Source organism: Stegodyphus dumicola, chromosome 8 (assembly GCF_044657685.1).
Source record: "Stegodyphus dumicola isolate Sdum_Otavi_A_Nest chromosome 8, ASM4465768v1".
Taxonomy (NCBI): Eukaryota; Metazoa; Arthropoda; class Arachnida; order Araneae; family Eresidae; genus Stegodyphus; species Stegodyphus dumicola.
This window is the reverse complement of record NC_140775.1, coordinates 67,345,477-67,473,100: the sequence shown is the minus strand read 5'-3', so window position 1 is coordinate 67,473,100 and position 127,624 is coordinate 67,345,477. Positions and strand designations below refer to the sequence as shown.

The 127,624-nt window shown below is 32.6% G+C and overlaps 1 protein-coding gene across 1 annotated transcript; it reads right to left on the bottom strand.

Moving 5' to 3' along the window:
- Positions 1-6,048: 6,048 nt before the first annotated feature.
- LOC118184964 (5-hydroxytryptamine receptor 4-like) lies at positions 6,049-97,714 on the bottom strand. Its single transcript, XM_035354724.2, has 2 exons — positions 97,528-97,714; positions 6,049-7,341 (listed from the first exon to the last, which is right to left on the bottom strand). The coding sequence occupies exon 2, from the start codon at positions 7,335-7,337 to the stop codon at positions 6,309-6,311; it is 1,029 nt and encodes a 342-aa protein (XP_035210615.1). The 5' UTR covers positions 7,338-7,341; positions 97,528-97,714; the 3' UTR covers positions 6,049-6,308.
- Positions 97,715-127,624: the final 29,910 nt, after the last annotated feature.

Below are 127,624 nucleotides of genomic sequence, written 5' to 3'. Positions count from 1 at the left end.
GCAGCTTCATAACATCGTTTGCTGAGATAGACGAAGGCTGGTCGTCAAATCTTATAAATGTCTACAATCTTTCATCAGCTTCATTCCACTTAACTTCATCCACTACGTTTTGCCTTCATCTAACCGTCTTTTCCTTTATCAATGTCTATTCAAGAATTTCGTCTTCATCTTAAAATTTTGTCATGGGAACAGTAAACTATCATGTTCAAAGAAGCCTGTATCTCCTCTTTATTACCACTGAATTTCTCCGAAAATGCAGGTAAACCATGATGTCGGATATAGAAGCCGAATGTATTTTAAAGCTAATAGAATCGTCGGCACTCGACGTTTCATCTACAGACATGATCATTAGCACAATTTATGCCAACAGCGATGTTATAATGTTCTTTATATCGATACAAAGTAAATTTGACGTTGTTTTATTGTTTCTTAAAATAATGGGCGCATATTTCGAAGTTCTTATATTTGCAAGTAAACAAATGGATAGGTCGTTCATCTGGATAATTCTTTGGTCCATTGACTGTATAAAGTTTATTATAATGGGCGACAGAAGTATAATATTAATATTTTCTACATTTACATCCTTATTTGGGGCAGTTGCCCAGCAAATTTCACAAAAATAAACAAGGAGATCATTCTTAGAGCGTATCATAATCTATCTACACGGTCTTTTATGACTGTTAATGGAAAGGTGTTTTGTTTTCATTTCATTTGACATTTTGAAGCATTGTGGATTGCAGACATGCCAACCACTAATAATCTAACCTTTTACGGCCAGGACAGTTACTAGTAATTGTTCTGCTTAAAGACCTTCTTTGAAAAGGCTTCCGTCGTAAAGTTTACGTAGGAACGTCGACGTGAGGAAACATCTCCATAGTAATCCATTCTCATCGGCATTATATACATGTATATACATATATATATATATATATACATATATATATATATATATATATATAAGAGATAGTAAAGAATGAATATAAAATTATCAATTTCTTTATATATATATAAATTGACAATTTTATAAACAACTGTATCATCAACATAATTAGTCAAATAAATATATCGAGATTTCGCATTTTGTAAAGCCTGAAAGAACGAAAATGTGTGCGTTATAAATACTGAAATGGTTAGCTGATTATTCGAAATTTCTCTTTGTTTGTGCTTTAAAAAGTTGCTTTGAGATATATATATAATGCTAAAAAAGACGGGATTTTCGATACTAATATTCTGACTAAAAACAATATATAAATGACATGCAAAGTAAATTTAATGTTAAAAATGAATTTTATAGGACGATTTACTTCCCAAACAAATTTTAGAGTAGTGGACTAAAGAGTCGTAAAGACACAGGGATATATACTGCGAATGCAATGAACTTGTAAGAAAGAAATCAGGTTTCGTTATAACTTACAAATTAAAACTTCTAAATTGGCAGATAATAGGGTTTTAACATTTCACTATTAAGTTTACATTCTCTATTGCTAGGCTTGTAATTTAGCTATAAAAAGTTCTGTGCATCTGTAATCAAAGAAAGAAATTGCTTTGAAATAGGTCGTTATATTACAGAGACAGGGAGAACAAGGTGAAAAACGTAATAGCTCGCAAAACTGCCGACAGGAGAAAATATGGCTTAATTTAACAAAAACATATGAGAAAGAAAAATATAAATAATTTGAGGCAAATATAAATGGACATGTTTAAACTTTATTCAATTTTTAAACTTGGTAATCAAAATTTAAGAAGCTGAAATATGTTGTATCCGGAAATGCTTCCATATTTCAGTTATTTCCAACATAATTTACGAATTTATAAAATGCCACGGAGCCTAAAATTTAGACATAGACGTTATATAAATGCAGTCTCCCAATAAGAATTTCTCTTGAATTTATGTTTGACATTTGTAAAAAAAAAAAAAAAAAAAAAAAAAACAGATATGAGTATTTAGACGCGCTGGCATTATGCTAATACGTTAAGGTCAGGTATAATTTTCGGTTAGGTATTAGATTTTGAAGACACCCAAGCCCAAATAACACAGTGTAAATCAAATGATATTGATGGCCATATCTCCAGCAAAACCCTTTATCAAATGTATTTTATTCAGCTACGTAATATTATAAAACAATTACCGAACTGTTAAACTGTGTTTAAGATTGATATCTCTTCTTCAAGGAATTTTTTTTCATCCAAATGTCATGTTTTGGGGAAAAATGAAGCTGGTACTGATAAAATTCCATTAACTGTCAACTTTCAAGATGTTATATGCAATGTTTAAAACCGATGGCTTAAAACTGAAGCATTTTGGTGAGTGCATCAGAGCTTAGTGTGTACAAATGGAGCTTCTGAAGTTCGTATTGGACAGTTTTGAGTATCAAATACTATTCTGAGGTTAAATTTACTTTATTTGCCTCACAGAAAAATATACCTAATTTGTGTTCAAGACGATCATTTCTTTGCAATTGTTATTGGTGGATAATTTTGTGAAGTAAAACCCATGTTTTACAATTACGAGAAATTCATTTCATGGAATATGAAAATATTCAATCGATGCGTTAAATTCTTCGACACCTGAGGCAAGATAAAACTTCCAATCCAATGATAAAAAAAATAATCCCAATCCATAAAATCTTTTGATTATTCATCAAACTCCAGCTAACAGTAAAATGTGTTTTCATAATGCTTAAGTATATACAATTTTATAATGCATTATTGCAGGCGTGTAGTCTAAATACATGTGAAATTCATGTCACACTGCATTCACAACTATAGAATAAAATTATAATGCACATACTATCAGGCGCAGAGAGAATTAACGATTTTTCTAATCTGTTTTCTGGATGAGTAGTTTTTATAAATACTAGGCTGACGAAAAAGGAATAAAACAAAACCTCCAAAGTTTAGAAACTTACCTGAATCATATTTGGTTCTCATCCCCTCTAAGTAGTCCTTTTTTTTTTTTTTTTTTGAATTCATACAAGAGCCCGTCGTTTTCAATGTAATTGCTATCACTGTTAGTTTTGTTAACGATATTTATCAGGCGCTACGATTCAGTCTGCATGACAAATGCAATAACAGCTTTTTACTTCATATTTCAACCATATAACTGAACAAATTCTCAGGCTCTCATTCCTATCAAAAAGTCCTATGAGGAATCAAAATCAGCTGTTTCTTGGAAAATTCTTACTTCTTCTTTGCATTGGGGTATGATATGTTCCTCTTCCTTAAAAGCAAAATCGAGCGTAACTATTATTATTGGTTTCCAAGATATTTAAACGTATAATAGTAGATATTTATTGGGATATATATTACATGCATTTTAATTGTAGACCATTAACCAGCGCCTGAAATAATCTGCATATTAAGAAAGAGAGAACACATGGAGAGTTTCTAGAGTAAATTCAAGTAATTTCGAGTCGAAAATGATAATGCTTTTATGAGTACTAAGTATGAATTATAATATTATTCAAAATACACATTTCATAAGTCATAAACTTCTCTGAAAATTTTACTCTTTGTATGGACATTTGCTTAAAACTAAAATATAATCGAGTAACCTTTCTCGGAATACTTCAGTAAAATTATAAAAATGCTATATTACTTCACGAAATTCAAACGTTGTTAGAAGAGTATTTCTACAGTCGCTCAAGGCACAAAAGGTACCGACGCACTGGAATAGCGTTCATATTTTAATATTAAAAATAAATAAATTATCAGAAAGAAGGATTACAGGCAATTTTTTTTCAAATTCAGCCATTTTTTCATATGCTTTCCACAGCTCACTCGGTATGTAAAATAAGATATAGATTATAGTATATGCTCCTCGTAGTACAACTTTGAAAAGTTACAGCTATAGCTTTTTACGCCTACATACTTACTATGTTATTAACTAGCATTATCTTTTTAATTACGCCAAGGCTTTGATTACTGGATTTCTATTTAGGCGAGGTTAAGTAAAGTTACTGAAATGTGATAAAGCACACAAGAGCTATCTGACCGAAGAGAGCCTTCGTTAGGACTTAAACTCGCTGGTATTCATGTTACACAAAGTACACTGCTCGACAATGAAAATGCAACACCAAGAAGCAGTGGTCAGAAAGTGATGAAATTCGGAAAAAAGACAGAGACAGCAAGCATCAATAAGTGATCTTTATTTCAAAATGATAGTCAGAATACAGTAGGATGTCTATCTGTACAGTAGTACAGATAGTCGGCTCAGTAGGATGTAGGACCACCGCGGACAGCGATGCACGAAGAAACAGGTCTAGGCATAGGGTCAAAAAGACTGCGGATGGTGTCCTGGGGGGATGGCTCTCCATTCCTTTTTAACCATTTTCCACAGTTCGTCTTCTGTACGAGGCAGGGGCAGACTCAAACGGCGTCCAATCACATCCCACACATATTCGATTGGTGACAGGTCAGGAGAGTACGTGGCCAGGGAAGCATCTGTATATCTTGGAGAGCATGTTGGCAGATGCGAGCACTGTGTGGTCGGGCGTTATCCTGCTGAAAAGTTGCATTAGGCAGCCCCTGAAGGTAGGGAATTGCTACCGGCCGCAGTACACTATCCAAGTATCGTTGGGCCGTCATAGTGCCTTGAATACGAACTAGAGGTGACCTGAAATCGTAGGCAATAGCGCCCCAAACCATTATGCCACGCTGTCGTGCGGTGGGGCATTCCACAGTTACTGCCGGATTAAATCTGTCTCCACGTCGACGCCACACATGTATGCGGCGACTGTCACAAGATAAACAGAAGCGTGACTCATCTAAGAACACGACGTTTCGCCATTCTATCATCTACATTGCTCCAGTTCGGTACCATTCTAAACATTGACGTGTATGCTGTGGGGTCAATGGCCGTCTTCTTAATGGACGCCGTGAGTGTAGGCCATGTTCAACCAATCGACGGGAAATGGTTCTGGTCGACACGGAAACACCCAGGGTATCTTGGAAATGCTAGAGAATCGCGGTACAAGTGACTTGCGGGATCGCCACAGCTTGTAGGCGGATGCGTCGATCCACCCGTGCTGACATCACTCTGTCTGCACCTGCACCCCTCCTTCTTCCCACATTTCCCTGTTCAACAATGTTCTCCGTAGCCCATGCACCGTGCTCGCATCCATGTGAGTATCAGCTGCAATTTGACGTAAGGACCACCCCGCCCTTCTCAGTCTGATCCCATACCCCTCGTAAAATCGTCTATCTGGCTGGAAGTGCCTTCGTTGACGGCGGCCTGGCATTCTCTCCTATTACATGTAACCTCCGGGACAAAAACCAACTTTCTACGATAATTCGTCTGGCAGAAATAACGACACGAATATTGCCCATTCTGTACTTTCCATCCCTTATATCTCTCTTCACGTGCGTCGGAGAGCTGCGCATTTCACACCATTCGCATATCTCAGTGACGTACGTCTACTCTAAAATTTGCATAAATTTCTGACCGCTCCTTCTTGGTGTTGCATTTTCAATGTCGAGCAGAGTAAAACCCCCAAAATCTCACTAATGCAGCCAACCCATTCACCTTGGATCGAACCTAGATGGAATACCAAGGTTTCAGCGGTCTTAACCACATGACTACTGGTAGGAAGCCACATACAGGCTCAATTTGAAATACAGCGTTGGTAGATTAAATACCGTTAGGATGATTTAAAAATTTTATTTCATTTTTCTGATTTATTTAAAAATAGATAACTATGTGTCTAAATTTTAAGAGAATTTATTACATAGAATATAGCTTTATAAAATGATTTCATTTAAATTTGGAATTTAACAATTTCTTTAAAATCTGAATGTTCTTAATTTAAAATCTTAATGCTCTTGTTCTTAATCTTAATGTTCTTAAATTTTAATATTCTTAATTTCTTTAAAATTAGAGTTCCTTGTTTCACAAGATTAATACTTTCCAGAGAAATGTCTTTTAAGATTCGTAAACTGGCAATAGAAAACGTTTCTCATTCAACAGAAGTACTAATGCAAAGAACTACAAATTGAAAAATTGAAAAAAAAAAAAAAAAAAAAAAAAAAAAAAAAAAAAAGGCATAATTGATGGTTATCTTTATTATTAGTTAAAGCAATAACTAGTTCATAAGCCTCACTATTATGATATATATAAACACAATTTTAATGATACTGAATAAAAGTTCACAACAAGAAGAGACAGTGGATAGTACTAATTATAATGCAAGACTTAATTTTCATCTACAATGATTTCAGGCTTTGCGTAAGTCATTATTGCATAGTACCTGTCTTATTTTAATCTATTACTACTCTAGATTCTCTATTCTAGAAGCAGTTAGTAAGTACTTTCAGAAACGTGTTGCAAATCGTTCGAACATCATTCTGGGCAGCTTTTTAAATGCATCCCTGTAATCTTTTCGTAAAATTGCATATATAAATGGATTTGTACCAGAAGCAATGAAAATAAAAATCGTTGCCAAATAATTAAGCCAAGGAGGCATATCATAACCAAAACACACTTTCACTTCCTTTGACAAAGCATATGGACTAAAACAGATGTAATACGTTACAACTACAAACACCATGCTTTTGGAGGTTTTGTTCATGTGAGCTTCTCCTTGCGTTATTCCTGGTTTCTCCAAAGAATTGTTGTTTCGCCTCACGAATAACGGCTTTATAGATTTTCCCGATTTATTTGCTGCCAGGATAATAAGAACATTGCATATACTTATTATAATAGCCGGAACATAATAACAAAAGAAGCAACCGATATTGAATACGTTAAAAACAGCTATGTTTCTAGTATAATCCATGGCGCATACACCTTCAGTGTAATCATAATGCGACCAGTAAGGCAAACCACAAGCTAAACCTATAGCAAAGCTCTGGAAGAATATGAGGCAACATCCGCCAATCATGACTTTTGTGGTCATCATTGTTCGGTATTTGAAGGGATGCAGCACGGCTATTGCTCTATCGAAGCTTATGAGAGCCAGATTAAAAGACGATGAGCAAGCAAAGGTGTAGTTGAAGCCTGCGTGCATTTTACAAGCTATCCAACCAAGTGGCCAGTAGTCAATCGCTACAGCGATAGCCGACGGAAACATCACCAAAATGGCAGTCAAAATGTCTATGATGGATAAGTATACAACAAGGAGGTTGCCTGTTTGAACTCGAAGAGTTTCACTCCAGAATGATGCTGTTACTACTGCTGTGTTGCCCAAGATTGATGTCAGAGCTATGACGATAGTGATGAAGCTACCAATAATATTAGATGAGAAAGTCCTGCGATACGGTGTCTTGAAGGTGAAGTTACTAAGAATGGTGTCATTGACCAAATAGTCTTCAAAGCCCAGCGTTATGTTCTCGGTATCCATTGACCTACAATAAATTAACAGGAAGGGTTATAAGCTACATTTAAAACTGATCACTTTTGGAGACAAGAATTAAACATTTAAAGATAAATTTTATAAATAAGTTTTGCTAGAAGGAAAATGAACCGCCTGAAGCAATAATGAAGAGTTGCCTTTGTTAAGAGTTTAAAATAATAGAATAAAGTGTCATGCTCATTTTTTGAGGGCAGTTCCAGTTTTTCAAGCGGAGCATGTCATCGAATTTTCGTTTTCCCAAATATCAATATACCTTATAGTTAACGTTACGTGTATTTCAGTAATCTTTAGTAGATTAGCATGTGCAATGCTGATAATTTTAATAAATAACTATATAATTAGTACAATTAATATAGTACACTTCTAGGGTCTTACACAGTGACATAGCTTGGGTTTCAGCTGGCCGTGGCGTAGGCCAAGTTCATCATCCCCTAATTGAAACAAACGAAAAATTAATCCTCATTGTCCATCAGTGATCTTATTTACAATTTAAACTAGGGCTTCCTAAATTACGTAACTATTGAAGAATTTATGGGTTTAAATTACGTAATTACGTAACTGACCTGTTATTTTTTTATAAAACAATGAATGTGTATTTGTCAGATTATAATATTCAGTATTCGAATATACTATACATTGAACTACCACTATATTCTAATCTAATTAGTACAGGTACTATTTTGCTGTGAAATTAACCGTAGTATAAAGTAATACTCACATGGCTGTATGTATACCAAGAGTCGAACATATATGCAATCGATTATTTATAGAATAGATAGAATATAATTCTATTTATTGAATAGTCTTTATAGAATTTTACGAAGAGGTGCAATAATTCAACACGCGCTTACAACAACTGATAACAACAAATCGTGAATTGGACGACTGATGTTTCAGGTGTTAGCAGACAACACTGAACTCTATTCTTTATATGAAAGAATTAAATCTCGCTGAATATTCATCGAGGACAATCCGACTACAAAATAAATCACAGGGAATTACCGCAAGGCAACTGGTTGTGTAGATGGTGTTAACTAATCGCTAGAGGGACCGAGATGACTAAACTCACTTAAAGGGGATTCGCGAGTTTCGTCAGAGTTTAAATAATAAAAAGCTCCGTCTCCATTTCAGTAGGTCAGAATTGTAGATGCGATAAAAATATGAAAATAAATAGTTTAAATTTTTAGTTCAGATTATAAAATATTACTATCATTATTTATTGTGAAATTTTGCTACCCCCGACACGTTACTCCCCGGAGAGGAGGTGGGAATGTTCTTCTATGCATATCGTTCTATTGGGATGATAATTTCAAATGCTGTTTCGTTCATACCTCAAAATCTGTTTAAACTATTTGTATGATAATAAGGCAGCTTCGTCTTTGATCTAATGTAGAATGTTTTCTAAGTGGCATGGAAACTGATTTCGTAGATCGCATGTATGCATTTAGCTCTAAATATGGATATGTCATGAAACATGCTACAGTAGAATATAAATGTTATGTCGCGAATTTAAATTATTAATATGTGTTTTATTTATTATTATTCTAATATTTTTATTTGTATTCATGTGTATTTTAATCTGGAAAAAATATTCTTAAATTGTTAAAGCCTTATTTAACTGGTAGTTCTTGAAAGCGTAGTGTAACAACGACAGGAAGCGGTTGCAAGAGCCATCTGGTTTATGGCCTTTTTACTAACAGTGGAGGCAGTAGGGTGTTGTGTTGTCGCCTTTTTCTAATGGCGTGTGAAACGAAAATCGTCTTCCTTTCGCTTTGTTATAGTTTCAATTTTGTTACTTCAAGACAGTGGGGATGGCTGGTAATTGGATTCTATTAAAGCTTAGTTCCGCTTGTTAGTTGAGGGGTCCACTTTTTCTCACGTTATGTGTACAGATGTTTTTCGGACTGCACTGTCAGATTTTCTGGAGTTTGATTCGTCATGGGTGTGTCATTTTCTCAGTTTAGACAACGTAAAATTCTGGCATTGGTGTGATTTTAATTTTATGATTCTTGAAAGCCTATTATGAACTCACAGAGTCGGAGAAACTGAGATTTCCTGGGTGCTTGCACCAGGCTAGAGTTCTTTATTCCTGATTCAAGCTAGGAGTAAGAAGAGAAAGAGTGGTTTAAGCTAGGAGTAAGAAGAGAAGAGAAGCTTGAACCCTTCCGGGTTTTGCTCTCGCGTGTACCAGCGGGCTGCGGCTACGGATTCCCGGCTTTGATCAGATGAGAAATTACATTTAAAAAAAGGGGTGCTAGAACTCATCGCAAAAATTTATAGCATCGTCGTTTCTCCATTGTAAATTGTAAATAGGTATTCTCAGGGTGATGCAGATACCAGTGGGTTTGTTGTTTATCCTGCTTAGTGCATTTCCAGTTTGGGTCCTTTCAACACGTTTTTTCCTGGTTTATTGAAGTGTTCCTGATAAAGACTGTTCCGGATTTAAAAGAAGCATCCCGATACCTGTGTCTTCCTTGGGTCTTGAATCTGTTGAAGCGTTAGCGTTCCTGTTTAAGAGTGTTCCTGATTTAAAAAAAAAGAGCTGCCTGATACCACTATTTTTCTGGGGTTTTGACGTGACTGAATTGTTCCTGAATGTAGTGTGTACCATTGATCTGCATCTGGCAAGCAGCACGATTTGGGTTTTGTGGATTTCTTCGAATGGTCAACGAAATGAGTAGGACGATCTGTTGAACTATTTAAAACGCCGTACTTATCCGTCGATGATGGCACACGCGAGAAAATAGGAGTTTGATCTATGAACTTCACACTGTGAGTGATTTTTTTTCCGTCTTTTGTTTTTAAATTGTAACCGAGTAATGATACTATATTAATATACGTGTAAACGAAGTGAATAGAATTAATATGTTAATTTTGGAATGAGATATGTGTTATTTTTCATCTTAAGGTATATTAATTTTTGTAAGCTGTAAAAGCGTGTGACATTATGTGTTACTTTTCATAGTAAAATAATTAGTAGGATTACTGATCAGTTATACATTATTTAGTAACATAATAATATTCAAGAAATTAATAAATGTGTTTGATATATATTCTATGTTTCATTTGTTTAATTTAGGGTATAAGTTACTTGGTCTGTCATGTCCCTCCATTTGTTTGAGCCGGGAGGCTTTTAAGAAACATGAAGTTTAATTGAATTTGGGGTTATTGATATTTCCTTTTGCATAGGTTACTCACAACGCGAACCTAAAAGTTAAATTGTACTACCACTATACGAATGTTTATAAGAATGTCGATATTATATATGAATATTATGAATTAGATTTGAAATGAATATATTTTCTTTTTGAGTATTTTGTCCGGCACCACGAGTCAAAGTTTAAAGTTTTAAAAAGTATTAAAAACTAATAATTTTCAGATATTCAACAATACTAATTAAAACACTAAATTTTTCATATTTAAGATAAATTACAAAATTATATCCATCACCATTTAGAGCGAGAGACATAGAAATTTGTTTCATTGTGACTAGTATATAAGGACATTTCAAGCAAAGATGTTCGCATTCATGTTACACATGAGAAAAACTACAAAAACTCCCTTCCAGATCAGAGTTAGAGCTCGGGTTGAACTACCAGTGTCCGTCGACTTTACCATTTAGTTGACCATTAGTTGGTTTCATATGTTTATCCTAAATATTTTAAAATTGAAAAGTTCTATTTTTTTATTTGGAAAGAATGTTTGAAATATTTTATCAATCAGCTCTAAATGAAATCCTACAAGATAATCCCAATAATCGTCTACATATTAGTGATTCTGTCTATCTAAAATTTCTACAAAAATGAGGAAAGGCATAAGTGCCGTTTGTATTGCACCCTCCATGCCAACTATTATGTCCGGAAAATTAACAAAAGACATAATTTTATAAAGTTGAAAAAATGAGTCATATTATTTTCGTAAAAACTGGTTACAGGAAACTAGACTTCTTCAGAATTTCATATGAATTAGAAATAAATTGAATGTAGCCAACTATGAGTTCCTACAGTGAGTAATATTTTTCTTTTCCAGTAATTGCTTAAGAAAATCCCTTTCTAATTCAAATTTGCTCGCATTTATGCTATACATGTGGAAAATCAAGAAATTGTCTATGCAGCCAGACTGTGTAGTAGGATTCAACCTAGCTCGAATTATCGATCTCATCCGCCCGGTTGCTGGCGGACTTATGTGGTGGTAGTAGTTTTCCTGGCCCCAAATCTTAATGATTATATGCGCCGAAACACGCGTCAAATATTCCTAAATATAAACAGACAAGATAAAACCACAATAGCATAAAATACAATGATGCAAATGATATACAATGATACAATGCTTAAAATAAACAACTACACACACCTCATATAATTATCACAGGTACAAAACAACAAAGCCATGAAACATAAGTTATATTAAAATACATGCTATTAAAGACAGGACATCAAACTCAAATTGAATTAAATAATAAATACCTGTCTTTTTCAGGTAAAGGAACAAATTTGGATTGATCTATTTCCCAATTATATGCTCCAGAGGCAAGTCACATTTCTTAAAATGTTTCGAACGAAGATTTTTAAAATACGGACACTCTATTAAAAATGGCTAACTGACACTACCGAATAACAGTTTGGGCATACCGGTTCACTCTCAGCTTTTAATAGATAACTGTGTGTTATATACGAGTGACCATTTCTCAGACGGGTTAACAAAACTTCCTCCTTCAGGTTCTTAGTGGGCTCCCAACATTCAATTTTGGGTTTACTTTTCTCATATTATTTTCTGGCTGGACATCCCAGAGTTGCCTCCATTTAATCAAGAATCTGTACTTGATGAATTTACGGATAGCTTTGAAATAAATGAAAGTGGATAATAAGTTGATGACTTTACGGATTGCTTTGAAATAAATGAAAGTGAATAATAAGTTGATGATTTTACGGATAGCTTTGAAATAAATGAAAGTGGATAATAAGTGCATTTGATTCTGAGGTGAAGACGGAGCAGGCGTCATGCAGTCTTGTACTCTTCATGTGGTCTTAGGTAACAAAGAAGGTACCAACATGCCCTACTGCTCTTGACCCATCCGTATATATGGGAACGTAACTAGTGTATTTGCGCCTGTGGTCAGAAAAACTTTTGTGTATAGACGAGCTCGTTAGCATCTTTCTGGCCTAAATGTTGGAAAATATCTGGAAGCCGAATCTGAGCATCCTCCCAAGGTGAGACTTCAAAATACTTTCCTGGCTGGGTAATGAGATCTCTCATGTGGTATTTCTCGATTAGTGAGTTAAACCTAAGGGAGAAGTAAGGCATATGGGATGGTCTGGCCTCAAACAAGAACTTGCAACTGTCATGCTGGCAGGCTTAGATTAGACTAGAAATATTTAAAGAATTTTCCCAATTTTCTCACAATTGTGTCGCTTTGTCTTCCACGTATTTGACACTGGAAAATTTGCAACATTATATTTACGTCAGTAATAAATTTGGGAAACCATCAATCAAACTAAACTTGTATCAAGAGGGAAGTTCCCCCCCCCCTCGACAAAATTTGTTTAGACTTAAGGACACTGCTTGATATACATTTAGTTTCAATAGTTTTCAATGATGGTTTCAAAGACGGAAATCAATTTTTTTTTCTGATCATCATATTCTCGTCGATATTTGTATATTCCGTGCCGAAAAAAATAACCCTTCCAATTTATTTCCCGATTTCATAAAAAATGATAGAGAATGTTAAATAACATATTAGACAAAAATGTTTAATTTTTCTCCGTGCATAGAAAATTTGTAAGATTCTAAAACATTTGAATAAGCAACATGTAAAAGGAAACCAAACATCTGTGAAAATATGTATACATGAAAAGATTTAGTGTGTGTAAAATGGAAAAACCTTCGACACGGAGATTATATGAAATTTATGTATAGATCAAGGAAATCGTCTACAATAACTTGCAAAACTGGGTAAAACTGGATTAAATATTGTAAAACTTGATAGTTTCATGTTTTTCTAATTTGTTGCATTTAAGCTTTACTCTGCTCTGCCTAATTCTGATTTTGGGTGCACGATTCATATTTAGTATAAAAATATGAATTAATTCACCCAAAACAAAGAGGATAATAAGGAGTTTATTATAATCTGAATCGATATCCGACTAAATTCCTATTAATCCAATTTGAAGATAAGCTCATAACGTTCAGTTCTTCTCCGCTGCTTAATTTGAATTTGCTTAATTTCTAAAAGGGCCACTGTGAAATTTTTGAAACAGCTAGTATTGACAGTTTCTGCGAATGAATTTGGCTTTGAATTGACAGGAGGTTTCTGTTTACTGCGGAAGGAGATAAATTTTGAGATTTATGCACATTTCTTATGTCATGCGACAAAGTCACAAGTGGATGATGCAAGTGTTGTATTTGCTTCTCTCAAAAGCATCAAACATTGAATATTAGCGAATTAAAATAAATCATGGAACTTAGATAAAATTGCCATAATTTTGTTCAAACAGAAATTCTGCAGCAGCTGCAGAAAATCATCAGTAACGAATTCGGTGGAGAAACAATGAATGAGAGGTAAATTCGAGGTTGGTTTGCAAGATAAATTGAGACTTAAAAACCCTTGTGTCAATTACTCTTCTCTTATTGATTCAAATAAATTAAAGTGTTTAATAGAACGAAATCCACTAAAAACTGTACGAGACATCATCTATACACTATGTGCACTCTTTCATTAGTTTCACGACACTTGACAATAATAGAAATAGTAAGGAAGCTCAAGTAAAGACAAATGGGTACTTCGCAAATTCATTGAGGAAAAAAAAAAAGGACGGCATATGGAAGCGCCGCTTAGAAAGAAATAAAGAATAAAAGATCCCTGTGACGTATAGTGAATATGGATATTTTATAGCAGTTTTTCCCTTTCGTCGCAGTAAATGGGAATGAAAAATGCACTCGGAAGGACTCAACACTTTTGTTTCCAAGGAAGACTTTGTTTACTTGTAGAGTTATTAGGTTATTCTGAAGCAGGAGACATGAAAAATGTACATTATCCTCGCCGGGACTCGATCCTCTGACCTCTTGAATACACTTCGAGTGTGCTGAGCATTACACCACGAAAGCATGCTTAGAAGGCGGGAGAAATACCTTATATACTTTTTCATTTAAAGCCCAACATCAGATTAGGGGGCCCAGTCGCCAAATCTTGGTAGTAGAGAATCATAATCCATCACCCGTTTTTAGTTCGAGCACCATTTATAGAGTCATTAGGATTTTTGATACTGGGACTTGAACCTCAGACCTCTCGATACGTGCCGAGTATGCTGACCATTACACCACAAAGGAATGCTATGAAGGGGGGAGAAATACCTTATACATTGTACGGTTTTGTTATTCGCTAATTATTCCTTGCAAGACGTTAAATTTTAAATGCAGCTAGATGATATTAAGATATGTGGTAAGTATTTGGCAAATTATGTCTTAAGCAACCAACACTTGTGAAGAGACATGGAGTACTGTTGCTTCAGGATAACGCCTGATGACATACGACGGTGTCAACCATGAAGTTACAGCTTGGAAAAGGAAATAATGCCTTATCCTCAATATTGTTCTGATATTTTCCCAACAGATCACTATTTGTTTCAAACTTAAGCCATTTTCGTTCAAGAAATGTTTTACCAATGACGCATCAAATTTTTGTGCAGTAAGACTTCATCACTTTCAGGGACACTGATTTTTTTCAAATATGGTATAAATGACCTTGTCATGCAGGGCAAACAGTGCGTTGATGCTATTTGAAATTGCTTGGATTAAACATATATTTCTCTTTTTATTTTATTCTTTTCCAATCGTTCTTAAAATCAGATATTTCATTTGCAGCAACCCAATAAGTTATGCACAACTGTAGTATGCAGTATAGAAATATTATTTTCAGCTATTCGCAGGTGGTAGGAGCAAATAATTAAAACTGAATGATAGGTTTATTTCTGTTATTACATTTTTTGTTTAGTCTATAAAATAACAATGATGTCTTGATCAATTTAGTTATTTAAAGCTAAATTTTCTCAAATCATTTTAGCTACTAGCTGACAGTTTGCTAGTTAGATCATTTAGCCTCAAAAATAGATTGCTAGGCTGGCTGCACAAACGACGGATTTAATAGACTGCAGGTGGATATCGTTTTCTAATTTAGTTGTGCTATCACGATTGTCACACCACTAAAATTTTAATTATTTTATGAACAATTTAAAGACTAATTCTCTACTTAAATAGTGGAAATGAACTGCGTCAAGTTCAATACTCTTAACATAACCTCAAGATATTTCAAGAATAAAATATATCCATACGCCAAGCATATAGCGAGGTATTGCTGTCTACTAAATCCCTTAACCTAGAAACAGGCAGACTGAATATCTTTGTCAAAGAAAAGATAGCTTTTATTCATTTTCAATCAGCTCCTATTCAGAGACTTCAGTGCTGTGGAATATTTAAAAAGAGATGCAAGAATAAAAAAAAAAGAGTAAAGGGGAAATATTTGCCCTCAATTTTTCTAAAGTTTCATGCTACCTAGCTCAGCCAACGCAATTTTTAAAGATCTATGATTTGTGAATAGTATTGGAAGATTAGGACACTTAGTTCGGTATTATTAATTGATCGAAGTTTTAAATTTTAGTATTTTAGGAATTTTTATTTCGATGAAACACACCAAGTTATATACGTATTCTAAGCAAGTCTTATTTAAAAAAAATATTTCAGTAAACACATGCGTATATTGAAATGAGTCTAAATAATTAAAACTGTCCAAGAAAAATAAATTTAACTGTTAAGTAGTAAATGAGAAGCAACGGAGGAAATTATTCAGAAAGTTTCCAGATTTTCATGGCATTTTCTAGAACTTTCGAGATGCCTTGGCCAAAATAACGGCTGGTTGAAGGTTTAATGTTAGAAGCAACAAATTTGTTATTCCAAGAGGAACTGTAATCACAAGAGGAACTGTAATTAGTTTCCAAACAAATTAAAATGGGTAGGTTTCCACTGAAAGCAATCGATTTAAGGAATGATGCTATATTAGACATTTGGATGGAAAAATTGATAACGGTGTAAAAATTTCAATAAATGAATTTGAAAAATAGTGATTTATTTTTACTTAAAATTAGCATGCCTGTTCAAAATGCAAATAATTTTACTTTAATCTTAATAATTGTTATTGGAATCTTAATTTATTAGTGTATTCTACATTTTTCTGGGGTCTGAAGAAAGGTAGTCAGAGCATGGACAGCAGACTGGTTATATGAATTTCCAAGTGATTTGCTTTCAATTAAAAAAATAATCTCAATATTTTTCTCATGTCTGACTACATTAGTTTCTAAAAAAAGAATCAGAAAAAGTCAATTAAATTTTGAAAATTTACCTGAATTAAATTTTGTTTAACCGAAAACTGGTTTAATTCGGCATTTATGCACAGATCCCAGAACTTGAAAAATGATTGCAATGCTTCCTGTCTGTCTTTTAACAAATGTATGCCCAGAAACCTCTGAGATTCAGAGTGAATATCCCATGTATAATCAAAATAGTGAGTCTTTAATTTGTATTTAAACCTGGGAAATAAAAGCCACTGAGTGCTAAAATTTACAAATAATGGATTGAGGAGATTACGGTATAGTTTATATAATATAGTTAGATATAGTTTACATCGTGTAGTACATTACATCGTTACATCTAACGTTATATCGTATAGTATAGTTAGATATAGTTTACATAGTAACAGTATTTCATAAACAATGCAAGTTGTCTTTGTTTATGAAATACTGCTACTACATGTATTTGCTGACTTTGTTAAAAGAAAAGTACAGTCCTTCCCTGGTGATGGCGGCTGCTGGATTGTAGTTGACTTCCCGCTGAACAGGTACTATTCTGTTTGGTATACACCTTAGCTCAAAAGCCTGCTCAGTGGTGATAAATAAATAAATAGTTTACATCTTTTGTGCTGTGTTACTTGACGCATTGCCGTGATGAAGTAAGCACTTTTAATCCTTCTGCTGCTGGAGCTTTTCAAATGAATATCTTCTTTATATTTTATCAGGACTGGTGTTCCTCTTTACTTGCTTTGGAAACATAAACTGTCCTGACTCAGAACAGGGAGCTTACTAAAGCTATGTTCAATAAATTGTGAAGTAGACAATACACACAGGAAGGGTATACGAAACCCTTTATTTTTCTATCTTTACAGAGATTTCCGGACCTTCGGAATACAGAGACCAACTACTTGTGGTCTGAACGTAAGAATATAAAAATACTAACTAAAACTCTAACTAAACTAATTTTGGATTAATATACAAGTGCCTACTTTAAGATTGGCCGTAAATTAACAAAAAGCCGTATGTAGTACAGAGAGCTGCTAAAACTACGATACGTTTAAAATTATCACGAGGATTAAACCTCTGGCCTTGAAGGCAACCAGCAACCGAGTAAAACTACTATGGCAAGCGGCCTGCTTCTAATAACTCCTTCCTCTCTCTTGCTTGACAAAAAGCCACAACTTAAGTACTTGGCGTTAGGAAGACAAATTTGCATAAATAAGCTTTTAATTCTGGCCGGAAGTAGAAAATAAGAAGTGATAGTAAAGATTTAAAATAAAATAAACGTTAGTAAAACTTAGGATCCTTACAATTTTATCAAATAAAACATCACAATAAGATGCTGCAGTAACTGTCTATCCTGCAGAAAGCGAATGTTTGGTGTATAATCCTCTTTACATCAGAAAAAATGATCAAGACTCTGCTTGTTGCACACATAGCTTTTCATGGATTCTATGTTCGTGGGAGTCTTCTGTAAAACCAATTGTTGAACACTATTATCTTCTGTAAAGTAGTTTCTTGTTTTTTTCTTTTTTTTTTCAAATAGTTTGGTTTCGTTTTTTACGTGATTATGTAAAAGTCTGCTTAAGGAAAGGAATGCCTTCGTGGAGGAGTTTCTAAAGGGAACTGGTTCGTGTACACGCTACACACGAAAACCACGAAAATGCTCATGCAGTCAGCCCGTTCACGGGATTCGAACCTCGGACTGAACTACTAGTGTTCAGCAACTTTACCGTTTGGTCAGGACTTTACCGTTCGGGAGCAAATGGTTTGCTTCAAATTTAATATAGGGTGGATTTTAAACTTATTTTAAATTTCTTTGAATTTATTTTGCATTATATAAGCACAGGGAATATTTCATTTTCATTTATTAACTCTCATGGTATTTAATAACTGAAGTATAAAAACTCATTTTCACTCACGATGACAAAACTATTTAATAAAGGTTTTTACCTTATTTTGAAAAGCATGATATGTCGAAGTATAAATCGACGTTCTACAGTTATGGCCTTAGCACAATTTATGGATTAAGTTAGCCTCGCCTATAGCCTGGGCTCCAAATTAAATTTTCTAACAGGAAACTTAATTACAAAAAACAGTACAGAAAATTTTTTTAGAAGTACAGAAAATCCTGAGCTTTCCATCAAACAACTAAAAACGTATCATGTTCATTTCGACTAACTTCGAGCATTTCTTAGAACTGATAAAAAAAGGGATCTTTAATACAATTTTTGAATATATATTTACATCTCTTAATGATATTTCAAGCAAAGTGTAATCGCCTTTTTGCGTAGCTGATAAGTATGATCATTAAAAAAAGTTCTCCAGCACATTTTTACACTCTTTGGTTGTGTTTTCTCTAAAGAAATCTATTTAAAGTCGCTTTCGATTTTTTTAGAAGTTTTTCATCACATATAAAAAGGTTTAGTTGAAAGAAGTTATTTTTGATAATATTTCAGGATACTGCGAAATGTTAAAAGTAATCTGAAGATCTTAAAAGTAATTCAATTCCTTTCAAGATGAAATGCAGATTTACGTTGAAGTTTGTCACTTTAATCTTCCGATCTTCTCTCTTGAATACATTTTCGTTAGTTTGACAGAATGGAAAATCTCGAAAAAAAAATTATTATAATTCGTTGGAATGCTTGTTGTAATTCCTACTACTTTTGATGTTGCTAAACTATTTCGCACTGCTTAATCTTTTCATATATCTTCAGAATATGCCAAAAGTGCGTTTTTTTTCATCCTTAATCAGTTCCAAATTTCAAATCCTTTTTACGCTTCAAATCTTCTTATAGATAAGAAGTATTACAGTTTGTTTAAATAAAATTCTTTTAAGTATCTATGTTTAAAAGTTCTACCAAGAATGAGTAGTTAACCGAGTTAACAATTTGAAGAGAAGGCAACTAAAGCATTCCTTCTTTTATTAACAGTAAATTTTATATAGATTCTAATATTAATAATACAGAACTGGATCAATGTGCTTTTCTTGATAATTTAACTAAGAGTTTTGCAAACTTTAACTGCACTTGTATTCCAAATATTTGAATCTTTTGAAAAATCTATGTTTTTGAGTTTTAATGACATCTTTTTTATATAGAAAACTCTGTGAAGAATTTTTTAGTCCACATTTAGACTTTATATTTTTTGGCTTTGGTTCTTTTTTCTAATTGTAATTTCTTTAAGTAAACTGTCTAGGCTTACATCTAAAATAAAACGTTTTACCAGGTCATAGAAAAATGTAAAATAATTTGCAGCATTTTATACCAGAAGATGGACATTGCTTTTGGGACGTGATGTTTCTATGATCATGAGACTCGTGCATTTTAGCACTTTGTCTTGTATCTATGCTATCTGATTTAAAGCATTTAAAAAATGTTTACAAAAATATGATGAAAAAGTAAGTGCCAAGACTATAAAATACAAATTTAAAAAGTTTGGCGCAAATGCTATAAAACTGAGGAAGAGTCACTTTTGTCTTTTAGCAGAGGTGCCCAACCTTTTATCTTTCCTGTGCTATATTGGAAGACGACGAGATATTTTGGTTCATAGAAATTATTCATAAAACCAGTGGTACCTCGTAACCTCCAAAATAAGTTAATCACAGAATTACGTAAGTTTCAATGAGAGTTTTGGTGTTTGTTCAGGTTTGACCGATGAAAGAAATTTTTGAATCTCGTCTATAGGAGAGAAATCTGCGGGTATGACCGCCTAAGCTCAAATTTACTCAATGTATAAGAAATGTGTCCTGTATAAGAAAGCTCACATTGTAGGGTTTTTCTTATTTTGCATAACAAATTTATTTTGAGTTTTTCTGTTCTGAACTTCTGAACTTCCCTTCACTTCTCTCACCAGGATATAAATTTAAAGGTAAGTAAAGTGCTATTTAAACGTGTGATTTTATCAGTTTATTCAGAGTTTATTCAGAGTCATTATGTTTCTCTAGCCAAGCGCACGTTTCGTTGTTATTTCGCGGTCACACTAGTAAGCCTCTTGGCCTTATCAGTTTAGTATCACGGTTAGAGTTCTGTGAGTCCATCTCTTAGGAGTAATTTTAAAGTGCGTTCTTGCACTCGTTTATTTTTCAGATTGATTTGTATTTTAGTCTACGCTTAGTTATCGCCGCAAATGAACCGTGTTTTGTAACGCACGAAGTCCGTGCTTTCTGTTAATTTAGTTTGAATTAATAAAGGGTTATTTTGCACCCTTCTTCTGTGCTGGTATTTAATTCACGCCTGTGCGAGAATTCGCCAGGTTCACTGTAGGATCTAAGTTAGTGTATGTGGAAATGTAGAGATAGATCTTACGATATATAGAAATATTTAAAGAGAATAGATAATTCAGTTGATTCATTTGACGAGGCGTAACTGCTTAACATTAACGATGACTAATTAAAAAAATAAAGCATATTTGAGTAATTTTTAATATAATATTGGAACATATAATTATTTTGACATTGTATTTGACCTTTTATAGATAAATTTCAGTAAAAAGTGTATTATGATAAAATTAATGTGATATTTGAGAAACTAGTGCATCAGTGTCTGTTTCGAATGAAGTGATTGTAATTATAAGGTAGTTCTCGAGATGTTCATCTAATATTCTAGCTCTAATTTTACTCTTAGTGTAGTTCATGCTTAAAAGTAGTTGTTCACAAATTTGCATGCTGTCAAATAATGATGACACGAATAACACTTGACTGTGCAGCGAGGCATGTTTGTTTCTGAGTAGTTATAAAAGTCTAAGAAACAGACGTGATCAAAGTTTTCTTAAGTTGAATGTCAGATTACAATTCTGCTCATCCTGTTTGAAAATTTGATATTGATCGTAAATAAAATTTTAAAAAAATACAAAAATTAACACTATTTTCCTTGAAATCTGTTTAAAATTTCTTGTATTAAATCGAAGGCTGCGTATTTTCCCAGTTTTAATATTGATGTTTGTCTAATGTGTTGAAATGCAAATAATAATTTGCATTTATTTGGGCTTTCTATAATTGCAGTTTCGTTTGGAACACGTTTATAGTCTGAAACATAATACTAATAAGTTGGTTTATATCTTGAAGACGCGTTTTAACTCAAATCTAACAAAAATTCTAAATCTACAATCTGCAAGCCGGGTGGAATCGTCACGTTTTGGCACAGATTTTGCTTTCGATATAAAAAATAATTAGATTTCATGAAATAGTTTATAAAATCTTTTTAAAATTTGGCCTCAACATACTTCAAACACCATACTTCTGTAAAGTGTACAACAGAGCCATATTCGACATACAGACTTTTGAGAATTTCCTGTAATTAGCGAGAATTCAATCCCCGGTACCCCTAATATTCTGTCTTGACCGCCATTTACTTAACATGATCTATTTTTATAACTTTTCTGCACACATTTTGTTGGCATATTATGCAGTTGTACTTCATAAAACGAGAGTATTCGACAGCAGTGTTATCGTCTTCAATTAATTTTAAAAATCTCTTTCTTTTATCTATGATAGCTGGTACATCATCTGTAACTATACTAGGTGGGCAAGGGACAAAGCAAATCGCGTTTATAATGTTTTCAGTGCTTCATATAATTCTCTTGATGTCGTGTCTTTGTATTGTCCTAAAAGAGTTATTGCTTCAGTTGCAACATATTCGTCATTAATACCTTTCATAAAAGTGGCAAATTGAGGAGTATCAATGGCATCAATACTTTTATTCATGGAAGAACAAAATGTAAAACTACCAGCTTTACTTTCAAATCTGTTTCGATAAATTTTCCGTGCTTATTAATTCTCCTGGTAATGGTTTCCTGAGACAAACTGATTTTAGAAATATCCCGTTTCTTATCAGGACAAACTGTATCTACCACCTCATCTTTCCTCCGATTTGTTTGCGCTTAAATTTGCGATCATGTAACTAGCCTTCACAATAGATTCTGTTTGAGTTGTAATGTTGTTAACATTCAAACTAGATGTTGTCTGAGTTGTAACGTTGTCACAAAACTTGTGTTGAGATATAATGCCTTTTTTTAATATCGCTACTTTATCTCTAGGACTAATGTTCAGAAAAGCGTCAAATAACCTGCCCGTTCGTGTTGAAATCCAGTCTCGAACCCCGGCCACAATAGTAAAATGTATCATCGGGATAGGACCTTGATATCTCAGTTGCACTTCGCACTCACTTCTTCGGCCGCATGCCTCTAGTTGGCCTCTAGTTGAACATCCCTGCTTTAAAGTATCTATATACTTTACAGAGATGAACACATTTTTCCAGAGCAACCATGAAGGCTGAAATACAGAAATGAGATTCTTTATTCTTAAGTGAAATTGCTTATGGATGAAATCGGCAATAATTTTCTTCTAACAGATAATAATTTTCGTTGCCATCGAGCTGCACCATCAGTGACCGATTATATTGAGAGCGAAAAAATCTAGCGGATAACCCATATATTCTTCGAATTAAATCCGATAGACTAATTCGTGTGAGACTCATACGAAAGATTTCGTGGGAGTCTCACACGAATGAGAAAACACCTTATTAATGTTTACTAAGTATTCCTGAAAATTTGTAACAAAAACTTTCCTCTGACATAGTTTATATCCCATTTCATCTATTAGTCCAAAGGGAGGGACTATTGTTTTCGTTTTGCAGTATTGTGTCGAATCACTCTGAATGTCCGTTTCACTTTCAAACTGATGCGACCAAATAGTATTGCCCTGTATTATATTTGAAGAAATTAAATAATGAAGAATCTGCATAAATGTATGTATGTTTCTCGAATTATGATAAAACAGTGGTACGTAGAGCCATCAAATTTTGAATGACATAATCCTACTGCGAATATGGGGATCTGGAAGCCCAAATCTGAAATTTGGAATTTGGTTTATTATCGATTTCATATTTTGCAAAACTTAAACGATTTTTTTAAATTTTGTTTGTGGAAGCGGAAACAGGCAATTCTGTAATTTGAAGGTATTTTAGGGATAACAAAATAAAGATCTCGCGTAAACTCCATGTTCTCAGTTGGAAAACCATTCAAGTTGCAAGAGTTTTTATGCTTGTCTTTTAACTAACTGTCTTCCTAGTATATTTTATAAAATTGATGTTAATTAAAATAATGTTTTACATGGAGCAAACTATGCTTTTCATTAGAAACCTCATTACAGTTTTATGAAAAATACAATTTTATAAAGAACTTCCCAAAATTTTCTTATAATACGTGAAGACTACATAAATCAGAAAATAATTAGTGTGTAATCAGGAACATAGTCGATTGTCTCAATATTAATATATATTTATATACAATTGAATCTTGAATCATGAACGCCTTTTTATCGAAGAAATCGTTCAAGAACAAATTATGTAAACAAACTCCTTTAGTAGACAAACGATGTCTCAAGTTAAGAGAGCTCAAATCGCTAATAAATGATTTTCAAAGGTGCTTTGTGGTAATCTGCAACGCGGAATTAACACACAGAAACATCTACAGTGATTATCCTAATATTTTACTAAGTTTAACTCGCATTAATGAAACCTGGTAGCAAATGATTTTCAGAACTACGAATTGGACCTGGAGAAATTTATAGCAAGGTTTTGCGTCAGACAGACAATTTTTAAAGTCTTGAGGAAGTGTTTAATCTATGATTTTGTGTCTCTAGGCAAAGCCATGGACTTAGGAGGTACCAAAAAAGATATGGAGGAGTTACTAGAGTACCAAATAAATGACTCAACAAGAAGACAATTGTGGTGAAAATGTCTTCAGGGGAAGAGAAAGGAAAACAAGATGATATTATACGTTTGATACGCGAAATTTGTATTTTTTGTTTTCTTGTAAGAGTGGCATACTGATAAAGGAGTAGCAAGACACTATATGAATATTTTCAGTGGCAATGCCATATCTCACTTGGAAACATTTTTAGACGCAGACAACAAGAAATTACACTGGACACACTTTGAAGGAAACTGATGCCCAATGAGTCTCAGCAAGGGAGAGTTCTAAGACAAAAAGAAGAGATAAAAAAGAAGGTGCTTCAGGAAGACACTGATGTTTCTACAGAACCGGCTTCTTCATCTAAGCAAAAACTTCTCTTTCATATGTTTTCATCATGTCTGATGACTTAAATTAACCACTCTCCTTTGTACAGTACGGTAAATTAAGTTTCAGTTTTATTTTATATGTATAATATTTTATTTACATTTTTGGTTTTAAGGGAATGATTTAAATCCTTTTTTTATAAATTCATGCATAAAGTTCTGTTGTAAAGCTTAGATAAACATTGATCTGTGATTAATTTAGTCAAACAGCAAAAATCAGCGTTATATTTGCAAATTTTCCAGGACTAGTTTCGATGGTTTTACCGAGCTATCTGCCTCAGCTACCAAAATGCAAACGAACGAAATAAGATATGGTGGTAAGATGAGATAAGAATGGCTGGACAGGAGTTAAGCTACTGACGCAATATGTTGATGAAACAAGAAAACTAAAACATAATTTCCTTTAAAGGATAAAGATAATGTTGGATTGGAATTAGGGTCATTAACTAGAACAGAAAGATTTGTTTGAATGTAAAACGCCTTTAGAAAATATAATTCATCAATAGAAGATGATTTTTGAAAAATCTTGGCTGTAGAAAAATGGTAAGTACGATTTTCGGACCAACAGTGCTGGGCAACAGAGGACTTCTGTGTTTCCCTTTTCCAAACATATGTTTCATGTTCTTTATACCGAAATTTTAAGGTTCCTTTAGTTTGACCAATGTAAATTAAACCATGTTGGCAAAGAAACCTGTAAATATCCCAGGAATTCATATCCGGATTGTGGTCCTTATGTATGGAACTGGGAATTTTATTGATAGGAGAATGAACGACCTGAAAGTTAAATTTCTGTAAAATACGTGCAATTTTATATCTAATTAACGGAAAGAAAGGAAGGACAACAGAATTCTTATAATCTCCTAACAACAAGAGTGTGCCTTTTGGTGCATTGAAATGAGAATTTTTTAACTGCTTGGTTAATAATGTTGGGTGCAAAGTTGGTCAATAGCAACTCATTTTAAATAATTTAGTTTTTAATCAAGAGTCCATTTGGGGGATTTTTGTTGTTTAACTTCAAAATTAATCTTTGTTCGGCATGTTATTTTAACCTAACCATTCCTGCGTGGTTCGTCAGAAGCGGATTAACACATTTTACTGTAATTCCATTGGAGAAAATAGTTTCCATTAACGTGTATTAATTCTGCCATGAGTATGGTTACCTGTCTTTTCGGTAACTGGACAAGAAAGCACTGGTCAGTTTCTTGGAGTTACCTGGCAATAAGTGAAAGAAACCAGTTGGCGTTGCTTTTTTATAGGACATTCATAGGACGTTTCATAAAGTGAATAGGACGTTCATAGGATGTTTCATAAGAAGTCTATTTGCTCGATTTCTTTAGAGCCATCTATTTGTTTCTGTTGTCGGATTAAATGCAGGGAAGACAAAACATTCATAAAAGTGCTCCTGTTCAGTGTCGTACTTCCGCAATGGTTATTCTGTGGAATTGTTTCTCACACAACTAAATCGACATCATTTCTTCTGAGGAATTGTAAATAAATAATAATGCTGTTGCAAAAGATTTTCTGGAACCACTGAACTAGTTGTTGAAAGTATGCTTTTCTTTCGCTTGCAATTTTCCATGTTACACCTCTAAATGATTTCAGTTATATATAGCTTGATTTCGTCGCCAATTTCTCATGTACAAACTCCAGCTAAAATGCCTTTTTTCAAAGAATAATATAACAACTTTGTTAGTCGTCAGTAATATTGTTAACAATTTTTTGAAAAAAGAAAATAGATTGACATGTGATCTAATCATAGACCTAGTTTTCCTCAGTAATCAGTAAATGATAAATTGTTAACATAATTTTGGAAAAGGAAAGCATGTTATTATCCGGCCTACTCACAGGTCTCTTCGTAACTGTGAATTAGGTAAGTGATTGCTGTGAAAACTGCCATTTTCAATTTATCCCTATTTTCTGTCTGCTTAAACTTAGTAGTACAATCGTTACCTCAAGAGAGAAAGCTCACTTAGCCATGCTGAAAGAGAGGGATGATTATATAGCGAAGTTGAACATGTTTCTCTGGCATTTGGTACTGAGATTACTACGTAGTTTTGTGATCGAGTATTCTTTAGGACAGAACCCTGCTCTTAAACTAACAAAGGTACGCAGCACCAGGTTTATCTTAGATAGCTTGCTTTGGAAACTATTCATAATATTCCTGGTAATACATTGCAGATTTTAAACTGATGGTAGCAGAGGTGATGGCGCTATTTCGGGTAGTGTAGCGTTTATCAAGCAGGGGAATGGCATTAGGATCTGTAGGAGAAACCCCTACTACTGCTTAGTTTTTCGCGCCGAACTCATAGCTGTTGAGGAGGCCTTGAGATTTGTGAGATTTGAGGGTGTCAATTCTGACATCTGGATTCTGAGCAATAGCCAAAGTTTTATTCAGCAGCTGGCTGAATGGTGGAAACATGATGAAAGTACGACTGTTAAATACTTGGGCCGCTTGAGTGCCCATAATAAGATTTTCTTTCAGTGGGTACCCTCACACGTAGATATTTATGGTAAAAAGATTGCACATCCACTGCCCGGAGAGAGCAATCTTAAGAGTGATGGTGGCTGTCTCGAAATTAATTCCATACCTGAAGCAAGGCACCTATTCATGAGTGGTACGTGTGAGAACACAGAATTTTCACAGTGAACAACATGCCGTCATCGATTCTTGTATCGTTATCGCGCACTGCCACGTGCGTCGAAGTGTATAAAAACTGGAAGGACTGGTTTGTCTCTCTCTTCCCTCTTCTTCTGTCTGACGTCGTGTTAACGAGTGTGTGGGCCTTCGGGCCACACACACTCAGCAGTCGCCATCGTTCCTGCATATTTTTGCACGTGGAATGTCGTCGTATTTTTGCATAGAAAGAAGCTGAATGAAGAAATCCAGTATCTAGAGGAAAATGCGTGTTTTGAGACTCACTACGTCCTGCGGCCGCGAATAACATAAAATAAACGCTCAAGCAGAATATCAATAGGTGTTCGACTTCAAGATGTGCTTGACCAGCGATTGGTCACCACGTGATGATAAGTGTGTAAAAAAATGTGAATGTGAAAAAAGAAGAGCTTGCACGTATTTAAGAAGACTGCGCGACAATACAAAAATGTATAGGAGGAAATTTCGACTGCATATAATTTTGATGAGACAGGATTGCAGTTTATCTACGAGTCGTCTCGTTTCGATATCCATCGAACATTCCATTTTAGGTTAACACGTTTTGTGTATCTAAGTTCTGATATTTTAATATTTCATATGTGTGTTTTATATTTTATATATATTTTATATATATATGTGTGTTTTATATTTTATATATATTTTATATATATGTGTGTGTTTTATATTTTATATATATTAATTTGTATTTGATACTCTTAGTGTCGTTACTTTTAGGCAGTCACGCCAGCAACACCACAGTACGATTGTAATTATCCTGGTGCTGCTATGATCAGGTCAAACAATAGATATGGACAAACAGCTCTCGCTAGGTTCCGCAGTTATCATGTTCATGCTCAACGACATGTATCGGGCCTCAAAGTTTATCTCTTTTGGCCAAAATGCAATTTGACCCAGGTCACTCCTGCCCATACCTTATCATGCATTGATTTCCTGAAGAGGCAGCTGTACTCCAGTCCGGATGCGGTTCTTCATTGCTTGAAAATATATGGGTTTCATGGACTTGATATAGATGTTTCTGCTGCCCAAGTGGGATAAGAACAATAACAAACTAAGTAACCGTAAAAAAGGATGAAATACCGATTCTTTAATTTTAAAATACCCTCTATAATTCTTTTTTTATAACTTAACAAGAATACTGCATGCCAGCAAAAAGATATCTTTAAATTCCATAATAGTTTAATAAGAGCAGTGATCAAAATGACGTATACATAAAATACTAGAAAATTTTAAAAATAATGTTCACTTGAAACATGTAACTTTTTTTTAGAAGTCTAAAAGATTTTTACTAATGAAAAAGAGTTAATGCTCCTAAAGTGTAGTTAAAGCATTTGCAGCTAGAAAATTCTAGGTTCCAGTATTAGTAGAAATTAGTTAGCTATATTTTTTGCTTATATATCACTCAAAAGGTATTCCTGTATAATTTTTGCACATATTCTTTCATTGAATAAAGTGCTGAAGCACGTTAGAAATTTTCATCTGAGTATGTATTCCAAGCAAAAAATTAATAACTCCATGTGACAGGAAAAATATTCCGCGGACACCAAAATATCCTTAGTTGGTGATAAGTATCTCATATGCAGTAACGATACTAAAACTAATTAATTACAACTGGATAACAGCCAGTTTTTGATTTGGCAAAAATAGTTAAATATTTTTTGTAGTGCATCGACATAGGCTGTAGCGAATGAGATTAGTACGTCTTGCCTGGATTTACACTAATGGCAAAAGCTGTCTTTCAAAATCTCCTGCCAAATATTCGGTAAATTTCTACAAAAATGAAAATATGATTGTAACCATCTTTCTAACAATGTCTGCACATGTTTAATTGATGTAACTGACAGAACGCAAAGCTGGTAATGTAATTCTAGCAGTTACCATTATAATATAATTTAGCACAGGATTTGCCTACCTAGATCTGCCACTGCCTTTATGAAAAACCTAAAAAGGCCTGTACCTGATAACAGTGTACTTGATAACAGTGTAATTACTGATAACAGTGCATATCTGTGTCATTTTTTCTGGTATGTCATTTTAGTCTCACGACAACGAACTCAAAGAATTGAATGTAACATCACTAAATTGAATGAATTGTTTAATATGCACCATATCTGATCATCTTCAACCCGGGTATTAAACAAATAGCTGGAATTTGATTAATAAACACGAGTTTTTGAAAAATGTTGCCGAGTCTGGGTATAGTTGCCGATGTTAAACAAATAGCCGAGTTTCAATAATACATATGAATTTTTTAAAATGATCGCCTATTTTGGATATTTCAGCAGGTAAAAGAATCCTTCAGTGGGAAGGTGATTGAAAGTTTCGTCTCATACAAGCTCATACATTTGCATACATACATAATTAAGTTCATACAAAATTTGTAGAAGTATTTTAATTTACTAAAATAAAAATTACACAAGAATATTAATAATGAATGGAGTTCTTGCGTTCTCAAATCTGAAAACAAAATCTCTAAAATTGGCAAGGTAGATCATAAGAAAATTATCTGAAAATATATGGATGGAATTTATTTTGTTGATAAACTGCTCTCTGGATTCCACACCTTCGGTTACACTTACTACTATTCTCGTCGATCTCCAAAATTAGAGAAGGAAACCTCCAATGTTTGAAAGTAATTGCATTAACTATTATTTTTTATGCAAAATTTAGACATATAGTTTTAGAACTATCTCACCCTCTTGAGAATATCCTAAACAGGACGAAGCTGTTTTTACTTCACAAGAGGTTTGCTTTGAGGAATTATAACAACAGTTTTTTCTCCGTCATAAAGCAGTTCTGCAAGCAAAACTTTCCGATACGAAAACACTTTTGCCTTAATAGTTTGCCGAAGACTTAAGAGGTTCCGAAAGACAAACAGTTGTGCCGTTGTTAAATGTTCGGTTGCCTCAATGACAATAGAGAGGAAAAAGAGTAAACCTCAATAGCTACTTCATTCTCAACTAGTTGAGCAAGGAAAGTTTTTTTATTTGAGAGTGTCTTCACCGGATTTTAAGACAGAAAAATTCTATTAGTTTTGCGCCTGGGATAGCTTCAAGCGCTTATCTTCCATCAATATAAACTAACCAACAGATAAAAAAAGCAAACATCCAATTCTATAGATTTATCACAGTTAATTGAAGAAAATATAATATGTTAGTTTCTAACCGGTGCTTTGCTTTTTTTTTAAAGCGATCTGAAGCTTTCTAAAACTCTTGTAGTTCTATTTAATTGTTTTGAATTTTGTGAAGTAATAACAGAATAATCGAAATTTATTATTCAAATTTATTGCATTCAGACTCCTATTATGTTGGTTTTATTTGTGAGACTTTGTATAATACAAAATAAGCTTTCTTCGTCTGAACTTAAAAGCTACAATTTTCATTACATTTTGAATTTTTAAGGTAATAATATAAAGAAGCAAAAATCATTTATTATTGTTCTGAACGGGTCATTAAATTTAATGAAGAATTTGTTATTTACTCTATCTTAGCAAATATATGTAAATGATTTTTCGTGAACGTCTAAGATTTATAGTGCCTCTTAATTCCAAATAATTCCAACAAACTTTAAAATGCTAATTAAATCGAGTAAATATGAATAAGAATTGCGTGAAAAGCGTTATAACACAAACATAAAATAAAACAAGAAGTATAAATTATTTAATAATATCCATGCAATATTATTTGAAACAAGAGCTACACAAACATGCACGGTAACAGAATAATGAGGATTACTTTTTAGCATCAACTTGGTTTATTAAAATGTGTTAATAATTTTGCAATTATTGCTAGGAATTTAAGTTATTATTAAACCTGGAATAATGTTTTGTCATTAGTAAATACTAATTTCCTTAGAAGTAGGTTTTCTAGTGTTTTTCTTGTTTAGAGTTTGAGTTGTTAGAACCTCAGGGTGATGGCATTTTGCAATATGGACGAAACATTCATTTAAATGGTAACCACTGGCGAAAGTTAGTTTAGTGAATTTTGGAAAGGATATAAACCAAAGGAGAGTTCTGATAAATGAGATATTCAAGGTGAGTCCATTATTTTCATCTCAAACGTGAAAGTACAGATGATTATTCTTACCGAGGAAAGTCCTGAGCATCCTTATCAATAACACAAAACGTTTTGTAAATCTTATTTGCTATGTCAAATGACAACATATCTACTTAAATGTTTCTTCAACATTTATGGTTGATGTTCCTCCGCTTGTAAAGTAGTTCATTTTATTTAATAAATTATTATGATTTGAACCTTTACTACAAAATCTGCTTTTCGTTGCCCTACCAGGCTGAAAAATAGATGGAAGTGTATTTAAATCAAGGGTCTGAATGTTTTAGTTAGAAAGCTCTTGACAGCGCGCCTGCAATTTACTTTCTATCGCCCAGCACTGCCTGGGAATATTTCGACTTCAGGGATTCTGTTAACTAACTTTAATATGCGCCATTTAAGTTTTTATCCAGCTTAACTAGACCAGTTTGTGTAGTCTCCGAATACGATAGCTTTAAATTTCTGTATAACTCTGCCAGAGAATATTCCGGCTTTAGCCATTCTGCTAACCGATGTTAATAGGAGCCATTTAAAGTTTTGAACCAGCTTAAATAATCCAGTTTGTGTAGTTTTCGACTACGATACATTTAATTTTAAATATCCGTAAGGCAAGTTTATTTGCACGTGGTAAGTTTTGCTTTTAAGGGATAATTAAAAAAAAAAAAAAACTTTTTAAAAATCTTCTTAAGGCTTTGTAAATATATTTCCTAATTATATTTCAGCCTTGAATATATAAAATAAATGTAGGTACTATTACATACTTATTCATTTATTAAGTGTAAGCTATACATACATTTAATTAAAAAATTTTGCATTCTTGTGTTTAGAAATGGTAACCTGTATAACATACGGTAAATCTACAGTACGGTGAAACACCTTGCGTACTTCTTACATTGCTCAAAGCTGCAGTTTATACTCTTTGGTGGAAAATTTTATTAATGCAGATTATAAATGACATAGATTTAAGAGCAGAGCTAACGAAAAAAGATTGAAATCTAAAAATGCTATGTATAATTTAAAATGTATAAAACATGTTTAATTCCTGACCGTTTTGGGTTAATTTCATTTCCAATGATTAAGTTCGATATTCATCAGCTAATTGTAAACGAATTAAAATGACTAAAACTCGAAAAATGACTTTGTTTGCAAAGATAATTACTGTTACTATCTGAGCAATTTTGAATTGTTAGATAATTCGAAATATTTTATACTTAACAACAGGATTCACATATTTTAATTGATCTTAATATGATCAGTTGAATCTTCATATTCTTTCTAATTGTAGCTGTACGTTGTTTAAGCTATACGTATTACTTGAAGTATTCTCTTGCCATTCTATGGCTTTTACAATAATCTGTTGCTGTTGTAATGCTCATTCATAAATATTACAGGAAACTATTTCATTCAGACAAATTAGTTACTGAATAAGCACAAACAATAATCATAACCCTTTTTTTTAAAGTAAAGCATCTATATAAACTTAATATACTGACAAATTAAGTCTTTAGCTGCTTGGAGGTACAGGTAATTATGCATAAAGTTATTAAAATCTAATAAATTAACAACTAATAACTACTTTATTAAAATTAACAACCAACAACTACTGAACATAAGAGTCATTTGAAACTGAAAGGTATTGAATGGTACTTTTTCATCACTCTCATCGCTCTGAAGCGATTGTCATTGTTATATTAGAGCTAAAAATGCGAAAGTGAAAATGTAGTTACAATGCTTGATATCAAAGAGATGAAACATTGGATAAAATGTATTTTTAAATTAGTGAAATTTCAAATAAGAATTGAAAGCTGAAACTAATTTACTATGTGCTGAATGTGAACAGCTTACGACAGTCTATGAAGATGTGATAAAAATCAGGCACCACATAAAGTGATCAAATATATAGTAAGAAGTTCGAGAAGACAGAATAAATTTAGAAGAAAATATATCTCCAGGGGAAAATACCTTGGAACTCAGGAAAACAAGAAGTACAAGTAAACAGATTTCAACGATCTGGAAGGTTATTTTGGAAAATCGAAAAATCGTCGATTAAGAAAGATGTCTACGATCCTATATATAATAGTTCTTGACTTCTTCTTGCTCTGCTAAACGCATGTTCTTTAAATCCTCTCGGAAATTGATGAATTAAGAGAAAGCAGAGATTCAGATGTAAACGATGTAAAAGAAGTACTGTAATTGTGAAAACTTTTGGGTATCTTGTTTCAACGGAAATATTCATTTCGAATTCCCGAATGCATTTGGACGACACTGTTGGCATGACATCTGTATATACGGACTGAATAAAGATCTGTTCTTTCCAAAATGAATTGTAAAATGGATTAAAAAAGAATTTCTTGTGACATCTGTACGTGCGTACATACGTAATTATGTATGTATGTATCGCGTGCAACTCAAAAAATTGGCCGTAGAACGTTGAAATTTTTTATATGGGATGCTACAACCTCTAGTTGTACACCTCCTTTATTATTGCAATCGGCAGTGCTAAACATATATCTATACCCACGCCTTACCAACAGTTGTTAAATAAAGTTGTTACTCGGTCTTTATTTAAAAGCTGTTTTTCGTAGTCATAGACTTCAAATTACAGACGTCTTTTAAATTATGAAAACATTCCTTTTTCAGGAATAGCAAATTTGAAAAAAAGTCAAGTTTTAAGACACAATAACACGCCGAATAAATACTAATTCAGAAGTCAAACAACAAAAATCAGCGTTATATTTACAAAATTTTCACAGGACTCGTTTCGATGGTTTTACCGAACCACCATCTTCAGCTGCAAAACCGCAAATGAACAAGATAGAAAATAATGATTAGATAAGATAAGAAAGCCTGGACAAGAATAAGCAAGTGGCGCCATCTGTTGGCGAAACCAGAACTAAAACATAATTTCTCTAAAAGCCGAAGGCAAATTTGGATTGGAATTAGGATAGTTAACTAGAACAGAAGGATTTTTATGAATGTGAAATGCCTCTAGAAAATCCAGTTCTCCAATGGAAGATGTTTTTTGAATAATTTTAGCAGCAGAAAAATTGAAAGTGTGATTTTCGGACCAACAATGTTGAGCAACAGAAGACTTCTGTGTTTCCTTTTTTCTAACATATGCCTCATGTTCTTTGACGCGAAATTTTAAGGCTCTCTTAGTTTGGCCAATGTAAATTAAACCACACTGGCAAGGAATCCTATAAATACCCCAGGAATTCATATCCGGAATGGGGTCCTTGAGTATAGAAGTCCGAATTTTATTGATGGGAGAATAAACAACCCGAAAGTTAAATTTCTGCAAAATATGTGCAACTTTATACTATAAAGTTAAACTATAAAGTTGCACATTCTTGTCCAGGCTTTCTTATCTTATCTAATCATTATTTCCTATCTTGCTCATTTGCGGTTTTGCAGCTGAAGATGGTGGTTCGGTAAAACCATCGAAACTAGTCCTGTGAAAATTTTGTAAATATAACGCTGATTTTTATTGTTTGACTTCTGAATTAGTAAGTCAAGTTTTGTCAACATTAGATTTTTAAATACATTTAACCATTTTTAATTAATAAATTTCCCTTCTCTTGACCTTTAATCTGGCACCCAAGTAATCACTTTCATTTCACATAGTGACAGTTTAATGTGTTAGATTAGAGGTGAAAACAGTACAAAGAGAAAATGTCGTCGTGTCGAGATGAGAGGAAAGAAAGCAAGGAGAAACAATGTTTTATCTGCGATGCTTTAAGCTAGTACCACGTGTTAAACGTTCTCTTTAGGAGTAGATTAGTTTATTAACTTTTATTTGCAGAAAAATCAGTAATTACAGAAATGTAGTAAATTAAAATGTGTCTGCATAAATAGTAAATAATTAAACAGACTGATTCTTAAGTCCTAAGAAGTTTTAAAAAATATTTGGCATTTAATTTGCATACTAACAATTTAGCAATACATGTGATATGTATATAATTTTTCATATCTAATAATAAATCAATAATAAGTTAATAAAAATTTTATTTTAAGTTTATTTTTTCAGTTTCATTTTGATCGTTTTTAATCATTGTTGGTATTGTACCAGAACCAAACTAATCTAAACTTCCCATTTTAAGTAATGACCTTTTATTTACTCAAAAGTTAAATCTTAGTAATTTTTCGCTTAAAATACTGAGCATCTTTTATCTTCAGAGAAATATATCAATCATTTCCATGAGCTCTGATAGTTAGTTTTAAGAGCGCTTACAAAATGCATGATTCTAGTTATGAACATTTAGGTCCTTGAGCCTCTTAGTTATGCTCCAAATTTCATTATACCAATTAAAGAGGAGCTAGAATACATTTCCTAGCATAGGTTTACGTTCCAAAATACGAGATCTCAAACTTAAAATTTATCAAGTAAATTAAACAAAATTTAAGTAAAAATGCTATTTCTTACTTTTACGACGTATGCTATATGTGCTCAGTGCCTTTTTAGTGCAATATTTAAGACCTGTTCAATGCTGCTGTATAACTGCTGAGTGAAACACTTATGTTAGAATGTCTTCAAGAACAAAACCGATGGTTATTTTTAAGAACTCATTTTTTCTGACAACCCGAATCTTAAAAGTACTGATTTCCGACATCGGAAGTGGATTTTTATCTCTAACTATTAATCGATTGATACCTCGCAGGTGATCTTGTGTTTTTCTCAGAAAACAAAGACATCAAATTCGATATGAAGAGATCCATAACCTTTATCATGGCATGGACAAATTAACAACATCTGCAATTGTAAACGACTTCTTAAAAAAATGACTAAACTGCATTAGAAAATTGAACGATTCTGATAACATGTTTTCAGAACGGAAACTACTGATAAAATGTCTGATGCCCAAATAATAACAAGCATAGTTTGTTTCAGTTTTGCAAAGAACACCAAGATCAGAAGTAAAAAACAAAAACCTTGTATGCAGGTCTTTGAAATAAACATAATTTAAAATATAACAATAAGCGAACTGTGTGATCCATATGAAAAATACCAGAATAGTTCAGAATTCTACAGCTTTGTTTCGAAAATTTTCCGTTATTCCTATGACTTAATTAATTAATAATATCGTTAAATTAATAAATTAAATAATAAATAATAAATAATAAGTTAAATAATAAATAATATCGAATGCATTTACTTCTAACAATATAACCCCCCTCCACTGAGATTCAGCTACTGGAAAATTAGCAAATGTCGTCTAGATTCTCTAAATATAAAAATCTGATGTGTATACCACATAACTTCCTTGTTTATAATATTAAATTATACGTATTTTTCCTTGCATTTCATTTAAACTTATTGGATTGAATTAAATCTACTTCCTCGATAGCGCATAAACCACAATAGAATAAATGCACTCTTAAAAATTCACTATATTTGTTTACCATATCTACACTCTGATGCTAGGTTCATTTAACAGCTTTACTTCTCACTCATTTTATAACTCAGAATGCACAAAAATTATATCATCTGAAGAATTATCTAATCATTGCCACATGTTCTATTTAAATGCCATAATAAATCTAAAGCGATATATAAAAGAAATTTAAAAAAAAAGTAAAGAAAGAAAAGGTTTTTCACAGACTATTCAGTATTTCTCATTCAATTAACTCAATTCTCACTTCGCGTCACATGGCATGGGCAAAAATGCATAAAAACTCAAAATATCTATATTAAAAATTGAAAGATATAGAAATACAATACAAGAAACATCAAATACAATTACAGCAATTAAAAAAAAAAAAGGTTTTGCAATTAAAATCACAGTTTCTACGCAAAACAAGCAATTCGACCAGCTGGCAAGAAGGCAGATTTATCGGTGCACAAAACTGAACGTTTACGTTTGGTCTCACTTGGCAAAAAGACACTAGAGGCGTAGAAATTGACTTAATTTGTTGTGGACACTATGGTGAGTCAATGTATGGGATAATTTAATAGCTTAAATGATAATTCCAGAATGGATTAAGCATAATTTAATTCACAATAATAAAAGAAGTCTTTACATAGTTTTTTCGAAGCTTAGTTCTCTAGATTGGAAACAAATTCAGGTGCACATCTACATGTTATAGCAGTCCCACAGACAAAATTTCAACGTTCTGAGGCTATTTCTTTTTTGAGTTATGAGAGATGCATACATACGTACGTATATACAGACTCCACAAAAAATCTCTTTTGAATCCATTTTAAATCAGTTTTATAATTGGTTTGGAGAAAAAGAGTTCTCTATTCTGCCCTTATGTACAGATGTCAGGCAAAAACATCGTTGAATTGCATTCGATAAGTGTCAAAATATATTTTCGTTGAAATATGATATCCGGAATCTTTCGTGATTACAATACTTCCTTTACTTCGTACAAGGAAGTAAAAATCATGGAGGACATTTTCAAGGCACGATATGTGTTTAACATAAAACAGAGTCAGTGATTTGACGATATATGAAACATCCGCTATTAGGTGTTATTGTTGTTACTGTGTAACGCCTATTGCCCTTTCTTTCTCTGGGAATTTAGATTTTTGTCGTACCAACTGCATGTCTTACCTATACATGCCATCATGGATTTACCGTTTTTCTGTTTTGAATTTTCAGAATCATGACTAGTTATAAGCGAAATTTAAACTTCGTTAATTTGAGTTAGGAATTTAAATAAGAGTCTTATATACAACGCTTTTCTTTACATCATTAAATATGCTAATCAATTTACTTAAACTAGCGTGCAAAATATTTGCAATATTTTTAACTTCACTTAAATTTCTTTTATGTCAAGTGGCGTTTAAATGAATGTTATCTTTCACTTCATTGGGCGTATTAAAGTGAAATTCATCCTAAGTAGATGAAAACAAGGAGTGGGAGTATAAAGATTAATTAAGGCTAAATTAAGCAGTTATCTTGAGTTAATACCTAACATATTCGCGAGAGTTCCAAGCCGGAGATTTCAGCAGATAATTTTGCAAATAATATTATTAATACATAAGGAATTCAGAGCGATACTGATCTTTTAAACAAACTTGGAAACATGAAGACGCCAGAATTCTTCCGTTGGTCTTTTACTGCTGTGTTTCGTAATCTTTTCCACGTCACGCAACGTTTCACAATATAAATGTACCTTGACACATTTAAAAGAAATGTGCGTTTATTCACGTCGCCAATTTCTTCTTAAGCATTCAATTAATAAGATCTCTTTTAGTATTTTTGTATTACAATGCATAGACGTTGGTTTCAAATTAGAGGCTCAGTTCAAATAAGTCTCATTATGCCATTATACGCCCGGAATATGCAAAAGAACTGGAAAGAATATACCTAATCCATTAACTTCTTAGTGAATGATAGTTGATATAGCTTTTATATCACGTCTGTTAATAACTAAATTATCAGATTTGACTGAGTGAAACTGGGATTAAATTTTTAAAACATTTATTTTATAAAATTATAATGTGATAAACACAAATAAATTACACAGAAACCAACCACGGACAACGTATGTATATACTAATAATAATAATTTAACTGCAAAATAAACTTTTTTTGTATTAATGTAAATACCGTCAACCATCCTTAAATGTTACTCCATTAAACTGTTAGTTTTGCAAAGGCCAGAACAAAAATAGGAAACTAATGATAAAAAAAAATCTGATGTGTACAACACGATTTCCTTGTACGGAATATTAAATTATATGCATTTTTCCTGCCTTTCATTTAAGCTTATTTCCTCGAATTTCATAAGAGATATATTTCTCATTCAATTAATTCAGTTCTCAGTTCGCGACAAGGCAAAAATAAATAAAAACTCAAAAAATCTATATTAAAAATTGAAAAAATAGAAAAACATAAAGCAACAGATACAATTAAAACAATTAAAAATTTCTTTACAATTAAAATTACAGTTTCTATGCAAAACAAGCAATTCGGCTAGCGGGCATGAAGGCAGATTTTTCGGTGCACAAAACTGAAAGTTTACTTTTGGTCTCACTCGGCAAAAAGACCCTGAAGGCGTAGACTTAATTTGTTGTGGACGCTATGCTGAGTCAATATATGGGATAATTTAATAACTTAAATGATAATTCCAGAATGGATTAAGCTTTATTTAATTCGCAGTAATAAAAGAAGACCTTACATAGTTGTTGCAAAGCTTAGTTTCTCAAAATTGGCAACAAATACACTATTTTGCTGAGTTTCAAATGTGAGCAAAGATGCCGGTAAAAAGATACGGTAAAAAAGACTAGGCATAGCCGCACTTAAACAACTTTTAAATTGTTGATAATTCTACATCTATAACATACAGATTAACGTTAACTAAAGGCATAAAAACCTTAACCGGAAGATATGAACAACATGATTCAATGATTTTTAAAGCAAAAATATGCACAATTTACAAACATGTAAGAATAAAGAAGCTTAGCTCACTGAGCCGAGTAACAGAGGAGATATGTATATATTATATATACATATATTCGTATATTTTTGGTGCGCCCGATTGCGACCAAAATAGGAGATGCACATCGACATGTTATAGCAGTGCTATATACAAAATTGCAACGTTCTGAGGCTATTCGTTTTTGAGTTATGCGAGATACATACATACATACATACGTAGGTACGTACGTACAAACTCCACGAAAAAATCTCTTCTGAATCAATTTTAAATCAGTTTCATAATTCGTGCTGGGAAAAAGAGTTCTTTATTCTGTTCTTACTTACACATGTGACTCAATAACATCTTTAAATTGCATTCGAAAGCGGTCAAAATGGAAATATTTGTTGAAACCTGATACCTGACATTTTTCACGATTACAATACTTTTTACTTCGTACAAGAAAGTAAAAATATGATAAAGCGCTAATTTAAAAGTAACATAGTCGCATATGCCGTCATTTTTCAGATGCGAAATAAGTTTATATTTTTTTTTATTATTAATAATTTTTTTTTCTTTTAGTGCAAAGGGGCGTTGTCCCTGAAGGACTGTTGTTTTCGTTTTGCGATTTTGCGCTGAATCACTATAATTGTCCGTTTCACTTTTCTAACTTTTGCCACCAAATGTTAGAGTCCTACATTATATTTGAAGAAATTAAATAATGAAAAATCTGCATAAATATATGTGTATATCTCGCATTGTGATAAAACAGCGGTACATAGAGCAATCGAATTTTGAATAACGTAATCCTCCTACGAATATGGGCATGTGGAAGACGAAATTTGAAATTTGGAATTTATTTATTATCGTTTTTCTATTTTGTAAAACTTTAACGAATTTTTGAGTAACAAACTCAACGATTTAAAAGCGAGCAATGGCAGCACTTTACAGGGAAAAAAACCTTTTTATCTCCAGCGCGCGGAACTGTGTATCCGAAATTCTAAAGATATGCCCATTTTAAAATTATTTTGCGACATTGCTATTGAACTGAATTTTAATGTTTAAGTGCCTCTCATTCACATAATAACCGCACATTGTATGTGCCTTCGGCATTTCTGAGAAATCGAGAGATAGGCAGTTCTTGACACACGTGTTTAGCTCAGAAGTTGACTCATTCCTTGCTTTCTGTAGTTTGACTTTAGTCCTCGTGCTTTACAGCAGTCATGTCATGAAAGCATAAAATGTTAAATAAGGGAAAGTTTTCTCCCACATGTATGATATTAAAAACTGCAGCAATACATTAATTGCTTCCCTATGAACTGCTAGATACTTACTTTCAAAGGAAGTCCGAAATTTGTCCAAAACCACGTCATTAACTCTCATTTTCAATTAACTATCCTATTGTCACAAAGTTCTTTGTAAATGCGAGAGAATGGTTCCTCACGCAATCGTATAGTTCTATTGAAAAGGATGGAAAATAATTGCCAATTTTCTTCGACAGCTTTTCTAAATTTTATACAATAAATGGTATTGAAATATCAATAATTGAAATTCGTTGGCATTCATCTGCATTTTTCAGTCTCGCTAGTAATTCAAACATATCACGATTTCCTTTCACAATTTGATCTTTCGTAAGTTTAATCTTCTTTTAAATCTAAGAAGCTTTTCTCTTGAAGTCAGTATATTTTCTCTTCCGCCTTGCACTAACTTATTCATTTGACTCAAGCAAGAAGAAATATCTGCTAATCTGTACGCTAATTTGATTCTCAAAGCATTTAGTAAAACCTTGTTTGTCTTTTTGTTGAAAATGTGAATACATGTCTTCTTTTACTTAAAAAAACACTTCTTAAAAACTATGCCTCTACCTAACCACTGGATCTTAGTGTAGTATAATAATAAATTTGTGTGCTCTTTAATACGTGTTTTTACAGAGTTTTTTGAAAACTGTGAAATAAAATGACTTTTGTTTAATGAAGTTTAATTTTTATAACATCACTAAATCCTTTTTAAAGTTCATTACCAAGAGATTTTTACATCAACACCTCTCTACGAGTAAAACAGTGCTTGAAAACAACATAGCCTTTTTCTTCCTTTAACAAGAGTGACGAAGTCTTATAGAGCCAACTATGGAACCTGCACCATTCGTACAAAATGCCAGTACAGTTCGTCCAAGAAGAATCTTTTTCTTTCCTGATATATAAATAAAATATATAATATATATATTCTCCTGCTCACCTCAAGTAATTCTTTACAACAGAGAAATCTTTTTCAAATTTCGTGTTCATTAACAAAACTAGCGGTAAAATGCAAATGCTAGAACATAACATTTATTGGTTAAATCTGTTGACGTCTTTCATTTGAATTGAAAAACTGCCATTTTTCAGTTTATCACACAAACGCTCTTCAACATCATGTGACATATCATCGATTCATCGACTTACTGAGTTCTTTAAAAGTAGAATATTTTCAATTTTCCTTATATAATTTTATTACAACATTTTACCGCTAGATTCTTGTCACATCCACAGCCGCTTCGTTCACCGAAATTTCCCGAGTACAATGTACAAATCAGGAAAAATATTGTTTTCCATTTTATAACCTACGTGTCTTTTTCGTATTTCTTCCTGAAATTTGCCGTAGATTATGATAATAGAAAAAGGACAACGAGTGTCTATCTGTGGAGCAATTCAGAAAAGTCTGATCCGGGCGTATCTGGATAAAATACGCCAGTAAAGAGGATGTAGTGATTTCAGCAGAGCTCTTCAAACTGTTGCCGAATTCAAAGAAGAAAAAATTTCAGGTAGTAATGGATGATTGGGAAGCCTAAAGATGACATGACTTAATCGTTCTTAACTTTGATCCAGAAGTTCTGGACTGGAAAATACGGTGGTAGAATAAGTATGCGAGTAATGTGGTCCAAGTGACAATTTTGTAGTTGGTGTTGTTGTCCTACCCGTGTATTTCATGGCAGAATGGTTTCCAGAGCCTCAAGGAGGTTGGACTTTTACTTTTCACCCCAAATTTGAGGGAGAGCACCCCGTTGGGTCGTCCTAGAGTCTCTCATCCTTCTCCTCTACCATCAAAGAACACAAGAGGACGTTCCGCTCGCCATATATTTAAAGTGCTCCCATACCACAAAGAACTATACATTTCCAAACATTCATACCTTCACCGGGATTCGAACACGGACCCTTCGGTAGCGCAAAAGGCACCCTTAAGCACTATAATGTCTAGACGGCAGTGACACTTTTTAAAGTGGATAAATGCGGATTATTTTAGAGAATCTTTTCCAACAAAACTCTTGCTTTCAAGAAGGAAAAGGCATTAGGTCAAAAAAGAGTAAGGAAAGACTGACGGTTTCACTGGGATCCAGCATGGATAGATGTGAGAAACTGAAAACTATTGTCATGGGAAAATTCAAAAAACACACAGTGTTTTAAGGGTGTACAATTTTTGTCAACTAAAACGTGCAGCTGACTTGAGAGCTAGAGAAATCAAGGACAATCGTACACAAAGACAATATTTAGGCGTAACATTTTCGCAGAAAGGTAGAAAAAATCTTTAATTGTTGACATTTGCGGAGCTCATGTCAGAATAAGCAATTTAGAAGTCATAAAAGTGCTCTACGTACAAGCAGATGGCTAGTGCTTTGCAATCTATGAACCGAGGGATTATTCATAATTTTACATTAAACTATAGAAAACTTCTGATGAAGAATTTTATAACTGTTCTTGACGACAAATCATCCTTTTCTGTTACTGTCTTTAATGCCATTTTATACACAGCGAAAATTTGGGGCATGATATCCAGAGAAACTATTGGCAGTTGCTTCAGATAATGCAGGTCTCAAAATAAATTCTTCAAAAGCCAATTCCGAAAAGAGAGAGAGTGAAGATAACACGCTCTTATCGGACTTAGCGCAATTTTGAATTTGACTTAAATGAATATGTGTATGTTGACAGTGAAATAATCGTGAATTCTGAAGAAATTTCTTTGCTTAATATTATTTCTGAAATAAAAAGTTTAAACTATTCTATATCCGCTGGTGAAAGTGAGGATGAACTGAATCATGTGGCGATGTATAAAGATGTTATAACTACAATAAATACTGTTAAAATATTTTAAATATTTTTAAAAAGATTTTTAATAGACTTCAAAGATTTTGCAATAGTGAGAAACACTGAAAAAATTATGGATATCTACAAATCGATATTAATACAAGTATCCATTAAATGTGCTTAAAAATAAAATAAGAAGGATTTTTTAAAATTTTATTTCATGGTCTCTATAATGCAATTCATTTTCTAAGTAACATTGTCATATGCATTTAGAAATAGTCCCCAAACGTCCTCTCCATCAAAATTGGGGGTGGAACTGAGCAAAGTTCGTGACCTGTATGGTGCTCATAACTCTTGTCAACGACAGGCGCAATCTTGCATGAATTTCGTGGCTTGTTCTGATGTTACTGTTAGACAAGTGAGATAAGTCACAACACATTTGGAAATAGTATTTGCATGAATGTATTTTTAATTATAGTCAGAAACATTAAGTACATATAGGTTTTATTTATTTCCTAGAACGTCCGACGTTGGCTAAAATGAAAATTTTGTTTACCCGCATTTACAATCACCCGGTTATACCGTGACTTTCGACTTTCGACTAATTTTTCCTTGCCACAGTTAATGTACTTATTTGCTTAGTTCAAAAAGAAGCTTGGGCTTGTTTCTGTGAACCCAGCTTGCAATTTCTGTAATTATACCTTATGCAATTCATGAACAAAACTTCCCAAGATGATCTCTTTCAATTCTTAATAGTGAATATAGAAGAGAAATTTTGTTAACGCATGTACCTTGTAACAAACGGTAAAAGAATATTCATAGATAGATGGAAATTATGTTTTTGCAGTTACCCAGAAGTGAGATAATGAAACTCAGCTTAACATTTTAGACTCAACTTCAAGGATACAATCATGTTTGATTCTAATAAATCCGCCTTTACTTCCGTCTTCTTTTTCATAAATAGAATGACATGTGATCTAAAAGAGCTGCACATGGATTTTGAATCCAATCAAATTTTTTTCTTTGTGAATTCAGAAGAGTGATGGATCTTTCAAACATGCATACCTGTTGTACAAGTACTACTAGTTAATTTTTCGATTCTAGCAACAATACTGACTAAATATTTCAAAAGTATAATTTTTCTCCACGTCTTTCAAAAGCTGAATTTTGATTTTGAACTCATTAAATTTTCAGTACAAACTCATGAAATGCAATGTTATCCTTACATTTCATTTAGGTATTCAAATATACCAGCTTTTTGCAATCAGTAATTATCTTGCAACCTGTCTTAATACTGAGACAGTTATCCTGAAAAATTAATTTTAATTTTCTTTTCAATTCATGAGCTTTGGACATAACTCTCCCATTCGATAGACAATGAACTTCAACGTAACCTCTGATCCCGTTTCACAACATAAAATTGAAAAAACGCGCATATGAAGTGGTCTACACTTAACCCCATTCGCTATTTTTTATGTCAGTAGAATTTAACTCTAGACGTAAACTACTTGACATAAGTACTTCTGTATGAGTAAAACAATGTAGTATTTAAATATGAGGATTTTTCAGAGCAAACTTCAAACGTCAATTCTTTTGACCCTTATTATCATTGCAGCGGCATCTTCAGTACACAAACGTTCATAATTTTTACATTATTTTTTTTTCATCAGAATATTCATTGATTGATCCTAATTATAGAGCCTAGTCCCCTAGTAATATAGCTCTATAATCAGGACTTTCTGGTTAACTTTTTTACGGCACTCCTTTTCCCGGCAGGCAACAGCACTTCGATTGAGATTCATATTCCTTATGGAAAGGCAAATAATATTTACAGTAGTAGCTACTAAACTATACATAGCTTTCATTTTAATTCAAAGTGATTTTCCTTCATTCACCATTTTGGAAACTCGCAACATGGCTCGAGAAACCCAAGGGATCAGTTTGCATACATCCGGCCAGTAAAAACAGCATCGCGACTCGTCAGAACAAGCAATGTTACTCCTTTTGCACTTGTCAATGATGACTGTGATATTTACTGTGAGAAAAGTAGGCAGTCTGAATTAATAGAAAATAAGAAAAAATAATAAAAAAATCCTGTGAGCTTTGCGCCCTCTGAAACACTGAAACTTTGACAATATTATTTCGATGAATACAAGAAGAGGATTACTAGTTTTGATAACATTTCACAAATTAATTCTTTCTAAATGTTTGAACTAAGATTTTAACATTTTTATTGCTATAAAATTTTATTTCGTTCAAAATTTTATAATTAGAGGTAATAATTCAACTTAATTAATTTTAATAATTCAACTTAATTAGAGGTATAACACTGTCATCTAGATACAGAAAATATGGCACCGAGATATAGAAATTACCAAAATTTGGATAATGTATCGCTCATCTGTAAAATAAAGGACACCATATATCACAGCAGCAACCAAATATTCCTTACGTTTTATGTAAATCAAAGTAGATCCTACTGAGTCATTTCAACTGACCAATATTTAAAACGTTTTACAAATGAAAATTTAGTAATTGAGGAAACATAATGTATACAAGTACGCATTAAGATTTTAAAAATAAATTAAATGATATAGATATGGTTGAATCAGTTTTTGATCTAAAGTTTTAAATGTTTTAATAATTGTCTAGCAAAATGCAGATATATCTGGTAAAAATGCAGATAATTCAAAAACTCAAAACAAGCAACAGACTGTGATCATCTTTAATGGAGGTTAAGAGGAGGTTTTTAGTTTTCGGACTGTTAAAGAAGCTTTTAAATTTATTTGCAACTAATTGCAGAATTAGCCTATTATAATAAAATGCAAAAAAATTTAGATTATATCCGAAGTTTTCTGCAGCTGCCACCATATGATAAATCCCCCAACAAGCGTTTTAGCCAATTTAAAAGAGGCTAATAAAAAGGAAATGAAAGAAACTTCAAAAGCTTCTACCTACCAACCATTGTCCTTGTTCATTCCGAACTTAAACCAAATTAATTAATTAAGCAAAGACAATTGGTGACAGAAAAGTCAATATTTGAGTCTGTCCTGAAAGCTTTCAAGAACCGAAAATTCAATCCCCTCTTTTCTTTTTAGAGATGCTGGAAAAGAGTGACACGCCGAGAAACAAGATCCTTTAGGCAAATAATGGTTCTTCATTAGACTGTTAATACATTATTTGGCCAAGTACAAACCTGCGTTAAGTCTTAACCCTCATCTGTAATTTTTCAAGTTCTGAAATGATTTAAAACTTTTATTTTTTTGGAAGAAAAGGAAATTTTGAATAAAATGGATGGGCCAAAACGTATCAGACTTTGAATTATGTAGATTAGTTTATGCTTAAAGTTATACTTGTTATCAAAGTTTTTACCAGAAGTGGATGCTAATGTATATACTTCTTTCAGAAAATTTGATAACAATTTAAAGTGGACCCTTCCGCTTACTTAAATAGGCATTCTTTTATGAATTAATGCTTTTCAGATACGAGTTTCTAACTAAAACTATGATTAACAAACAATTTCGAGGTATTTGAGACAAAGAAGAGCTTTATAGTTCAATTTAACTTTGTACAGGTTCTAAAAGAAAGTTCTTACGCATGCCTTTTCGCTCGGAAAGAATAATCATGGAAGTTGGGTCTATATTCTGTAAAGTAGTCATGTCCTGTCAAATAAAACCTTATGTAGCACTGTTTAGCTGTAAAATTAGGCATTTATCAAATCTAATTCTGTGAAGAGGTGAGACTGAAGGGAAAGGGCAATTACAAAACTGTGCAGCATTACCTAATTAGTGTGACTCGACATCCAGAAATAGACCAATGCTCAATAATTACTAGCTATACCTCGCCGAATATACATCGATACAGTAATCACTGTTTGACACGACTATGGTTATAAATAAATTTATACCACATTTGGTGATATTACGTGCACGATGAAAACTGCTTTTACTAAAAGTTTGACATATTAATTGAAATGTGATTTAGTATTGAACTCAGTGCTCAAGCTATCTTAAAATAAATTCTGCGCAGTCAGTTGAGTATCCTAACATCTAGGCGTTCAAAATCGAGAGCATTATTTTATCAACTTTCCTACAAGTCGCGGCTTTGACAGTGTAAGGCATGCAGATCATTTAGAAACTTCTAATAAAGTACCTATTTTTGGATCCGTCATTTTAAAGGATAGAAATTTTATGCAAAATATAAGCTTAAATATCAGATCTAGGAGGTTTGTGTAGTATTTTTCATCATATCCACGTTCACCCAAGAAATCTGCATTCAACGAATTCATCACCTCCTAGAGGTGTAGAACAGCGTAACACTGATCCAACCAAAACAATGGTGTACCATATCTCTGATTTGGCTTCTAAGTTAGGTACTCGACTGACTGAGAAAGTCTGTCTTAAGACATGTTTTTATCGTACGGAATCTGAAAACGATGGTGATGGGAAGAGTATGTGAATTAAAAGCACATCTGGGAAGCAAGCAGTGTATTCTATAGTGTATAGAAGGTATTTCTTCTGCCTTCTTAGCATGCCTTCGTTATGTAGTGGTGAGCACGTTGGGCGCCTTCCAGAGCTCCGTGGTTTGATTCTCGGCGAAGGCGTTGCTCATTTTTCATCTCTCCGTTTTCGAAATAATCTAATGTCTCTACAATGACACTCCAACTAAAAGGGTTGTGGATGATGATTCTCCACCCCCAGGACTTGGCGATTGGGTCCCCAAATGGTCAGCATACTTGGCGTATAAGCTTTAAAATAAACTAATAGTGACTTTTTTTCAAAAATTCCGTCACAATTGAAGATGTCCTTAATAATAGAACCTTAAGATTCTGTTTTTCAAACTAAATGCTGTGCTCGTGAACATTTTCTTTCTTTTTTTAATTACTTTTTATTATTTATGCTCCTTATATGTATAAAACTCGTTGTAAATTCTTTAAGATATTTAAAATTTATTTTCTAAACAGGTGTAAACAACAGGAGTATATGTAAGTTGATATAATAATAAATTAAAGCAATTTCATACCCCCAGCTTGTGCAATGCAAGAAATTAACTTGGAAGCAATATGTGGCACTTCCTTATAAGTGTAAACTTATGTGATACCATCTGAAAGAGAAATTCCTTTTGAGATGAATTTAGTCCGACGGTCCATAATTTCAGTCATCTTTTTCTCTAGAAATTACTTCCTTTGATAACGTATTCTGTTTTTTTAATCGCTAAAAAACTGCAAAGCTCAAAACACTAATAATTCAGGCAATGATGAAAGCTTTAGGGCATTTTATAAAAAAAAAATTAATATTTAGTTAGTTATGGATTAATAATAATATTTATGAAAGTCACAATACTGATTTTATACTATTTATTTATTTTTCGCAATTATTATGTATTTGAGGATATGTCGGAATATCCCGTATTTACATTTGTTTTACATAAGTGTATTGAAATTCATACTGAAATTTAAATTTCAGTACGTAACTTTAGTACAGGTCGCTAACAAAGAACAAAATGTAGCACTTTTTAAGGAAAATTACAGTTTTTCCTATAGGGATGTCATTAGATTATGTATAAGTATGTAAGTGAGGTTTGTCCTTTTTCCATGCCCTACAAGACTTCAGTTTAAAAATTTTAGGAAGAAGATTGCAAAAATAAAATTTGCTCCCTTTTGCTTACTGGATAAAAAAATTTAGAAATTAAGATATAAATTTAAGAAATGAACGTATATGGGGGAATAAAGAATTACATTCCTTTATTTTCAAAAGGCAATTGAAGTAATAAAAAGTAATTTTAAATATTTAAACAAATTTAATTAAATAATGCGCAACGAATATTTAATAAATAATTCCAATTTTACTGTACAGCAATGATATGAAAATTTGAAAATTCTTTCTTTCCAGAACTCTGCTTTACCACAGCGACGAGCTTTTAAATTCTGCACATTATTTTGAAGGTACTTCGTGAAATAAATCTATACATGTTGGATCAATAGTTAAGGAAATAAACTTCATAGCTTCCTTTTCTAAATTACCTACTTAAAAGGAAATGATACATATAAAAATGTCAGTTACCGACATAACCCATGATCACTTATAAAAGCATAGTATTCTTTACTACAGGTAAAAGTATAGATAACCAATGATCATTTAAAAAGTTTTGCTAACCTAGATATAAAATTTTCATCTAGCTTAAAAGGCTTTTCGAAACCAGGGCAACAAAGTTTGAGATGTGATCGTATTATCCTTATTTCCTCTTTATCGATTTATAGGAACCTAAATCTACCATCAATGGTTTATCTTCCCTGAAGGTTTTATCTGTCGCACAAACTGATCTGTTTCAGGGTATCGACAGCAGCGAAGGACGTGAATTAGTTTCGCTTTTCTGGGTTTGGAAGAAAATCTTTTGCGAATCGATGACAGCTATGTTGACAAATAGTTTGATATCATATATCGAAAACAATGATTGTAGTTTCTGTTGTAGGTAACCTGGATACTGAGATTTCTCCGGATTGCTTTACTGTCTAAAAATAGAAGACAATTGTTTAAGAAAAGCAATTTGGAGCACAGGAATAAGAAAGAAAATCTTTGTTTTACTGATGGAACTGGACTTTTGTTACTTCTTGAAACTATTAGTATTCGTTTTTAGGTCGAATTGAAAAAGTATCCTTGTAGGCCACGAAATATTAACACCTCGATTTGTTTTCAAGTCCTGAAATGCAGTTCTAGCCTAACCCAAAATCTAAATTCAAAATGTTTTAACTAGCTTAACTACTGAACATGTTAAGGAATGGCTACTGAGAAAGGTATACTCACACATAGAAAAGTACTGGTACAGAACCATGACAAACTCAAGTTTTAAAGGTAATAATATAACACAAGCTTCCAATAAAATGATTTTGATTTATTTAAAATGAAATTTTGAGCCCTAAGTTCAGAAAGGCATTAAAATTGCGTGTTATATGCCAATTTGTTTCTCCTGATCTCTTATTTTAATTATTATTTTATATTAGTTTTAAATAAGTTTCCATGAAAATGTCAAATAAATAATGTATTAAAAACTTATTGCTGATTTTATTATAAATTATGAATTCTAAACGCAATTTAATGTTTTTATAAACTTTTTCAAGTGAAGATTTAAATCGGTTCGTTTTCGTAAGAGAAGCAATCATAGTTGCTAGAACTGATTTCTCACTCTGGAACTGATTCAAAGAATCAATTCACTTTTCTGTGTGAGTCTACTCCGACTCCAGAAAGCAGAGTCGTAGCTCTTTTATACTTCACTGAGAGCTCTTGTTGGAAGCTTGCCAGGAATAAAGAACAGCTTTCCTACACAAACTGATCCACTTTACATGGCGAACTTACGCCTAACTGGCGAAAAAGAACGGAGCTCTTGTTGGAAGCGTGTCAGTAAAGTTCGATTTCCATTTTAGGGTCGAAACGAAAGTTAATCCTCTCATGTTATAAGTAAGTTTAATTTTTATAATTTCCAAACATTAATTTTTTATTCTAGACTATTATTGTTAGCTCTGTTTAGAAAGGAGGTTTCAGGGAGTCTCAAATCTGGCAGTTGAGAGTAATCAGTTCACTGAGTTAGCTTGAGTCAATTTCTTCCGTTCCCAGTCCTTCTCCGATTCTTTCTACGCTTCGCTCCAACATCACTAAACGGTCAAGATCCCGCTGCTCATTTGATTTTTTCCTCTCGTCGTTCTACGCTCGCTAACTGCTCTTGCTTCAGTCCAGAATTCTTTCATCAAGATTATTGTTAGTAAACAGTGTGTCATAAAAGAGAATCTATTCACTGTAGTAAATAGGGCGGTTCTGTTCTGAACCCATAAAGACGATTTTGCCCATCTCTAATGGGTAGTTGCCTGCTGGATGTTTTATAAATTTCTGATAAATTTATAATGATTCGAATGAATTAGAATAAAGTTATGAGATATTACTATCATGAAAAAAAGTTATGAGATGTTATTCATCATGAATCAGAAAAAAAATTATAAGATATTATTGATCCTGAATTAGAATAAAGTCATACCATTTATTTTATTGATCATGAATTAGGATAAAGTTATGAAATATTATTCATGAAGAAAGAGAATAAGTTTCACATTTTACTCGTTCATGTGGCTCAATTATTTAATGAGATTTATATTAATGCCTAGCATGCAGTATTACTGGTAGTATTACTGGTTTCTTCAGCGTTACGAAAATCGAGCTTTCCTAGGAAATTTCTTGTAAGGGGGAAGAGCACAAAGAGAAGAAGCATATTGTAAACATGAGAAAAACGTCAGCTTTCAAAAAGTGCCTTATGAATAACTATACTGATAATAATATTAAATGAAAGAATGATTTACGAAGCATGTAGTTCATGAAAATAGAACAATGTACATACAGTGTAGTATTTTAAAACTGAGAAATCAGTAAGCATTTCGTAAGCTTAGAAATGGAGGTATATACTATGTTGCGTAAATCTGCGGTTTTGGAAGATTCAGCAGTTGAGAAATATTACAGACTAGGATACACGTGGGATAAGAACGACTTCATTCCTGAATATCTCAATATTGTTTGAACTCTACCCGGTATAAAGTTTTTGTTTTTTCTTATATAATGTCAAAAGTTTAGGTTTGTCTTCTAACACAGCTGATGCGAAAGCCTTGAAATAAGACAATATATTTGGTTCTTACACTGACAAATTTTCTCATCATGAAGTTCTTTATAAGCAGTTAGACTTGCTTTCTGTTCCACAATTAGAAGCTATACGTTTCCTGAATTTAAATTTTCGTCTTTTTTCTAAAGAAACAAAATCATCGCTTAGAGTTTCCTGATAACCGAAAAGCTATTACAGTCAAATTCCGATGTATTGGGGGTAATATCAAAAGTGACATGGCTACCTATAGCAGTTAAAATAATACAGGAAATGAAGTAATCCTATTACATACAACAGAAAAATGCTATTATCAATTTATCTGGGTCTCAAGCTATTTATTTTGGATAATAAGCGCATGTGGTCACATAAATTAAATCACTATTTAAAATAAAAGAACTCATTGTAAATAAGGAAAGAAAAAATATCCTCAGGAATGAAGAAATTAAATTATATTCATTATATTCAGTCATATTTTCAAGAGAGCTTGAGGAATATCATTGAGTCATTGAAATGAATATTATCGAGTGTTTTGCGATATAATTTTTCCATTATTCTTCAAAAAGTAACTTGAGAAAAAGAGCCCAGTTAATCCGCAATCAGTTAATCTGCAGGTATACATGGTTAATCTAACACAATTTATCTGAAGTTGACTGTAATTTAGGTCTTTCGCAAAAGCGAAAGTATATCTATATGCTAATATGTTTCAGCAAATAATTAATAAAACAAAGGAAATTTCTTAAGTATTGGTGAGAAAAATTAAATGTAATTTATGCAGTTGTGTGTAATATTCAATCTTTTAGAAGCAATCTTAATAAGGTGTTTCTTTAAACTTGTAGTTTAATCTTTCGTATTAAAATTAATAATATAAGATGGAACTAACACTCATTCATCCAATGGGAAACTTGGGAGTCCGTCAAGAAGTACAAATAGTTTTCTTTTCAAATGAGGCGTGCCTTCACGGTGTAATTGGAAAGCTCGCCCGGCTAACATCGAAAGGTCCTTAGTTCGAGTGCCGAACATAATTGCATTGTCAAATAAAATAACAAGTCCTGAAATAAGTATTTTACCTAGTAACAAATCTTGAAGTAAGCAACTAAATGGACATTTTTCCTGTTTTTTAACCCTAATAACTCTAAAAGTGGTGCCCGAACACTAAAAACGTTGGTGGACGATATTCGACACAAAAAGAGGTTTGCGAATGGGTTCCCTCCTTCCTCGTCGCCCTTTTATGTGGATAAAGAATGTTAGATTTCCTCTCTCCTTACTACGCGGCTTCGTGTTATATGGAAAGCATTTAGCATCGGAAGAGTTCAAGTGCCTTTTTAACGTTTCCTACTTCAATAAAGTAATGATTCTATAATGTAAGCAAAAGTAGTAAATAATAGAACTCAGCTTTGCTGAACTAGAAATCAGTAAGAAATCGTAGAACTATTCCATTTTTTTCTTAAACTTAAGTTAAAATTAAAACTTAATATTACCTTTTAAACGAAATTCGAAAAGAATTGTAACTAATGCAAATGATGTATATCTATATAAAATTAAGAGAGCATTTTACAGTCCAAGTACAATATGTGTCCAAGTACAATATGTGTCCAAGTACAATATACTTTACACATGTCTTTTATCAATTATATTAATGGAACAAATGTTAATAAAATTTATTGCCATTCCTAAGAATAAACAATTAAGAGGAAATATGTATTGCTTTTAAATTGCTCGCTTTATTTCAGTTATAAGATATATACATTGTTGTGAATTAGTACTTAAATAAAAGATCTCTTACATATTACAAAAAGCCTTGTATTTTGGCTGGATACAAATTCTTTCACAAAATGAGTATTTAAATATATCTTTTCTATGAAATATTCCATAATATTTGCTATAAATTCCTTCATAAAATGAAAATTTTATCTAAATAACTCCCTTCAGAGAGATATGACATTATATTTGCTATATTTAAAATGATTTATGTTTAACGTAAAACATATTCTACAGCTAAACTACGAACTTTAATTATCTATTCTGTTTTCACAGCGAGTGAATATTTTAAATTTACTTAGTAATTGTCCACCGCAGATTCATTTAGAAGCCATTAAAATGCTATGTGTTGCTCGAATAACTAAATGCATAGCTTCTATTTGATATATAAGGGGTTGCGAAACCTTCATTGTTCGCTAAGTCTCGTCGCCTGAACGGCTCTGACAGCGAACGAACAAAAGCAGTATTCCTTCGCTCTGCGGGTTGCATTGTGTGTGCCGCCCATAATTGGTAATTACAGGCATCCGGAAGTGCAACGGACTTCCGATAGGTGGCGCTCCCGCTTGAAAAGGCCGGGCGGAAAACGAAGTGGAAGCAAGGAAAATCGATTCGGACTTAAAGTCGAGCTAAATTGTCTTAAAACATAATGATTGATCGAATGATAATTGGTAGTTTGGACAAGAAATTATGTGGTACTGCAGTATTTCATTTTATCATGATTTCTTTTATCTTGTATTTTTAGAGGCTTACTTTATGAAATAAATGCGAGGTACTCAGTTGCCCCACAAACAAATTCAGGTTTAACCAAAAAAATTCGAGAAAGTAACGTAAAATTGTCCTTTATCCTCTGTTATAGTCATTAAGTATTATAGGAAGACTTGATTTTTAAATTATAAGTCACAGACTAGAAAAACGTAAATATGTGATTTTATTGAAGCAGTTTTATTAAAGTACTTAGAACCATTTATGTGCCACAAAATTTCTTTCATTCTGCTATATTGTTCATATTTTGTTTTGAAACGACTATCTGAAGTTAAGTTTAACCTACCAATGCGTGTATCATATATACCAAATAGAACCTATTTTGGTAACCAAATAGGAGTGAAAAAAGTTAGTTAAGCATTTTTTTTTTACTTTTAACGTAGCATTTTTCGACACAGACATGTTAGTAAAGCTGTTATAGTACTAGGAGTAGAAAAAAAATTACTATGACGTCACATTTTTCTGCTGCCAGTCCGTTGAGAAAATTGATATCAATAATAGCAGAAGAAATACAGTTAAAATTTTAGGAAGTTTTTTTTTTCCATTTTAAAACGTTTTCTATACTGAAAAGAACAATCCTTAAGAGACAGGTCGGAAATGACAGTGGGAGAACTCCATAACTTTCCACCAAAAGTTCTGAAATAACTTTACTGCAGATGGGGCAACATGCGATCGGGCATTGCAATGCTAGATGATCATACAATCGGATAAAATTCCCTGTCTAGTAGTCGGATCTGTATAGCTCTTGTCATTCTCTACCTAAATACACTTTCGTCTCGATGATTCCAAAATATGCCTCCGCCTTGATGATTTGACAAGGGGGCACAAACTCACTGAGAAATAGACCATGTTTTGTCTTAGTTGTAGTCCCTGGAAAATGGTTAGTGACATTTAATATTGTACCGAAGATCGCAATTTCGAATCCTGGGAATGGCATGCATATTTGCAAGCCTAGCGGAGCAAGAAGGTTCTCAAAATACCCGGTGAGCCGAAATCCAGAGGTTATATTAAGGGAGGAGGGGTGGGAGACACTTGGACCTCCGCCCTGAGAATTCCCTCAGGGATCCCGTTGAGTGCAAAAGCTTTGCAGTGAACAAGGCTAGGCGATACCTGATATGCAGAGATGGATTCAGAGGCGACGGCCTTGCTTGAAACCTGTACTGTCTGTCTCAGTGATCACAGAGAAGGACCGGAAAATTTTTTTTGGATTGGCCGGGTGAACGCGTAATTGTCGTTTACTGTGGCGGGCGGCTCCCGTACCTGAGGACAAATTTCCGGAATCGACCGCTGTCGGTAGGAGACCGGAGGTTTGATCTAAGGGTATGGGTGCCGAGAGATTGAGGCCTCGTCTCCCTCAGTTTAGCATCGGCCTCCTCGTGGCGCCCGCTGGAATCTATGTCGGCTTCGGCTAGTACGAGACCTGGGGTTCTTCCAGATCACTGGCCGGACTTGTGTTCAGACAGCTTCGATTCCTTTGGGTTCCTTTGGGATTCCTTTGGGTAAATTCAGAAGTTCATTTTTTATTTTCATAGCTTTTTAATTTACTCAAACATTTCCCACATTCGAGTTTTTTCTATGGCATAGCGGTAAGAGATTTTCCTCATAAAGGGCTATTTCATTTAGGCAGTTCCTTTTTAACCCATTCTCACGAGCCGTGCTTAACTGAACTCGGTTAAATTTTTGAAGATTGGAAGAGGAGACACTGAATGTACTCGATAGCTATATTCGAGGATGTCTTATAAAGGCAATATACGTTGTATGAGAGTTTTGCATCGAACACAAGTATTTATGAGAAATGAATTTAAGAATATTGAATCTCTTACCGATCTTTTTAAGAATTCATGATACGTCCTTGGTTCCATGGCAAATATTAAGTGTAAACAAACAAGCATTTTCTAATTTGTTCAGTAGTCACTGATATCATCCATAGGCATTATTTTAACGTCACTCTTTCTACGGAACATAAAAAATAAAATGGCTGTTATATATTTCTCCTGTAGTGCTTTCCTATAATCAGCAAACTATTGGAAAAAATTTACAAATAGTGTGATTTACAAGTTTGATTGGAATCGACTTGCTATTGGTACGTGTTACGTTATTGTATACCCAATTCGAGAACAAACCAAATTTCGTGAAATAAAACCACGGAATACGTTCGCTGCCTGAAAATAAATATTGTTTATTTTATGGAGAAGAGTGTTATGCAAGTATTTGTAAGGAATTTAAAGTAACATGTCATATGTAGACCAATCTGTTAACCAGTTTAACTGATTGGCCTATACATATACATATATAAATAATAAATAGGGAATAAAGAATGCCATATATATATATATATATAAAAATGAATTAAAAAAAGATACGATTCAAATACCTAGAAAAGCCGTAAGAATACTTGAATGCAATTTATCCCTTTTTTTTCGAAACAAATTACAAAAAGAAAAAAAAATTAATAAACAATATTTGAATTGAAAATGTATATACAACATGAAAAATGGAATCATATGAGAACCAAAAACATATATATATTTCCAAATTACAAAACATTTTTTAAATCAAAATATAATCATGTCTAGAAGTTTCGTGCATTAAGCTGCTGAACGATTATCAGTAAAGACATAAAGTTAAGAAATTTAGAACCAGTTTTTCACAAAGTCCAAAATTTAAATTCATAAGTAATAACTTATGAATTCAATTAACTATTATTATTGGGAACTTATCCCAATTTGGGATTATTTGGGAACTTATCCCAAATAATCCTATAAATGCAATAATGAATTTAATAAATGTTAAAACCAAAACTCTTCAAACAGGCAATAACCCAATTAAAAAAATCAATGAAATTTTTAAAAAAAGAACATAATAGAAGAGGAATTAAATTAACTTCAATGCCACTTCGTCAGCAGGAGGAACATTGAAATCAATTGAAATTTCACTTCCACAAAAATCCTTTCTTTTCTGTATCCAGAATTAGCCTATGGACCATTTAAATGTATTTTAATTATAATAGTTCACCCGAAAATTCTGACCACTCTCTAAAGCAAGGAAAAAACAAAATAAATTAAAATTAAAATCACGAATAAAGAGAATTCTATTCAAAGAATTGAAAACATAAGTGAAATAATAAAATACTTTAGTGAAAAATCCAAATCAAAATTTTACTTTTAAACTAAGAGCACATAGTCCAAAGAATTTAAAACGTTAGTGAAATTATAAAACCTTAGTGAAAAGACTTAAATAAAAACTCACAGGAAGTAATTAAAAACTTCTAGAACTTTCATTTAGAACACAATCGAAACTATGAATAAGATGGTTACAGTGTAGTGACGTTTAGGTTTGGTATTTAAGCTTCATTGGCGAAACAAAAATTTTATGGCGAGAAAGTAATCGCTCAAAAGGCTAAAAATTGGAACAAAAGATAGCCTTTTGAAACCAAATGAAAAATCTTCTAATACTTCATTAAAATTTTAACTTTGAAAAAGAAAAAGATTGCTTTACTAATTAAAATGAAATTTAAGTAAATTCTGACCCCCATTTTTATAACAAAAAGGGAATAAAAAATGCCATTTAATATAAAACTTTAAATTTTAGAATCATTTATTTTTTAAACTTAGTAGACTCAAAAAGGGGGTTCAAAAAGTGGTCGAAAGTTTTCAATAATAGTTTTGTAGAAATAAGTAGAAAAATCCATAAAGTTGAATTTTAGATCTTTTTATTCTTTTATTTAAAATTACAAGTTCTAGAAGACTTGAAAAAGGAAGTAAAATAACTATTGTTAGAAAAGCAAAAAGTCTTCACGTCATGGGCTTATCATGACGACTTTGAATGTAGAAAGCCTTTGTTTTAATAATAGAATAGCAACTAAGAAAAAAATAAATAAAATAAAAATAAAAACCTATAATCCCTTTAAATCATCCTTCTTTATGCTTCTCTTTTGGAGATTTCGCATAAAAAATTCATACATTTAAAAAGTGTTATAGGGCGCACACTACTCCAGATTTTTTTTAAAAGACTATTAATGAATTTTTTAGGAATTCCATTTTCTTTTAAAATTTTGATGAAAATTAGAATTTCTTTTTTTTTTGTGCTTCGATTTAAAAGCAAACTTTTTAATTCTACTAATTCGGTTTATAAGATATTTCTCCCATTGTCCTAGTGTGCCTTTGTGGTGTAGTGTTTCTGCACGCTGGGACGGTATTCCAGAGGTCCGTGGTTCGATTCCCGTCGAAGGCGATTGCTCATTTTTCATCTCTCTTGTTTCCTAAAAATCCTAATGTCTCTACAGTGGTGCCCGAAGTAAAAGGGTGTTGGATGAGGATTCTGCACACCGGCGATTGGGTCCCCTAAAAACTCCAGTCGCCTTTTTAACCTTTAACTGCTGTGAGCGATTTGTCAGACCGCGCGACATTTTCCATTAAATGCTTACACCTCTTAGAATAATTAACGGATATTGCCATTCTTAGTACCTTCCTAAACCAGTTGTCCAAGGTCATATACCAAGTTGCGTTTGGCTAGCTCTATTTCTTCCTTTATTTTTTTTTTTTAAGTTTCCCCCACTCAGCGGTCTGTGAGACCGATCACAGCAGATACGATTCAAATTTCGGCCGATAAAGTTCACTTTTCGTTGTTGTTACATATTTCACTTTTTTATAAATATTCTTGAAATTGCTTCAAATGAGTGCAGGAAACGTTCCATATATCTTACTCAAGACCAATTTTAATAAATAGTTCGAAATTGGTCTAATTTAGAGTTCTCTGATGAAAGTTCCCATGATGAAATTATTGAGAGCGACCACGACACAAATTCAGAAATATATGCCAATGAAAATGAAAATCCGTGTTCTCCTTCTGCAAGAATATTTTTATTGGAAAAAATGAATTCAAATAGTCTATTCAAGTGCCCAACAAGGGTGTTCGAACTCTTAGTCACAATATTATTCTTCGTTCAATGTATACAACTGCTCGTAAAACCCGACGTTGGCCTATGGCAATATTCTTCAGAAACTTGGATATATGTGCAAGAAATGCATTCGTATTATTTCAATCTTATCCCATTGGCTCCGAAAATGAAACGAAAAGATTTCATTAGCGATTCCGTTGGTGCAGTCTCATATAAAACGGAGGATAACTTCATCATTTTTACCTAAAGAACTCAAACTTAGGAAACATTGCGATCGAAGACGATAAATTAGATAAAAAAAGAACGTGCTATATTTGTTTGAGCCAAAAAAAAAAAAAAAAAAAAAAGCTTACAAATGTATAGAATGCAAAGAACCAGTGTGTCTACAATACAGTAGAAAAGTATGTATAAAATGCAGCTCGAATTATAATTTCTAAAATAAAAATTAATTTTCTATATTCTTATTAAAGCATTCTTATCGCAAATTTTAATGTAAAATAAAAATGTTGAATTTTAAAATTTACTTCCATCCAGATACGCAAGCGAAGGAATTATTATCATAGTATATATTTTATTCTAATGAACTGATTTAAATATAAAAATTGCTTTATATCTTCATGAAAAAGTTAAATATATGAAATTAAATAACATTTATTTAAATAACAAAAGTAAAACAATATCTTATTTTGTTTTTAGCAGAAGCGGTCTGAGAGACCGCTCACAGTAGTTATGCGACAATTTAAGTCACAGTAGTTAAAGGTTAAAAAAGGGAGCATGTAACATATTTCTCCCACTTTCCTAGCGTGCCTTCGTGGTTCTGCACGCTGGGATGGTATTCCAAAGGTCCATGGTTCGATTCGCGGCGAAGGCGATTGCTCATTTTTCATCTCTCCGGCTTTTCAAATTAACCTAATGTTTCTACAGGTTAATAATAATATGTGCAAAAACATTTTTTGATACGCTGGAGTTCCAATTCATAATTTTAACAGTAGAAAAATTAAAATCTTTTCTTTTAACAAAAAGTTTAATTTCTTTAAGATTATGAGTACTTAGATAAAGATAAACTATTTCTGTTTGGTTTAAATTGGTCTTACTAAGTTTAGAAATTTTGGGTAGATGTTACTATTTTCGATGAGATTGTAATTGTTGAAAGTAATTATGTCATCAATATATATGTAAGAGTGTTCGAATTCACTGAAATCGTTATCAAAAAAGCTCTTTAGGAATTTGAATCCTCTAGAAAATAGAAGTAAGTTAAACAAAGATGAGTTGAATATGAACTTCCCATTCGAATTCCTTGTGTTTGCAGGTAAAGAAATTTTGAATGTTTAAAATATTGTAATTATTGTATAGGGAAAAATTTAGAAATTCTTTCCAATTTCCTTAACAGTGTCTGAAAATTTTTAAAGCGATTTCTAGCACATGTGTACTTTAAATGAATAATTTCAGATACGTTTTTATAGCGATAATAGTCAGGTTCCTAATGGCCAAATAGTTACAATTACTCAAAGGCCTAGTGCAAATATAGGGAATTTTCTTCTGCTTTTTATACCGTTAAAATGTTGTAATTGGGAGAGACTGTAACAAAATGGTTATTAGTTTTAAGTGCTAATAATATTACTCTTTAGTTTCCATTTTTAATCAAACTTTTAAGATCTAAACTTAAAGTGTGGTTAAAATTCCAAGAATTTTTTTATTCCTTTTAATAAAAATTTTAAAATCTTATCTGTAGCTTAAATTATGCAATTTTAAAATCTTATCTGTAGCTTAAATGATGCAATTTTAAAATCTTATCTGTAGCTTAAACTAAAAATAATGCTACACATTTGTTTTCTCTGAAAATTAATCGCTTGTTAACATTCTGAAGGACACTTTGGATGCAACTGTAAATTTCAATACGGCAATTCATAATCAAGATTTGGAAAGTCAGTAAACTGTTTTAACTGCTGTTAAATACTTATTAGTACAGTATATGCTTCACATTTTAGTTACTATATAACTTTTGTTTCTTGTTTTGCTTGAAAATGGGCATATTAAACGAAATGAAGTTAAGTACCTTCCGTTTCTTTCTCAAAAGTGAAAACAAAGGGGCTTCTCTTCGGTGCATTGTTATTTAGACCTATGACCGTATGTGTGTAGTTTTTCAGAATTAAAAAGACCAAATATGAATTTGATTAATAATGCTGTAGTAAACCACATTATGAATATTAAGAACATGTATATTTCTACCAATTATTACAGGTATTTCGTAGTTCAGGAAAAATATTCGCTTAGAAATGTTACACATACAGAAATATTTCATAGATGTTAAGTAATTTTATTCCTGTACTTAATTTTTTATTAGAAATTCTAATGAATGGCTTAGAGTATTATTATAAGTAACATACAGAAAATATTTTCCTCTACGTAGTAACATTTGTTGTTCGAGTAGTAATATTTTGCTTTTAATAGAGAAGCCTGCTGCTTTATTCATTAACATTAATCTAGCATTAATTTATTCCTTAAATAAAATACTTTTCTCCGTTTAAAAAGGATTTTCGCCTCTGTACTATTTATTAGACACGGAATTAAAAGGTAAGATAAGCAGAATAAAAAAAAATTAAGCCTTAAATCATTAATAAGAAATATATATTTTCTACGATAGTATGTGAACACAATTTGTTCCCCAAATACGTACGTACGAAACTTTTATAAATAAATAATGCCAAGGTGTAATTAATTAATTTACTATTCGAATTCTTATGATTTAAAAGTCAAACAAATACACATTTGCGTTGAATGCAAGTTTTATTTTCGATTAATGCACGCTTTTGTCAACTATTGAAACATTCTGGTATTCGAGGAAAAATATCTGCTTAATTAGTTCTAATTAGTATATATTAAAAGAATTAGCTCATTAAAGAAAGTTACTTAATTTTATGTATTGATTTAGAGGCTCATTTAAAAAGTTTTTTCTGCCAATTTATGTACTAACTGAGAAATGCTATGGTCAATTCTTTTACATTCTTTTCTCTTTTAACAAATCCATAAGACTGGCCTCATTATTTTTCATCCTTACTGATAGTTTTAGTATTGTTTATAAATTAAGTTGTAAACACGTATATAATGCTTGAGTATGTAATTATTCCATCATACGTATATTGCTGCTAATATTTACATACCTGTTGCAAATATCAGCATATAAATATCTCATTTATGATCACTGTATGAAGAAAATCTGAAAAGCCATTTAAGAATTAACTAGCTCAGAAGATACCCCCTAAATTATTTCTGAAGTGATAAACAATGTTAACAATGGACATGTAGACACGACTGCTCAATAATGTTGGTTCAAAACCTGGCGAATGAGCAGTCGCACGGGAGTTATCACGATTTCTCTATGTTTAGAGCCAGTCCTCCCTGGAAAATATTCACTGACGATAACAGGTAATTTTGTGTACTTTGTTGCCATAGAATCAACCAGCAAAACCAATGATATAAGTAAAACGTACAGAAATCCAAGAAGCTAGCTCATTAATGTATTTAAAAATTAGTTACATTTTTGGATTACTTTAAAGATACCATCTATCTCTCACTTAGTTTAGTTCATGCAGTCCCTCGCTAAGAATCTTAGGATTAGTATTAAAATGATTGCAGTATGATAGCATTCTCATCCTTTTAATTATAATAAGTGTGCAGTTGTTCACAATCATTTCGCAACAGTGGAAATTGTTTGAGAATAAATGACATAATTTAAAGAGATGTCTTATGAGACTGTGAACCAATGTAAAACCACTTATCGACGCACAACTCAAAGATTATATTCCACAGGTCAGAAGTTTCATTTGCATGTAACAAATTCAAGGGTAGAAGGTTTACAACTTGCATCACACTAATAATAAAATTTGATAAAAACAGTGTTCTTGTTTGGTCTAGGCCAAATTATTTTTATCATTAAAGAAGTATCTACTGTTGTGTAGTGGCCGAAACCGCTATGCAAACCCTGGGTTGTAACACAGAGTTGAAATGAACTTCAAACTCAAGTTTTAACAATAACATGAATTTTAATAAGATGAAAACCTAAACAGTTGCATATCTTGACAATATGGGACTTGGATATATTTAGTCCCGTAATTTCAGAACTTTGTTTACAGGAAAAAAGCTCTAATGCATTATACACGAGGAATGATCATTCTTAGCAGGCCAACATGCCCATTGCTCTAAACAGGAAAAATTCTCCTCTCTTCTCAGGAAACCACCTTATATGTCTCCCTGTGTTTACTTGCACTGAACTCCCCGGGAGTGGGGAAGATTCTTTCACTCATACCTAACAAAGTGTCCATCTCCTAACCCTGATGAAAAGACTTTTTTTATCTCTTTGTACACTGAAGCGATCTTCGAGGCTGCAACCGGAATAGTTAACAAAGGCATAGGATTTCACCACTGATATGGAAACTATTGCAACCTGAAATCACTCCCCCTCGACAAAGAACCTTTATGCCACTTTATCACACTACATTTCGAGGACTATTATGCAATTTTAATTATATAGTAGTACATTGAAGGAAGACACTTCATTGGACAAGAAAGCGTATTATGTGATAACATATAAGCTGTAAAGGAATATTTTGATGTATCATCGGTAGTGGATGTAGGTTTCTCACAACCTTTATCTGAAACAGACTGATTGTTTTTATGTATTTGGATAACCTGAAACTTGCTTGAGAAAGCGGCCAAAAAGCAATGCTTAAATGTTTATTGTACTAGCGATGGAACATTAACTACTCATTACATAATGAATAAGCTTAATTTTTACAGCTCGTTTGGATAAATTTATTTCCCATGAAAAATAGTTTATCCAACAGCAAGAATATAAGAAATTATCAAATAGCATGCTTCATAAGTAGTACAAAAATTCTCATTTATTTTTGACTGATGCTACATTACGCTTTTGAATTCCTTCTATCTTCATCTCTAATCCTAATATACAAAACGAAAGGAACCAAGCAAATCCGAAATAATTATGCTGTCATTTCATGGGTATTTTTATTATTAATAGTTATAATGACAATCCGTCTATTTGATAAGGAATCCGTTGTTTAACCTATTTTGCGATAAAATGCAAAGTGTCCCCCTCCCCCGCTCCTCATAAAAAAAAAAAAAAAAAAAAAGAAGAAGAAGAAAAACGTATGTACACCATTATTAGAACTGTACGACACATCATTAGAGAAAACTACTTGGAAGTTTGAAATACGATATGAAGTGTTTTATTTCATCATTTCAGTATGCATAAATTAGCTAAATACGTTACGTCTCTATAATGCAAAACTATAAGAAATATTTTATACCCAAGTGGAAGGAAAACACGTTAATGTAAATTTAAAATTAGGCAAAATAACAGTTTCATTTTGGTGTGAACTTTATATGAAAATTTTTATTTTGCCGACAAAGAAGACGTTCCGCTGTTAAAAGGAACATTAATAATCTTTTTGTGACTCCATTTCAAAAATTCCAAGGATTCTCCAGAAGTTCAATTTCAGATTATTTTCTTACCTAGCAATAAAATTGCCTGGAATCTTAAGGTCTCTCTGATATTAATTCCCGTGGAGTTTATAGCACATCCTATCAGTGTGGTTTGAGATATATCGGTAAGTTAGAGCTTTAAAACTTAGATTCAAGGAACATCAATCCTATAAAAAGCAAAAATAAAAACATCTTTGATAGGAAATCACAGTCAAAACTATAACCGCTTTTCACATTCACAAAAATTTATCTTCTTTAGTTAATAAAATTAATTCCAGTCGAGGCCTTCCTAATGCCTTAGAAATCTAATATCTTAGTTTTCACGTTTCATTGCTTTTTTCCTCTACAAGTGGCACTAAGTTCGTATTCGCTTTGCCCCACCCGCTTTCCATATAAATACGTCAGTCGATCCTCAAATTTTGCATATTTGATGATTCAGTTCCTGTGACAATATTGAAATAATGATTCAGTTCATATGATATGACTTTCCACATCTTCTTCAGCTTCCCCCTTTTGGAATTAATCTCTTTGTACCTTACGTCAAGTGCCCACGCTGCATGATTCTAACAAGGCTAAAACTCCTGACCATAAAAACATATTCATTTAACTATTGGAACCATTTCACAGACTAACCGGACCTGTCAAGTCTCGGACGATAGTCCGTTCTCTAAAGAAGCCCCTGTCAACGCCCGCGTCTCTTAGGAGTCACTTATTGACCCGATATTATATTTTACTGTTTATACTATGTGAATGTTAACCACGCGCTATCCATAAGCTAAAAGCATCCTACTTATTGTGGAATGGAGCAAGCAATGGATAGTTTGCATAAATGAGAAAAAATCGCAGTTACTGATGATCAAAGGAGAAATCCTATTATAAAGAAAAATCTGCTTCTTTTTGAAGAAACAGGATCGACTGAATTTGTTTTGCTCCTGAAAACGAATGACCGGTATCTGAGTTCCCTAGAAATCGATAGAGTTTTATTCGAAATATAGACCAAATTAGCGTTGCTGTTTTGGCTAATTTTCAAAATATCTTACACGTTAGAAAAATACTCATTTAGAAGCAGTGATTTCAAATTTTATTTCGTAACATTGCTAAAATTCAAATTTTTTTAAATGAAACGCAATGGACATGTAACTCTTAATCCACTATTTTTTTTCTTCTTAATCGGAAGAAAGGTAGTTCAAGGTCATAAATATTTATTTATGTAACATCAGTTTTGGCCATAGCCATTTTTGTCAATGAACAGCCTCTAATCTCCCTAAATTTTTTTTAGTTGCATAAAAAAATTCTTCACACGTGGCTTGTATAAATACTTTTACTAAACTAAATGACGTGCATATTTTAATAGTGTGAAAAACATTTTCGTTTTTAAATTCATTTCTTAAACTGTACCGTCGGTGCATTCAGTCGTGCGATCATTTTGAAAACGCCGTGTATGGCCTGCGTTATTGAGCTTTCGTATACATCTGTTTATGATATGCATGGTATTTACAATTTTTGACGTTCAGAGCAAACGAGCAAGCTAAAAAGAAGAAACTAAGTTTATTTTCAAAGAGTTTTGCTTTTTGACAATTTTTATATTTTTATCAGGAGAGTAAATAGATTGTAGTATTTTTGTGGAAAGAACACAATATTTCTTTCATATTTTAATATATGATGATGATGATATGATTTAAGACGTCACATTAAAAGTTACAGTATTGATAACTTGAGAATGACTAGAGTCAGAATAAGAAGTCTAAAATTAATAAAACTAAATGCAAATGAAGCAGAAAGGTCCTCGAGTAAATCGCGAAGTAATAAATCTTCCAAAAAATGTGGCTAAAAGTATTCATTCCTCGGAAACTGGCTTTATTTTAATGCAGGCATTTTGATATGTATCAGTGAAAGCGATCTTCGTGTAATTATTCAAATGTATGACAACATAAAGGTGTGTCCTTGTTTTAAGGGAAATTTGTAACCACTGTTAACACAATTTTTCGGTCTGATATTCCCTTAGTAATCGGAAACCGGTCATAAACTAAATAACCGAAACAGCAAAAAATAGGAAAGCCTAAAAGCTATGACATTTAAGAGAGATAGAGAGAGGAGAGTGAATTTTAAAATCTTGATATATAAAAGTCACCTATATATATATATTTAGTTCACAAAGCTGACTTTCGAAAGTAGCGTGTAAAAGGAACTTTTCAATTCACGCAAATGTGTAATCCCTTATCAGCCCACGAGCTGAAAGATTTATCTAGCAGAGGCAGGACGCCGGGAAAATTAAATTTGTGATATGTGTCTGTGTATTGTCATTTTAAGCGTCTCAGGTTTCGCTTTTACGCGCTTTTGTAGCTGGGTTAAAAGCCCGAGAATGAAACAAGAGAGATAACATCTTTATTGAATGGAGCACGGAATGTTTCCTTATCTTGAAGAGGGTGTCCTTTTAACGGATTTTATGGCAGAAATCCTGGTAGCTTTTATTTTTATTTTCATTGTTATTATAGTTTTTTGCTTGTTTTCTGGCTTATGCTGGGTCGTGTTTTTTTTATGAGTAGTAAATTTGTTTCTTTATTTGGTTGTTTTAGTCTCTTTTCCTCGGAAATAAAAGATTGTTATTGTAAACACTTCCGCCAAACTAGGGGCATGAACACAGTATAGAACTCAATGCAAAAATATGTACCGATTTTTTATAAAAAGTGGTTTTAAGCAAAAATCTTCAGGTTTTCTTCAATTAATAATAAAATAAATTTAGCAAAAATCTCAAAAATTTTAGATTTTAACTTTCGCACAAAAAAGGCTTTATTAATTTTTTTTACTCTCTCCCTGAGCATGCAGTCTACTAGTTTGTTGTTGCACTCATTCCTTATAACTTTTTTTTAAATTTTTATTATTAAGTATCGTTTTCGTCGCATTTACGCCATATGCAACTCAACAGGAAAAACGCAACAATTCAAAAAGCAGCGTTTAGTTACGATGCAGTGTTAAGTGTTGGCATACATTTTTCTATTTTTTTTTTCAGTCTTTTCTCAGTTCATCATATAGACGTTCAGTTTTCTTATTAAGACGGCCTACAAAATATCTTTTCCTTTTAATATTATCATTTTGTGTGTTAACATTCATTCAAAAACAAAATTACAAAATAATTTATTTCGTACAGTGTTGCCATTGCTCGCTTTCACATCGTTGAGTCTGTTAATCAACTATTCATTAAAGTTTCACAAAATATGAACAAATAATAAAATAAATAAATAGCGTTATTCTATGAAACTACTGAATATTTCTAATTAGATAGATCATGAATTAAATGCGTTTTTAATATCTAATCAATCCGATTTAAAAGTAAAAAAAGTAAAAAAAAAAAAATTTTTTTTATTGTAATGTAATTAAGAAATACAACAGTTACTTTTCTATAGCTTAATTTGTTAATCTAAACACAGTCGGTTTGAAAGATAAATATCTTGAATTTTGCTGAATGACTGTAGACTGGAATGATAAATGAAACGACGCGTTTATAGTGATTGACGCAAAATCACATTCGAAGACTAATAGACCTTTTGGGCTAATAACGCGAGGTAAATAAATAAAAAAAAAATCTGAAGGCCTTTCAGAATTTAGATTACGCGCAAAGGGGCGTTTTTTCATTTACATACACATGCACGTTTCGAGAGCATTTGGGTTCATGTCCCATGTGGGCTAAAAATCTTACCTCTTCTCCTAATCTTATCAATTGACGATCCCACTTTTTAACTATTTTTCTTTTAAACGAAAGCAAGATGTTTCGACTTCTTTCGTAATGTATTCTGAAATTAAAGTTTGCTCATTTTAATAACTTTCGTATGTACACGAGCTGCTCAATGAAATTGGCGAAACAAGAAATATTGAGTAGTTCGTCAAGAGATTCGGTACATGCGTATTTACTACATGAAAAGTAAATGATTACAAGTTTAGTTGCATATGAACATAAGGTGCCAACACTTTATATGTTAAAAGCAGAACAGGGGTCATAAAAGAAGGCTGTAAAAAGTGAACCTCAAACAGCGAATCAATGCATTCAACCTGATACTGCTGAACGAGTATATGGAAATTTACATCAGTACAAAATGGAAAATTACGAAAAGTTGAAGGATTTTGGATAAGAAGAATTATTAGATTAAGCGAACGGGTTTTTCACATTCCATGGGATTGCTGCTCGTGTTTAAGGAAACACCACAGCTCTTTAGAAATAAAGACAATAGAAGGAAGAAAGTTCAAAGCACCGATAGAAGAATCCACGCCATCCAGAGATTTATGCGAACTCGAAGACTGACATTTAGTATGCATGGCGATGAAGCATTTTTCCTAAACATATATGTGGGAGTCATCAACATCCAATGCTGAATTAGAATACCAGATGACGTCATCATCAGCATCACCCAGCGCAGTAAGAATCATCCCAGACAGCGCTGAGACTTTGTCGAGAGCGGAGGGCGGACGTGAGCAGACGGCTCATTCGTCTTCAAGAGTTTATGGAGCTGATTCTTCGTTTTAATTCTCACCTTTAGCTGTGATGACTCTAGATGATCATACAATTTAAATGTTTGTGTAAAAGGACTACATCATTATGTTAATCCTGCATACCGTTAACTTCATCTTTACTTAATTTACTTCTTCTTATTTTTATTTCTTTCTATTAAAATAAAGCTTTAAATATCCGTGCTCTCATGCTCTGAGTTAAGTCGTATTCTACATATATAACGTTTAAAATTAGGTCAAATTAGGCAACTTTATTTTTTATTTTATTATTTTATTTTGTAAAATTAGGCAACTTTATTTCATATCTATTTATTTTTATTAATTGGGTAAAATTAGGCAACTAATTTTAGCCTAATTTTGCTAAAATTAGGTAACTTTATTAAAATTTAGGCAACTTTATTTATTTTGCGTTTACAAATTAGGTAAAAAATGCGTTTGAATTAAAATGTGTTTAAAAATTAGCTTTTTATAACCATCTGCAAGTGATGTATAATTTTTGGCTTCTGTTTATCAGTGCGAAAAATTCGTGTGACAGCCCTTCTTTTCCCCAAAAAAATAATTAACAATTTTGCATTTCGAAGAATTCGATAAATCTCTCTCTTAAAAAAACTTTTGAATAAATTAGGCAAATTAGGCAATAAATTAGGCAAATTTATCTTTTTCAACTAAATTAAGCAACTTCATTTATTTTTTATAACCGTTTAAAATTAGGTAAACCCTAATCTGGCATTATGTCAACTTTATTTTGCCATAATGCCAGATTAGGGTTTCGGTCTTGTTTGCTAAGTTTTACATTAGGATGTTTCTTTTCCAATTTAACTTAAAATTCTATTATAACAGTGGAGGATAGTGATAAATTAAGCAATGTCTACCACCACTGTTCACAACAATTGCTAAGTGAATCCTTAAAAATTGCCATTCGTTTGACCAATATTTTGATCTTTCAGCGATTTCAGTTTCAGTAATTTTAACGAGCAAACAGCCAAGATGTCAGAAAACTGATTTGGCACAAACAATCTTTTCCAGCGAATCTCTGAATAATCTCTGGACCTGTGACTACAGGATGTTCCTTTCACAAGAAGTGCAACTGGAAGACTGCGTACCTGATAATCTTAACAGTTGGCTGGTATCACATTTCATTCGCGGATTAACCCTCAATAAATCGTTAGCGTTAGGAACAGTTAGATGGTCAGTTATATTTAGAAGTGTTTAGGTCATCAGAATTTCACCACTGGTACAGATGTTGTTGAAACTCTCACCGACAACCACGTGATTTGCGCATGCGCGCAGCAAAAACTAAATCAGAACTTTTTAGTTGAACTTTGAGAACTCGTGATGGACGTTTGAGTGAAACATGTTAATCCTATTCTTCTGTGTTACATATATATTTTAGTTTAGTGTTGTGATGTAAATTAAATATCTTTTTTTCTTAAAAGCCTCTCCTTTCTGTGAGTAGTGTGTAGATGTACTTAAGAAAAATACTCCCGGATCCCTTTGGAGAAGAAAGAAGATCGACTAAAAGGTGGTACCGGTTCAGGCAAGACCAAAGTTAAATGTTCCATATGCGGTACAGCTCATTTATCAATAATGTGTAACTCTCACGGAAATAATTCTACAGACATTATTGGGGATGAAAATAATAAAAAAGACTGTGTTCTGACAAATAAATCTTGCATGCAGTTAGTAAATTTACAAACTTTAGTAGTAAAACTTTGTGGGGATGGGATCGAAAAATATGTGAGAATTTTAATAGATAGTGGTTCCCAGCGATCCTACATTTCGAAGTATGCAGTTAGTGTAATGAATTATAAAACAAGTGGTAAAGAAGAATTAATCCATGGTTTGTTCGGAGAAATTGAAAAGAAAGAAACTCATAGTAAATATTTAATTAGATTGAGTAGTCTTAAAGGTGATTATCACTGTAATTTTCAGGTTTTGGATCAGGATAAAATATGTACTGACATTCCTCAAATTCGTAGAGATACATATCTTATTGAACTGCGAAAACATGGAATTTATTTAACTGACATGCAGAATAAATCTGTGGATTTGATGTATGAAAAGTCACTTTTAGAAATTCCTGTTCTTTTAGGTGCAGATGTGGCAGGAAAGCTTCTAACAGGAAGGTTAGACAACTAAAATGTGGGTTATCATGCGTATACACTAGATTAGGATGGACAATGATGGGGAAAACTGAAAAGCGTGAGTTCACTAACAGTACGACAACTGTATTGTCACTTCATGTTAATGATGCTAAAATTTCGGATTTATGGTGTCTTGACTCGTTAGGAATAACAGATCCTGCTACAACCCACACAAGACAGGAAATTGATGAAATTGCTAAAACATATTTTCGTCAGTCATTAAAGAGAGATAGTGAGGGTAGATATCAAGTCTCTCTTCCTTGGTTAGAAGGGCATGAGGTTATACCTGACAACAGATTATTAGCAGAGAAAAGGCTAAAAATCCTGCGTCAAAAATCTTCAGTCAAAAAACTGTCTGAAAGAGTATGAAAATATTTTTAACGAATGGGCTGAAGAAGGTATTATAGAATCTGTTGAAGATAAGAAAACTGAAAATTGTCATTACCTACCACATACGGCTGTAATTAAGGAAAGTTCAACCACAAAGATTAGACCTGTGTTCGATGCCTCAGCGAAGGAAAGGATTGGTGTGTCCTTAAATGACTGTTTAGAAAAGGGCCCAAATTATCTGGAATTAATACCGAGTATTTTAAACAGATTTCGCCTAGGTAAATACGGGGTTATATCAGATATACGTAAGGCCTTTTTGCAAATAGGTGTCTGTCCTCGAGATAGAGACTTTCTTAGATTTCTCTGGTGGGAAGAAGGAGATCCCGAAAAATTGAAAATATATCGACATAAGCGCGTTGTATTTGGCGTTAATGCCAGTCCTTTTTTTCTCGCCGCCACACTGAATTATCATCTCGAGAATGTTCCTGAACATCAACAAGAGGTAGCTAAGAAATTAAGTGAATCAATGTACGTCGACAATTGTCTGGATAGCGTTGATACTATTGAAGAACTAAACACTTTCATTAATGTGCGGAAGGAAATTATGTCGACTGCTAAATTTGATTTAAGGGGATGGTGTTACAATGAACCTAGCGGTGAAACTTTAAAAGGAAATTCTTGCAATGAAGACTCCAATAAAACCGTATCAGTTCTGGGGTTGAAATGGAATTTATCAAATGAAACTTTGTCCTGTGACTTTAAAGATAGTTCTGTGAAACAGTCTGTCAGCAAAAGGAATATATTGTCAATAGTACACAGGATGTTTGACTCGATTGGGTTTACAGCTCCTGTTACTCTGATTCCTAAGCTAATGCTTCAAGAATGCTGGAAACAGAAGATTTCATGGGATAACAATTTACCTAAAAGCATTTCTGATAAATTCGAAAGTTGGAAAAATAAATTGCACAATTTGGAAAAAATAGCTATACCCAGAAGAATTTTTGCTGACTCCGAAAGAATTTCCGATTTATCTTTACACGTGTTTTGTGACGCGAGTAAATCTGCTTATGCCACATGCATAGTTATGCGAAGCTGTAATGAAAATTCCGTTACATGTCAGCTCATCTCAGCTCGATCCAGAGTGGCACCTATCAAGCCAATTTCCATACCACGACTAAAGATCTTAGCTTGTAAGATTTTTCCTAGACTGGCACATCGTGTTAAGGAAGATTTGAGACTAGAAAGCTTGCCTATTTATTATTGGAGTGATTCTATGGATGCATTATTTTGGATAAAAAAGAATGAAAACTGGGCCGTTTTCGTTCAGAATAGAGTGAAAGAAATCCGTACTCTAAGTAATCCCAACGACTGGAATTATGTTCCTGGAATGCTAAATCCAGCGGACCTCCCTTCCCGAGGATGCAGTCCGGAAACCTTAGTCAAAACGAAATGGTGGGAGGGTCCCGATTGGTTGAGAAATGATCCAGAAAAATGGCCTGTCTCTGAAATTGTACCGAATTTTGACATTATAAATGCTGAAAGAAAGAAGACGATAATTTCTGCAGTTAATTCGAATGCTATGACTGAAGTTAATTTTGATAAGATTTCTTCGTACAATGCCATTCTAAAGATAATATCTTGGATCTTCCGTTTTGTTAAAAATGTCAGACTAAGTCCTAATGAAAGAACTTTTGGAACAATTACAGCGGAAGAAATTAAAGGAGTCGAATTAAGTCTTTTGAGATTAGTGCAGAGTGAATCATTTTCTGTATTAGATGACAAAAGGTTACGTGTACTTCAACCAATGATTGACTCTAACGGAATCCTTAGGGTTACAATCAGAATTCTGAGAAGAGATGATACAGAAAATTTTCGATTTCATATTATTCTTCCTTCAGATCATCCTATTGTAGTTAAATTAATTAGAGCTAAACATGAAATGAACAATCATGCAGGAGTACAATTTTTAATATCCGCTTTACGAGAACAATATTGGATTTTGAAAACACGAAAGACTGTCAAAAAAGTCATAAGAAGCTGTGTTGTTTGTCAGAGATTCGATACTAGTTCTGCGAAAACACCCATTGCTCCTCTCCCTGAAGACCGAGTAAGAGAAGCAGCAGTCTTTGAGATTGTAGGTGTTGACTTGACCTTTGATATTGAAGGGAAATCAAAAATCATGGATAGTGATTTTTACCTGTGCTGTTTTTCGCGCAGTACATTTGGAATTGATTTTCTCGCTATCAACTGAAAGTTTTCTGCAAGCGCTGAGACGTTTCATTGCTCGAAGTGGAAGAACCCACACCATCTATTCCGACAATGGAACGAATTTCAAAGGAAGTGATAGATTAGTCAAAAGCTTAAATTGGGATAAAATCTTAGAACAAGCTAGTATCCACAGGATCACATGGAAATTTCTTCCGCCATCAGCTTCCTGGTGGGGAGGATTGTGGGAGAGATTAATAGGAGTCCTGAAAAGAATCCTTCGCAAAGTTTTAGGACGATCATCTCTGAATCATGAAGAAATGATAACAATTTTGTGTGACTGTGAAGCAATAATGAATAATCGCCCATTGACATATGTCTCGGAAGATGTTGGAAGATTTATCTCCGATCACACCTTCCATGTTTCTCCATGAGATTCGACAAATTGGAGTTCCTGATCTGGATAATATAGATGCGAAATCTTTAAACAAAAGGCTTATTTATCGACAAAAACTTTTACAAGATCTACGTAAAAGATTTCGAATCGAATATCTCGGACAGTTACGGCAAAATTATGAACATGTGAAAGCTTCACAACCTCTGAAAATAGGAGATATTGTTTTAGTGTCCGATGATAATAAGAAGCGAACAGACTGGTTATTGGCGAAAGTAACCGAGATTTTCAAATCTCGGGATGGACATGTGCGTTTAGTTAAGGTCAAGACTAAGCTTGGAGAAGTTTTGAGACCAACCAAGCGTTTGTATCCTTTGGAGATAACATCACCAGATGAACAGTCTAGATTTAGAAATGTGGCAAGCAGCTCTTCTGATGAACCAGAGACTTACTGCGATCCTGATATTCGTAATGACTTAATAGCGAAAAGATTCCATCGATGACCACAAGAAGTGGTCGAATGGTAAAGCCTGTTCAAAGGTTACAGTTTTAAATTTGATTTTTCAGCAAATTTAAAGGTGGGAGTATGTTGAAACTCTCACCGACAACCACGTGATTTGCGCATGCACGCAGCAAAAACTAAATCAGAACTTTTAGTTGAACTTTGAGAACTCGTGATGGACGTTTGAGTGAAACATGTTAATCCTATTCTTCTGTGTTACATATATATTTTAGTTTAGTGTTGTGATGTAAATTAAATATCTTTTTATCTTAAAAAGCCTCTCCTTTCTGTGAGTAGTGTGTAGATGTACTTAGGAAAAATACTCCCGGATATGCTTTGGAAAAGAAAGAAGATTGAATAAAAGGTAAGTCCTTTTTACCTTTTATATTCTAAGAAATTATTAGAATTATACAGATGTAATCCTACTGCAATAACTGTGCAGTTTCGGCATTATTTTGATAGAAAACAACTCTCCCCCAAGAGACGAATCTAAGAGTCTTCTTTTTTTCTGTTCTACCAAACAATTTTAGATGACTTCTGGCTCGCCAGTATTTTGAGAGCCCTCTTTCCGTACAGACAGGTGACGGGTGACGGAAGACGGGGACGCCTGGCGTATAACATAGGTAAACAGGCATATGTCCAACGTCCTCCACCATCTCGAAGAAACAACTCGCTGGAGCCCCGTGAGGCTGCAGCGGGTGTTTCCATGGCCATACAGGGCTAGATGTCTTCCTTGTAGACACTACAGACACTGATAAACATCCATTCTTTCTCAAGAATTCGACCAGAACCACATATACGGCGGACAGTATCGATAACTACTATACCGATGAAGGCGACTAGTCAGCTCAACAGAGGAACCAGAAGTTAATGTACGTCACAGCGATCTGCTGGAATTATATTTCAACAGGAAAAAGGCTGTCGCGTATGTCGTATGCAAAGTTCAATAATTCCTCTGTGATTCTAATTTACCAATTTCTTTCAGCCTGAATGATCAACTAATTAGTTTCTATTAAGCACGTGCCAGTTGTAATTGCTGAAATATTAGCCTGTATGTCAGCATTTGTAGGTAATACTGCTGCATAGTGAATGCGTATTCAGTCTACAGGGAATGATTTCCCCATACATCCATTCCGGATATCTGTCAGTCAATGCCATGTCATGTGTAATGTATTACATTTAGTTAAATATATAAAAAAACATACAAAATACTGAATTCAGACCACTCTTTTTGATATAGAGATTTAGGATTTCAATTCCATTGTATGTTATTTATACCATAAATATTTCGTGGCCTTAGATTCGCGTGCTGTAGTTTAACTATACAGCAGTGTGTGCTTTAGCTTTTTATAACCATCTGCAATTGATGTATAATTTTTGGTTTCTGTTTATCAGTGCGAAAAATTCATATGACAGCCCTTCTTTTCCCCAAAAAATAATTAACAATTTTGCATTTCGAAGAACTGTAGTTTTCGATAAATCTCTCTCCTAAAAAAACTTTTGAATAAATGATACATACTTGTGTATATTTCTAGAAAATATATTCTTAACTTTCAGTATTCTATAATTTTATATATATGTTTAATTAGTTCTGAAAAAGTAAAAAAAAAATAGGTTGGGAATCTGATAAATTCCCGTTTGGCTGAAAAATCGTCCCCCTGGGCTGAAAAATTTCCGTTTTCTCTGTTGACAACAAAATACAGGCAGCTTCTGCAGAGAAAATTGTTTAAAATAATGAGCTTTTCTCAGTTAATTCCATTTCTTTGCTAAAAGGGCAGTTTAGGCTATTACAAAAGTCTTTCTGTATTTCTGTTTGCCCGGATTTGGAGGTACTACATGGATTTGTCATTTTGTCATTATATCTAAAAAATATATTTTCAGACAAAAACCTTGCTTATTATTTTCCCATGAAAAGAAAAATGTTTGAGAAATTTCAAACGCAATGTTAGCAAAATTTGAGCAAATTTTATTCTGAGAAAACTAACTAATAAGGCACATTTAATTTTTGCAGGAAAGCTAAGCTGCTTCTAAATAATTTAATACATTTTTCACAAGTGCTTAAATTGAAACTGAATAATTATAAAGCCAAAAAAATTACACTGCACATTTACTCAAATTCACAGAGGTTCTTATTACAGCTAACCAAAAGTTAATCTTGGTTTGATTTATTTGATTAATGCAAACCATTCGACGATCAATGCAAACCATTCGATGCCCTCAGAATTGACTGCCTAGAGAAAACGTGCTTGCATAACCGTTACACATAGGAAAATCCCCGAAAATGGCCATGCAGTTTGCTCGTTCGTCATGATTTGAACCTCGGACTGAATTACCAGTTGTTCAACGATTTTACCACTCTACCGCTGCTGTGCCTTGAAGAGCTAGGATTGTAGCTGTGTAAGCAAACCGGTGTATAATGCGATAATTAAACTTGCTCTATGTCACCCTGTAGGTTGGAAATATAAACCGAAAAAAAGATAAATTTATTCCTTATTTCTGTTTTATTTATATTTTTAGTTTTTGTTTTTGCTTCTAAAACCATGTTAAATATTTACTTGCTCATTTGTGCTGTTGTTCTTAGAATGCGCGTGATTGTTCAACCTTAAAATAAAACCGTATTTATTATTATCCTCTTTGCAAAGTTATCTTGCTAAATTTCCTCCCCAAGAAAGACAATTCTCTTTCGTTTTTCCTTAATTTGATTTTAAATAAGGAAAACTAGAGTCTTTATTCTAATCCTATTGTAAAATCCTTTTATTATGGTACACTTATTGAATAACGGCTGTCGAAAGGAGAAGACCTAAAAATAAACTTTAGGTATAATTAAAATAAGCAGAATACACGATCTTTTAATTTGTATCCTAAAGATGAGAAAATATATTATTCAGTAACGACTTAACCAAAACTTCATTTTATTCTATAATTATAACCATTGCAACTAGGGAATGTTTCTGCTATACATTGTAAAGATTTATAAAACTTTTATTGCTTTTAATAACGGCATATTTACCTTTTTAAGTTTGCATTAATAAAAACATACTAGTACAGTTTTAAATATGAGGAGGTTCAAATAATAAAAAACGATAAAAAAGTTTTAAATTTCGAAAATTAAAAGTCTAATAAAATAAATTTAAGAGAACTGAGTAAAAAATAACAATGGGTAGAATTAATTTCAGCATAGCCTAATAAGATTTTATTTAAATATTTCCTTTTGATAAATTGACCGGATGAAAAAAAAACGAACATGAAATAAGTTAAATAACTTCCAAAACAGACAAAGGTTATCTTCATTATTTATACACTTAATGCTATTTAGCTAATTTTTCGGTTTTGACTTCATACTTCACAGACCGCCATTTTATTTTTACTCAGTTCGTTCCTCCGCATTTTATTTATCACAGACATCTCTTACTCTAAAACAAATATGACAGCCGCCTCTCCTACATACCAAAAGAATAAAGCATACTCTAGTTAATTATTTCCAAAAGAGGAGAACAAGGTGAAGGCATTTTATACTACCAAAGACATTTTTTACCTAGAAAAGGCTTGACAACCATTCCTGAAGACTTTGTTCAAATAGCTGTACTCTTGCAAGGCTATCCCCAAGAGTTTTCCTCATATGTACGCATCGCTCAGCTACGGGTATGTGTAGTTGCTAAAGGAAAAGCAGCTCTAGGCCTTGGCAAGTAACTAAGAAAACAAATTGCTTTCTGTGCCTCGCTGTGTCTCTTACTCAGTGCAAAATCCACAACAGGGACTGAAGGAGTACGTATTTGGCGAGACTTTCTTTTTTTTCCCCCTCTTCGAGTATTGCCACCTGGAAAAAAGTATTAAAAAAACGCTTTGAAGACGGGAGTAATTTTCCGAAAAGTGCAATAAAAGAAGATCTTCTCCTTTTATTATTTTTTATACCATTTTAAAATCCCGTCGGCAACAGCAAAGAAAGAAAGAGTTTTAATTTATTTAACAAAGAAGAGTTTTTATTATCAAATCAAGATTAAAAATTTGTTAAAGGAAAAAAAGAATGATTTTTTTAAAACTCTGACAGACAAAAGAGATTATTACGACTTACGCACTGTTGCCTTAATTGTGTAAAGTATAATCCTATTGTGTTTTAAAACATGAACCTCAATTCGAAATAATTAGATATGAAAGGTTTAACGCAAAGTTACGTTCTAAGAAAAATAAATAAAGAAGTGTGAATTATTATGTACCCTCCCCCCCCAAAAAAAAAGACTCTGTGTAAAAGTAGGGCTTAGAAAGGCAATATGTAGTTTATATGTTTCTTTACTTAGCTGATACTTTGCTATCTTTAGCATTATTTTCTTTTAAATCTGAAGGACCAGTCAGATGGAAAACTGAAACGGCACGACTAAAACATTTCCAGATGCGAGACGGGTAAAATACCGTGAAATTGTTAAAGTTGGAATTTGAATACAGAAATGGAATTCAGGAATTTCTAAAAATCATTAAGAGCGAAAGTTTATATACCATCTTTTATTGAGCTTCATTAAAATGCTATTAAGATTTACGTTTTTTTAACCATTGCGAAGTTTATCACAGTTCTGTGCTGATTTAGTCGATCGGCAATATTCCCCTATTAAGCTTATTTATTTTACTTTTTTAAGTCACATTTTGGCAACTTTTACAATAAATCAAAGTTCTGAAGATAGAAATTCCTTTAGGGAAAGTCTTTTCAAAATTTTAGAGAATTACTTTACCCCACCATGCACCTCAGAACTACACCAGCTATTGCCACTGCTCGAAACACTCTGCACCGCTGCACACCGGCACCTCTCTACCTACAGGTCATTGGTGACTAATGACTTTGACAATTATTGGTGACATACTGCTAAGTTTTATTTTAATAAGCTATTCAAATTTATTTTACTGTCACACACTGATGATATATATATATATATATATATCCTGAAAACCAGAGACTGTGAGCTTACAAATCATTAATGCCCCTGAATTTAATTTAACTTTAATTATCATCTGTCAAAATTCCTTTCACACTTGCTCCCAGCTTTAACAGACTAACGCTTTTAACGGTCCCGCTGTGATTCATTTTTTCTTTATAATTTACCTAATTGATACAATAAATTAAAATACATTTCCAATCTGCAGATTTTCTTAACATTTGAAACATAATTGCAATTAATGTTACATGCCTGGCCAAAATTACATGATTTTGATAATAGAAATTTTCCTTAGCGGAGTCTTTCTACATTTTGCGTAATTATCTACCATATAACATCCAATTAATTTGCTGTTATCCTTCTCTCGAACTTTCTTGGTAGCGTCAACGTGATCAAATAGAAGGTCTTTTAATTTACCTTGCTTAGAGACTTGCATATATCTTGTTCTCAGATTGTTGCCAATTGGTACAACACGGAGCCTTTATCGTGCAAATTTGATCTGTTTTAATAAACAGGTTAAATTGAAAGATAGTAAAACACTCATTTATATAATAAATAGGAATTAAAAATCAGTCGAATCACTTCTTAATTATTAAAAATTTTATTTAATTTTTAATGATTTAACAATCTGTATCTGGTAACTGAAATGTTATGTGAAATACTTTTGAAAAAAGCTGAAACTTATTAGCCGTCCATAATTGCGGTTGTTGAGAAAAATACAAAATGTCCTTAAATCTTGTTTCTCAAGCATTTTATTCATCGTGTAACATAAAACTATAAAAGACGAAAGCGGTTTTATGTCCTTGTAAGAGGTACAGACAGTTCCAGAATATATTTGACCAAATGTTTACGTAACATCTCTACGTTTGGACAGAATAAAGAATTTCATTTCCGAAACGGAACATAAAATGGATTTAAATTGGATCCAAAAGGAATTTTTTTCTTGACGTTTGTACAATCGAACTTACGCACGTATATATGTATGCATGCATATCGCATAACTCATATACGATTAGCCGTAGAAAGTTGAAATTTTATATCTGGGACTGCTATAACATCTAGTTGAGCACTTCGTTTTTTATTGTGGTCGGCAGATTAAAACCAACCCATTTACCGGACTTAAAAGTCCTTACCCGGTTTTTATTTTCGCAATCTTTGGTCATAGTCATATACTTCTAATTACGAAAGTGTTTTAAATAAAAACAAATATTCATGTTCTGGCAGTGTCAAATTTAAAAAAAAAATTACTTTTCCACAAATAACTAAATGAAACTTTTAATGCGGTCTTCCGTTTCCTATACTTATAATATGCGAAAGTTTTATACTCGTTACGTGAAAATAAAACCAGAAGAAGTCTGTCTGCCGTATGACAAAAATTAACATGTATATTTAATTTCAAAAATTTCAGTTTTTGATGTTATATTTTTTCTTTTCTTGAGAAAGCGGGGGATTAAGGTAGAATAATTTGAGAAAATAAGTGTAAATAAAATGAAGCAAAAATACGTATGATTTAATAGGCAGTACAAGGAAGTTACGTGTCCATATCATATTTTTGTTCTTAATATGATATCTTTTGGACTTTAACTCACTGAGCCTTATATCAGTCTCAGTGGCATACAGATAAAGCACACTACATAAGGTAAATGAGAGAAACTTCGTGGAGGACACGCTAATGGAAATTAGCTCGTATTCACATTACACATGAAAAATATGGAAACTATTCCCTGTTTGCCGGGATCTGAATGGGTCGATCCAACAGAGCTTTGCGATCTTTTCCACTCGGTGCCACTGGAAGAATTTTAAATATTATTTCAAACTGAAAAAGTGCAATGTAAAATCTATAAGTAGAGAAAGTTAATATTATGACGTTATGAAACCCTTTACAGAAGCAACGCACAGGAATACTGAAACTTCCTGTCAATTATATCTTTTTAAACTGTCAGTTTCGCGAAGAGTCGTGTAAACTGATGGCACCAGGGTGTTCCCTCCAATATAGCAATTTAAGATGCATTTTGGAGCCGCGAGTTGTACAATGTGTTATGTTTCGCGAATTTAGGATCATTGTCCTACTATAATAAATTCCATCAACGGCTGAGCGGAGAAGACCGCTGAACACTAGCAGCTTGATTCGGACTCCAGTCTACGTGAACGGCTGGCTGCAAAAATGTTATCTCGGTTTTTTAGGCTTCTATAATATGAATATGAACCAGCTTGTATCATGAAATCCTCAAGGTAAATATCCCTTTTTTCAGAAGAACTCTTATATGCGTTGCATCGGTCAATTAATAAAATCTCGAAGAATAATCTTTGGTATTTCAATATTTTTGTGGTATTAATATCAAATCCTCATTTTGTAAGATGTTAAAAGCTCGAAAATGTGCCACAATTCGAAAAAAAGATTAATAATCAATTTTGTTTATCTAATCTTGGTCCTTGCAGATCCATTTGGCCATCCTGATGTAAATAATATCTGTTACTCTGTCGGATTGTTCCTATTTTTACTTTTGCTGTAATTTTAAGGTACAACGTTTAATAAACGCAACACTATAAGGTCTCATTCATTGAAAAAACGTGTTGAGCGGCTGCAGATTAAAAATTTCATGACCTATCGTTTGGCTCACATAACAGCCTATGAGCTAATAGCCACAACATTAAAACAGCAATCAGAAAAAGTCTTTGAGGAAGAATTTCAGAATTTAAGATATTTTTCTAAATTTTGACACTAACTCCTTCTTTACCTCTCTTGATTCTGACTCGAAATCGTAAAGATGTAGATTTTAGAACTGCTCAGTATGTTTACCATGTCAAGTCTATGAAAACATGATTTTTGTAGTATGCTCAAGTCATATTTGCTATATTTTTAATCAACTGCTTTTCAAAATCATCTTGTTTAATAATACAGAATACTGTGTAGTATAAAGAAGGTGTTTATATATTTAGGAACACCTTCGCTTCATTCTTGCTTGCGGCAGTGTGAGAGCACCAATAACATTGCTGAAAAAACATCGTGGAGAAAATAATATAATTCGAAAATATCGTCGTGCAATATATCATGGGAGAAAAGAAAGGAAAGAAAATATAGCGATGTTTGAGAAGAAATGTGAGAAAAAAGAAGTGAAGAATTTCTGAGGCCAAGAAAGCAGAAAAGGATCAAGACCATTTTACTGCATAAAGAGTTGAGGAAGGAATTAATTAACTTATTCATTAATTTATTTCCAGATAACGTTTATGTGCTAGTAAGTGATATGTAAATTAAATGCGTTCTCCAAATTTAGAAATTATTATCTAAAACTTGCATATTATAACTCTGTTAGATAATGTTTCGGATGTCATATGGCTGAATCCCCAAAGCACATACAAATAATATGGTATGCAAATAATGCGCATAGCAACAGAACAGTGAAAACTTTTCAAATATCAGGTATTTTCTTATACAGGACGTGATCTGTATGTCGCGAGGGTAGTAATGCCGCCCGAAAATTTAAAGATTTTTTGAACTACGTGAGACTCAAAACTAGCTGCAATTAAAAGTTTAATTTTACAGAAAAAGTATAAAATCTATGCGATGACATAAAATGTCGATATTTTTTCAAGTTGTATTATAAACGTACACAAGTACGTCACACTGGTACCAAGAAAATAAATACAGACATATGTGATTCAATTTTCATTTACATTACAAATATGAATTAATATTCTGTAATTTAATATTTTATTTGTTGCTTTTAACATGTAAAATTTGTTGACTAGAATGTTTCAAAACATCGCTGAAGCTCATTAATGAAGATGTATTTGGGAGCCCGTAAGTTTTCCTTGTTATTGTTTCAGATGGCTTAAACTTGCAACTTATTGCATTCCCCGGGAATGGCCAATACCCGTCAATCATTTAGCCTCCTCATTATTCGAAACTTTGCTCAATGGGCCACAACGGGCCACCGATTTTACTTTTATGAGAATGAGGGGGTTCCATTTCAATTTTGATGAAGAACTCCTTGGAGGACTAATCCAAGAGTCACCCATTCCTCTTTCTCTATCATCAATCTTCTCAAGAGAACTTTGACCTGGTTAGATTTTTAAATACTCCCTCCCATTCAGAACACATACTCTATTATTAACAATATTCAAGATTTCTCCGCGATTCGAACCCGGAACAGCGATGAGGAAATCAGCAGCACTAACCATTATACCGACCAGACCCTCCCCCTTAAGTTTCCATATATTACATAACTTTTCATTATTTTGATTAATTATGTTTCGGGTTTCTGTGGAAAAAGATGTTCTTAAAACGCAGATTTTATTCTGATTTTAAATCCAGCGTTTCAGTGAGGATTTGTTAATTGGTTAATACATTAAGACAGAGCTCACTGTCTGAGGATTGTGTGCTATGACTGAGATCTTTCGTAGAGCACATTTTAGAGAAAATGTTTGTTTCCCACATTGTCGGAACAATGACAATTCATCTACCTAGATGTTTCCCGGAATTTGAACCGAGTCGAGAGACCAGTGTTGAACGATCTTATTCATTTGGTTACTGGTGGTTGCATTTTAAAGTAAGATGTTGTCAAGTAATTATTACTTGAAAACATAATTTTATTCGAAAACAAATTTTCATTTTTATTTTCTTGTAATTAACGTATAATTATTATGCTTAATCTTCTTGCATCTGATTAATTTTTTAAAACGATGTGCAGAAATAATTAATATCAGATATAATGATATTAATAAGACACGATGCGTTTAATTTAATTTTTGCATTACTTACAGTTAGTTTATGCTATATGAGACTGTTGCTTTGTAACTTGACCATAAAAATCATAGTTCGGATTACACTGCAGGGAGTGTAACTGTGCAACTATTAAATACTGCAACCGAAGGTTGTTTGTAAAATATAGGTAGTAACTCTCATAGCAAGCGTTAGTTGTTTAATTTATTCATCATAAGTCATAAAGAATACATGAGCTAAAACTCTCATATTTATAGATTTAACTTTAGCACTTTCTCGTCACGACCTCTTTTAGATTGGTCGCTCGGAATACAAACACCTCTAAATGCAAACACTATCCAATCTCCAAAGCGAAACTGTCATCGCATATTTCATTCAATCGAACCCATGTGGGCGAGAGTAAACTTTGCAACTCTCGGTACTAACCTTCGTTTCTAAATATAAAGCCTCTAGAACCACTTAACCGACTCTGCACTTCAAGCATGAGGGTCGAGATTTTGCTTCCGAGTGACGCCGAGCTGCTAACCCCTTCCTTACTGGCACATATTGCGCATGCATAATGAAGGCTGGATTTGAATTATTGACTACGAACAAGCTGCAGTTAGAATACCCCTCTGCATACATCCTAACATCCCTCCTCTGAGTAGGAGAAGGGATACGTGAAGGTGGCCATTAAAAGTTTGAACTTTTGAATGTAGGTAGCGATTTGCACGTATACCAGTTAGAGTTTGAATTAAAGAGTATGTGGTTTGGGACATGTCGACCTGCGGCTGGAATGAAAATCAACAGAAACACGTTCATGTATATAAAAATATGGAATCCGCTGAGATTCTTAAAATGCGTCAATGTAGCATTACCTAGTGGCTTCGGTGAGTGATTCAAAGGAATAGTTGTGAATAATTTCCACCGGTTGGCAAAGTTATCGCAAGTGATAAAGTAGAGTAATCAATGAGGCATATTTTGCTGCATGAAGAACATACATTTGCTATTTAAAATTAAGTAAAACTCAAGGTAGCATTAAAAATTTAAACTCTGATTGCATGTTGATTTTGATGTAATTTATAAATTTTAGTATTTTTGGATAAATGGAATATACAAGATATAAAAAAAGTATTTATTTAAACATAAACATACATTTCTTTGCTAATTTGAACGACATTTTTACTGTGCAGTGCTTAGAAATCAAACACGTATAATTTGTGAATTTATAATTAAAATGTTTTACTAAAAATCAGACCCCCTCATATATAGAAACATCCTTACATTTTAGAACATTCGGTAGGACATATAAATATAAGTAACTATTTGACAGGAGCATAACTCTGATTAGAATTAATCTGCTACTTGTTAGGATGAAATATGGGCTACACAATTTAATAAAATACTTTACTGTGATATAGAATGAAAACTTAATGATACATTACCACCTATATATTTTCAAGCATACCTGTATGTAGTACCCTGGATGGAGACCTAAACTAAAATTGCTCAGCTCTAATTAGATGTGACTGTAATTCTTGGTAGCTGTGAAATACCAATAATTGATATTGTACAGTAGCTATTTGAATGGCTTGTTTAACACTAAAACACTGTAATTACACTACACTGTATAAAAATTAAACTCCTTCCTTTCGTTCTGCTATTTCGTTTATTAAAATACCCGATCATAAATCCCTACTAAATTTAAAAAAAATATTTAGCAAAAATAAATTATAAATTTCAAATTAATGCAATAAAAATAATAGCAATCTTATTAAAAATGGTTTATCAAAAGAGGCGATATGTGTTGGAACCAGAAGTTTACAAATGAGCAGAAAATATTCATTAGATTGTTATATAAATCATGAAAGGATTATAAGAATGATGTTCATGTAGACGAAACAGGGGCAGGTGGAAGAGGGCGGAACATGAATTTTAACATTTGTTATATAGGTATAGTTCTAAGCCTATAACTTAGCAACTCCGCTACAATTTCTGAGAAAGAGCATACCGGAGGAATACATAGGATAATTTCCTACTCCTCTTCCTCTACCAACAAAACAAGCGAAAAGACGTTCAGCTTACTCATATTTATCTGAAATCTTCATTTTAATTTGTGCATCTTCCCTTTCTGCTTTAAAATTACATATCTTGTATAATCATTTTTCTCGATTACCTCTTTTCAGATTAATCGGTTTCATGCTTGCGTATGTAATGCTTCAATGGGGATAGCTCTTATCCGGTCGCAAATCAAGATACCTGTTTGACTCCTATGTTTTTGAATGCGTATGCACGTCTGTCTCTGCCGATTTCCTCTCGCTCCGTCAGCACGTGTCACTCGCTTTGCCGTATAGTTCATTGCCTAACAATGTGATAAGTTATATAAAATTGTGGGGTGTATATCGCACCTATAATGATGTGTAAATGAGAATATACATAAGGAATTAAGTGTCCAGAAATAAATTATATTTTATTATCTTCAGTCATATCTATCTGTAAATGTCATCTTATGTATCTGTGCAGTTATCTTCTAATCATGAAGAAGTTACGGACTTGTTTACAGTTTTTTGGGAGGCATTGCTCTGGATAGAAGCGAGACTGGGACATCCACCGGTTTACCTTACCTATGTTAGACATTAGGTGTCTCCGCTCTCCGTCAATAACCATCAGCCGGCACAATGAGATTTTTACCTGGCGGATGAAACTCTAATGGTCCAATGGAAAAGTGTCTGCAAGTTCAAAAGTTTTAAGAGTGAAATGAAATGGGGCATTACAACTGCAGAACAAAGCTAATTAATTCACTTTAAAGAGGAAGAAGTGCTGTCGAAATAGTGAGCGATGCGGTGTTATAATGCAAGCTTCTGTGTCGCGCAAGAAATTTATTTACTTGGAATTTTTCTCGTCGTCATCAATTTAAAGCATTACTCTCGTGAATTGAATATTATTAAATGCATTAAATCAAGTTGGTTTTCAACGTCAAGATTGAAAGTTGTGTTTTGAACTGATTACCTTTAGTCTTCAAAATTAGTGTTGAAATTTGAGACAAAAGACAAGTGTGAAAGGAGTAATATTTTAGTATTTGTTTTAGATAATTTTGAATTTATAAGTTTACTAAATAATTTTAATATTATTTCAGAATTTATATTGAATGAATTTAAATCTGTTTTTGTATGCTTAAACTATATTATCATCACCATGAATAAAAAATTTCCTGATTCTTTAAAAAAATGAAAATGTAGACGAGATTAAAGCTTTAAAAGTGTCACAAGAAAAAACCGGAAGTATTTCCTTGGATAAGGATAAATTTACCTGTCTTATATTTGATGCAACCACATATATTATTGTAGACAAATATTTTATGTTCTTTGCAATACATGGTTGCAAAGAATGGTACACGGCAATACAAAGAACGGCAATACATGGTTTGCAAACTATTTATTGCAAAGAATCTTTCTGACAAAGACAAATTAATTATATTTTCAGATTTTTTAAAAGGTGAGTCCTTATCATTCTATATCAGAAAATGTGTCGAAATTCGTAATTGGAATTTATTAAAAGAAATATTTTTAACTTACTTTGTAGTTCAGGAAATATTGCATTAGATGATTTTATTTCGGTTACATACAACAGATTACAGATATTGATAAATATTTCCGTCTGAAACTAAAATTTGGTTCTACATTAAATTTAAATGATAAAATTGAATCGTTAATATAACGATTGCCAAAGCAATTTCGTACGTTACTGTCTGGACAAAATATAAGCTCACTTCAAAGCTAAAATTTCCTAGCACGGAAATTATTTCCAACTTCAAATGCAGCTCAACAACCAAAAAGTACCAGTAATGTGCCCAGATTTGCTGTTCCTAGGAAGAATCCCCGTCCATATTTTATCCAACACCATTCTACTCTCGGTCTTATTTGCGTCAAATTCTGATCTGGAGAAAAGTTCAGCCACCGCTATCGAGGTGCCCAGATCCACAATAACGACCACTGAATTATAATTCGACCCCTCCTTTCAACACTAAACTTCGCTTAGAAGATGACATTCACACACGGACATGACTGAAGACCAAAAAAATGTAATTTATTTCTGGACATTTAGTTCTCATTCCCACGCCCTTATGGTTGCTATATGCACCCCAAAATTCTACATAACTTACTTCATCTTTAGACAATGAACGAAACATCGTGGCAAGTTGCACATGCTGACAGAACAAGAGAAAAGAGGAAAAGGACGAAATGAACACGCGTTCAGAAACTTGGGAGAGTCAAAAAGGTATCATGATCTGTACAGGGTAAGAGCTATCCGCATTGCAGAATCCCATAAACAAACATGAAACCAACGAATTTGGAAAGACGCACTCCAGAAAAATTATTATAAACACTTTCTACTTTAAGAACAGGAAGTGGAGATACACAAATTAAAATGAAGTGTTACGGGGTTATCCCTAATTTGGTTTTACGTTTTTTTAATCTCTTGTCCATTGTCTAGAGATGGGATAAATTAAATAAAATTGTGTGGTGCATATCGCACCCATAACGATGTATGAATAAGAATATGCTTCGAGAATTAACTGTTCAAGAATAAATTATGTCTTGTTGTTTTCAGCTACGTCTATTTGTGAATGTTATCTTATGTATATATGCAGCAATGTTTTTAATATTAAGAAATGACAAAATTCATTATATATACTTAATGTACGTGTGTCTGTGTATATCATGCTAGTTTGTGCAAACGATACAAGACAGTTGGATTGGATGTGCTAGAGAAAGCTGGTTCATGGTAATGTCTACAGAAATCACCCAACTTCATGCCTCATAGAATTTTTCTTTTGAGAGTTAAGTGTTCATATTCTATTGTTTCTGAATGATATCCAGGGTCTAAATGAAGTTATCACCTTTGTTATAAAACTCAGAAATATAACTCATAAATGCCGTATAAATTAAAAAATAATTCAATTTTAAGCGTCTTTTTTTCTTGTACAGTATGGGTGCATGACCGCTTGTATCATAAATTGTTGAAAGTTTTCCCAGCACTTCTACACAATATGTACATTAAAAGTCTCGAAATTAACATTTAACTGCATTTAAAATTAAAATGTTTGAAATAGATGAAGGGATGAATATAATGTTGACCGAAGGAACTACTTTGCATTCTAACCTATAGCTAGCCTATTGCATTGCGGTATAAATACTGTATTATTTTTATACCACCACGTCTAGGCGTTTTGTTATTAGAACGGCTGCATTAATACTCATAGGGGCGATTGACTTCGACTAACACTACCAACGTTTCCCGCAGTGATACCAGAATGACTTTATTCCAAATCCTACCAATATTTTGTTTAGAAAACCGCTGGAGCGGGAATTCAAGGGTCTCGTATCAGAATTCGGTACTTTATGTCGAAAGTATTAACTGTCGTGAAATTTAAGTGCTCACATGTTAGAAAGATATTGAAATTTTCATGCCTTTTCAAGAACTCGTAAGGGGTCTAACGATTAGGCTTTTCTTTTTAACAAGTTGAGTCATTCACAGACACGAATATATTCTTCATTAGTCGAGCACACTACATATCCAACAGGTAGAGCAGAGCTGCGAAACCTGTCTCGGCATACCAAAATTGTAGTCTTAACCCTTTCCGGCACGCTATCTTTTAAAGTCGGTGTTTTGATAAAAAAAAGTAGGCAGTCTAATTAGGCCTAGAGGAGTATACAAGTAAAATTTTGTGAAAATATCACTTATCGTTTTAATTCTGTGGCTGTGCCCAAAGTGGCACACTGATTGAATAGAGCTTCGAAAAGTGCTAAAACAAGCATTCTTGTCAATGAACTGACCGATGAGATGCGGAGAAACAAAGAATACAGACTCTCAGTTGTCCTAGATTATCGGTGAGCCCGGTCTGGGCACACCTAGGGTTCGCAGTTTGACTTTAGGCAAGATTTCAAGGTATAAATTTAAAACTAATATAGAATAAGGAGATTAGCATACAGCCAAAAATAACATAGAAACTCCTTTTCAAACAATTTCTTTTATACCCTAAAAAAATCTGGAAGATTTCTTTGAAAAATGAGCCTCTTAAAAAACTAAATATGGCTAAAATATATGGACTGGTTTGTGTTGAGCTGCCGTCTACTATAAATAAAGAAGGTTCAGAGTAACCTATAAATCCTTTTTCATTCAATTTTCTGTGCGTACAGAAGGAAATTTTCAGGTTTGTCCAGACCGGACACACTGTGCTGCAAAGTGCTAGGTCAAGCAGGGAATCTTTACTTCGTAAGTATATTGCTGCACTCTAGTTCCTCCTTGTGCATGATTAGGATTTCTTCTTTTCGTGCGATTTTTTGACAGTTCTCCATAAAGTAAAATTCATTCGCATGCTTTATCGTAACCAGCTGATTTAACATTTTACACTTTTCCAAAATTCTGGTAAGCTGCTCTCATACTTTACATTACTGATTTATATATTTGTTACATTTAAATATTTATATATTTAATATTATTATTTTGGGGGAAGAGGAGGCTGCGTAACAAAAATTAATTCTGCAGGGAAAACAAATGAAATTTTGAAAGATAAACTTCAGAAATAATTCAGCGTGCTTTGGCCTTTTTGTAAAGCGAAAATTTTACTTAAAAAAAAGTGGAGTAAAATTATTTTCTTATCTCTGTGGCTAATGGTAAGAAGTTCCTTCTGAATTAGTTTCTCATTACCTCAATACATGTGTCTATTACGAATTATACGAGAAAATTGTTTCTGGTGTCTTTTAATAATCAGTTACTGGGAAAACTGCATAAAATATAAATTTAATCCATCTTTTACTGTCAAATAGATTTGCTGTTGTTGTGAATAATCTCGCTCGTCTGAAATCAGAGCAAGGCAACGAAATTCGTCATAGAATGGAGGCAAGATTGCGCCTGTCGTTGTCAACAGCTTTGGACACCTTACAGGTGACAGTATGACTTTTCTCAGTTCTGCCCCCAGTTTTGAAGGAGAGCTCCCCGGAGGGGCGTGCTTCTGAGGATCTCTTACCCCTCTTCCCCTACCACCAACCTTTAGAGAGGTCTTTCGGCTCGCGCATATTTAGCCAGGCTCGAATGCCAGCAAAGGGCTGACTGCAAAGACATTTTCGAAGGTTTCTCCTGTTAACATAAATATAAACCACTTAGAAACTCTAGCACGAAGACATCGTTCCCCTCTTTTGCTTTACCGTATTCAAATAAACAAATAAAATAACAAGCGGTTTAGTAAACCTAGAGCGCATTACTAAATTTCAAATATTTTTATCGAGTGGTTAATCTCGTTATAAAAGTACTTTTTATCTACATTGTATGTAAAAATGCTTTGAGCCTTATTAAGTTTGGTTTGATCTACTCAGATTTGTTAAAATCAGCATTTAAAAATCCGAAATCTTAGTCAGCAGCAGATAATGCAGTTTCTAGACATATATTGGCATCCAAGGTTCTGTCATCATACTTTTTGCCATTAACGATAGAAATTACAATTTATCTTAAATATACAACTACAGGTAAAGTTAGCAGCAATTAAATGCGCAATATATCGCTTTCAGAGACAATAATTAAATTTACCTCATGCTTGCATAAACGTTCCCCTTTATCATCTCTTTTTAATATCGTGATAAGTATTTCTCTAGAATCCAAAGCACGAAATAATGAAATTCCTTCTGTGAAATGCAATACTGGACGCCACCGATTATTAAATAATTGTATTTCAGAATAATTAATTCTGCCACAATTGTTCACAGTTAGCATTCTACATAATTAAACTCTCATCAGATAGGGTCTTTAATGGATGCGAAATTCATTACGATATTTTAGAAATTTACCAGCGTCCAGATACTCTTGGAAATAAATTTACCGAAGTACCTTTAACTTATGCATTTATAAAGGCCTAAGAAATAGAAACATAGTTTTACAACACTTCAGTTATAGTCCTGTAATGTCAAAATTTTATCTGATTTTCTACTGTATTAAGATGCTAACTGGTAGCAGTCTTTTAAACAAAAGCCGAGCTAACTCAATTAATGGAGCTATAATTCATATTTGTTAGAACGATATATATTTTTGTAAAAAAAATCCTTTTATTTAATGAAAATGCTTTAAGGAATTCTGATTTTAAAAAACAACTTAGTTAAAATACTTTTATGATATTTCCCAATCAAGAAATTTGCTTCTATGAAAATCCTATGGATAATAGTTGATTAATTGACTAACGTAGAGCACACTAAGGCTGTCTGCTTAGATAAAAGACGAAAAGTTAAAGTTCTTAATTATGGGTATCTACATGAAATTACTAGATTGTGTGCATAAATGGCAAGATGAAAGCTCCAACTTAGACAGAAATGTTCAAAAATGCTTTAAAGGAAATTGCTTGCTCTAGAATTTTTACACATTCGATGTATCATTTATATTCATTCTCTTCAAATTTCTCTGTTGTCTTCCTTTTAACATGGAATGTGTGACATTCTATCTTTGATAGAAAGAATAATAATCAATTATTCTTAATATAAATGAATTACAGCACTTTATTTAACTTTCTACAATGCTTCAACTTACTTATAAGTATTTAAATTTAATTTTGCTTATAGAATCTGTAATTTTGTCAGTCAAAGAAGAAAAGGAAGGAGATCATTTGGGGCTTAAAATTCCCATTGCAATCGATTACTGAGCATTAAGCTGCATAATATATGAAGTTAGAATATATTTTATTAGTTAAAACTTTTAAAAACTTATCAGCTGGGTATAAACCATTCACATTAAATACATTATAAGCTAGAAATATTGCCAAAATGATTCAAAGATATAATAAAACTTGCAGATTGTGATTTTAAATTGTTCAGTTAGTTAAAGGGTGCAAAATTTTAGTTCTAAAGCGAAATTAAAGTTCTTATACAGATCGAATGCTAATATTAGGAAAGGCAATTTTCCAAGTTTCATGGATGATATGCATTGCATAAAGCCTTATGTTTCATGGAATGCAACACCTGTCAGGTCGCGTGGATGATGGTGTCATGGTAGCGTAATATCATGTACCAAGAGTGGAAAAAAAATACTTAATTAACTACAGATACTGCTAACATCAAAATTATATTTTTGTTAAAAATGTGAAGTGTAGCAAATACGCATGAAAGATAAATTTGTATGCAAATTTAACACTGATAAAGCAAAATTTAAAATCAAAAATATATTCGCATAGAATTGTGCAATTTACAACAGCAATCGAACTCAAGAAAATTAATTACTAAAATTTAACTCAATTAAAACTACGTCAATGCATATGATTTGCCTCGTAACTTTTACGGTTGAAACTTCCAATCGAATTAAATTTATATAGTTCCATAGTTCATAACTCTGATGACGTAATTAATCAGTACAATGGACCTTTAATAAACAAAATAAAAAATTTAAAAAATAAAATAAAATCTGAAAGCTCTGATTTTACATTACGTCCAAAGGCGTGTTTCTCTAACGTTTTGTGTGTTACCTTTATTTATTAAATATCATGTTCTTCGCACTTAATCCAGAAAACTCAATTCAACAACAATTTCCTAAAATATTTAAAAAGAGCATATTTTTAGAATTTCCAATACAGTAGTCTCGGGCCCTAGAGGTAATTTTTTTCCCTACAGTGCTGCCATTGCTCGCTTTGAAATCGTTGAGTTTGCTAATCCAAAATTCTTTAATGTTTGATAAAATATGAAAAAGATAATAAAACAAATTCCAGATTCCAAATTTGGGCTTCTAGATGCCCATTTTTGAATGGAGGACTACGTTATTCAAAATTTGATGACTCTAGATACCGTCATTTTTTCACAGTGCGAGAAACATACATGCATTCATGCAGATTATTCATTAATTAATTTCTTTAAATAAAATGCAGAGCTCTAATACTTGGTGACAACAAAGTGAAACGCCAATTTGTAGCGGACGACGCAAAATGGCGAAACTAATTAATAGACCTTCTCAGCAAATTGCCCCTATAAGCTAATAAATGAAAAGCGCTCTTTATAATTTTAGTAAATTCATGACACAACAAAGCATAGTGGTATCTTTTCACGTCTTAAAGAGAACTATTCTGAAGCACACAAACTTTCTTGTGTGTCGTTCGTTTTTTCTCAAGTTTGTTTGGAGCGCTTCTATCAATTGCAGTAGGAATCCAGAAAATTGAAATACAAATTAATTTCCTTAGTTATTAGGCATAAAAGACATGTAAATGAGTTTTCTCATTTTTAATGAGTCACGTACATTTAAAGCGTTCAAACATGCCAAAAATATAACGCAATTTAAAGTGTAATACCTTTATTACTAAGTGGTTTATGATCATGAAATTTTGTATAGGTACTTTTACATAACTGGTATTGTATTCACTGCCTTTACTCCATTTTATAAATGCTTCATACTATAAAGCATTTCCTATCAAATAAGAATAAAATAGCTTCTTAGTAATCGATATGAAATTGTAATATGTACTCAGTGCAGGATTATAAACAAATAAGTCGTTAATTTAACTAATATTTTTTTTCCAAATTATGAAAATTAGGTGAATTAAGACGACCTAATTTAAGAAGGTTCAAAACATAATTCTTAAAAAAGAATTTGTTTTATAAGATCTCAAAATAGATTATTTTTTTTAACATAAAATTAAAGCGAATTTCTAAAATGTTTTGTGGAAAGCATAGTATTAGGTCATTTGATGCGCATATAATGTTTATACAATTAGTCAAAAATTATTGATATACTGACCTTAGAGAAATCATTTGGGCTTAGAGAAATCATTTGGGCGAAAAGGAAATTTTTATTTTGAGAAATCTTAGATATAGGCACCATTAATCTTCTGAGTGACACGGTGTTTCGCTAAAAAAACCCAAATTTCCGAAACCCGCAATGAGAAATAGGTGTTTTTTTATTTTGATTCCGAAATGACCTTGGTACTTTATACCAGAATTGATTTACTTTCAGTATATTGGCTTAATTTCTTGGGCAGATTTCAAAATACACGTATTTATTGTATGTTCTTACGAACGTAACAAAAAGGATTCTCGGCCGTTAATATACGGCCAAACCAGTCAAAAGATTTTAAATCCTATAAGTGCGTATTACTTTCTTAAAACTAATGAACAAATTTAAAACTATATTTATAATTTTACGTTTGCAAGTCTGAATAATTATATATTCAAACAGATCATAATTTCAGATGATGCATACTATCATATGGTGCTTGCATAATCATCAAAATTTTGGTAGCGACAATGAAATGTGCCGAACCGAAATTTCGAAACGCTTCAAATTTAATTAAAGTTCTAAAGCTTATATTAAAAGCTTAATAATATGCGTTAAATACCTAATAATTGGCCATTTTATACAAATATAATGTTTACACAATAATTAAAATTTCGTGAAACTGTAATTAACCAGATCGGAGAAAATATGCATGCAAGCAGGAAATCACATTTTAATGAAATCTTAATTAATGGTATTAAATTACCATGGAAACTTGTAAGTACATTACGTTCATAATATTATTAAATATATAGATAGAAATAAGAATGAGTTAATTTTACTATAATGCGTAATTATATATCTGTACAAGAATGAATAATGGGTACCAAGGCATTATATGTATAGCTAAAGAGATTTAAAATAAGTACTTTGCCAAAATGCTAATGCATCGTCTTAACTCTTTCAATGACAAACTCTTAGAAATACTCTGACCATATATTTGTTTCTAAATGGAATCGGCTTTAAAATGATTTAAAAACTCGAAAATTAAAATAAAAGCAGAAAAAATTCGAATTAATGATTATATAAAGGCGGCTGGTCATTTAAAACTGCATTTGAATATTTTATCACAGTTTTGAAAAATTTTAATATTATTCAGTGTTGATCAAGAGGTTGAACATTTAAAATATAAAACTGTAATCTAATCAAATTAAAATGTTTTTTTTCCCCGTCTTTTATTAGAAAATGTAAGTGCTTGGCGGAAACGTACTCTCCTGTACAAGTTTAAAGAGATTCTTCATTTCTCTCCTTTACTTCCGCAATATAAGCATGGGCGAATTTTGATCTATCTGCGTGCGGTTTTTCTATCACAAAGTGAGTATTCATTGTTGAGCACTGCTTCTGTCGTAATTCATTATTAAGCTTTAGTTAAAAGTTTGGAGTTTTCTGCTCGTCCATTATATGTATATTTAATTTCGTTTAGTTTTCGTTTGTGCTTATCGTTAAGTCCCAAAATGCACATGCAACTTTAATGTTGGATTTATTCTCTGTTTTCTAATTCTTCAATTCTCACTGTATAATTATAATAATTTATTAGGATATAAAAGTTAAAAAGGACTTACTTTTTATTCGATCTTCTTTCTTCTCCAAAGCATATCCGGGAGTATTTTTCCTAAGTACATCTACACACTACTCACAGAAAGGAGAGGCTTTTAAGATAAAAGATATTTAATTTACATCACAACACTAAACTAAAATATATATGTAACACAGAAGAATAGGATTAACATGTTTCACTCAAACGTCCCCATCACGAGTTCTCAAAGTTCGACTAAAATGTTCTGATTTAGTTTTTCCTGCGCGCATGCGCAAATCACGTGGTTGTCGGTGACAGTTTCAACATTCACTCCTATGCTATTCATACCACAGCGAGCGTCATACGTTCGCTTATTCGATTTGTTAGACAATCAGGGTTTATTAGTATCTGCATATTAATCAAGCAATTGAAAATTGTTATTTGAGTAAAAGGAAGCTCTTTGTTTTACACTGTTTGTTTGTAAACTGATGTTGTCAAGGCGCCTCTGTCATGTTGATTCCTTAGAAATAAATCTGAATTTCCGCTAAGATGAATAAACAAAATGAATAATTCTGAGTGTCAAATGTTTTATTATCCACGTTAAGTATTTTGAAAACCTGTTTAGTGCTTGGATTATCGATTCTCATTCACTTATTTCTCGTGTAAAAAATGATTGACTGAAAAAAACCGCGGAATCATAACATATGTAAAGCAGCTTATATCGCAATTATCTACATATAGGCATGAAATGCGGCCAGTTTTAAATTAAATTTTATTTATTTCTATATGTTAAATTAAAAAATTTATTAATGCAAATTTAGTAATTGCTTTTTTTGAAGATATCATCATAAATCCAATTTTTTTTTGCCCGTTAATACTTGCTACTTACAGTAGTGATTCTTTTCAACAGGCATCTTATAATTATCATCGTGATTTTTTTCTTGCTCTGCAGTTCGAAACTTAAGAAACATATGTTTTTCGAAGCCATATTGCTAATATTAGCGTTTCTTAAATAACTACACAACTTTAGTTTGCCTTGCATTAAGAAAAAAATTAAACTTATTTTCTAATTTAAAAGTTGTAGGCACAAAGATCGCTTTTCTTTTGATTTGAGACTATAAAAAATGCTACATACTCTACAAAATTTTTTTTCCCTGATATTTTTTTGGTCCCTGTTTTTGTTTACGTTCGTGTATGTTGGATGATCGTGACTTCAGAACCATTAAAAAAATTTAATTAACTTAATTAGCGAAACTACCCGACCATAATTTGTCTAAAGTAATTATGCTAAAATTTAAGAAATAAAAAATAACAGCGCTAAAAAAAGAAGCCCAGAGAACTATATTTTGTGAGAATTGGTAATTAGGGGAATTAACAGTACTTTCTTTCAGGGTAATTATTATGTATAAAAGCAATTTTTTCGTCAAATACTGTCATGAAAGGGGAAACTACCCTAGATTCTGAACTTATCACATTTAAATCTACATGTAATGCATTTTTTTATCTCGAAACCTAAAACACTTCAAATGTATTTTTAATAATGTGATGTCATTAATACGAATATCTTTCTTTTCATGAAACATTTGTTATTCAGCTGCTTTCAAATTTACCATATTGAATTTACGTTATTTACGAAACTGTTAAGTACTTTCTACAGGTGCAAAACTTTCCCCCTTCTCAAAGGTCCAATTCTGTCCGGAAAATTAAACTGCAGGCTAAAAAAAGAGCTGTTGTCATTACACGATGAAGAAGAAGTTCATTTAACTCCAATGTTATAATTAATTAAAACAAATTGTTTAAAAATAATCCATCTAGTTTATTAAAAAAATCCTAAAGGTTTCGGATTTTTAATTACGTCCAAAGGGGCGTTTTTCTAACATTTTGTCTGTTACCTTTATTTATTAAATATCACGTTTTTCGCGCTGAAACCATAAAATTCGGTTCAATAGCAATATCGCAAAATAGTTTTAAACTGAGCATATCCCTTTAGAATGTCTGTATACGCAGTCTCACGCGCTGGAGATAAAAATGTTTTTATCTGTACAACGTTGCCATTGCTCGCTTTGAAATCCTTGAGTTTGTTAATCTAAAATTCCTTAAAGATTTACAAAATATGAAATCGATAATAAAACAAATTCCAAATTTCAAATTTGAGCTTCCACATTCCCATATTCGCAGTAGGATTACGTCATTCAAAATTCGATTGTTCTATGTACTGTTGTTTTATCACAATGCGAGAAATATACGTACATTTATGCAGATTTTTCATTATTTAATTTCTTCAAATATAATGCAGGACTCTAACATTTGGTGGCAACAGTTTGAAAAGTGAAACGTACATTTATAGTGAACCAACGCAAAATCGTAAAATGAAAACAATAGTCCTTCAGGTCAAAGCCCCTTTGAGCTAAACTTATTTTCCCATGATAAATACTGATGATTATACATTTGGCATAAAAGGAGCTTTCAGTGCTTTGTTTTGTTTTTCTGCTACAGAACTGAACTATAAATTTCCTGTCTACATATTATTATAGTTTGTATACAATAATAAATGAAAAAAATCTGAAAGCTTTCAGATTTTATATTAGGCTCAAAGATTCGTTTTTTAAAGTTTTGTGTGTTATATTTATTTATTAAATACCAAGTTATTTGCACTTAAACCATATAAAATTCAATTCAACAGCAATATCATAAAATATTTAAAAGGGTATATATTTAGAATTTCAGATAAACAGTCTCGTGAGCTGGAGATAAAAATCCTTTTTTTTTTTTTCGTACAGTGTTGCCATTGCTCGATTTGCTATCGTTGATTTTATTAATCAAAACTCATAAACGCTTTGCAAAATATGCAATACATAATAACACAAATTTCAAATTCCAAATCTGGGCTTCCAGGTGCCCATATTCGGGTAGAGACTTACGTTATTCAAAATTTAATGGCTCTAGGTACGTTGTTTTATCCCAAAGCGAGAAACCTACATACTTTTATGCAGATTCTTTAACATTTAATTTCTTTAAATATAATACAAGGCTCTAATATTTGGTGGCAACAATTCGAAAAGTGATTCGCTGTTTATAGTGAAACAACGCAAAATGCCAAAAAGATTCTCGCCAAACAATTCTGGGCAAATTGCTCCTTTGGCCTAGTTATAAAATGATGTAGCAAAAACCATGTAGGCTGAATGAACTATGTTTCTTTTGTTTTGTTTTATTTATTTCCTCAAACCACTGATTTTCGCTTTTCGAAAGGATTTTGTCACCGGTAGAAAAAAAAAAAACAATATTGCTGCAATTGCATTTAGCAGATTTTAGCAGTATACGTCTTCAATACCCGTATCATGAAATTTACGAAAACACAAACAATCAATACTTAGTATGCAAGCACTTCCTCAGCATTTTATAAAATTTGAAATTATCTTTCAGTAGGTGTTATCAAAGTCTGACATAATAAGGCAAAGTGTATTTTTGAAGCACAAATATGTGTTTCGTTTATGAGAGCACTAAGAATTCAGTGAAAAATTACAATTTAAACAGAAAATATAAATAAGATTGTTTCGTCTTTCTACATATTTTTGAATGTATTTAAACTTTGAAATGTCATTCAAGCATGTTTTATTACAAGTAGAAAAATGTTAAATCAAAATCAAAATGTGAATATTTCAAAGTAATAACTTATAATTAAAATTAACTTCTGCTTTAAAATAACAAAACTCGTTCTCAAGCTAAAAGATTTAATACACTAAAATGTAATTTTAAATTAAATTTAAGGCGTAATCATTTTAAGGAAATATTGTAGCTAGGGATATGTCATAAATAATTTTACAGTTCCGAACGACAGCTGGATTTTATCCCTCCTTAACGTGTGCCTTAGTGAGTGTAATCGGAAGCGTTTCCAGCTAGCATCGGAAAGCCCGAAATTCGTTTCCTGCCTTGAGCATTCTACATTTTTCACTTCTCCTGCTCCGAAATAAAAGTAATAATGATCTCTGTATCATTTCCTCTCGATATTTATATGATCGTGAAAAATTCGTTTTTTGTATTAGTGGGTTAACAACAGAACAGCGCTAAAGTCGAGGAAAACTGATAAGGAGACTCGAGTTTGAATAACAGCTGCATGGCAGCTTCCGTAGATTTTCCCATGTGTAACATAGATACGAGGAAATTTGCTCGTATATAAAAGGCCCTCCTCGAAAGCATCTCTTCCAGTAGGCAAATAGCCCGCAAGTTGTTTTTAATCACCTAAATGTTTCAAGCAGTTCTTTAGATGTCCATAGTTTTGACGTCATTATACAGAGGTCATAGTATACATTTTCCTCGAAAATAAAGTACGCTTCCAAAGGACTGTGATCCTTTTCATCTATAATTGCAGTTTTGTCATCACATTTGAATGTCAAAGATGTTCCTTAGTTCATCTTTTGAACAGTATATAGTTATTTCTGTTTTTACTTGAGACCATGGCAGAGAGTTTATATCCATAGCCTAAAATACGTTCACCTTTCTCTTTCTATATGTGGAGAAGTGGTCTGATGGATAATTTGAAATAATTTCTTTTTACTTTGAAATCCTTAAAGATACCCGATCTAAGATTTCAGTGAACTCGTATAATTTGACGAGGAAAAAGTCCTTTTCACTCTGAAGTAAAAAAATAAAAAACATGAAGTATTCATTCAACAGTATTAGAATATTAAAACAATTTCAAGGGAAAAAACGGAAGTAAAATAGAAATAACATATATAATGGTACTTGCATGACATTCATCTTAAAATTTTGTTTTTATATAAGGCCAAGAATATTATTATATGTGATAACAAAATCCTTAAAACAGAAAAGCTGAGAGATAAAGGTTCCTGTCCCATGGCGAGGATGTGTTACAAATTTAGATACGTTTATGAAATAATTAAGCAATAAAAGCTCTTGTCCGACGAGAGTCTCCACAATCTTCGCAATCCATAATTCTTCGTTTGATGCAGTGTTAAAGACTGTAAGGGACAGTGCTAAGAATAGATTACTGAAATTCATTTGCCGTCTGATTCTCAATGTGTTATCTTTCAGCATTGCATAATGTACCCTTTTTTGATTTTACGGTATAGCGAAAGTCTACTCATATAAGTACTCATCACCTCTTCTTTGCATATAGTGTTATTATGTAAAACGAAATATTAATGTGCAAATATTTATTAAAGAGTCTAGTTTCGAGCTTGGGATAATGTTCGTTATCTGTAAGTCTGATGTGAAATATGTATGAAAAATGTTACAGTTTTACTAACGTTTTAGAAATGACTGAGCAGTAGAGTTTCCTATCCGAAGCGTTCCAGTTTTACTGATGTTTAAGAAAGGAATGAGAAGATTAGTTTTCTTCTCCAGCCTTGATGAAGTGACCCTGATTACTGACATTGAAGTAAGACTGTTTTCAGGGTGTCCTCATGATCTAGAATTCTGCGTCTAATATCGTGTTAAAGACTGTAAGGGAAAATGTTAAGGACAGATAATGTAAATTCACTTGCCGTCTGACCCTCAATTTTCAGCATCGTGTATTTGTTTAGCTTTTATATGGGACTTCGATGTCTGCTCTTGTAAGTACTCTTCACTTCCTTCCTGCATGTAATCATGCTAACTCAAGTATTAGTATTCAAATATTTGTTTACGAATCTAGTTTTAAGATTAGCATAAAGCACATTAATTGTAAATTTACTGTTAAATATGCATGTTAAAACAAAACTTGGAGAAACCTTAAATTTGAGTCATGAAAATATGTATAAGCGTCTTTATCTGTCTACTATTTACCACCTAAAAGTTTTAAATTGTTTTATCATATCGAACCTAGGATTAATTATTTACAACTCTACTTAAGTGTTAAAACAGTACATTTGGAAGTAAGAAAAAAATTCTCAAAGTATGATCAATTTGTCAATATTTTATCATTTTTTTACGAGATTATTGCACTAATTTATTTTCTTCAATGCAAGAATAGTTTTAAAAATGATAACTTTAGGGTTTATTTTGTATATAAATGAATTTAAGCCACATGATAGGTATACATGTACTTACGTCTTGCATAGAGTTGTGTAACAATTGCTCAAATAGCACAAAATATTAAGAAATTATTAAAAAAGTTTCGAATAAAATTTTTTCTAAGATATAAAATAAGTCTGGATTAAGATCTTGAAAAGTTATCATAATATGAAAAACAAATAATTTTACAGTATTCTGGGAAAAATTATGAGTAATTTTTCGAAATAATTTTTAAATTTCAGTCTTACCAATGTATGATGTAAACAAAAATCCGTTTTGCTTGACGTTATGTTATCAAAATACTAAATAGCCACTCTGATACATTTTGTCATAACAAGGAATCAAAAATCAAATTATTAACTGTAAGATAAAGGAACTTTCACGTTAAAGACACGAATAAACTACAAGAAAACAAAATGCAACCTTTACTATATAAGAGCCACCCAACCGAGATAGTAGTTAGGAACGTTGACAGTCTGAGTCCGGGTTCGAATCTCGGAGAAGACATAGATGTCTGTAAATGTATAGTGTCCGTGCGTCATGTGGGCACTCTAAATATTCAGCGAGCCGAAGGTCCTCTCGAGAGCTTGATAATAGGAGGCCCTCAGACCCATTCTCCCACGGGCTCTCCTTCAAAATTAGCGGCGGAACTGAGTAAAGTTGTACTGTCACTTGTATGCTGCTCAAGCCTTTTTCCAATGACAGACGCAGTCTTGGGCTCCTTGCTATGATTAATTTCGTGGGCTTGTTCTGGTGTTACTATCAGACAGGTCAGATAAGTCAAAAAAGCAATTATCTTAGTCTAATATTAATGAAAGGAAATGATTTCAGAATTTGATAAGTCTGTCTTATAACATACAAATAACTGTATATAACTCCTTTATTTTCTTATTTTTTATGCTATATATTTTCATAAAAAATAAAAAGATGTTTCTTCAGAAAGGATTATTAAATAATGACACTTAATATCTAATTACATAAGTTTAAATTCTATTAACTGTTGTATGTAGCTGCAATTTCTACTCATTTTATACTTCCTTGTACGAAGTAAAAAGGAAGTATTGTAATCGCGAAAAGATTCAGGCAGAATATTTCAACGAAAATATCCATTTTGATCGCTATTGAATGCAATTTAACGATGTTTTTGCGTGATATCTGTACGTAAGAACAGAATAAAAGACTCTTTTCCTCAAAAAAAAAAAAAAAAAAAAAAAAATTATAAAACTGCTTTAAAATGAATTCTGAAGAGAATTTTTCGTGGCGTCTATACGAACGTACGTACGTATCTCCCATAACTCCAAAACGAGTAGCCTCAGAACGTTGAAATTTTGTAGATAGAACTGCTATAACATGTAGATGTGCACCTCGTACTTTGGTTGCAATCGGCCGCTCCAAACGTATATATATATATATATATATATATCCACTCTGTTACCCGGCTCAGTGATCTCAGTTTCTTTACTCTTACATTTTTGTAAATTGTACATTTTTTGCTTTAAAAATGATTGAATTATGTGGTTCTTATCTTCCGGTTAATGTTTTTATGCCTTTAGTAAATCTGTATGCAATATTTTTAGAATTATCAACAATTTTAAAGTTTTTTAAGTGCCGCTAAGCCTAATAATTTTTTTGATGGCGGCCATAGCTTGTTTACATTTGAAACAGCAGAATAATGGATTTGTTGTCAATCTAGAGAAACTAAGCTTCGCAACAACAAAGATAACGCCTTCATTTATTATTGCGAATTAAATCATGCTTAATCCTTTCTGGAATTTTTTCGAGGAAGTAAGAGTTTAAGATTTACTTCGTAATTTTTAATACAGATATTTTGACTTTTTATGTATTTTTGCCTTGTCGCGAAGTGAGAACGGAATTAATTGAATGAGAAATACTCAATCGTCTGTGAAAAGTTTCTTTTCTGTTTTGTTTGCTTAATTTCTTTTATACATCGTTATAGCTTTGTAATAGTATTTGAATAGAACATATGATAATGATTAGATAATTCTTTGAATGTTATAAATTTTGTGCATTCTGAGTTATAATATGAATGAAATATAATACTGTTAAATGAACTTAGCGCCACAGTGTCGCTATGGTAAACAATTAGAGAGAATTTAAAAAATGCATTTATTCTATTGTGGTTTATGCGCTGTCGGCGAAGCAGATTTAATTCAATCCAATATGTTTAAAGGAAATGCAAGAAAAAATGCGTATCATTTAATATTCCGTACAATGAAGTCGTGTGGTGTACACATCAGATTTTTAGTTTTGATGCTTAGGTTCTCTTCTTGATTTTTTGATTAAAATTGCTAGTTCATTAAAAAATGTGAAATACCACGAGTAAAAATATTTATCACTTCCTTTTGCATTCACAAATCATTGCATATTGGACTAGAAATATTAATTAGAACTTTCAAAACCCGAAAATGCGTATCTATGGTGCCTTTTATGATATCGTCACAAGGGTTTACGCGGCGGTTTGTAAGATGATTTATTTTTTACAACGACAGTATTTGAAATTTGAGACGTTTCATTCGCGCTTTATTTTATATTCCGATGTTTAATATTCTGATATTTTAGAGGAAAGATAGTTATTTCTTTTCTACAACAAAATTGTATATCAAGATATTCGTCCTTGCCTTGTTTTTTCCGCGATGGCCCTCTTACTTTGATTTTGTTGTGATGTCTTCGGAGGGCAACACGCAACTATAATGTGTTCGAAGTGTCGTATGATTAATAGTAGCAGGAAGAGATTCATAAGGAATATCAGCGATTTGTTCTAGTATACTGCCTTTCAAGTTAAGCATAGTTAAGCAAGTTTCAAGTTAAGTATAGTTAAAATGATTCATGAAGTACCAAGAATATAAGTACAATAATATGGATGAAGCGCCGCCCAGTCGGTATGGTGGTCAGGGAAGCTGACTGCGATGCCGAAGGGCCTGGGTTTGAATCCCGGAGAAGGCATGGTTGTAACTGTGCTTTCCTTCATAGGAAAGGCGATGGTGGCACATCTATTAGGTGCCTCCATAATAAAGAGACCACCACATTCGGCCTTGTATAGATTAATGGACTGGGTTATATTTGTAAATGTTCACAATCTGCCATTGGAAAACAAAATATGGATGAAGCACATTCTTTACGTGCCAGCTAATACGAGGTTAAATGAAAACTGTTGTTTATAAGCATCCTTTTTTTCGTCAAGGCAGGAAAATGTTTTGAAAGCACCTTAAAGTAAGATACACTTAGAATAAAGTACATTACATGACTTTTATGTGCTAGTTCTTTGAAGAATGTGGGTGCAGAATAAAATTGGCAATAAATATACAGCACACCGCCATGCAATCACGAATTTTTAATGTATCACGAGGAGAAGCGAAATACCTATATATGGCAGTTCTAAGCATTTATGTTTTTTTTTTCCTAAAGTAAAATGTGCCTTATCCATTTATCGAATAATCCAGGCTCATATTTCATAAATACTATCACGAGAAAGCAACCAAAGGTAAAAATTAACAGTTTCTGAGCATTTTTCGGCTTCAACCGTCGTATCATGAAAATACATTTTGTTGTGATACTTTAAATGAGTATCACAACAAAATGTATCACGTAACGTTTCTGCAGCATAGAATTTGAAATGCAGAATTGATATGCCACTACTCGAGACCCTAAGACTGGAACCAGAGAACTCGGTCAGGCGCAGCAACAGCCAAACTATTTCTTGAGGAATAAGCCATCATCTCCATTCCTGAGCTATGTCCAGATTTCTTCCATATTCTTCATGATCTTTCTTGATCCAGAATTAATTCCCTACGATAACTTGACAAAGAGAGGCACGTTCTTTCATTTGTAATAGTACACAAAATATCTGTGAATACTATGGGATGGGGTATACAAAATATATACCCCATCCTACAGCATACAGGTGGCCAATGGAAAATAGATTTGTAGTAGAATGGTTGATGTTTTGTACTGAATAATATTTATTAATTTGCATATTTGAAGCATTTTTATTTTAAATAAAAGCTTTATTCTAAAACAATATCTTGATTAGAAAACGTGAATTTTATTTAATTTTTCATATTTCTCTTCATCAGAAGTAATATGTATTTGAAGTTCTATTATTGCAAATATATTGGAATATATGGCAAAGGACCTCAATAAATAATAATCACTCTGTTTGTATAAAACGTCAAAGCAGTTTCAGAACTGCATTGCTGCAACCTTCATAAAGTTACACAATTTTATCTTGGAAACTGTATACCTAAAACTAAAAAAGACAGAGCTATTAAATGTTAGTGTGTGTTGTTGCTAATTGACTACCATGTATATGTTATACTTTAAAGCAGTTTCATTACTATAATTTTGCAACTTTTATAAAGTCTAAGAAAAAAATTGATCTAACGAGTGATCAATGAATTCTAATATCATAAACTATATAATCATTTCTTGGTATTTGTTTAATTCAAAGTGAGAACACGCATGAAGAGAGTTATCAAGAAATGCCACCATATTACTGTTAGATACCTGTAATATATGTAAAATTTCAAAGACCTTTTCACTATTTCATTTTTATAACCTTAATAAAATTTGAAATAACACGATTACATATCTTTAACTATGAGTAGACACAATTGAAAAACTATAAAAAGTAAAGCTATAAAAAAAGCTATAAAAATTTCTGCATACTGCTGCAAGAAACTGCAAAGTGTGTTTATAAACTTTATAATAGTTCCACTATTGAATGGCTGCAGTCTTTATAAAACTTTAATTTATACAATTATATTTTCATACCTATATGAGTGAAATGAAAATATACCTCATAGAGCTATCACGAAATTTCTCAGAATGCATAATCATATGACATTTTCACATTTTGCGGTAAACAAACTACCCAGAATACTTCAGGATTTTAGAACTGAATTAAAATATGCTTTTTGTATGAATCTCATTCGTATATGCCCATTAAAGCATCTAGATACATTTCGCAATTTTTGGGGTCTCTACTGCAAATGTCAAAATTGCTTTTTTTGCAAAAATGTTATTACTTTACTCTATTTTCTTTCCTTTTCCCATTTGCACTTTGTGAGTACGCATATTGAAGTAAAATATATTTTCTTAGTAGAAAGCATTCGGCTTCAAATGCCACAATCCATTTGGCATTCTACTGAAAACAACGAATTCAAATCGAATAAACTGTCAGCTTTTATTCTTTTCTCCCCACCAACAGGATGTGATTATTTTTGGCGCTAATTTAAGCGAAAGTATTCAAAAATTTATTTTTTCCTTCGGAGCAAAGAGTAACAAACTAACTTGACCATAATAATTTAGATTAAATATTATAACACATCGACTTCCCTTTTACGGTTTTTCACTAAAATTCGAAACAGACCAAAAGGGGAAAATTACATTACATAGTACATTTTAGCGGTTAATGGGATTTAAAGGTACAAACGAATTTAACTAATTAATCTCTTATTAACATTTTAGTAAGGCTTTCATATTTTTAGATGATTTACACTTATCGACGAGGATCGCAACATAATTTGTTTATTGCTATGTTTTGTAACTTTCAGTCTCGCTGAAGCCTGTAATTGATGGTAAATATAACAGTGTTAATCCCAGTGTTGCTGCTGGATTTGTGACTGTAGCCTTCCGACAGCGTTGATGACATTTGGAAGTCGAATTCTGTCCGAAAAGAAGTCAAAATTACAGTCATGACTGCAGAGACACTGCAGATATCTGCAGACTTATAATTACAGTCATCTCTCTGAGTCAATATATCGACACACGCGTTTCGATATGTTTAAACCACATTTAGCTTTCTGCACAGTTATGCAAGGATCATTCTGGAATGCATGGAAATTGAGGCTGAGGCTGGTCTTCGCGATTAAGCTCTGATTTGGGCGTAGATACAATCCCTGGGTATTGATATCGTTGGTGGGCCTCGACCTCAACGCATGGGCGTGCTCTTTAAGGAGCACCCACTGGATTAATCAAATCCTGAGTTGAAAAATTTGAAGAGGAAACGTACTTTCTACCACTTCTTTGGGGAAGTTATGTTGTTATTTGCATTTCGATTTGTCAAATTTAATAGGATATTGATGCCTTATCTTATTCCATGAAAAAAGGTAGACCATATTATTATTCATTATTTTTGAGTGCGTAAAAAAATTTTGGAAAGTAGTATATCTTTAAGATATTCTACTGACGAATAAATTGTAATTTTATTGTGTTTCATATTAATGTTTTTACTTTAGTGTAAAAGCCGTTCAGCTGGTATGGTTTAGCAATGGCCCTGACTGGCGTAGCGATAGGCCCGGTTTCGAATCCCGGAGAAAGCATGATTGTAACTGTCTGTTCCTTCATAGGCGGCAACTATGGTCACCCTTTAGGTGCTTCCATAATGAAGCAGGCATCACTTCAGGCCCCTGAAGACTAATGGCTATTAAATGTAGCGCCCGGCCATTGAAGATTTATTTTTATTTGTAAAACCAGTTGCTGTTCTTTAATGAAAACGACAAATAACTATTTTTATTTAAACAGGGACAAGCAAATTATTGGTTCGTTTTTTGTGAATTTGTATTCCATAAAATTCTGATTCTCAGAATTCAGAATCTTTACAATTCGTATTTAATTTGCATACTTATGAGCCTATCAATAAATATTTCTCATTATGAAATGCTGGATTATATATAGATATATATTCAACAGGACATTTCGCATTGCAAGAATAACAGATTATAATACATTTTAGGTGTTAGCTTAGGATCTGAGTGATGAAACTACAAATTATTTAATATTTGGAACTGTAAGTTTTCAGCTAGATTTGTCTGCTACACATTAGCACATAAATTTCTGAATCAATTCGTATCTGAGATATTTCATTTATCATCCATGTTATGGGATAATTATAGCAAAGTGAAACATTTATTATTTATATTTTTAAATATAATTTCAAACAAATGTTCTTTTGTATCATTAATGTAATAAACAAAATATATTTCAAGCATAACATTATAATACGTCGATTGGAAATGTTTTAATTTTTGTTTCTATGGGCACTAATTCTTTCTAAATCAGAAATAGAGTCAAAATGTAAAGGTAAATATTTGTTTTACATAAGACGACTGCGAGCTTCTGCATTTATTTTTCAAACTTTTATGTAAACAATAATCATTTTTTTTCACAGGAGAATATATTTTTATGATTTGATCTTTTTATCTGTAAAAGATTTTGCGTTTAAGAAAAGAAATACAGAAACAAATTTTGAAGATTTGAAAACTGAAACCAATTTTTAAAGTTTTAATTTTATTTAAAAGCAGGGTTTTATTTTTATCAGTTAACAAAAGTACGTACATTTTCATAGTTATTTAATGGTAAAATTTTCCCGAAGTATAGCTTAGTCTAAAAATTACGATACGCAAGTCTGTTTTTTCTAATTATTTCAAGATGGAATAGTTCTGTGCGTTAGATATGTTAAAAAAAGTAACAAGGTAATCTATTTTAATCATATTATTTGAATTGCAACTACTTAGCTACTTGTTAGCAACTAGTTAGCTACTTGTAGTACAAAACCATACATTGAATATAGCATGACTCGCACATGAGCATTTCTAAACAAGCTTCCAGTGCATGATGTATTTCGAATTGCTTGACCCAAGTCGATTACAAACCCCCGCGTGCTGCCCATTAGGATGATCGCAATTGCTACCGACCAAAACGTCATCACAGCCGAAACAACGCATGCCACCGAGCATGACGTCACGGAAAGCATCCCTTAACTGCATTTGTTGGATGACACCGGTAATTAGCGTTCGGTCGTTGTGCAAATTTGACGGTCCCGTGACATCCGCAGATTCAAATGTCGGATGTCAATGGAAGCTATCTGCAACTACTATGCACGCAAAAGTATGGAGGGGGAGAGGATTTATTGAAGGAGGAGCCCCGAAATCGACTTTGATCTCGCTCTGTCAAACTCCTCTTCAAACTTCCTGTCACACAGTATGGCTATTTTCACAGACTAGAGATGACAACGTGGATTAATGCAGAGGCTTTTATAGAGAAGCAGAACATGGGATATTGTCAGCTGCAGTTATTTATTTTAGACAAAAGTTAGTGAATTTTCGACATTAGCTGCAGAACTGCATTATTTTTTTACCTCCATAGATCATTATTTTACAAAATGAGAATAGACAACCTTTTATTACATAACTTCCATCAAAGAATATTAATCCAAATGTAAAAAGGCTCTCATATAACATGGCTCTTCAGTTTTGAATTTTTTTTTAAATAAAAGGAAAAAAAAACTCGCATATAAGAAGATCTCACATACCAAAGTTGTATTAATTATTTTTATTAGCAATAACAGGTTTGGTTTATTTGATTATGGAAAAGCACTCGACGGCTATCTGCCTAAGGGAAGGGATGCCTTCATGGAAGACTGTCTAAGGGAAATTGGCTTGTATACACGTTAAACACGGGGAAAACCATGAAAACGCGCAAGCAACCAGCCCCTTTGTGGGATTCGAACCTCAGACCGAATTATCAGTGTTCAGCGACTTTACCGCTCGGTCGCTGGTAGACCCCACAGCAAAAGGATTACATTCCTTATATTTGCCCATGGAAACGCACCCACCAAAATTCATAAAGAGTTAATTAATTAAGGAAAAATATTCACGGATATACTTTTTCTTGAAGGAATTGCTACTGGAAATTGTATTTCCTAACGGAAAATGACTTGTGTGTTTTAGATGCTGTTTAAATTATTGCTTTGGGGTTAAACACATTAAATACTTGAAAGTGGATTTTGTTCAAATGTATGCATTAATTTGTTCTTCCTGTTGGTATAAAATCCTAAATACATTTTAAAGTCAACTGGATTTTTAATTATAAAACTAAATAATCTAATGCTTTTAAAAGCTTGCAGATGAATCAAATACTCTTATGCAGTGTTTATTTTGCTAAATATTTTTACGGTAAATTCTATTGGATTTTTAATAATATAGTAATTTTATGCTTTCAAAAATCATTTGATGTGTCAAATAATCTTTACCCGGTGTTTAATTTCTCAGGTAGTTCGAATTTATAACAGTTTTAAGTGTCAATAAACTGCTATAAGTGTCCCTGCTATGAAGTTTTTAATTTCTGTATAAACACTCATACAGTTTACATATAATTTGCACATAAACACTGATTTATTTCTTACAAAAATTATTCAATAAAGAAGTTTTACAGTTTTGATTGACAAGTTAAACTACCAATATTAGGAGATTTCTGACTTACTCAAGGAATTAGGTAATATCTTTATGGGTTTATATAAAAAACTCATCATTAGGTGACTCAAAAGTAATGATCCTAAGCCAGTTATCCTAAACTAATTATCCTAAGTAAGTGCGCAGCGTATTACGTTAGAAGCAACTGTTGTTAGTTTTAATAATAATTAAAATATTACAATAATATAGATTTATATATTAAAAATTACATGAATCAGATATACTAAAGATTATATCTATTAAGAGATTATTATTGCAAAATCATAAACTGAAGGTATAAATATTAATCAGTGCATATGTTATTTTTAATTGCTAAGTGATATACTGTTTTAATGTAAAGGTTAAATTACAGATTTGATAGCCCATGAATGGCCAAAAGTTGAGAAATGACAATTTTCTAGATTATATGGATGAAAAAGGATAGATTTTATGCTCGTGAAATGCTTACACTTACTAGGTAGTGTAAGTGTTAAATGACTTAAGTGATCCGATCACTTGTCGCAGTCGTCAAGTCATTAGTTCGATCCTGTGTATAACAATTGTAGTAAAAACGATAGCAACTATTGCGTCTAGCATAAGAATGTTGGTGACGCTTGAATAAAAATTTACTTCAGAAGATGAAAAAGCGCCAACTTAATTCAAGAAATTGAAGCGAGAAAGTAAATAATGGAGAGCTCCGGCTATAGGAACTGCTGAATGAACCAGGAAAGAGGAGCTGTAGTGACATAGCTGGGAACGTCAGTAGCAGGAGTTTTCCTAATGAACAAGAATAGGGATTTAACATATTAATACTCTGAATTAGCTGACATGTTGTTGTTGTTGTGACTAACCTCACTTATCTAATATCATAACAAGGCCCCGAAGTTCATTGTGGGAAGGAGGCAAAATTGTGCATGTCGCTGGCAAGAAGCTTGGACACCATACTGATGACAGTACGACTTTGTTCAGTTCCTTCCCCAATTTTGAAGAAGCATCCCGGCAGGACAGGTCCAAAGGTCTGTCACACCTCTTCCTCTACCAACAATCTCTCGAGTGGACTTTGGCTCGCCGCATATTTTGAGTGCTCCTTTCCGCACAGACGCTATACATTTACAAACACTCATGCGTTCTACATGATTCGTACGCGGACTGTCAGATACGGCAGTCAGAGTCGTTATCCGCTAACATGGTTGGGCAGCAGCTGAGACGTGAAGTGATGAGACTTATTTTAGAACTATACTTTATTCAGAATAAAAAAAGCCAAAAATAAAATAAATATGATGGAGAAAAATACCTGCTCGCCCACTTCCTTTTATCATAAATGTTAATATAAGCTTTCTTGACTTTTCTGAGACGTCATTGATAGTTAGATGGATTGAATTCATGCTTGTGAACCAGAAGATCGGCTGTTGAAATCCGTATATTTTGTGAATGATAGCTAGATTGATATAATTTAATAATAGTCATTTTTCAAAGTAGAATAAACATACGAACAAGGAAAGAAAAAAATCATGTAAGGATGTTTTTATTCTCTTTTGACAAGGAAAAGTCAAGTGCTTCTATTAAGATGTATCACCTATGCGTATGCACTGTGTTAATGTTGACGGTAATAAATGTGTTTTGGTTTTCTCTAAATATTCGAAGCAAACATAAACACAGAACGTAGTTATGCATTCTATTAATACTATGAAGATCATGTCTTAGAAAATAGTTGATTCTAAGTTAACATTCAATAATAACTTAGAATAACAGAATCTCTTGTACAAGAGATTTATTATGTAAACAAGATAGAATATTACAAATAACTCACACAATGTTTTAAAATTTTCAATGAATAGTACAACAATTAATAATCGTTATATAAAACAATAAATTTACTATGTTACGTTTAAATAGTTTACATTTTTATTTATTTTTTTTATATTTTGCTCAAATGAGCTGTTTCTAATTTCGTACCATAATAACACATGTTTATGATAATATTTAAGATGACCAATATGACATTAATATCAGAAATAATAAGCATGTCATCAGCAATTATAATTTTTCATTATTGTAGATGCATATAGCAGCAGAAAACAGCAGGTGCAAAATCAGGTATAAATTTGTTACATATGTATTCAGCGTGACACACTGAAAAGAATTTCTGGGAGATTCAGGAATTGTTGGAAAACTTTCGCTGTTGTTTTCGATTACCAAACATCTGTCCCCTGCAGCAAGGGAAAACACCCTGCAAGTGAAGGAATTTTTTCTTTAGGCATAAATCTGTTCTCGAGCTGAAAGTCTCAGAAAACAAAACAAACAATCCTGTGCCGACCATGAATAAATATATTCCGTAAAGACATCTGCCATTGATTCTGTACTTCCCTGCGTATAAACTGCCAAAGATATTACAATATTTATAGCGCAGCTAGGCATTCCAGGGACTCCAGAAAAGTTGGTTTGAGAAAAGTAATATACGGTGGCTTCCAATTCAAGAAGTAGAGACTTGCCCGAGGGTGTTTAGTCTTCAGTTTTAATAAGACAGCGAAAATGATTACGGAGTTTACTACGGTTATGAAATCCGTTTGCCGATGGCAGAATTCTATATTATACCGCAACCTGGTAAAACAGATCATAGGGAGAAGTTTAATTATTTTACACCCACGGATTTTGAAATATTCAAAAATCCTTTCGCGTCTAAGTTTTGAGGCGCTTTTTTAGAGATCTTAGAAATTCAAGTATAATTTTATTTGGAGTTTTCTCTCTCCCATGAACACTTTTGTAAGTGGAATTTAAATGTTCTACGTGTTTTTTTTTTTTTTTTTTTTTTTTTTTTTTTTTAAAGTTTGCCTAAATTTTTTAAGCCGCCTTACATAATTAAGGCGGATATTATTAAAATAAACGAAACTTTCCTGGTTAACATGAATTTATTAAATTATTAAATTTTTCAGCTCATCAGTACAGTAATTTTCAAAATAACCTGGCTATTTAGAGCCGTATTCTGTTCGAATATTTAAAACGTCCAGATAATTTAGATTATTTCGGCTCTGCAGATAGAAAACCGGGTGTCCCAAATATGTTATATTTAGGAAAAAGTAGTGGTACGTAAAATTCGTTGATACAAAATTTACGTGGTTGTTGCCGGGCACAAACAATAAAAGAATAGAACTAAAATAAATGATCTGTAACTCTGATGTCTAACTATGTTGAGGAACTGGGTGATTCCAAAGGAATTAATAAACATATCCTTAAAATCATTTTACTCTATCAAATGCATATTCATACTTATTAAAACAATAACCTGAAAAACGAAGAGAAACAAGTAATGCAAGAAAGTATAATTATCAGAATGACACTTTTTATAGACGCTGATTTTAAAGTCTCTTTACTACAAAATTCATTTTTACTATTATCAAATCAGAAATTGCACTTCTATCAATTATGCAAGAAGAATTAATATTACGCTCACTTGACAAATAACTACAATGGTATGAATAAAAATAGACAGATGTAACTCACAGCTGGACTTCCTAAACTCATCAACAAAAGGAGCTGCTGCATATCGGCGACTTCAGCAGAAGATCACGTTATCGAGCTCCTGAATTAGTCCTTCACCAGTCCGCCCAAAATACGAGTTCAAGAAAGAATGACATCTTGCAGAAAGCATAAATGAAGAAGCCCGTAATGTCAATAATTCTGAAGTAATGGAAAGTAGATGAATGGAGAAGCAGAAATGAACCCGGTGTCACACAGTTGATTCAGGTACCACATTTTGATAAGAACTACCTAGTGTTGAAAAAGACTAACTAACCGGAAGAAGGGGATGAGCGAAAATTAAGCCTTGAAGAGACGTCTCGACCTGAGCGACGACACATGGACGACCGGAACGTTGGCTGCAAAGCGGCCTTGAATTACGAGGCGCCTTGGGGGAGAAAAACGCAGGTCCCAACCCGTTTGCTCAGGCAAGCACGCAGTAGGGCAAATGCCCTCCCCTGATCTCTCTAGAGGAAACTCCACCTCCAAAACTCTAAGACTAACTGATTTAAACTCTCGTACAAGCCTCGAAGAAAACTCAGTTTCTCCACCCACTAAATTCTACAGGCAGAAACATTACACATAAAATTAAGTTTGACCAACCGTAAGAATTTTTCTTTCTTTTTTTCTTTTAAATGCTTCAATCCTTTCAGCAAACAGAAATAGAGACGCAACACAAACCAGTGAATCACCCAAACGTGTGAGAAACAAACTTCGAGTCCGATTACCAAGCGGAGAACAAAAGATAAAATCAAGACTGCCCTTAATATAAGAAATTTACAGACGCCCCACCATTCGAAAAATACCATTTATTCAACACTTTCAGCATTCAGAAAAAAAAAAAAGTGAAACAAGGACGCCTATTAAATCTTCCTTTAACGACCAGCAAACAAAACTCTATAGCGCGGAAGACAAGCTACTGTACACACTAACCGTTATCGTAAATGCTAATATTCACAATCAGTTATCTTTCTAAAGACCCTCGTTTCCGTCCAGATGTTCAGAAAAGGCTTTCTTCCCTAGAAAGTCTATCCATTGAAAAATAAATACAACTAAAGATTTTGGTTGCTAAAATTTAAATATGCACACCATTTTTATAAAAATTTCAATTAAATAAAATACCTAAATGATGATTAATTAAATTAAATAAGTACACTTAAATTTTCGACACAACATATAAAAGTACATCCAAACCGAAGAAAATGCATCCTAATTTGATTTATATTGGAATCATTGATGCAGTTTATTGATATAACTTAATCAGGACCTTTTTGTGTTTTATAGTAGTGTTACACATGCTAGAATGCAGAATGTTATATTCATGCCCGTATTATTTATTACGTGTGTACTAATAAAAGCAATGTTGTCCTGAAATTCGATCTGGAAATATTTTATTTTTTACTTTACCTGGTATATTTTGTATATTCTGTACTTGCTCATAGACAAATAAACAAATTATAGTTTTTCATTGATTCATTTTACTTCAAAAAATTGCATGAGAGGAAAACAAAAATTAGTATTTTTTCAAAAAGAACACAAAGTGCACTCGTTTTAATAAAACGGCAGAATTCAATTATGTATTTTTTTAAATTACGTTAGATTATTTACAATACGGGAAAGGAAAAATGAGGTATAAGACTAAGGGGAGTGACTTCTCGTAAAGGACTTTCTAAGACCTAGTATTTACGTTGCACAAGAACAAAATTCTTTTGCCGGAAATTGAAACCGTTTAAAATTATCAGAGGTAACCTAATTTTCCCACTCAGTTGCTGGTGGGCGATTTATTTAGGACATGTTTGTTGAGATCCTTAAAAAAAAAAAAAAAAAAAAAAAAAGATTAGATTGTTTAATTACGGCAAAGCACACGAGGGCTCGCTGCCCAAGGGGAGAGATGTCTTCGTGGAAGACTAATGGAAACTAGATTATAATTAACTTCACACGTGGGGAAAATTCACGAAAACCAAAGACGTAGCCAGTCTGTCCGCCTGGGTTCGAATCCAGGTAGTAGAATCAGTTTTTTGTCGTCTTTAACCACTCGGCGACTGGTGAGTCTTTTTACAAAAGGAAATATTACCTCTAAACGATAATGCACGAGGTAGAGAAAGAAGTCTAGGCCTGTGTCGAATGACTAATTGTTTATTTCCTCTTGTCCTAATACTGAGAAGAAAAAACAATCAGAATTAACGTAAAACTTTAAATTTTACTATACTATATAAATAAAAGACAATTTACTATATAAATTAAAGACAATTTACTATATAAATTAAAGACAATTTACTATATAAATTAAAGACAATTTACTATATATAATAAATGTCCTATAAAGGACAAGCAATGCAAATAACACTAGTCTACAATTGAAATAATATTTCTGCCAAAAAGGTTATTTTAACTAGCTTTGTCACCCTGAACACCAAAAATACAGTACAAGTGTCGAGACACATAAATTTAACGAAGTAAATTCTTACGAAAGAGACAAAACATTACAATTTCGTTAAAAAACAATGTTAATAATTAAATATTCAAATTTTTGTATGTCATTAATATACTCATTTTATTTATGTAGAGCTAAGAAATCTGTATTATAACTACATAATTATTAAAGTCATGACCAAGTAATACTTTTATTTATTGTAGAAAGTAGCACAGATTACCGTAAATTGACGCCACTGTTCAGAAACTGAATTTTAAATCAATTGCTATATATAAAAGCTTCTAATTTAAGAATTATTTCAAATTTGTTTTATATACTAAATAATCAATAGAAGGGCATATCAAACAAATAACGGAATGAATAGTGTACAGAACGTGCATTAATGTTAAATTAAAACATGCAGGTAGAACAGAAGTTATTCAAAACATAAGAAAGATTTTAACCCTTTGTACAACGTTTTCTTTGTACTGTAGTGGATATCACTTTTTTTAACTAGAAACCAGTAGTAGTTGACCTTTATTTTAAGGCTCCATTTATCTTAACATCTCTACTTTTCTGAATATTCCGACTGAATCTTGACCTTATCCGCTGTTCACAATTCTCTAGATCTCAGGCCAAAAGTCCAGACGAGAATGTAGAAATTAAATTTTTATATCTCTGTGCTCTAACCTGCCGTAACTGTCGAGGAGTGTTTAAACCAATATTCTGTAATTTTATGCGTATTATGTTTCAGGATTCATAAACTACTCTAGTACCTAATCCAATATGGTTTAATTTCAAAAATAGATTTCTTATTTTCAAAGTTTTCTGATTTCAAGGCCGAAGTATTCTTTCTTTCATATTCGCATTATTACGTTACAAAAACTCATTTATGAGAAGGTAAAAGCTCTTTCGCTCTTATTCATGGCTTTAACAAAATTTTAAGTTATTTCTTCTTAACGTACCTTCGTGGGGCAAAGGTTCTGCACGCGGGGCTGGTATTCCAGAGGTCCGTGGTTCGATTCCCGGCGAAGGCGATTGCTTATTTTTCATCTTGCCTGCTTCTAAAAAAATAAAATAATGTCTCTACAAGAAAATTTTTTCTTAGAAGTGGTTACAGCATCTTATTCAAATTTACCAGTGAAACATGCCCCTAACGTTATACTATCTTATTATTAAGATTCTCTTACTGGTTATTATGGGAGATTAAAACATGACTAAGCTGTGTTATTGTCATTTCAGCAAAGACGAGACTAGTATTTTGAAAATACTTCCTGTAATTTCAGCAACCTGATAGCAATGTTTAAATCTCCACAACTACATCTGTTCTGTTTGTTACAACGCAACGCATCTCTGTATTAATAAATATAGACTTTTTATATGTTACTTTATTTATTCCTATGAAATACGCTATTGGTTATTGATGGTTTCATCTTCCCTTTCTGTAGTGAACCTACTACGAAATTTAAATTGGAAGAATCTATAAAAATTCTTCATTTTTCAGAAAAGAGTTATTAGTCAAACCTTCCCATCTATGTTTCCATCTAACCAATCTCTTTGCTGCGTATCAAACATTAGATATTTTGTTACTGGAAAAAAAAATCTGAAATGTTTCAGATTTTAAATTACGTCCAAAGAGGCGTTTTTTAACATTTTGTGTGTTACCTTTCTTTATTAAATATCATGTTCCTCGCACTTAAATCATAAGATCCAGTGCAACAGCAATATCGCAAAATAGTTTTAAAACGAGCATATCTTTAGAATTTCCGATACAGAGACTCACGCGCTGGAGATAAAAATGTTTTTTCTGCACAACATTGCCATTTCTCGCTTTGAAATCCTTGAGTTTGTTAATCAAAAATTCGTCAAAGTTTTAAAAAATAGGAAATCGATCATAAAACAAATTTCAAATTTCAAATTTGGTCTTCCACATGCTCATATTCGTTGGAGGATTACGTTATTCAAAATTCGATGACTCTATGTACCGTTATTTTATGACAATGTGAGAAATATACATACATTTACGCAGATTTTCATTATTTAATTTCTTCAAATATAATGCAGGACTCTAACATTTTATGGCAACAGTTTGAAAAGTGAACCGACATTTATCCGTCCGACGCAAAATGCGAAAACGAAACTAATAGTCCTTCGGGATTCAAATCCCTTTGGACTAAAAAAGAGTATTTTGAATTTGAATTCGCTAGTATGTCTTTCGAACTGAGCTGAAAAGTTGAATCCGAGTTACATACTTGCGTTCATCTTTTCCATAGCTATGGGAGTCGGAGTCCCGAAAGTTGGGTATTGGGAAACGTCATGAGTTCATTTTAGTTGCAAGTAACCTCGTGGGCTTTATTTTAGTAGTAGTATAGGCGAATGATGTTTCGTAACAAATGAAATAAAGTACAATATATTACTACCCAATGAGTCTTGTTGCAGATGCGTGAAGTTATGTGAACATACTAGTGACAATACTTATTAACGTATTTCAGTTCACTTCCTTAATCTATCATTCGCGTACCAAAACATGAATGGAAATCTTTGATTTTATGCAGCCTAAATATGCCAATATGGATTCCCGAACAGCGACAAACAAGGAAGTTTCTAGGGCACTCTATAACTGTCTTCATACTAATATAACTCTTCTTATCAATCACATTATTTATAAAATTAGGCATCTTTTAACTACGTTTCCTTGAAGCGAAATCTCACTTAAAAGAGACCCTATTGAGAGTATTTCACTATTTCAGAAAACCGTGACGAAGGAATGCAAGAGTGCGACGAAAGCTGTCTTATTCCAGAAGCTCTATGTCTTATTCCAGAAGCTACCAAGAGAGAGCCACTGATAGAATAAATATATGTAGAAGGCGAAATAGTGACAAAATAGTTTTCCCAGATTTCGCGTTTTATAGTTTAGTTGCAAAAAAAAAAATTAGATGCATTATTTATAAATAGTGGATGTTTATTGATACTGAGGTTATTGCATTTCTCCTTGTTCACTCTTCTTGTATAAGTGAGTAGCACGATCAGCTAATAATTGGAAGTTCAATGGTTCGAATATTTGAGAATACATAGGTCATTCATTACGTTTCCTTCTTCAAAATATCTTACGATTTCGATGGTAACCAATGGCACTTGAACACAAAGCAGAGTCTATAATTATTAATGAACTCGCTACATACTTCCTTAATTTAAAGCAAAAGCCAAAGTAAAAGACATATTTGTAACACTTTTTGATTGGTTTCTAATTTGAGGGGTTTCCTATTCTCAAAACATCTTACTGTTTTCGAAAATCCTAATCGCACATAAAACAGAGTCTATAATTACTATTAATGAGCTCTTTACATACCCCGTTAATTTAAAACAAAAGCCAAAGTAAAACACCGGTTTGTAACATTTTATGATACGTTAATTTATTGTACTAAAAACGCCTCATTTTTAGACGTTATATTTCTTTAAGTTGATAAGGTTCATTTTAATCATCGTTTTAATTAAATTCTAAGAGAAACACGCCAATAATAAATTTAAAGTTAGGTAAGAAAAATGCAACCTTAATCTGGCGTAGACAAAACTATATCGAAGGACATTTAGTAAAAATTTATGCCAAAGTAAGATTGCATTTTTGCCTAATTTTAACAGTTATCTTTACCTTAATTCTTCTCTATACCTTCCGTTTTTCAGTCAATTTAAATTGCTAGTGAATTTGTACTTTAGCAAAGGAGAGAGAGAGAGCTGTGGTCAACCACATAGTGTAGTGTGCTAACCTGAATCGAAAAGCAGACGATTCAATCGATTTGTGAAATGGATGAATGAGCTTATGTTTACTTCGAGCCGAATAAATTAATAAAAGTTAGATTTTGAGTTTTAACGTTTTAAACATTTGAATTTTTGAAACCCATCAAACAGTTTAGGCTTGTATTTGTTTATTTTTAATTGCAATGTAAGTCCTTTTAATGATATGTTTGTTTATGTTTTACTTGTTCACTGTGTTACTGAAGTTTAAACTTCTGATGAGAGCGAAGCGAAAGTTCATCAGAGCAAGACAGGGTTAAATGTATAGTTGAAAAGCTACACACTCCACGTATTTAATACTGTATTCAGTGTAAAGTTTGGAGAGGAGATATTGGTATTACTCATATCCATTGGCATTATATTGGTACATATATTAGTATTCATTGGCTTATTTGAGCTATTTATTTTAGAACCTATACTTATTTTGGATTGATTGAAGAGCTGGTTAAATAAGTTATATAAATTTGAAACTTTCTTTCTAAGATTCAATAAAAATACATTATCGAGATAACTTAATCCGTTTGATCTATATAAAAGATATAAATCAGATGTCCTCCTGATGGAAAGTAGACTGAGTGTGAAGTTAGGAAAGAAAGTAGACAAATTTACGAGGATGCATATTAACAAAAACAAATGTAACTTATCATGTCTTAACTTGTCATCTCAAAATATATATTGTTCAAAATGTTTGCAATATAAAATTCTAAATTTTACGTATTTGAGAGTCGCTATGCAAAATTAGCAAAAGAACATCCATTACTTTGTGTTAGACAATACCAATTTACTTACACATTGGCAACTCAAACTGCTTTATTGATGTAAGTCTACATATTTTCCGCACAGACTTTAAAAAACACTATGAAAATTCTTGGACAAAGCCGGTTAAAAATTTTTGAAAACTGTTGCTTGAAATTAGTGTCATTGTTACAATATTCGAAAAATATAACTTTACTTATTCGGATTGTGGAATAGTATGGCGGGCGTTGAAATCCTAAGTGATACAAGTGATGGCTTACTTTGCTCTTCTCTTAAAGTAAAAAAAAATGAGAAATAGTAAAAAGAAAATCTTTTTTTTTTGACACAAAAGTAAAAAGATTTCACACTTTTCTGACGCTTAAAGTAATCAGGAAAACCTGGAGTAAAAAGATTGGAGGACAAAATGCACCCATTTTTGGAGAACCACTTCAAAATTTCTGTTCCGCTATTTTTCTTCAGAGCAATCTATTGCCCTTTTTTCTCCCAAATACTTAATTCATTTTTTTCGGTAAAGAAATTTGCTGAGTGAGGACAATTGCTGAAAGAAAGTGGTTTTAAAGAAATGATTCGTTACAGATTGATGTATTTAAGTTATTTTTTCCCCATTTCAGACTGTTCATTTACTTTTCGTAATTGATGTTTTTATTTATTTAATAGATTCGAATTTGACTTCTTTTAATATTCTGATAGTACAATTATTAACAAAGACAACAGGTTTTTGTCAAAATAAGATATGTTATGAATTTAAGAGGGTTTTAGTCACAAGGTACCGTTTAATAAAGTTATTAGTTATGTTGGAAGAATACTCGGACACTCTAAAAGGAACTTCCGGTTACTTGACGTCACAATAGACTCACAAGAGTTTCATCATGGTTTATATCGCATGTTTAATCACTGATAAGCCAAGTTTTTGCAAGCAAGACTGAAAGTTACGTGGTATTTTTTTCCTTTCATGCTTCTTTTTCTATGCGGGGGGGGGGATTAAAATCTGAGACTTGTCTTCTTCAAAACAACATGGGATATTTTTACCTGGTTTTGGAATCAAAAGGTACCTATGTGATTTATTTGAAAATCGATACTCATCATAAAATTTGACAAGCAAATATCGATTCGAAAAGGGACACAGTTCGAGGGTTTCAGAACTGTGTGCTATATTGGTAACTTGCATCTGTTAATCCTCTAACTGAATAAAGTACCCTCAGACTTCCAGTATAATGATTGGTGCAAATTTGTTGGAATTTCCGTTTAATTCATGGTGGACGGCATAGAATTTAAGAATTATTTATACATGATTTAAGAAATTTTTAACCTAGCATCAATTTCAGTGGTCACGTTAAAAACTAATTTCGGAAGATAAAATTTTGAATTTCAGTGTTTCAACGAAAGTAAAGTTCAAAATCTTTACATATGTTGCATTTTTAACTTTTGCATATCGGATGTAAAACATATTTACGTATGAAATTTAAATTATGCATCTGTCTTTAGAATTACCTTTAAATGTCTCCAAAATTCTTAGCAGATTTACTCACGGAGACTATTTCATCCACATATAATAGTTTCAACCATAAGAAGATGAAGTACATTTTATTTGATTATTTTCACAATGCGCAGCATTTATCTTATTGCTCTTTATTTCTTTCAAGAACTAATTAACTAAACACATAAACTGATAATCGAGTATTAATTAACCTTAATTCCTACAATTTTAACTAAAAATTAACAGTAAATGTAACAGAGTTACGTATTTTCTTATAGTACTCCAGATTAATCTTACTTTTGGATTTCATCAGAATAAATTTCTTGCAATAGAAAAATTATTTATTATAAAAGGTTAAGAAAGTTTTTTTAAACTTTAAACTATTTTCTACAGGAAACTGAAATCCATCTTCACAATAACAAGTAAAGATTTTCGAAACTAAACGTAGAAGATAAAAAAAGTTTTCTCTAAAATTAGTGACTGAATTGCTATTCTCTAACTTAACTTCAGTTTTGATGGAAGAAGTGTAATGTGTGATGTACGAAGGGAGTTAAGCCTAATAATAATGAAAGCGTGTACCTAATAATAATGCTTGTAATCATTGTGTTATATATAAATAAATTTGGGTGTATTAATAACGAAGCGGAATCATCACTTACCTCTGGATTTAATGCTCTCTGAATGGTAATGAAAATAGTTACTAGAATCCCTTTTTGGTATAAAGATAACCGTGGCTTTCCTTTCGTTGCAGATTTCTTTGCTTCTGATGAAACGGGCCCTGTACTTGTTTTGACTCGAAATCGATAGGCTTGACTAAAACCTGCTCCAAATGCAGGGTTGTTGCATTGCTAATTTTATAATTACGGCCTATATTACATATATTTGAGTTTGCTACGAAAATCATTTGTGAATTATTTGTTGTTTATTTGGTTAAAACAAAGCACTGAAGGACTATCTGCCGGGGCAGGAATGCTGTAGTAGTGTATTCATTAATGTCTCAGTGGGCGAGACAGAAGATTACTGGTAATTGGACTCAGGTTCAAATTCTAGCGGATACACTTCCTACATATATTCTTCACCGGTTTACCCATATAAAATGCAAATAGTTTTTTCGTGGATTACCCATCTAAAATGAGGCAGTTTTCTTTACAAAGTTCTGCATAAAGGCATCGTACTAGATTAAACAAATAAACATTTGTAAAACGCTTTCTAAAGGGAACTGAATGGTATTTAAATTATTCAGAAAACCACGAAAACATTCATGTAGCTAAGACCTTTCCTTAGAATTAAATCTTGTTTAAATTAAAAGCGCTCACTCATCTTCACCCATTTTAAATAACACTGGCCGCCAATGAACCTGAAATAATTCTTTAAATGTTCAGAACAGAAACTAAGGTAATTATAGGCCACCCTCTTCTTTATCTTGCAGTACCGTAATTTTCCACAATAGCATTAATAAATATTCTAGATTTATTGTATTATGCTGTTATTTCTTATTGTAAATCTTTTTCTGTAAATATTTCATTTCACTATCTACAACTGAGACTCCTTATCTTAAGTATGTGAGTAACTAGAGTAATTTGTTTCTCTAAATCCCAACTGATCATAGATAGATTTTTAGATTTTCAACGATAGATTAATTTTTATCAAGAAGCTATTTAATTACAACAACTTTTTATTATTATTAATAGTATTTAGGTGCTCCGTCAAAACACTACACGAAAGGGAGGAATGCCTTCTTGGAAGACTTTCTAAGGGAAAATGGCTCGTATACACTTTAAACATGGGGAAAACTATGAAATCGTCCATGCAGCCAGTCCGTTCACGGAAATCAAAATTCGGACTAACCTACCAGTGTTACCGATCGGCCGCTGATTGTCATCCAAACCAATTCTCTTTATACACATTATGATCCATGTTGTGCGAGAAAAATTGATACCCTTTTTGTAAGTACCTAAGTGCTTGTTGGTCTTAGTATATGGAGAAGATTCAGGAAATTATCGCATTTTCTATCGCATGTATATAATTACACAGCGTGGTCAGCGTATATAATTACGCAGCGTGGTTTCTCATCGAGAACTGAAAATGTTTTGCAAGAAACACAGGTATAAGATGTGACTGCTTCTTTTTCCTAAGGACATTTATACATACCTGTCAGTACACGGCTATTACTTTATAGATATTGTATCAAGTCTTCAAATAGCGTACACTGCGAAAAAAAATATGAGAAAGTCTTATATCTCCCATTTTACTGGGCTGATTGACGAAATTCGACTTGCGTTTTTCATGTCTCATATATAGCATCATTCTAACATAGATTTTTTACACAAAATAGGACTCCTTTTGATATGACATGGCATTTGTTTTCCAGATTTCGGTTCTACGACTCAAATTATGCCAAACTGAAAAGTTTTTTAAAAATCGCACGAGTAGTTTTTAAAAAACTAATTCTCAAAATTTTAGCTCCTTTATGTTAATTGAGTTTGGTATATAACCATTAATCTCTGTTTTTTTATTAAACTTACCTGATTCTTTCTTCCAGAATTCGAAATTTAGGCTTAATCCAAAAATAATCCCTCATTTTTTGATTTATTTTATAAATTCCTATTTTTAAATATTTTAAAAAAATTTTTCGAAAAACATTTTGAACTATAATCTATAAAATTTTATCGTCGTCTTAAAGTAGATGCATTTGTAGGCACACCTGTAAAAATTTAGAGTTCTTTATTCAAAATTTTCTAAGATATAGATGAATTTACATATTCGAGCGTTTTGAAATGTGGCATGTTGTTTTTGAGCGAAAATAACGCCAAATGTAGTTTAAGCACTTTGTAAAACTCATTTGAAAGTATGAAGGATGACTTTTGTCCGCTTGTCTGCAATGAAAAAAAGAAAAAAGAAAGTAGGTTGCTATAAATTAAGAAGT

What these genes read in the sequence shown, in the direction of transcription:
- LOC118184964 (XM_035354724.2), bottom strand. Translation starts at nt 7,337, where the DNA reads ATGGATACCGAGAACATAACGCTGGGCTTTGAAGACTATTTGGTCAAT.